The sequence below is a fragment of the Trifolium pratense genome, linkage group LG6 (genome assembly GCF_020283565.1).
Source record: "Trifolium pratense cultivar HEN17-A07 linkage group LG6, ARS_RC_1.1, whole genome shotgun sequence".
NCBI lineage: Eukaryota > Viridiplantae > Streptophyta > Magnoliopsida > Fabales > Fabaceae > Trifolium > Trifolium pratense.
Genome location: NC_060064.1, coordinates 11183801 through 11327979, shown reverse-complemented (window position 1 = coordinate 11327979; position 144179 = coordinate 11183801). Strand labels below are relative to the sequence as shown.

At 32.0% G+C, this 144179-nt stretch overlaps 10 protein-coding genes, 1 long non-coding RNA gene and 1 pseudogene across 14 annotated transcripts; 3 read left to right on the top strand and 9 right to left on the bottom strand.

The window, feature by feature from the left end:
- Window positions 1–22905: 22905 nt before the first annotated feature.
- LOC123890055 (nucleoside-triphosphatase-like) lies at window positions 22906–30025 on the bottom strand. Its single transcript, XM_045939591.1, has 9 exons — window positions 29508–30025; window positions 29293–29421; window positions 26678–26734; window positions 26481–26573; window positions 25962–26167; window positions 25775–25866; window positions 24755–24972; window positions 24145–24334; window positions 22906–23172 (listed from the first exon to the last, which is right to left on the bottom strand). Exons 1-9 carry the CDS (start codon window positions 29784–29786, stop codon window positions 23030–23032), a joined length of 1407 nt encoding a protein of 468 aa, XP_045795547.1. The 5' UTR covers window positions 29787–30025; the 3' UTR covers window positions 22906–23029.
- A 25438-nt stretch (window positions 30026–55463) lies between these two features.
- Window positions 55464–55947, bottom strand: LOC123890053. Its single transcript, XR_006802692.1, has 2 exons — window positions 55903–55947; window positions 55464–55816 (listed from the first exon to the last, which is right to left on the bottom strand). It is a non-coding gene; the product is annotated as an uncharacterized LOC123890053 (long non-coding RNA).
- Window positions 55948–59427: 3480 nt separating this feature from the next.
- On the top strand, window positions 59428–66186 carry LOC123890052 (ribosome biogenesis protein NSA2 homolog). The gene is made up of 10 exons (XM_045939590.1): window positions 59428–59557; window positions 63514–63600; window positions 63789–63908; window positions 64044–64111; window positions 64402–64510; window positions 64597–64665; window positions 64806–64863; window positions 65095–65330; window positions 65729–65780; window positions 65876–66186. Exons 2-10 carry the CDS (start codon window positions 63598–63600, stop codon window positions 65941–65943), a joined length of 783 nt encoding a protein of 260 aa, XP_045795546.1. The 5' UTR covers window positions 59428–59557; window positions 63514–63597; the 3' UTR covers window positions 65944–66186.
- A 3025-nt stretch (window positions 66187–69211) lies between these two features.
- Window positions 69212–79043, bottom strand: LOC123890051 (nucleoside-triphosphatase). 3 transcript variants are annotated; one of them, XM_045939588.1, is made up of 10 exons: window positions 78635–79022; window positions 78288–78416; window positions 77943–77999; window positions 77597–77689; window positions 70868–71073; window positions 70665–70756; window positions 70200–70414; window positions 69893–70085; window positions 69552–69739; window positions 69212–69340 (listed from the first exon to the last, which is right to left on the bottom strand). In XM_045939588.1, the coding sequence occupies exons 1-9, from the start codon at window positions 78872–78874 to the stop codon at window positions 69597–69599; spliced, it is 1368 nt and encodes a 455-aa protein (XP_045795544.1). In that variant the 5' UTR covers window positions 78875–79022; the 3' UTR covers window positions 69212–69340; window positions 69552–69596. The 3 variants fall into 3 exon arrangements, with proteins under 3 accessions (XP_045795544.1, XP_045795543.1, XP_045795545.1); XM_045939587.1 differs by having other exon boundaries at window positions 69212–69739; window positions 78635–79043; XM_045939589.1 differs by lacking the exon at window positions 77597–77689 and having other exon boundaries at window positions 69212–69739.
- A 4888-nt stretch (window positions 79044–83931) lies between these two features.
- Window positions 83932–86810, bottom strand: LOC123890050 (pentatricopeptide repeat-containing protein At5g15010, mitochondrial-like). Its single transcript, XM_045939586.1, has one exon. It carries the CDS (start codon window positions 86410–86412, stop codon window positions 84592–84594), a length of 1821 nt encoding a protein of 606 aa, XP_045795542.1. The 5' UTR covers window positions 86413–86810; the 3' UTR covers window positions 83932–84591.
- A 2749-nt stretch (window positions 86811–89559) lies between these two features.
- LOC123890048 (apyrase 2-like) lies at window positions 89560–95137 on the bottom strand. The gene is made up of 9 exons (XM_045939584.1): window positions 94234–95137; window positions 93947–94075; window positions 93785–93841; window positions 93596–93688; window positions 91098–91303; window positions 90818–90909; window positions 90404–90615; window positions 90117–90306; window positions 89560–90018 (listed from the first exon to the last, which is right to left on the bottom strand). The coding sequence occupies exons 1-9, from the start codon at window positions 94543–94545 to the stop codon at window positions 89906–89908; spliced, it is 1404 nt and encodes a 467-aa protein (XP_045795540.1). The 5' UTR covers window positions 94546–95137; the 3' UTR covers window positions 89560–89905.
- Window positions 95138–98062: 2925 nt separating this feature from the next.
- On the bottom strand, window positions 98063–102927 carry LOC123890049 (aquaporin SIP1-2-like). The gene is made up of 3 exons (XM_045939585.1): window positions 102373–102927; window positions 101277–101549; window positions 98063–98514 (listed from the first exon to the last, which is right to left on the bottom strand). The coding sequence occupies exons 1-3, from the start codon at window positions 102685–102687 to the stop codon at window positions 98350–98352; spliced, it is 753 nt and encodes a 250-aa protein (XP_045795541.1). The 5' UTR covers window positions 102688–102927; the 3' UTR covers window positions 98063–98349.
- Window positions 102928–106396: 3469 nt separating this feature from the next.
- On the bottom strand, window positions 106397–107976 carry LOC123891724 (annotated as a pseudogene).
- Window positions 107977–109421: 1445 nt separating this feature from the next.
- Window positions 109422–112939, top strand: LOC123890047 (calcium load-activated calcium channel-like). Of its 2 annotated transcripts, XM_045939581.1 has the most exons (3): window positions 109422–109602; window positions 109703–109758; window positions 112079–112939. In XM_045939581.1, exon 3 carries the CDS (start codon window positions 112156–112158, stop codon window positions 112723–112725), a length of 570 nt encoding a protein of 189 aa, XP_045795537.1. In that variant the 5' UTR covers window positions 109422–109602; window positions 109703–109758; window positions 112079–112155; the 3' UTR covers window positions 112726–112939. The 2 variants fall into 2 exon arrangements, with proteins under 2 accessions (XP_045795537.1, XP_045795538.1); XM_045939582.1 differs by lacking the exon at window positions 109703–109758.
- Window positions 112940–113862: 923 nt separating this feature from the next.
- Window positions 113863–115987, bottom strand: LOC123890046 (protein FLOWERING LOCUS T-like). Its single transcript, XM_045939580.1, has 4 exons — window positions 115752–115987; window positions 115218–115279; window positions 115053–115093; window positions 113863–114316 (listed from the first exon to the last, which is right to left on the bottom strand). The coding sequence occupies exons 1-4, from the start codon at window positions 115950–115952 to the stop codon at window positions 114096–114098; spliced, it is 525 nt and encodes a 174-aa protein (XP_045795536.1). The 5' UTR covers window positions 115953–115987; the 3' UTR covers window positions 113863–114095.
- A 6567-nt stretch (window positions 115988–122554) lies between these two features.
- On the bottom strand, window positions 122555–127638 carry LOC123890044 (protein FLOWERING LOCUS T-like). The gene is made up of 7 exons (XM_045939579.1): window positions 127318–127638; window positions 127045–127225; window positions 126866–126905; window positions 126239–126458; window positions 125706–125767; window positions 125566–125606; window positions 122555–122907 (listed from the first exon to the last, which is right to left on the bottom strand). The coding sequence occupies exons 4-7, from the start codon at window positions 126437–126439 to the stop codon at window positions 122678–122680; spliced, it is 534 nt and encodes a 177-aa protein (XP_045795535.1). The 5' UTR covers window positions 126440–126458; window positions 126866–126905; window positions 127045–127225; window positions 127318–127638; the 3' UTR covers window positions 122555–122677.
- An 829-nt stretch (window positions 127639–128467) lies between these two features.
- On the top strand, window positions 128468–129278 carry LOC123890043. The gene has a single exon (XM_045939578.1). The coding sequence runs from the start codon at window positions 128483–128485 to the stop codon at window positions 129158–129160; it is 678 nt and encodes a 225-aa protein (XP_045795534.1). The 5' UTR covers window positions 128468–128482; the 3' UTR covers window positions 129161–129278.
- The last annotated feature ends 14901 nt before the right edge of the window (window positions 129279–144179 follow it).

Below are 144179 nucleotides of genomic sequence, written 5' to 3'. Positions count from 1 at the left end.
CTATTCCTAAATATGTTCTGCTGCACGCGTGAAAAAAAGGAATACGCTTTTTATTTTCTGCCGGCCGCGTGAATCGTTTCTTCTTCCCACAATAACTCCACCAACGTCTCTTGCATCAATTTCTCACAAAATTCCTCCTATCATTTAATTCTCCCTTCAAACTTTCTACTTTAAAAGAATGATTCCAAGTTTCAACTTTCACCATACTTCTTCAATCCTCAAAAGCAAAAAACTTTCCAATTTCCACTGCGATTTGCCGATTTTGTGTAGCAATTTTAGTAACTGTGAATTTGTGATATTGTGAAACCATCTATCACACTACTGCTGCAGCAACTCTTGTTGGAGGCCTTTTCAATTTCTATTGCAGCAATTCTAGCAAGTGGCTTTGAGGCTTTTTGGGTTCTTTATTATTATTATCTATCTCCAATAAGTGATTGCAGCAATTCTTGCCGACTCAGATTTTGTATTGCAGCAAGCCAGCAATTCTAGCAAGTGACTTTCTGGGTTCTTTATTATTATCCATCTCCAATAAGTGATTTGTTGTTTCTGTCGGCAAACAGGTTCATTCTTTCTTTTTATTCTCTTTTATTTTATTTAATCTATTAGTTTAGTGATTGTAGGCAAACAGACAAAAAAATTGGATTGGCTCAACAAAGATTAAATGGATTGGCTTTATTAGCGATAGAAAAAGAAATGTTAACTGAAATTGATTATAATAGTTTAATAAATGATTTTGCATCTCAAAAAGCTCGAAAAGTAAATTTTTAAAAAATATTATAATTATTTTTTTTTTAGAGTATAAAAGGCCCCAATTCAAAGTTTGCTTTAAGCCTCATATAGTGTTGGGCCGGCCCTGACTTGAACTAATATGTGTACCGTATTACTTAAAATCATTAATAATACATTTAAATTAATACCCTACATATAAAAAAAATTATTTTTTGCGGGTGGGGTGGGCCGCGGCCCACCTGAGCCCACCCCTAGATCCGGTGCTGCTGGCAAGTCCACTCTTCGAGTACGTCCACATCTCTACCAAATCCAACAGATCACATAGCAATAATCTTCGTCAGTAATATCCTTTTGATCAATCAAAACCTTAATGAGATTGATTCTCTTGTACCATCGATGAAAATCACTTAATCGTCTCCTTCTCATCAATAACTCAAGCTCCTCATCGAACCTATATATATCCTCCTTCTTTTTGAGGAGTACACACAATTATTATACATAAGCCTCTCACTTACATTATTCATACTTTAAATAAAAACTATTGCTTACTTAAATTTTTTTCCTCAAATAATTTGATTATATATATAATTATACGCATGAATAAAAAGTAGTTGTACAACAAATTGTACCACTAAACATCAAAATATTTGCAAAAATCCTTGACCACTAACTTGAATCTTATAAGTTGACGTTATTCGAAACGAGAAATTCTTAGGTAAGTTATCACCTAAGTATTAATGATTAGACACAACTAATTAAATAATTATAACTCATTAATGTATTAAATAATTACAAATAATTAATAGAGTAGTAATTAAATTCAAATCTCAATAAATAAGGAAATGAAAAAGAAAAAAAAATTGTCAAGAAACATGTGTTGTGCACTTTATTTAAAAAAAATCTTCTAATTGCTCAGATATATTTTTGTTCCAACTAAGCTCTAATTTTTTTTTTTTTTTAATTTCTTTGTTTCAATTATTTTTATGTGAACATTTTAATATTTAACAATATTGTTGAATACCTGTTAAGTTAAGTATAATATCATATCATATTTTGATATTAACTTATATTTACATAATTCATATTTCAAAGAATTTTACGTATGAAATAGCGATAAACTAATTGATAAACAAACTTATATTGTATAAATTGATAAATAAATTTCATATTTCAAATAATTTTACGTATGAAATAGCCGATAAGTTAGATAATTCAATTTGTATTATTTAGTAAAATTAACGGCTGAATTATCTTATTAATATAAAGTGCCATAAAAAATATTTAATTAATATTTAATTATTTTAAAGTAAGATAGTAGGAATAAAATAAGAGAAAAAAAATAAAATATAAACTTAGGTGAAATATAAAATATAAACTATAAATTAATTAAATTAGCTTATTAATATAAATACAACTATACAAGGTTTCAATTAGTAAAAAATAAAATAAAAAAATAAAAAGAAAGCTATGAAATAAAAAAACAATATGATGAGCGTATTATAAATAAATCTCTATATAAATATAAAGTGCACATGTATTTTTTGTTCCTTTCCTTATTTGTAAAGATTTGATTTTATTAATTACTCGTAATTTTTTAATAAATTAATAATTTATAATTATATAATTAGTTGTGCTTAATCATTAATACTTAGGTGAGAATTCACTTAAGAATTTAGCGTTCGAAACGGGCCACAGTTTCTAATCACTTCACCTAATATATATATTATTTTTTGACGCACTAATATATATATATATATATATTATATACACAACAAAATAATAATTTAAAATAGTATATTGTTGAGAAAAAGAGGATAGAATAGCATCTAATTTCTTAACAGGAAATGTGTACTATATTTTAATGTTTTTTGCCGTTGTCATCGTCGTGGATTAAGGTGTGACTTAGGATAATCGAGCGTGTGGCTTTTACACTTTGACTGGAACCCATGTCTTATTATACTAGGTGGACTATGATTGGGACTGATCGATATCACTTTATTTTAAGAAAAAGTTTAATGATTTTTACAGATAATGGACTTTCTAAGAAAGATTAAAGTCATAGAGCCAATAATATTAAAATTTATAAAATAAAAAATATGTTATTTGTCCGCATGAGCATAGCTCAATTGGTAAAGGACATCATATATTATATGCAGGGGACGAAGTTCAAACCCCAGACACTCCGTTTATCCACCTTAAGGATATAATTTATAGCCATTAGATTACCTGATAAAAAAAAAGTTATTTATCCCTTACTTTTCAACTTTTTTTAAGGTATATTTTAAGATAAACTACATTTTTTTTTCCAAATTAAACAACTTAATGACTAAAATTTCACATTTTAAGATGAATAAATGAAGAGTACTAGAATTCAAATCTCAATCTCTAACATGCATTGCCCCCGCAGGTATCATTAACATTTGTTGATATAATTTAGTTATACATTTTAGTTTTATAATTTATTTTAAAGTTATTTATTATTTTTTTTACACATTATTTAATATTCTTTTATCAGTTTATGTATATAGTTTAAGAAGAATTAATATTAATGATTTGTTAAAAGTTTTTTTACTTGGTCAAATACACATTACTTTTTTGTTGGCAATGACATCATACTAAATCATTTCTAATTAATAGCATTTCTGGTTAATTAAAAGAGAGGCAGCTTCATTTTTAAGAGGGGGCATACATGGTTTGGAGGTAGTAGGAAAAACCATATTCTCTAGGTAACATCTTCCTGTGATCTTAGAAATAATTTCTTGTTATTTTGTCGCCTCCGATATATATAATTCATATAAGAAGAATCTATTGAATCATGTACGATTTGTGCTTATGAGCAGATAAATCTTTAACGACTGTGACAATGTCACGTCTTATGTTATTCCATCATTTACTAATTTGAAGGTCAATCATTGTTCGTAATTATGGAGTTTTGTTGTTTGTAACGGAGTTTTGTTGTTTTTTACGACATCTAATTATCACAATCTTAAAATAATTTCACTATCTCTATTGAATTTTATTGTCATTTTAGATCCAATTTTACAGCATATTGGTTTTTTCACAAGCTCGTTTTCATGATGATAAAAAGATTAATTTGTAAATTGCTGTTAATCGTATTTGTGCTAGCTAGTGTTTTTATCGTCGATAAATTTACTAAAGCTACAACTTCGGCTTCTATTCAAGAATTTCAAATTCTTAAAGCTTTTTAGGTAAAAGTTCATCTACCTAAAGCTCCTATTATCAAAGAAGTAGTACGTACCCTCCTAAAACATATATATTGGATTAAACGCACAATGTTGGAGCTGCTCTAGGGTGTCCAAGCCTGGCTATTTGTGGAGGTATTTTTAGAGATAGTTCGGCTGATACATTTAGTTGTTTTGCTAAAATCTTGGTATATGCTTTCCATGCTGAGATTGTTGGTGTGATAGTGGCGATTGAAATTGCTCATTTGAAGAGTTCAAATTTTCTTTGAATTGAGACCGATTCCTTAATTGTTACTCATGCTTTCAAAAATTCATTTATGGTTTCTTGGCAACTAAGAAATTGTTGGCTAAATTGTGTTGAGCTCACTAAGAAGATAGTTTTCATTATTTCTCACATTTTTTGTCATATTTTTGCTAGAAATAGGTTTGGTTTTCATTATTTCATAATTTTTATTAATCTTTCTGTCGAGCACTGCACTCTTTTTTCTCTAGCGTTTTACAACTATTTTTTTTTATGAAGCAATTTTTTTTTATTACCATGATTTTGGTATGAAGTTTGCACTATCGTTAACGATTATTAATCTCCATCGGAGAACTTATGAAACAAACAAAATAAAATAGATTCTCCATGGGTTTTGGTAATGTAAATCTAATAACTACAGTTAAAGTTTCCTATTTTATCACCTTGTTCTTAATTGGCATATGGGCTCTCCCTACAATATTACTTGAATTTTATCACGAGTTCTTTTATTTAATTAATTAATGATTAACTATGTAAATCTAATAGCTACAGTCAATTGTAATGTTAAACAAAACAAAAACTCACGAGTTGTTTTATTTAATTAATTAATGATAAATTATGTATCCAAAATACATAACTATATGCAGGAATTAAAATAACTAGATAAATGTACCACTTAAATTACGAACATTGAATATAATAAAAGAATAAAAGTATAATACATTGAATAATTGTCATATAAAAGATTTATGTCATTCATGATGAAATATATTTTCCTTGACTACGCATGCATAAATTGGCTTATTATTCGAAAACTACGTACAAATAACTCAAATGATGGACCCAACTGAGTGGTCCAGATGGCAATAACGAATGTAAAGAAAGTATAATGTATAATAATCCAAACCTTTTTTTAGTACAATATTATTGTCCTCATTTTTCATTGTAAAATAAAATAATTGTAGCCAATATCCTAAAAAAGTATGGCATATATGCATGGGTGGTGGTGGCCTACGAAGGTTCCTTCATTGACCAGTCGAGGGCATCTTTTTTTTTTTTTTTTTTTTTTTTGGATACAGTCGAGGGCATCCTTTTATTGGAAATATTTTTTGTGGAAATTCAAGAGTAGTCTTAATTACAAAGCAAACCTTTTTTTTTTCAAAAATATTGTGGGACTGCTTCCCCCAATAAGTAATCCCTAGAGGATACTCGTCAATAGTGTGTTGATGGTGAAAGAGGTTGTAGATTTGTTGAAAAAATATAGTAAGGATTAATGACAATTTTCTAAGGCAGAACTCAAAGCAATTTCAAGCAATATGTAACCAAATATGAGAAAATATATTTTGACAATCTACATGTTTTTATACTATTTCTATTTGACGTTTTTTATTTTCTTATATCAGGGGTCAATGGTCATGTGCCTTCTGTAAAGAGTTCAAAATGTTATGAAATAAATAGCAACGTTGTATCTCTCTTAGATCTATGAATATTATTTTTAAGAAGATTATCTATTTAACTTTCATTTATACGTAATTATCCTATGTTTATTAAGGAATTAGTTCATTATGACTCTGAAAAACCATGTAACTCATATTAATTGGAAATTTTGATTATGTGATAATCAAGATCGGAATAAGTCTTTGTTAACAAACTCTTTAATCTTATTAGTTATCTTGCCATTTTAGATAATTTAAAGTTAGTAAAATGACGCGGCACTTAACAAATATCCTTTTTATTTTTAACCATGTTGCAAGTTTTATATCCTTCATTGTAATTTCACTAAGAAAAAAAATATAGAAATAATATAAGATAAATACAAAAAAAAGAAGATGATAGGTTTAAAATAGAAACAAAATAAATTATAGATTGAAACAAAACAAAATAATCTATACTCATAAAAATAGCAAGAAAAAATGTTAATACGATCAATTCAATAATCTATTTAAGCAACCTATACAAAAAGATTATATGCTTAAAAATAAGAATAAAATAGATCATAGGAATATAAAAATAAGAATAAAATAGTCAATTCTATAAAAAAAGAGAATACAATAGTCAATCAAAAAAATTATAGAAAAATAAGATGAATATGCATAAAAATAGGAATATACAAATAGAAACATCAACAATATTTTTCATTAAAAAAAACATAAACAATATACTATTAACTATGAGTCAAAAAAATATACTATTAATTATTAATAATAATAATATAATAATCATACAATAAAGTTAATTCTTATCAAATTTACTACATTATCCAAAATATTCCTAATCAAATTTTTTAATTTTTATTAAAAAATATACGCGGGACCATTATTTGTGACGGATACATAAAAAATTGAATAATTTATCATTGATAATTATAATCAGGTTTATTTATTTAATAATTTTTATAAAAAATAGAACAATAGTTTCACATATATTTTAAAAATATTATATAAATAATTCTTAAATATTTTATTCTAAATAAATTTTCTACAATAATATAATGACAAACTTAAATATCAAATAAAAGTCAGTGACCCGTGCGAATGCATGGTCTTTAAACTAGTTTTCTTAAATATTGATGACAATGCTTATATAATGATCTTAGTTAGAAATGATCAAGAATATGTTATATTATTCATTCACATAATGTGTTTAAATATACATAGAGGTGGATCAATTTGATCCTACAATTATGCTGTCAATGATTACATGAATACAAATAAGGAAATAAGTTAATTCTATAAAGACAAACAAAGCTGTAGTATCAGAGATGATCATAGGAGTAATGGACACGCATGATACAAGGGATTGTGATGACTTTCTTTAACTCTCCCCCTCAAACTAATGGTGCATGAGTCACCCCAAGTTTGCCTCTTAACATGTTGAACCTTGTGTGAGTGAGTGGCTTAGTTAGACAGTCTGCAATCTGATCTGCAGTTGGTACATAAGCCACTGTAATTTGACCTTTCAGTACTTGATCTCTTATGAAGTGGACATCTATTTCAATGTGTTTGGTCCTGGCATGCATAACAGGATTTGATGCAAGTGCCTTAGCACTCAAGTTGTCACACCACAATATTGGCTTCCTTGGTAGTGGCAGTTTTAGTTCATTTAGGAGAGTTCTAATCCAAGTTACTTCAGTTGCCAAATCAGCTAGAGCTCTATATTCGGATTCAGTGCTTGATCTTGACACAACTTTTTGTTTCCTTGAGGACCAAGAGATTAATGTTTCACCCAGAAAAACACACTGTCCACCCATGGATTTTCTGTCATCTACACTTGTAGCCCAGTCAGCATCAGAAAATCCATTTATGTCTAAGTCAGTGGAAGGCTTGATATGTAGACAATAGTTTGCAGTCCCTTGTAGATATCTCAGAATTCTCTTTATTCCTTGCCAATGTTCAGTAGTAGGTGCACTCCTTAGTTTGTTCACAGAGAATGCAATATCCGGTCGAGTGTTGGTTAGATATTGCAAGGCACCTATGGCTTGTCTATACATAGTTGGTTCTGCCATTGGTTCTCCCTCAGTAGTGAATTGTCTCCCAGTAACCATAGGTGTTGGACAAGGTGATGATTTCTCCATGTTAAACTTCTTGAGCAAATTACTTATGTATCTTGATTGTTTCAAGTATAATCCTCCTGCATCTCTTTGGACCTCAATGCCTAGGAAATAATGTAATTGTCCTAGATCTTTAAGAGAGAATACTACATTGAGTTGCTTAATGAAAGCCTCTAAAAACTTAGTGTTGCTACCGGTTACAATTATATCATCGACATAAATGAGTAGAAAAGTGGTATGGTCACCACCTTTGAGAATGAAGAGGGAGGAATCACTTTTGGTATTCTGAAAACCCCAGTTTAGAAGAGCATCTTTCAAGCTATCAAACCAAGCCCTCGGGGCCTGTTTCAGACCATAAATTGCCTTAGATAATTTGCATATGTGATTTGGTTTTGCTGGATCTACATACCCTTCTGGTTGAAACATGAATACAGTCTCTTTGAGGTGTCCATTAAGAAAGGCATTATTTATGTCCAATTGTCTAATGTCCCAATTGAGATGAACTGCAATTGACAATATGATTCTCACTGTGCTTGTCTTAATAACTGGACTGAATGTTTCTTCAAAATCTAAGCCAGCTGTTTGTTGAAAACCTCTTGCCACTAACCTTGCTTTTCTTCTTTCAATTGTTCCATCTGCCTTGTACTTAGTTTTAAACACCCATTTTGAGTCAATTATGTTGTCTTGACCTTGGTTTGGTACTAGAATCCATGTTTGATTTGAAATCAATGCTTTGAATTCTGAATCCATGGCCTTCTTCCACTCAGATCTAGCAAGAGCTTCCCTCACATTGAGTGGTTCCTTTTCATCGGAGTTTCCTTGTATCAGCCCAATATATGGTTGCTTTGGCTTGTAAATTCCATTTTTGCTTCTGGTACATATTCGTGTGCTATTCTCTTGGCCTGCCTCTCTAATTTCTGGTTCTGTTTGTATTTCTGTTTCTACTGAGCCTTCCTCATACTCATTTGTGTTTGATTCCTCAACTGAGTCATCTACTTCTTTTGTAGAGTCTTCATTGACATCAATGAGTCTTTCACTCGTTGTTATCTGATCATTGTTGGAATTTTCTTGTGCATTTGAATTGTCTTCATCTGAACTTGGTTCTTCCACTCCATTTGTATTGTTATCTGTGTTTCCTGCGGGACAAAGAGGAAAAGAGGTAACAATATTTTCAGTTAAAGACATTGTTTTCAAGGGATTTCTTGTGTCAAGGAACCCATGATGAAAAGGAAAGTGATTCTCATTGAACACTATGTGTCTTGAGATGAAAATTCTGCCATGTGAATTGACACATTTGTACCCTTTATGTGCATTGCTGTATCCTAGAAAAACACATCTGGTTGTGTGGAATTGGAGCTTGTGTTGGTTGTAAGGTTTGAGACAAGGGTAGCAGGCACATCCAAATGGTTTTAAGATACTATAGTCTGGTTCTTTCTTATGGACCAATGAGAAGGGACTCACATTGTTAATGACCGGTGACGGTATCCTGTTTATCAAATATACTGCAGTGGAGAATGCCTCCCACCAATAGATCAATGGCATTTTTGCTTGGGCTAATAAGGTTAGGCCAAGTTCAGCAATATGCCTATGTTTTCTTTCTGCTGTACCATTTTGTTGTGAAGTGTAAGGACATGACATCCTAAATTGAATCCCTGTGTCTAACGCAACCTTTTGGACAGGTTTGAATTCACCTCCACCATCACACTGTATAATTTTTATTCTTTTGTTAAATTGATTCTCAACTAGATTTTTGAATTGCATAAAGGCCTGAATGGTTTCGGATTTTTGTTTGAGAGGATAAATCCAAGTAAACCTACTGAGATCATCAACAAAGTGCACATAATATTTAAAACCAGAAATTGAATTTATTGGTGCAGGACCCCATACATCAGTGTGAACTAATTCTAGGAATTCCTGAGCATGAGAGGAAGACGATTTAAAAGGCAACAAATGAGACTTTCCTAACTGACAAGCTTCACAAAACTCAAGTTGATCACTTGGTGAAGTCTTTACATTACAAATCTTTAACACTCTATCTAAAGCTTTATTATTGGGGTGGCCAAGCTTCCCGTGCCAACTTTCTTTTACTGACAAGTACACACACGATTTATTGGTTTGAGTAGCATCAGAAAGTTGATATAATCCATCTTTAAGTCTGCCTTTTAGAAGAACCTTCCCTGTCACCTTGTCCTTCACATAGCAATAATCATGATCAAATTCAACAATAGCATTATTATCAGATGTTAGCTTTGACACACTAAGCAAGTTTTTGGTAATTTGTGGTACATATAAAACATTGTGTAGGTTGACAGTGTTAATTTTGGAGGAACCTGAGGCAACTATTTTGAGTTTTTCCCCATTTCCAACCATCAATGAATTCTTACCAGTGTGTTCAGTGAGATCTTCAAATCTATCAGCCTGGTGTGTAACATGATTGCTAGCTCCACTGTCAAAATACCACTCATAATCTTGACCATTGTAGGGTGATGCTACAAATGCATTGTGTGTACCTTGCTTCTCATTTTCTGAATTTGAGTAATTTGGGCCTGTGTAGGATTTATCAAAGTGATAAAAGCAATTTATAGCTGTGTGACTACCGGTGCATACCTGACAAACTGGCTTTGAATTATGGAATCTACCTTTGCCTCTGCCACCTCTCATACCTCTGAAATTTGATCCTCTCCAATTTCCTCGAGAGTTGAACCTGTTGCCACTAAATTTGGTCTTGTTAGCAACATTTGCAGTGGCATTCAAGTTGAGATTATTGATATTGTTGAGTTGTTCTAGTCTACTTTCAAAAGCCAGTAATTGAGCCTGCAATTCGACCCAACTTAGATCAATTTGATCTGATAACTTTACCACAACAGGATTGTAATCCATGTCTAACCCATTCAGAGTTTGGATTACAAGATCAGAATTTGAAATTGCAGATCCTGCTAGCTTGAGCTTATCAGCAAGCCCTTTCATCTTAATCAAGTATTCCTCCATCTTCATCTCTCCTTTTCTGGAACTGTGAAATTCTGACTTGAGATAAATAACTCGAGATCTTGTATGTGCCCCAGCAAGACCTTGGGCCTCATCCCAAAGTTCCTTGGATGTCTCACAGTGCAAGAGTTGTGTTGCAATTCCTTCTGTCATCGAGTTACGCAACCAACCTAGGATTTGTTGGTCATGAGCAAGCCAATCCTCAAATTCTGGATTGCTCTTCTTGCTACTTGTATCGTTTGATGTAATATACTGTTCAGGACATTTTTTTGTCCCCAGCAAATACCCATCAAGCTTGCTTCCTTTTATCAAAGGTAAGACCAGCGATTTCCACAAGGGGAAATTTTCTCTGTCCAGCTTAACAGAGATGGTTGAGGGCAGATCATTCTTTTGGTTTGTTTGTGCAGCGGATGACATGGCTAAGGGGATCGAGAGCTTTCAAGCTTAAAGCTCTGATGCCAAGTTAGAAATGATCAAGAATATGTTATATTATTCATTCACATAATGTGTTTAAATATACATAGAGGTGGATCAATTTGATCCTACAATTATGCTGTCAATGATTACATGAATACAAATAAGGAAATAAGTTAATTCTATAAAGACAAACAAAGCTGTAGTATCAGAGATGATCATAGGAGTAATGGACACGCATGATACAAGGGATTGTGATGACTTTCTTTAACTATCTTGAAATCTACGGTTAATCCAAATGATTTTAATTCTCTGGTTAATTCAAAATATAATGCACATATATACTTAATAAATAAATAAAAAAGCCTAGCAAGGATTTTATTTGTCCTAGATTAATTTAAAAAAAAAATTCATTTGCCAAAATTTGCAAACAAACGTGTCAATATCTCCTAATTTGAGCTGTCTTGGAAATTTTACTTAGTTTTCTTCCCAACAATTTGGAAGTGAATAACGAAAAGTAATGGACAATTAATGGTGAAGATGTTTGCAAACATTAGTAAAATTGTTCCAAAAATAACATCTTATGTGTAATAACATTGTTGAACTAGAAGTTAATTACATCATTATCAAATAATCATACAATGTCTTATAGGTCGGTTTTCCAAATCAACTTAATTAAGATAATTTACACACAAAACCAACCCAAACAAGCAAAACCAAACAACTTCAAAAATGTAATAATCATGCAAGAATGGAGTCACGACACTTCAACTAATCTCTTCCATGTATCATTAACCAAAAATCAACAACGTTATATATGCATTTAATCCTTAACCACAATTTAGGAGATTAATTATATCAATCCATATTCCAACTATGTGTCACTCCCATAATATTCCAAATGGCAAAACTTTGTTCCTATTGTCATGTGGTCCTAGTCTTGAGGAGTTAGAGTGATAATGCTCCTAATTGGAAAAGTCAAACTTTTATCTCTTTTTTCTGAAATTGGCATGTACCTAATGCACCTGGCTTTTTCTTTTGTGATAGAAAGCTAAGCTAAAAGAAGTAATATGAAGGTTGGAGCCATCTGGATATAATGTATCTATCCATATGGTTAATTGAGTTACTTATTGGGTTTTCTAATTTAGAGAATTGGATCTATTGCATGCATTGTATCACACATTTACAACTTTGTGAAGTTTGCTTAAAAAAAAAAGTTTGATTTAAATTGACGACTAAGATTGTTTCATGCGTGAAATTTAATGTATGATTTAAATTATTTTTTTTTTTGTCAAGTAAATTATCTTTTTCTAATCAACAACTGTATGAACTCGAACGCAGACGCTCACAACTGTAATGTCTATTTTATTTAATCAAAATAAATTTAATCAAAATAAAATGAAGAGAAATTACAGATATTTAGGGACTAGTTAGGCCAACAACCAAAATAAACAGCAAATGATATAAACAACATTTGTCTCGTCAGATACCTTACTAATAATAAGATAAAACTTTGATGAAGCTAAAAAAGTACAGAGCAAATAAATTCTAAAATTAAACCGTTGGAAAAACTCATGAGCAAGAACGATAATTTGAAAACTCTTAATTAACGTATTATGGTAAGCATATTTTTACCTTGATTATTTAAGACACAATTATAATTATACATGACATTTCTTTTTTCTTTGTGTTAATCCTATGATTTCCAGATAAAGGGGACTCTGATAATCTAGAGTTCGACCATGAGATAAGTAAAAAGAATTATATATTTCCACCAGGAATCGAACTCGCATTCTCTCGATCGATTCGTCTAGAGGGAGCTTATTAACTATATACTTGAGCTCATTATCTTAGTTAGTTATACATGACTCTTAATTTCAATTGGTCATACATACTATTGCACTGAAGAGGAGTGCTAGCAACACACTCTTTAACAAACACACTCTAACACACTCTTTTCTATTAGTCAAAATTTATATGGGTCCCATAAAAGTTATATGGGTCCACATTTTTTTATGGGACCCATGTGAATTTTAACCAATAAAAGAGAGTGTGTTGGAGTGTGTTTGTTAAGAGAGTGTGTTGCTAACATTATTCTTGCACTGAAATTAAGTGCAACAATTAATATTTTTCTTCAACAATAAGATTAATCAATAATAATTGAAAAAAGAGAGTTCCGTGTGAAAAAGAGAAATGTTTAATTGATCAAAGGTATATATATGGTTGGTTTGATTGTGTTTGTGTACTTGCTATGCATAAGTATGTCGGTACGTACTTATGGTCCTTTTTGCCATTAAGGAGAGAAGAAAGAACAAGAGTTTGGTGGATAGAGAATGGACCGAGAGAGAAAGGTTGTCTTGAAACATTGAATTTTATTTAATTTTCATAATAACTTGCAAACATTGAATTAAAAGATCATCATGTTATATCTGCACATTCTGTTTCTGGCTACTTAAATCCTCATATCATTTAATCGATCTCCATTTAGGTCGAGGTTGAAAGGGTAAAAAGAGACTTATAGGACAGTAGATAAGGATGAGAAGATTTTTGCACGCATAAACGAAGATATTATGCGCGCTTAAAACATTCATCCCGAGTCTTATGAGATCAAATAGATGATAAACTCTTTCGATATCATAAGCGAATGTCTATTGTCGAAAAAATGTAATTATTTTTTTTCTAAGACACAGTTCGTGAAATTTTCAAATGAGATTTCGTGATGTATATAGCATCACTATTTTAATAATAACATGTGGATGTTAAAAAAAAAAAAGATATTATTTAGTTTGTAGTAATTATTTATTATATAAGGTTTAATTCTATATTTGGTTTCTTATATTTATTTAGGTTTCAATTTGGTCCCTTATATTTAAAAAGTTTTAAGTTTTCTTTAAATTGTTTACTGACTAATAAATTTGCGTATGCGGAATACTTAGGAGGATGTATACTATGTGAAGGTTTTAGAGGAAATTAACTCAAAATTTAACAAAAAGTTAGAAGAAATTAACTCAAAATTTAACGAAAATGACAAATTTAATTAATTATGTTCAAATCAATAACATAAGAACCAACTTAAAATCTTTTAAATTAAATATAATGGAATAAATTGAAACCTAAAAAGGGACTAAAAATATGCAATTAAACCAATATATAAATATAAATATGTAATTATATATATGTGAAAAATCGTGTGATCAAGTATCCAATAAATTAGATCAGATTTTCTTAAGGAGACACTTCAAGCCTCATGTTATTAACTTTAAAGTTCAAAATGGTTGAAAACCGAATTACAAACACCATGATGAAGACCTAAAACATGTGAATAATTACGTTATGAAGCCTTCATGAGAAGTTACTATGTCGCGTACGCCAATAACTAAGTTGATGATTACTCGTATCTATCTTACTATGACTCTTTGACTTCAATAATTATGCTTCAAAGATGCTTTTATTCGATCAAGACACCCGCCAAATTAAATAAAGTTCTCTCCATACGATTGCACTAATACCGTTTGGTTCGTTATTGCTATGATGTCACCTGTGATGTGATTAAATTATTTTTTTTACTAAAGAAAAATTTAGATGAAACTATTGTATTAAATTGGTCCTTATCTAAAATTTGCTCTTGAGTATGTCTTTCATTCTTTTAATATCATAATTTACTTAGACAAATATTTCTCAATTTAATCTCTCTATTAACATATGATTTCTAACATTATTAATAGTGTTGTTGTGAAGTGATAACTAATAAGTGTCACGTGAATAATGACTTCACATAATTTCAGTGACACATATCAATGGTCAAGTTGAAAATGTCTTAAGAGTGAAAATTTTAGTGACAGTAAGTGAAATATATGTTCACAGACTAAATTGAGGAACGTTTGATAGAGATAGACTAATTTGAGATATTGCAAGAGTCGATAACCTATTTGAGAGCGAACTATAGATACATGGATCAATTTAGTGGTTTGCTTAAAAAATTATTTTATTCGAAGATTATTAACGACTAACTATTATTGTCAGTACATTATTTAAGGAATTCCTAATAAATTTTGTATTTTATTCAAAATTTTGGCTTATGCACGAGTATATCATTGTAATAAAAAGAGTATCGAATTCACAGAGACTTGTGAAATTAGAGGTATATATATATTATAATTATACGAACAATGAGAAAATGAGGTTCGATGTGAATGATAATGAAGATGGTTTGAATAGATTTTGTAAAGACAATTTATATCAAGAAATTAACAATATGTGTAAGATAGTTTTAGGCTTGTTGCCTTTCATTGATCTCATTTTCACCTATATAATACAAGACAATATCTCTTAGTCATAATTTATAATTACTACTAATTATTTACAATCAATACTAATAATAACAATAATAACTATGAATATTCCTTTACCAAAAAAAAAAAAAAACTATGAATATTCTAATACACCCTCGTAATCGAAACTGGAGGTGAGCCAATGTTGAGACTATCTCGAAAATCATCAAAGAGTTGCAACGGAAGACCCTTTGTGAATATATCAGCAATCTGAAACCGGGAGGGAATATGAAGAACACGTACTTGGCCGCAAGCAACCTTCTCACACACAAAATGTATATCCATTTCAATATGCTTTGTGCGCTGATGTTGAACTGGATTATCTGAGAGATAAACTAGGGATGGCAATGGGTAGGGTATGGGTAGGGTACTATAGCACCCATCCCCATACCCGCAGATTGAAAAAATACCCGTACCCATCCCCATACCCGCGTGGGTAACAACTTTTGCCCCCGTCCCCATACCCTATGGGTACCTAGGTACCCATACCCGTACCCGTTACCCGCATTTTTACTAAAAATAAATTGATCAATTATAAAATATCATATAATTTTAATAGAATTAAAAAAATTTCAAATATTTTAATATTGACTGATAAAAATTATAAACAAAATTAATACTAACCTTATGTTAAAGTTCATATTTATGTTAAATATTCACATTATTTTTATATTATGTTATAAATAAACATTTTTATTAAAAATATGTAATAGTTTAGTAGAGTTGTATTGTTTTAAATTGATTTATATATATTATAATATAATAATATAAATAAAATAAATAAATATATATTATGCGGGTATGAGGCGGGGTGGGTACTAAGGTACCCGTACCCGCACCCATACCCGTTCATTTTTGCGGGTAATTACCCATACCCGTGCCCGTACCCAAAATGCGGGTTTTTACCCTACCCGTTGTGAGTAATTTTTGCGGGTACCCTCTGGGTATGGGTCAAATTGCCATCCCTAAGATAAACAGCACTGATGTTGTCACAGTAAACCAAAGTAGCTTTTGTGATAGGACAACACAATTCCAAGAGTAAGTTTCGAAGCCAACATGATTCTGACACTACATTAGCTACACTCTGTATTCGGCCTCAGCACTTGAACGAGATAAAGTAGGTTGACGCTTGACCGACCATGAAATCAAATTGTCACCCAGATATACACAATAACCAGAAGTGGATCTTCTTGTGTCTGGACAACCAGCCCAATCTGCGTCTGTGTAAGAGATTAACTTGTCGATGGATGAAGGATATAGGTGCAGTCCGAAGTCAATGGTACCATGAACATATCGAATAATTCGTTTCAAAGCAGACATGTGATGTGTTTTAGGGTCATGCATGGCATACTTGTTGGACAACATATGATATGTCTGGTCTGGTAAATGTCAAGTATTGCAGTGCTCCAGCCAGGCTACGGTATTCACTTGGGTCATGGTAGGGGTTCCCCGAAGTACTACTAAGTTTTGCCTTTGTGTCTACCGGTGTAGGGGATGGCTTGCAAGAGGACATGCCGGCACGCTCTATAATTTCTTCCGCATATTTCTTTTGGGAAAGAAATAGACCTTTGGAATGTCGATTGACAGAAATGCCCAAAAAATAGCTAAGAGGACCTAAATCCTTCATGGCAAATTCAGAACTGAGTTGTGCCATAATAGATTTACGGAGTGTGTTGGACGATGCAGCAAGAATAATGTCATCCACATACAACAAAATATATGCAATGTCATTGTCACGATGATATATAAAGAGAGAATGATCAGACATACTGTGAGAAAAACCCATTGTAGCTACATAATCTGTAAAGCGCTGGTACCAGGCGCGAGATGCTTGTTTGAGACCATATAGAGATTTCTTTAATACGCAAACATGATCAGGAAACTGGGATGACGAAATCCAAGAGGTTGATGCATGTACACAGTTTCATCAAGATTTCCGTGTAAGAATGCATTTTTAACATCTAGTTGATGGAGGCACCATGATTTAGATATAGCAACACTGAGAACGGTGCGAATAGTAGCTGGCTTGACTACAGGGCTGAAAGTTTCACCACAATCAATACCTGTTTGTTGATTTGCACCATTTCCTACCAGACGAGCTTTGTACCGTTCAAATGACCCATCCAAATTCTTTTTATGCCTGAAAATCCACATGCTTCGAATAATATTAACATTAGACGGACGAGGAACTAATTCCCACGTCTTATTTTCAATAAGAGCATTATATTCGTCTTGCATGGCCAATTTCCAGTTATGATCATTTAATGCACCGATGGGGTTGGTGGGTAAGGGAGATATTGAGGTTTTGTTGGATGTATGAAGATTGAAAAGTTTTCGAAGCTTAACAATGCCGTGTTGGGAACGTGTGGTCATTTGGGGGGAGTGAGGTGGGATTGTAGGAGGATTATGGTGTTGGGATTGGTTGGTAGGAGGTGAAGTAGTAGATGAAGTTGATGTTGTGTTAGGTGAGATGTGATTGTGTAAGGGTGCGGGAGGGGAATTTGAGGAGGATGGTGTGTTTGAAGAGGATGGTGAATTTGAGGGCGGAAATGTTGGATTTGGAGGTGATGTAGTAGTCGAATTATTTTGGGTGGGAGTGGTATATGTATGGGATGGAAGGAAGGGTGTGTCATTATCCAAAAAATTATAACCAACCGTGTTAGGAATATTAGAATTAGCTAAAGGAAATGTATTTTCTTCAAAGAAAACGTGCCGGGAAATAAATATTTTGCGGCTAGATAACTCGTAACACTTGTATCCTCTATGATTTGATGTATAGCCCAAGAATATACAAGGTGTTGACCGAGGTTGTAACTTATGTCTAGAGGTTGAAGGAATGAGAGGATAGCAAAGACATCCGAAGACTCGAAGATGGGAGTATGATGGGTCTTTTTGATAGAGTATTTTAGTGGGAGATTGTAGGGAAAACTTTTTATTTGGAAGGATATTGTGGAGGTAGGTGGCCATTTGTAGTGCATGATGCCACATGGATGGAGGTAAGGAGGCATGTGCAAGAAGGATACGAATGATGTTATTGATGGTACGAACTTTTCTTTCGGCTTTTCCATTTTGAGGGGATGTGTGAGGACAAGAAAAACGAAAAGACATTCCATTTTGTTCACAAATATTTTTAAATGAAGTGTTATCATATTCTTTTCCGTTGTCACATTGAAAACATTCGATTTCTCTTTCAAATTGTGTTGTAATGTGAGCTCTAAATTGAAGAAAAATGGAATAAACTTGTGATTTTGTGTGAAGTGGAAAAGTCCATAAGAAATTGGTATATATAATCATCAAGAAACAACACATAGTAACGATGACCTGCTGAACTAAGAATTGGTGAAGTCCAAAGATCACTGTGCACAATATCAAAAGGCATAATAGTATGAGACAAAGAGTTATAAAAAGGTAGTTTTATTTGTTTCCCAAGAGGGCATGAATTACAAAAGAAATTATTGCGAGACTTATTACATATAAGAAAATTGTCTCAGTGTAGTGAGCTCAAGATAGGATCTCCTGGATGTCCTAAACGGTTGTGCCATAATTCAGTGGATAATATGCAGCATAGGTGGATGGTGACTGGGTTGTAGATGGTGGTCTTGTGGAAACGGGATAAAGGTCACCAGAACTATTACATCTCATTAAAAGTTGTCCTATCTGAAAATCCTTCACAGAAAAACCAAAGGGATCAAATTCAACAGATACATCATTATCGATGGTAAATTTACGAACAGATATAAGGTTTTTAATGAGTTGTGGTGCATGTAATACATTAGGTAATTTTAAAGTGTGAGAGGAGTTAGGTAATGATGCATGCCCACAACTAATAACAGGAATATTTTGACCACTACCGACAGTAATATTATTGCTCGTATTAAAATAAGATGTGAGATTACCTTCATTTGCTGTCATATGAGAAGTAGCACCGGTGTCCATATACCACTGATCATCTGGAGGAGAAAGAGAAAGAGTATGCATAGCAGTCTGAATATCCGTAGGAGAATAGGAGGGTAGAGTACTTGCGACATGAGCTTGGTGTGATGGCTTCGGACCAAGAATACCAGGTTGTTTGTTGGAATTGTCCGTGGTCGGATATGGACAAGGTGGCGTAGCCCATGGCTACCACGGTGGTGAGCTCCACTGTGGGTACTGATTCGGGTAAGACGGAAATGCCCATTGCTGATATGGGTAGTGAGGCGAAGGCCACTACTGTTATGGGAAACGACCTCCACCTCTTCCATGATTTTGGCCCCTGCCTCGGCCACGATGTCCTCGTCCATTGCTTCGGCCTCCGTGATTGTTGTTGCTGCCACCACGATTTGGACGGGACGAAGTGTGGTCAGTCGATGTTTCATTATTGGACGCCATGAGGGCAGTGTTATCGACCGAGTTTGACACCTTTTTCTGCAGTCCTGTTTCTTCCTGAATTATCATGGAACGAGTTTTGTAAAAATCAAGAAGTATAGCCGCATGACGAATTTCGGATCCCACAACAGCATATGCATCTGTTAGTCCTGAAATGAGTTGAAGGACTAAACGTTCTTTTGATATAGAAGTACCAACATTAGCCATTTGGTCAAAAAGAGACTTGAGATGTTGACAGTAAGAAGATGCATCAGAAAATTGCTCCATACGAGTTCGGGAGAATTCTTGTTCTAGGTAGAGAGCCCTAGAGTTCTTGTTGTCATAGAAGATTTCGAACAAGCGATTCCATGCGGTTTCAGCGGTGGAATCTTGTTCGATGATTATGTTGAGAAGATCCTCACTTATTGTTCCATAAATCCACTGCAAAACTACAGCATCAAGACGACGCCATAGCGAAGGATCGATGGTTTTGAGAGACGGAATCGCTGATGGCTCAGTGGATGGAATGATGTGATCAATCACTTGAAACACCCGTGCATGAATTTTAAATAATTCGGACCACGTGTTATACGTTCCCTTTTCCATGCTCAATGTGATCTTAATGAAATTAGTGATATTTGGTACAGTGAGGGCAGGATGAGTCTATGTAGAAGTGGGTGTTGGAGGAGGACGGGTGGTTTCAATGATGGAGGAGGAATTGTTTGGATCGGTGGCCATAATAAGAATTGAAAGATGATCACAGATATGAGGTATGGTAGAAAACAACAACTTTGGGAAAGATCAGGTTTGTGAGAAGGTTGCGGCTCTGTTTTAGATATTTTAGGGTTTGGATCAGACCAAGGTTTGTGATACCATGTAAGATAGTTTTAGGCTTGTTGTTGTTGCCTTTCATTGATCTCATGTTCATCTATATAATACAAGGCAATATCTCTCAGTCATAATTTACAATTACTACTAATTATTTACAATCAATACTAATAATAACAATAATAACTATGAATATTCTAATAATATGATCTAAGCACCTTAGAATTACAATTTGTCGCAATGATTTTGGTTATACTTTCTCTCCCTTACTCTATTCTAAAGACACCAAGTATATTTAAGAATGGGGTACTGATTTGTAACTACGTTTCCTTTCGAGTCAATTAACGGAACACTCAATGTAGCGTGTTCATATGTTACCCCAATCCTTCAGTTAGAGGGATAATAAAACTTATTAAGCACAATTTATAAATAATCTTTTCGTCCAATGCCCCAAAATTACCTAGACTATTCTCATGCAGACATGTTCTTGCTACTTCTATTGGGCCTGTCCTTTCCTAGCCCATATGGTCCACAACATTATTTTATAAGAAATTGCTTTTTAGGCCCCCCTATAACACTTTCGGGCCCCCCATCTTGACCAGTTTACCTTTGAACCATTTCGGTAACTGCAATACGAAACAACATTATCTTCTAAACACACAAACTTCGATAACTGCAATACGAAACCATTTCGGTAACTGCAATACGAACACACAATAGAGTAATGATTTCAAAACACACAAGAACAAGGCCAAACTAACTTCGATTATTTTGAAATCCTTCGATTTAATGTTATGTGGCATGCATCACGTTCTATCAATAATAGAAGGAGAGGAATAGGCCTACATAGTAGGATTAACACGACATCATTATTTTTTTTAATCACCGAAACAAGTCGCGCGCATTGGTGATTCAATATGCACAGCAGAAGCCGCATTGCAGAGAAAGAATTGGCACACACAGAAACAGGTATTGCACAGAAGTGATAGAACCGAATCGAAGCGTTTTCGGTAGACCGAAACCGAATCAAAGCATTTTCGGTAGATAGAAACCGATTCGAAATGTTTTCGGTAGACCCAAACCGAATCAAAGCGTTTTCGGATATAGAAACCGAATCTAAGCCTTTTCGATAGATAAAAACCAGATCTAAGGAAGATGAACAACAACGACGACAACTGCAGCAGGGTGATGAACAACAACCAATAGAGGATGAAAGGAATTGATTTTGTTTGCAAGGTTTCAGAGAGATTCGTAGCTTCAGGAAGACAAATGCGTGCAACTCTATTTTGTTTCAGGAAGCAAAAATGAAAGGGATCTGTTTCAGGAAGCAAAATGAAAATGAAAGGGAAAAGGTGGAGAAAATGGAAATGGAAGCAACAAGCTATTTCTTGAAAGTGAATGAAAAGGAAAAGCGTGATAGGAAGATGAAAGCCATTAACTAGTTAGCAGGAAGATGCTATTTCGGTTCCTACAATACGAAGCAAAATTGAATCCGGGTTGTAAAATCCGAACTGAACTGAGACATCAATTTAAGGGCATTTTGGGATTTTTGGGGGGTTTCAAGCAAATAGGGGGGCCTAAAAAGCAATTTTCAGAAAGCTTTATATTAAGCAAACAAGCCAACTGAGAAAACAGACCAGACCACTAAGGATTGGTCATTTGCCAACCAAGTACAAGAACCCATAGTCTTAGCTGCTTGAGCAAGCTCATGCGCAGCAACGTTACAAACACGGCTAACATACTTAATAGAACAGTTATCTAACTTAGACAATAAATCATTACAATCAACAATAAAAGGAGCTATGCTAGCAATATTTTTTTATCCCTTTGTAGCAATCCACAACATTCACAGCATCTATTTCAAAAATAACATTGTTAAGCCGCAAATCAGTCACCACATTAATTCCCCAACGCAAGGTCAACACTTCAGCAAGCACTGGATCAGTAATCATGTCAGTCCTCTTAGCAGCAGCGAAAATCACTTCAGCATTCTCATTCCTAATACCATGCTGTCGCGGTGATTTTCGGAGATCAAGCTATTGATTAACTTTGACTCGCAAAAATAAGAATTCACCACCGAACTTTAATTTTTCCAAGGGAAGGAGAAATAAAGCAACAAGCAATGCAATAAGAGATCATGGTACGGGGGTTGATTAAGCAAAGAGAAAATATTAGCACCCTAAGCATCTATAGTACTCTATAGGAAACCTTTTGTAATGTCTAAAATTCGAAACTGTGTAAAAAACTACTGCAGTAAATCTGCACATCCCAAAAGCAACATTAAACAGAAAGAATGCAAAGGCAACACACACGCGCCCAGTCGCATTTTATTTAATTTTTTATAAGGTTGGTTTTCACCATTGAAATACTTGAAATTAAATAGCTAGCATGTCTAGCCAGAAGCCTAAATAAAATACATTAATCGCTCAAATTTAGGCAAGGCTGATATGGCTTCCACAGCAGTACCTAGAGGCCATGCAGCTTCCACAACAGAATTTTGATATTGAATTCCTCCTCCCACTGTAATCTCTTGTTTTTGTTTTAAACCTGCCAACAAATACAAGACAATCATTAATTATACTTGACACTTGAAAATTTATTTAAGAGAGTTAATTAGCGACAAAATTTATACACACCTAGTGCTACGAAGAAGAACCCTATTAGGCTGTTTAGTGGGCCGAATTAGGGCTGAAAAAGAATCGGGCTGAGTCGAACTCGTCTGAGCTTGACTCGACTCGATAGAAATTTTTTTCCTTTTTTTTTTATTTACAAGTAAAAAAGTAATTTTTTTTCAAACAAGCACTTAATTAAATGGATAGTAAAACTATTAATTATTAGCTTTGTTAATTGGATTCCAAGAATACATGAAATAATGATTCACACTGCTCATTTTATAGATAAATTGTTCCCTATCTTTCACAAAAGTTTCGATGTGGGTCTCTTGAAATTGGCATAGAAACTTATTATTATACTACTTGCTACTTACTATTATACTTTCTGTCATATGAACGTGCTAATTACTATTCTATATATATATATATATATATATATATATATATATATATATATATATATATATATATATATATATATATATATATCGAGCCGCTAATGAACCAAACGAGTCGAACTATATATAGTTCAAGTTCAACTCATTTATTTAACGAACTAAATTTTTAACTCAAGTTTGACTCATTTGGTTCACGAACCAAGTTCACGAATCAATTATCGAATCGAGCTTCGAACTATTGGCTCGGGTCAGCGCTAGCCGGATAGTGATGGTGAAAATAAAAAAAAAATTATATACACTAAGGTGCTGGAAAGATGGATAGTGCAAGCTTAAATTCATGTCCCAACATATTAAATATCTTATCGTCTTTTTATCATCTAAAGTATACTTACTTATATTAGACACTCGTTGTTGTTTGTTTAGGAATTCAATCTTTTTCATAGTTTTATTTCATATATTTCATAGTGCATAAAACATACCAAATCCATAAAAAAAAAAAAAAAACTTACCAAATCCACGAACAAGCAATAGATGCTGGTATAAGAGATCCAAGCACACATATGGACGTTTATCCTCCGTAAGAAGTGGATAAGTGGATTTAACATCCTCAAAGTTTAATGCACAGGCTCTCTTAGCTTCATTTCTTATATCTACCGGATGAATTTTGGAATTAGCTACATTTTGATCAACCAAACCAACCTAAAAAAACAAAACAATGTCATTAATTAGAAATAAATAATAAGAGTCCACGTGAGTTTAAATCAGTTGGTAGGAACATCACATATATTATGGAGAGTCAGAGTGTCCAAGGACACAATTCCAACTCTGCATACTCCCTCCGGCCTTAATTATAAGCAAATTTACATTTTTTAGATTCATCGGAGAACTAATGTATCTAGTCTATAAGCCAAATACATTAGTTATCCAATAAATTTAAAAAGTGAAAAGTTACTTATAATTAAGGCTAGAGTATATAATACGAAGTCCGTAACAATTATGCTAATATCACATGATTTTATTCATGAAATCTAGCTACTAAACGACTTATTGAAAAAATATAAAAAATAACAAGATAATAATCATTGCAAATGTAAAATAAATAAGAGAGTAATATTTTACATCTTCAGTCAAGTAATGGAAAGCTGAAGCAGCAAAAAGATTTTTCTGTCCACTTCCTCCTCCACCACTCCATATTCCACCAAAAGTGCAATTAGAATAGGGACATGGAGCATTCACTTTAAGAACTTTATTAAGAATTATATTTTTGCATTTATCAAAATTGGCGCCAGAAGGAGAGGCAAAAGCTGTATACTTCTCTCCTGTATATGTAAAGGTCCCTTTGAGGAAGAAAAATAAATCTTGTTATTGTATGCTCATCAAAATAAAAAAGAAATATATATATATATATATATATATATATATATTATATGTACTTGAAATATATATACAAAAGTACTATTCATGTAGTGTATTTTGTTAACAAAAAGAGAAATACAAATAGAGAAAATATAATAAAAGCATAAAAAACTAATGAGTACAAGAGTAACTCTTAGAGTGCGTTTGATTCGTAAAACAGCAAGGACTGGACAAATAGTACAGGACAAAACTGTACCGTAGAGATATAGGACGATAATATTCTTATATTCGAAACCTATTTGTGTTGATTTTAGTATACACAAACTTAAAAATAGTAATAAATTGATATATAGTTGGATTATAGTTTCCTTTTTTTTAATAGAAAGATTACCTCGAACAAGACCAAAAAAAAAAATTAGGGAACTCTAAAAAGGGTGACAAAGTTTTTATCAGTTAAAATAGTACAAAAGACATGTACAAAGTCAGAAACTATGAAGAAAATCTTAAAACCATAAGACCTAGTCAACTATATTGTCCTTGACTGCAGTACAAATGTCCAATTTTTTTATTTGTTTTGTCAAAAAATGTCTAAATTCTTTCTCAACTAGTTGGAAAAAAAATAATGAATATCTAAATTCTTAAATGTCAATAGTTAATTTTGAACAAAAATTAAAATTAAAATATATGAAACTAGGGGAATAATTTTTTATTTTTTTTGGTGAATTAGGGTTATAAATATTTAGTATGTAGAAAAATGAAAAAGCTTTGAACATGTTTAATTACCATTAAATCCAGCTAAAAGGCAAGGGTTAGCAGATCCATTAGTGGACTTCAAAACCTGTGCTCGAGTTGCTTCTTTACCAAAGCTCAAGTAACTATTAGAAAAAGTTTAATTAGACAATCATATATAATATGAAAAATTAGAAGAAAACCTCCTTAAAAAAATTAAATACATAGAAAGAAAAAAAACCTATGAACATAGAGGTCATATTGTTTTCCCTTGAGTACAAGCTTCTTTATATATGGATCCTCTCCATCAGCAACTTTTGGAGCATTTTGTGCTGTTTTCTTTGAGACAGCATATGTCATTTGAACTGATCCACCTCCAAGGTCAATTACTCCCACTGTATTTTTGTAATTTTTTCCTAAATTCCCATATGCATAGTTAACTGTCACCTATAAAAATCACAAAGTTTCAATTTAATGCATAGTTTAATTTCATCAATAAAAAAATAATTGTTTAGTAGACCGGTCCGCCAACTCGTTAAGAAACGAGACAGATTTAGATTTTGAACTCGGACACTTAGGTAGGCCTGCCCCGCACCGCTTTTAGACGGGATTAAGCAGAACGAGCCTAAACAAGGAGAGAGATAGTTGCACTTGCACAATCAAATGAATAATAAAATTTGATAAAATATAAATTAATATTATGTATTATAAAAAAAACCAATATCATTGAGGAAACTTTAATTTAAAAAGTCATACGTACCCACATATAAGAACCTTCTTGTGTTCCATCTATAATAGAAACAGCATCAGATTGAACTTTAAAGGTACTTCTGTTGTTGAATAAATCCCTTACCTTAGTTAACAAAACAAAAGCTTTAGGCATTTAAAACTAATTAAGGTAATATATAGCTGCTAAATCATGGAACAATTAGATAAGAATGATGCTTATCTAATTACCCCTTGCAATATCTTATCAGCTGAATCCCCGTCCAAAAGCCTTAAACCCGCTGTTGCCTGCAATCATACAAAATTCGTAGATATTATATATATACGAATTTGGATTAAGTTCACTGCGATGATGATGACGAATTATGGATTCAAATTTCTTACAGTAAAAAACAACATAATTTTTACGCTGTTTAAAATTTCAACCGTCAATTACAGATTGAATGGTTCATATTAATACATCTTTAAAATTATTGTGAATGATCTCAACCACACGATTTACATCAAATGGTCCTGATCTATTACAACATCCTGATATAACAACAGACAATCCGGATGTCATTCACATGTCTTAATTTCTTTCCAAACAAATTTGTATTTCTTGATGCTGTCACTTTCATGGCCCTTTCATTCCTAGTTTTGAATAATATGCATTTATTTGTACTTTCTTCATTCCTTGTTTTCAATATCCATTTTTATAAGAGAAATCTTACATAGACATATTTTTTGAACAAAAATCGGACAAATATACTGATTTGTATTTTTTAATAATATATTATGCTTATCGATTCACGTGCACAGTCTTTTCCTTTTATATTTTAATAAGATGTCGTATTTTAGTCGGTCAAAATGTGTGTAGATAACTTGCCTCTTTTTATAATGGTCATTTTCCAAACTCCGACAATAAAACGTGTTTCTTGTCCAACTCTCATTGTAAATTTCAGAAAATAAAACACACTCAAATGGTGTGAGGTTGTGGAGAAAAAGTGAAAAGAGATAAATATGTGAGAGAGTATGAGAAGAGAGAAAGATGTGAGAAATATAGTAGATTTAAGATATTGTTTGGAATGAAAGAAATAGAAGAGAGAGAAGTATGTTTAATTTTTTAAAAGACAAAAATATCCTTAAGTTAAAAATTAATATACCAAAAAACACGTCAATTTCATGCATTTCTTCGCATGTCCAAGGAGAAAAGAAAAAGGTAAGTCACTAGGTTTGGTCTAGTGGTGAGGGGTTTGGGTAGTATGTTATAGGTCTGGGTTCGATTCACAGCTCATTGTAAACAAAAAAAAAAGGAGAAAAGAAAAAGGTGCATGTCCCCACATTTATTAATCTCTGTCGTCTCTAAATCATTGCCGTCCCAAACGGAAAAATTGCTTGTATACCTCTCAGCATTTTCTCTCTTGCCATACTCTCCTAAAACCTATGAAGCACGGACTCCGACACGGACATCACGACACAGACACGGATATCGTGACACCGCTAATGTAAAAAATATATGACACCAACATCGCTACATATTTATAAAACATATAAATTGAGAATCAAAATATATACATGTAAATCTAATTTCAGCAAGTTATTTCTTAACAAAAATTTTAAAACAGGATATTATAGTATTTTACCTTTATTTATTCATCTACTATAGAAAAAACTAAAAATATTGTAATCAAAATATAATCTCTTTAATGTCTCGTTGATCAATATTGTTGTTTCGACACATATTTAACTGTTGTATATATGTCTGATATGTGCCTTAGGAGAGCATAAGCAAAAAAAAAATAAATAAATTGGGACACTTGTCCGACACGGGTCGTACGAGTGTCTTACAGGTGTCGGACACCGATCAAAGAAGTGTCAAAGTAAAGAAAAAATTGAGTTTTTTTCGACACCGCTCTAAGTTATCCGACACGTGTCGTACAAGTGTCATATGAGTGTCGGAAATCGACACGTGTCGAATACCGCGACACGTCTAATGATAGAGGTGTCGGTGCTTCATTGCCTAAAACAAACACACTCTAAACAACATTTTTTTAAAAAAAAATTGTAAATGTTCCAATTCTAATAACTATTTTCAAAATTGTTATATCTTACAACTTGTACATGGTGATGAAAATGAAAAATTGATGGATTCAGATTGTCTTTAGTATGATTGCACGCAGTTAAAAAAACACAACCAGACTTCACAAATCAAATTAAATTGATTTCTAAATTAGATTAGGCAGTCTAATATACCATATACTAATGGTGTGGAAATAAAAGAAACACATTCAAACCTTTCAATGAACATCATACTTCATATAATATCGAGTTTAATTTGTTTTCTAAATTTTAAAATACCAAACTCTATAGACTATCAAATCATGGCTGATGTCACACAACAACCCAAGATCCGTGATTGATGGGTGTCAACGAGAAGAGAGATATGTTACACTCATAATTAAGAATTTTTTATAAGCAAACAGGTTGTTATGAAGTTAAGTATAAGGAAAGAGTTTTCTCCAAAAAAAAAAAGAATATATAAGGAAAGAGTCTATTGAAAAGCCCATGATGTAATAAAAAAAAATTACTTCTTTTTCGTGTATATATTCTATAATTCATCAGATAAATTCGATTATTATGAGTGGTATTCAAAAACTCAAAATTAAAACACATATATTAAACTAATTTTCACTCCGGCCATTGTTATAAACAAAAAATATTTTTTAAAGTTCACTAAAAAACTATTAAATCTGATCTATAATATAGTATATTAATTTTTCATCAATAAACTTAAATAATATATTTTTTTATTTATAATAATGACCAGTGAAAAATAGTGGAATACAGAAACTAGAAAAACTCACTCCAAGCTTAAGAAGTGTTTTGGAGTGCAGATTCTCAGGGACCACACTCTCTGCTTCTTCTAGAAGTGGAATGAGAGATTTTGCTCCTTTTTCGGGATTTTCAGCATAAGCACTCAAACCTGGTTTGATCTATACATCACACAACATTAATGAAAAATTTATCAACGAATAATTAATGTAACAATTTCAACTTAATAAAGAATGTTACTAATTACCTTGTCAGTAAACTCAATATTGTTACCAATATGAAGAAGATTTAAGTTCTGATCAAAATTGTAAACATGAACACGGCTTCCAGTGCTACCAGCATCAAAGATGACAGCGTACGAGGTTAGATTTTCTTGTTTAAGGAACATCATCTTTCGATTAGTGAGTACTATGTTGTTTTTGTTTCCAAGATTTTGGGAGGAAGAGGGTGCAGGGGTTAAGAACAGTAGAAATGTGATGAGTGTTATGAAATCCATGATTTTAGTGTTTTTCCAAAGTAAACTCATTTTGAAACTAGTCACAATAAATTAGCTACCGGTGGAGGACAATCTGAACTAGCACTTTCATGATATATATAGCATGAGCAAGTGACTATACTCTCTCGGCCCCAAAATATAAGCAAATATTGGTCAACAAAAGTGAATGTATTTAGTCTAAATCTTTAACAAAATACATCAAGTTTCTTTGACTCACTTTTACTTATATTTTGGGACCAATTAATTGTTTTGGTGGTGTGCTCTTGCTTAGACCTTTATTAAAGTTAAAATTAGATATAATGGCGGGCAATAACGTGGTTCACGTGGATGCTACCAAATAAAATTATTCTTATTACAATTAATTTATTGATTTATTACTACTAATTTATTTATTCTTTTGAGAAAAACAAAATGATATTCATTCATTCAAATTGATATAATACATTAAATACAATCACATAATCAACATCGCTAAAAACGTAAAGGATGAATCCGCGAACAAAACTCACAACATCCAAGTTAATAACATACAACGGCAAAATGCATACAACAAATAATATGATAAAGTTAAAGTTACCGGAGTATCCATGCCTTTGGATATGCAGTGTTGATGCTCAAATAATTGGTCCATGCCTTCAAAAACACGTTTTCCCATTCTTGTAATAATAACTCTTGTTCCATTGCAAAATCCTAATTTTTTATTCAAATTTCTTAATTTCTTAATAGCACAACTGAAACTCCAACTTTAAGTTTCAAACTTGTGATTTGGAAGTCCCGATGTAGAAATCGTGTTAAAAAATTTGAGAGTGTGAACATCATCCACTAACTGTACATTGTGTGAGAGTGGATTATCATAACTAAAATATTTTTTTCTTCACCAGTAATTAAATCCAACATATAATAATTTATTGTATCGACTATGAAATTTTCCTGAGCTAGTATAACTCTATTTTGGAAATATGTTAAATTTTTCATGTTTTGTAAAATATGTGGATGACCTGAATTTGGAATCAGTAAATCTGATGAAATGTTAAATTCTAAATAATTTTCGTTGCTATCTCCAATTTCTCCATCACCAACATCCAAAACTCATTCAGAAAACAATCTCTTTTGTTCAACGTCTGTACTCGAAGCACCACTGAGAAGCCTCATGTTTTTACTCAATGTTAAAACTTCACAAAAATTCAAAAGAACCGAAGAATTGATAGTAGCATGAACAACTTATGGTCTTGTACCTTTGGATATTACTGGTATAATTTGTCTGAAATCTACGTCAAAAAAACAAGAATTTTTCCACCGAAGGGAATGTGTTTATTTTTCATACCAGGAGACTTGAGAATTTCTTTTAAAATTCGATCAACAACTTCGAAACAGTGTTTGTGTATCATTGGTGCTTCATGACAAATAATGAGATTATCAAGATATTAACAAACTATATATTCACTTTATTAATATATATAAAAAAGACAAATTTACTTATACAATAAGTAACCGATTATAAAATATCAAAGTACAACTCATTTAAAAGATCAAATAGATATGACAGATGTGAGTGCTCTTACAACGTTCACCAACATTATTTCAGTTTCCAACCCCTTCGGCATGTCCAATCAATCACCAATCAGTCTATCACCACGCTAAACTCGTGGGTGTACTTCAACATTCTTTTGGTTACCACTAGTAGTACCGTCATATATGAAGCACGAACTCCGACACATATTTCGACATGATACGGATACGGGCACTTTAACATAATTAATGTTAAATTTATAGAACACTGATACCTCTATGTATTTATAAAAGATTTAAATTAAGAATCAAAATATATATATATATATATATATATATATATATATATGTGGATCTAAGTTGAGCAAATTTTTCATTAATTTTTTTTAAGACAATATATATGATAATACATTTGGCCTTAGATGTCGAAAAGCTAAAAATAATTAATGTAATCTCTTTAATCCCTTTTTTATCAACATTATTGTTTCGAAACATCTTTAATCCTTGTAAATATGTTTAAGGAGAGTAGAAACAAAGAAAAAAAAATGTTTTTGGGGCACTTATCCGACACGTGTTGTATGTGTATCTTATAAGTGTCGGACACCGATCTAAGGAGTTTCGGGGTAAAGGAAAAATGGTTTTTTTTTTGCACACCTATCTGAACTATCCGACACGTATCATACAAGTGTCATACGAGTGTCGAACACCGATACATGTCGAACACCGCCACACGTCTAATCATTGAGGTGTTCGTGCTTCATAGCTATCATCTTACAAGTACTAGTAGTATTTTATCATATGAGAAGTGCTAGCAACACACTCTTTAACAAACACACTCTAACACACTCTTTTCTATTGGTTAAAATTTATATGGGTCTCATAAAAGTTATATGGGTCCACATTTTATTATTGGGCCCATGTAAATTTCAACCAATAAAAGAGAGTGTGTTGGAGTGTGTTTGTTAAAGAGTGTGTTGCTAGCATTATTCTTTATCATATTATTAATTTTTAAATTTATTATTAAATTTATTAAAAGAAGATTCCTATGATTTTACCTATCTATTCTTTTTTGTTTTTTTTTCATTTTTTGACACTTCAATAAATTAAGGTGCATATTGTCAAAAAAAATTAATTAAGGTGCATAATTGTCAATTTACAACAATTTAAGTCAATAAAATATTAAAATAATCAATTACACTCGTAAGAAGAAATTGCGAAAAGAGAAATAGGTGAGAAATAGAGTAGAATTGATGTATTGTTTGATATAATAGAAAGAAAAGAGAAATAAAGAAGAGAGAAATTAAATAATTTTATAAATTGACAAAAATGACCTTGTCAATTATCTAGTAAAATTACTCCATTCATCTCAAATCTTTGGTTCATTTATCTTTTTAGTTTTTTTTTTCCAAAACTTTAATTCTTTTAAGAAATCAATGTACAATTAATGATGTTTTACCATTTGTACCCTTACAAAAGTTAAAACATTAATTCATTAAAGGGTTAATAGCTCTTTACCCCCTGCAATGTTGGTGATTTTTGTTTTACCCCCTGTAAAATTATTTTTTTTCTTTTTCCCACTCACACAATTATTATTTTTCTTTTACCCCTGCAATTCAAAGATTTTTTGTTTTTAGGCCCCCCTGCAATGAGGTTTCTATGGAACAAGGAGAAAGATGAATGTTTTAATTTTATTTTGTATATTTCAATATGTTTTTGATTTGTTAAAAAAGGAAATTTATTTTTTTTTTTGGGTTGATGAAAGAGGGAATATTCAGCTAGCATTAAAAAAATATTAAAAATAAAATAATTTGACATGTAAGCAAGCCATGTCATCTAAATATCCAGTCAGATGCTTACATGTGCAATGAGGGTCTAAAAGCAATTTTTTTTTACAGGAGTGTAAAACAAAAATCACCAACATTACAGGGGTAAAGAGCTATTAACCCTTCATTAAATAAATTTTCTCTTTCTTAATAAAGTAAGGGTAAAAATGACTTCACCTATCAATCTTTATGATTTTTTAATCAAGGAAAATGTTAACATGTGCACCAAGGGCACATGTTAAGAAAGCAAAAGTAAAAATAATATATTGAAATTTGTGCATTTAGCTTCTTAAACATTAATTTTTTTCGAACATTAAATGTTATTTTCTATATTTAGAAGCTTAACATGTGCCCTTTGTGCACATGTTAACATGACCCTTTAATCAATGTGCATAACTCTAAAAAGGCCAAAGTCTTGGGAAAAGAAGATACCTATGATTTTACCTATCTATCCTTTTTTGTTTTTTTTCCATTTTTTGACACTTCAATAAATTAAGGTGCATAATTGTCAATTTACAACAATTTAAGTCAATAAAATATTTTGTCAAAAAAAAAATCAATATAATATTAAAATAATCAATTACGTACACTCATATATATTTATGCTTTGATTCTATGCTTCATTGATCGGTATCCTTTCATATTCTGCATCTGTTTCATAGACTTTATTGTATTTTGTGAGTTGCTACTAGAATGGATAATTTCATGGTCATCAATATTGTGAATATTATATCTGATTTTGTTAGAAATAATATAAAATCATTGATGTGGTTATCCTAATAGCTTAAACTTTTGTGGTTGAGTATAAACCTCTCAAATTCTAATATAGTATCAGAGCCTCGTGGACTATTGTGTAAGGAGGCGTGTTAGAAATAATATAAAACCATTAAGATAATCGGTCATTTGACGAATTTATTTACTTTTGTATTGTCGATTCAAGTAATTTACTTGTTATTATCATGTTCTCTTGGCTAGTTTAATGTGGATTTTGATTTCACCAACAAACTCAACAATTCTTCACCCGAGTCTAAATCATATTGTAGATTGTGTTAGATAATAGTATTATTAGGGATTTAAGTATTGAGCTTTAAGAGTCTGTAGTCTAGTAGTCCATTAAGAATTATTATAAATTGTCTAGTAATCCTTATTTTGTTAAGCAATGCAATTCTGATATTATTAAAATCCTAGTTGTCACTTTGTGTTTCTCTCTAAACGTTAACATGTTATCGAGAGCTTGTTTCGATCCTCCTTAGATTGTGTATTGTTATTCCGTTGCCGAGTTCCCAAAAATTTGGGAACATGTTTGATTTTTTCGATCACTATTATGCTGTCTTTTCGCTGCTACAAAAGGAGTTGTCGGTTTTGAAAATAAGTTGAATTTGGTAGGATATAAAGAGATTGCCGTTTTGTGATGTTTGCCACTTAAAAGTTCATTTTTGTCTTATACCAAGTTGGTTTACGGATTTTTTAATTGGATTTGGGATTGTGAAGGGAATTAAAGTGTCTATGTTGGTGTGTATTTTAGGGATGGATATATATCCCTTGGAGTTTTGTGTTCCAGTGTTGTGACCGTAAGTTCTTTGCCTCGGTCTGTATTGATTTAGTTGGATTGTTAGTTTGTTTTGTTTGACACGATTTTGTTCGGTTGGTTTTTGTTTGGTTTGATCGGTTCAGTTTGTTGAGACAAAATCTTATTTTGATGTTTTAAAGATAACAACTCTTAATTAAATTTTAATTTGATTCTGATCATTTTGTGATTTAACACGTGCTCTTGAGTGGTTTAATTTAAGAACAGATGCAAATGATTAAATTAACCTTGTTTCACTCATAAGAAAAGAATCAAACACGTTTTAGACAAATCTGCCTCAGAGAATGATCTCAGATTGGTCTCCAGATTCACGTGTTCAAAAGCATAAGCACTTATTTAAGTCAACTTGATACAAGACAAGAATGAACTTTTAAGTTGGACTTATTAAAGGATCATAACAGTACAAATAAGTCATTTAAGGCAAGGAATCAATTTTGGTTTATGGACTTACTCATATAAGCTTCTTTAAGGAATAATAACTTCACATCTTGCAACAAGACTTTATGTTCTCCAATAACATTATTAAAGAAGATAATCTAGACCAATGAGAACTCAACAAGTGGCGACAGCTTGCAAGGAAGCTTCACATCTGATCCAAGTACAAGAGTATGACAAGGGTGACTACATTCTTCCATAAAAGAGTACTCATTTCACTATTCATGTGTCCTTTGAAGGACAAGTGAACAATTGTTACTCTATGCCTTTGGTGAGTGTTTACAGCTGTATTACAACTTGCAACAACTCTAAATCACGTTGGACCTTATCCACACCATCTCAGAGAATGGTCTCCAACATCCTGGAGAATGATCTCCCAAGTTTTTGCACTTATGTGACAATCTTATCCAAAGGCATCTCAATCTGATTTCCACACATGGGAAATACATTTGCAACGGATATACACTCAGAAACAACTCATTGACAGTTGGCTAAAGAATATTTCTGCCATCAAGTACAATGTGACAGTCAGAGACCATTGAAAGAATGATCTCCTGAAGCATCTAAAGAACAGATTCACATGGAATGTTTTGTTTCTCTCACAATGGCTATTTCTACACTCACAACGTATTTGTTTGATGTCCAAGCAACAAGGGAACATCTCCATCTATAAATAACACGTTGATTTGGTTTGAAGAGCAAGAACTTGAAGCACACAAAGTCTACTTACTTACTTACTTTCAAGCAATCAAGCTCTTCCTTTGTCACTATACTCTAAAACTCTCTAGAAATCTAGGATCATAATCAGTAGAATACTTTGAATGTAATATATTTGTAAGAAAACTTTGAATATCAAATGAAAGATTTGTATTTTTAATTAGTCAATTGTATTTTTAAGAGTCAATTGTATTAATAAAGCTTGCTCCTTCTTTTTTAGCAAAATAAAGCTTGCTTATTTGCCTGGAACTATTTTACTTCATTTCCTTTGTTTTGCATTTTCCAGGCCAATTTTGATGACTTATTGGCTAAGACATTATTTTATGACAAAATGAGAGGCTTCCTTAATGAAGGATAAGTGGAAATTTAAGGCCAAGGACTTAAAATCATGCATTATGGCCTTTTTGGCCGTTAACTTTTGCTTTAAGGATGACAAAATCAAAGATCAAAGGTCACAAATGTATTGTCACGGCCGTGACAGAGCTCCACACAATTGTGATAGACTCAGAAAAAGCCAAGAAGCACCTCTGGAAGCAATGTCATGGTCGTGCTAGACTGCCATTGCTTATCACGGCCATGACAGACCCTGCTCTAAGAATTTGGCAAATTTGGCTATTTATATTATGACACTAATGTGCAATTATCTTGGCCTTATCACTTCTTGTACGTTTTTTGCTCATATATATATATATATATATAGCACTCTTCCCTTTTTAAAACTAATGAAACAAGCCTTGTAACACTTAGCATGAATCAATAAAACTTTCTTGTTCATATGAAAGTTGAGGATTTCAATTTTGTATTTTAGAACAAGATTGAACAGAATGATTTATGCAATTTTGAGGTGTATTATGTATAGTGTAATGAAAAAGATAATTTGTTGGCGCGGATGGCTGGAAACTATTTAACCGGAGGCGTGTAATCACTGAACTAAGAAATTATCCGCAAATATTGCGCAACTCCCCCAGAATACAACCGGTTCTTCTCGACGATAAACATGCCGAGGCTATCAAGATTCAAGACACGAGAATATCAACAAGGTTGGCAACTCAGACACTTATTAGAAAATACTTTGTTTAAGATGAACATGAAATGAGTTTTGTGCATTTCACCTCTTGATCCTTTCTCATCATAGGTATATCTTATGGGAGATTCTATGGTGCATTCTTTGTTTGGACTGTTTTGGTACATTCCTTACAATTGACCAATAGAATATCAATTAATTCCATATCAGCGCAAGTCCATGGTAAACCCTATGAAACTTTTATTTATTGCACATCAGACCCTCATTAAGTTAATATTAAGTTCTCTTACTTGAAAAACAACCATTAAACATAATCAAAAATTAATCATCCTGAATTAAATCTCATCAAACTGGTAGATACAAAGACCAACATAACACCAGAGTTAACTTATGAACACGAAGAGTCAACATAAACAAAAAAATTGCATTATTCAGAATCAATTCGTTTCAATTAAATCAAAGAATTCCAGATCTAAAATTTCACTTCTTCAATTCGTTTCAATTAAATCAAAGAATTCCAGAATCAATTCCAGATCTAAAATCTCGTTTTCAAGTTCTTAAAAATTTTAAGTTTAGCTATTTTGTTTTAGACCATTTGAATCAAAATTAAAATCATAAATGTATTGAAAATCGTTTTTGTGATGTTTATGGATAACTAATTGTTATTTTCGACGTTTAAATGAGCTGAAAATGTCGGGTTTTACGCTAGAAATCGCGGGTATGGAACCGGGTCGATGTGACCCGGTTGAAGGTTGAAGATGAAGGTTGATTTAATATATTTTTATCAACACGTCTCTTATAAATAACATAAAACGCAAAATTAGTCACTAGTTAATAATGCGTTGTAGTGGTTGAAGACTTCATCTGTCATTGACATGTCTTGGGTTCAAATCCCTTTGATGCATATTTTTGAATTATACTATTTTTTTTAAAACCCATCAAAATACATAAAGAAAAATAAGACATAGTGGGAGAAGTTATTATACATAAGTGTAATCCTTATGCATGGTACATAAGTCAATAACATCCATTAGATTGAGCATCCACATGTAATAATCCTAGCCAATCTCAACTCACACACTCACACCTAATCTCACACCCCCCAAATTTCTCACGTACCCCCCAAATTACTCGCGCACCCCCAAATTTCTCATGCACCCCCCCAAATTTCTCATGCACCCCCCAATTTCTCGCGCACCCCCCAAATTTCTAGCGCACCCCCCAAAATTTTTCACGCTCCCCCAGATGACTTGTGCGCCCAATTTTTTTTTAACCCCCCATATTTCAAGCCTAAACCATTTTGCTGTGTGAATGGTTTCAAAAATATACACTCCAAAACCATTAAGTGCATAAGATGGTTTTGAAGTACAACCTATAATTAGAATCATAATTGTTTTTTTTGGTACAATTATAATCATTATTTAAAACCAGTTAAATGGTTTCAGATAGTTATACACTAAAACCATTTGTATTGTAAAATGGTTTTATGTGTGTTTTTATGGTTTCAAAAATTCTGGAAACCATTATGCTGGTTAAATGGTTTCAGATAGTTATACACTGAAACCATTTGTATTGTAAAATGGTTTTATGTGTGTTTTTATGGTTTTAAAAATTCTGGAAACCATTATGTTGGTTAAATGGTTTCAGATAGTTATACACTGAAACCATTTGTATTGTAAAATGGTTTTATGTGTGTTTATATGGTTTTAAAAATTCTGGAAACCATTATGTTGGTTAAATGGTTTCAAATCACAATTATTGTTTGTATTCTAATTATAGGGTTGTACTCTAAAACCATCTTATACACTTAATGGTTTTGGAGTGCATATCTCTGAAACCATTCCCACAACAAAATGGTTTAGGCTAGAAATGTGGAGGGGACCAAAAACATAAAATTGGGGGGCAAAAGTCATATTGGGGGTGTGCGAGAAATTTTGGGGGTGCATGAGAAATTTGGGGGTGCATGAGAAATTTGGGGGTGCACAAGTAATTTGGGGGGTGCATGAGAAATTTGGGGGTGTGCTAGTAATTTGGGGGGTGCACAAGTAATTTGGGGGGTGCACTAAGTAACTTATGCATGGTGCATAAGAATAGCTTATGTATAATAACCAATCCCGAATTAACGGGCTTCGAATGCAGGACCGGTAGGTGTTACAAATTCAAAAAACACTGGGCTATACATTGTTTTCGTGTTAATAGTTGACTCCCTAAATATATCGTTTTATTGCCTGTAATAATTTTTATTATATGGATTCGAATTAATTGCTTACCAGTATGCAATTTGATTATTCCGAATTAAATGTCATGCTTAAGAATATAGTCCAGATTATATTTTGATTCAACTAAAGCACAATTAACCATATTTTTTTTTATTTAAGATTATACTTCACTTGAACTAAGTACTATTAATCATAGTCTTTGACTTATGATTATTCTCCGGTTGAATTTAATGACCTAAAAATTCTATAAATAAAGTAAAAAATTAAATTTAATTAATTAAAATGTAATAGTCTTAGGTAAAACTAAACTTAATTTTCGATATTTTAAAAAAATTAAAAGTTAAAAGGCTAGGGTTAATAATGTTTCAGTTCAACGCGAGTATAATCTTAGGTAAAACTATACTTAATTTTTAAGACTTATAAGTTTTACTTAATTTTTAAGTCATTAACATCAACTGGAGTATAACTCACAAAGGTTAATAGTACTTCAGTTGAACCTGAGTATAATCTTCACACAAATACTAGGGTAAATAGTACTTCAGTTGAACTAGAGTATAATCTTAAGTACCTAGTAGCGAACAACTCAAAAATTAATTTGAATAGTTTAAATTATTTAAAATACAATATTCATTCTATATTATACCTTAACGTATTCGTTTCATAATGTTCATTCTAAATTTTTTGCTAATATTTTGAACAATTCTAAATTATTTTGAATTATGTGAGCATTGTATCTTCATCTTGTTGTTCTCGTTCTCCAATGATGCGACAATAACGTGAACATTGTAAATTATTTTATTATATTTTTTACTAATGTTACAATAATGTTCATTCTAGATTTTTATTATATATTTTTTAATAATGATGTGTTGTAAAAATCAAATAATGGTGGAGGTAATAAATTAAAAATATATGGACAAGATTTATTTCGTTAAACGGTTATAAAATAAAAATTAAATTAGTAAAAAAAAGATAATAAAAGATTTTTATTATATTTTTTTTTCATAATGATGTGTTTCGTTAAACAGTTGAGATTAGAAGAAGATTAAGGGGATCACATAAAAAAGAAATTAAATTAAACGGTTGAGATTAGAAGAAGAGTAAGGGGACCACATAGAAAAAAGAGAGGGAAAATGAAATTAAGGTAAAGATAGCTTTTTGGAACAAACTTAGAATATAAGAGATTTTAAGTCAAATAATAATTTATTTTTAAATTTTACTTTATTTGTATTATTTTAAAGTCATTAACTTCGATAAGGTTGAACCGAAGTACAATCTTCGGTCAAATAATAAGGTTAATAGTGTTTCAGTTGAACCAGAGTATAATCTTAAGTCAAATTATGCTTATTTTTAAATTTTAATTTATTTTTATATTTTTTAAGTTATTAGCTTCAACCGGAGTAAAACATTTAATCAAAGACTAGGGTTAATAGTACTTCAGTTGAACCAAAGTATAATCTTCAATCAAACATTAGGATTAATAGTGCTCCAATTGTACTGACGTATTACCTTCAACCACAGAACCTTTATACAAAAACTAGGGTTAATAGTGCTTCAGTTGAACAGGAGTACAATCTTCAGTCAAATACTAAGGTTAATCGTGTCTCACATGAACTGAAGTAAAATCTCAAGTCTCGTTATACTTTATTTTAAAAAATTTAATTTATTTTATAATTTTTAAGTTATTAACTTCAACCGGAGTAAAACACTCAATAAAAAACTAGGGTCTAGGGTTAATAGTGCTTTAGTTTAACCGAAGTATAATTTTAAGTTAAATTATATTTTATTATACCCTCATCATGTATATTCCAAATATTTAGGAGTAGTTGTTGAAACCATAAAAGATTTAATATATATTTGAAAAAAGTTTTTTTTTTTTGGTACATAACATATATATATTGTATTAAAATTATTGGAAATAAAAAGTGTGTGCCAAAAAAAAAATATTGGTGAATCAAAATAAGGATATAATAGGAAGATATGATGCAAAAATACATTTTCTTAATTTCTTGCTTTTTTTTCCTAAAATGACAAGTAATTTGAAACAGATGGAGTTAGTAGTAAATTTGGTAATAATATTGTTTATGTTTTTTTTTTTGCAATTTTTTTTTTATGTTTCTATTTCTATATTCATATTTTTATGCATATTGATCTTATATTTTATATATTCCTTATTTAATTTTTTTATTGATTAAACTTTTTATTGTTTTGTTGCTATTTTTATGGATAGATTCATATATACTATTTTTTATACTAAATATATACTTTTTTTTTTTAAATTTTAACTTATATACTATTTTTGTTGTATTCATTAATTATTGTTTTGCTGCTACTCTTTAATTAATTAAAATTATATAAATTATATTGACATTTAACTCAGAATAATTAAATGCATAAATAACAAACAATTAATTTTAATCCATATATTAATATAATTAAAATTACAAATATTACAGATAAACAAAAATATATAATTACAGAGTGAGTGTGGAACTTGGTCAAAAATAAGCATAGCCAAGTGGTTACGTTATGTTCGAATATACCTTCAGGTCTTTGCCTCAAATCCTGATTTATGCCAATGCTGGATTTTTTTTTTTTTTTTATCTGTATTTTCAAGGCTGTTTTTTTAAAAAAAAACAAATTCACAAAACGTCACTTGGTGGAATCGAACCCATATCCTGGTTGTAAGTGCAAAACTTAGCAGCCATAAAATTTGAAACAAATTGAATAATAAAATCAGGCTGATTTTAGATCTGTTCTATGGTGACGGTGGCGTGAAGTTGATGGAGGTTGAAGATGACTTCTCTTTTTTTTTTTGACACAGAGTAGATATATAAATTAAATAACCAAATTAAACAGCAACTCGTAGCTTGGCTCAGTAGTTACTAGTTTGATCTTAGATTGCGAGGTTGTGTGTTCAAACCTTTGCTGTTGCATTTTTTTGTTTAAATTCTTTTTTTTTTTTTTGTTGAAAATATCGTTTGTTATAGATTAAAAAAATAGTAATTTTAATGTAAAATGATTTATAGATTAGTTTTTAGAGATTTTTAGAAAAGTTGAATTTACTTTGTATTTGTTTATTATAATAAAAATCATTTTTTTTTAAATAAAATAATTCTTAGTTTGTTTGGATACAACTTATAAAGTGATTTTTTTAATTACAAATAAATTTCTTCTTTTAACATTTCTTTTGTCTCTCCTATAAAAAAATAAATCTTTTATGGTTTCAACAACTACTCCTAAATATTGGAATTTACATGAGGGTATATTAGACAAAATTTAACCTTAAATTATCAAAACGACAAGTAATTTTAAACGGAGGGAGTAATAAACTTGATAGTATTATTGTTTATGTTTCTTTTCTTCTTTTTTATGAAAAATATTGTTTTTTTATAGAGTGTTGTCCTTTTTTTTTAATTAGTATTTTTATGCGGTTTCTTCTTATTTTTTCAATATTCTTTCTACAATTTTTTTATTGACTACTCTTTTATTGTTTTTTTTCTTCATATTCTTTCTATATATATATATATATATATATATATATATATATATATTGTAGTAAAATTACAATGAAAGATACACGACGTGGTTAAAACTAATTAGCATAAATTAATAAATTTGGTGGTAATCGATTTTAATATATTCGGTCACTTGACTGCCTAATATGGTTCGGGGGTACGTTATGACATCAAGTGATTTACGCCCCTCCCAATCGCAGTTGCAGGGGATCAAATTATGATCATCTCTACTAATTTCAACGTCAATCACCACTAGACCAATTAACGATTGATGTCCTCGTCAATTTTAATAATATTTTAAATCTCCTATACCCTTAATCAAACTTAAATATTAAAATAAAATCAATGGGAACAATTATACTTTGCATTTATAATTATAATTGAAATTTATTCTTCTAATAAATTTTACATGAAACTGCACAATATACATAAATCGGAGCATTATTAATATCAGTCTTTGACTAAGGATTATACTTTGGTTAAATTGAAGTACTATTAATACTAGTCTTTGACTAAGGATTATACTTCGGTTTAACAGAACCACTATTAATCTTAGTATTTGATTAAGGAATATACTCCGGTTCAACTGAAGCACTATTAACTAACAATAGTCTTTGACTAAGGGTTCGATTTCTATATTCCTTTATATATAATCTATATTCCTATTTTTATGCATATTCATCTTATTTTTCCTATATTATTATTTTTTTTAATTGACTAAACCTCTTATAATCTTTTTATGTTTTGTTCCGATTTTTATGCATTGTTTATCTATTTATTTATTTTTAGTTTTGTTTTTAAGCAAACTAAAAGCAGAATGACATTTTTTACTAATTTATGCATAGTTTCAGAGTATATAATATTTTTGTATTAATATTTTTCTTTTTATTTTTTCTATAATTTTTTTATTGACTAAACTTTCTATAAAACTTTTTATTATTATTTTTGATTTATTTTTATTTTAATGCATAGATTCATATATAATATTTATAGGGTCTTGCTAACGTATGCCCTAAGCACACATGTTAAATTTAATAGTAGAATTATTCGCTGTCAAAGACCATAATTAATTGTGATTCAAAATAATTTTTACTTAATTACCGATGTTGCGGCTATTCTGTATTCAGTAAAAATTATATATCTCACATTGAAGTTTAATTCAAAATAATTAAATTGCATAAACATTAAACAATTAACTTTAATTCATATTCCTTCAAAGAAAAAAAAACTTTAATTGAGATAATTATATTATTAAAATGATAAATACTATAATGTATTAACTCTAACAGAACTATATATTATACATATAGAGTGCTACACCTGTTGATTAATGATCATGGCCAAGTGATTAATTGAAGTATCCAGGACTTAAAGGTTCTGTGCTCGAAACCGTGGTTACATACAAGTTTTTTTTTTTTTTTTTCTGTAGAAGGCTTTTCTATATACAATTAATTCAAAAAATGTTGCAAAAGGGGATTGAACCCCTGACGTGGTAGCAACGGACAAAGACTTGAACCACTCAGCCGCAAGAATACATGTTATTAATGTATGCAGCATGTCGTATATATAAACCGATCGTCAATAGAAATAACATCATCTTCAACCTCCAGCCGGGTCATTCCGACCCGGTTTCAGACTCGCGATCCAGGCTTTAAATCCGACGATTTCAGATCTATTTAAACGTCGAGAATAGCAATTAATTACCCAGAAAGATAACAAAAACCAATTTTAATTTTAATTCAAATGGTTCAAAACAAAAAACCTAAAATCATATTTTTCAAAAGCTTGAAAACAGTTCAACAATTACCCAAACATCAACAAAGCTGTTGCATTTGATTCGTTGATGAAGTGATATGTTCGTTCTTATTTTGCAACATTTAAATCCATATATATTAACTCAGATCTATTATTTTTGTAATTTTTTCTGTATTATTGTAATTGAAGATAACTCATTAAGATTCATACATCTATACCATGAACTTCCTTTAATAAATCAGATCTAATAATTCAGGAGAAGGATAAAGCAATATTTTTTTGATTTATTTTGTGAACCCAGATCGACGATTATGATAGAAGAACAAGAGTTTTTTTTTAATATGAATGGAAGAAGCTATTGTTTGAACTGAACAATGATGATGTTATGTTGTTTTAATTGATTTTCACAATAACAATTAAAATTAATAAATCAATATAAAGATTGAGGTGATATTGTCAATTTTAATATGATAAGGACTTGATTGCAATATTAATACATATTAGGATACATGGTAAGTCGTTTGTACCATATAATTATATTTGATAATAACTAAGTCAACACTGCATCCTTATTGGTCAGATTAGGAATGTACCAAAACAGCCCAAATAAGGAATGCACTATAGAATTTTCCATATCTTATATTGACAAAGTAATAAGCCTCCTTATCAAGTAAAACAATCCATCCTCTTAATTAGTATTTTTCAACCGTTATAAAAAATAAATGGCATGTTTAATTCTATTAAGTCCCTAAATTAAAGCAAAACATGTAACCATTTGATATTAGTGCTACTATAAAATAGGCAATAGTTAATATGCATAAGCCTTTTCTTATGTATGGTGCATAAGTCATTCACAGCCATCAGATGATTTTACACATGTAATAATCATAACTAAAGAACTTTATATTTTTGCTTACTCAATTTCGGCCACATTTTACATGCGATTCGATCACCGATTTGGAAAATTAATACCGGAAACATTCATAAAATCGAACGACGATCAAAACGGTATAAAGAACGTCGAGTTTCGTTGATTATTGAGGGAGAACGAATCGGGTCGACGAACCGGGTCGTCGTGACCCGTTTCTGCAGAAATTGGGTGAGGAAGATGATGAACAGTGACGCGCGTCCACGCCCACTCTCACTAGCGGCGCGTGGGGGCGCGTGCGGTGCCAAGGAGACTCCAATTTTTTTTATTATTTTTACATAAAAATAGTAAATAATTTTCTGAGAATTTTGGGACCAGTTTGGTATTTTTCTGAGACCTGGAACTATTTTTAGTTAATTAAATGAGGTAAATATGCTTTTATAAATATAAGATATTAATAAAATTTTCCCATAATTTTATTTAGGGTATTTTGAATTATTTGGAACGGTTGGGGATACCTCACTCTCTTCGGTTTTATATCGTCTTAAAAATTTAAATTTATTTCACAATTTTTATTAAGGGTTAAATATGTTTTTGGAGAACAACTCTTTGAAACCATTCCACAGCAAAAATGGTTTCATACCGTTATACACTGAAACCATTTGTCTAGTTAAATGGTTTGATACTGTTATACACTGAAACCATTATTATAGTTAAATGGTTTTATATGAGCATTAGTGCCAAGATGTTATACATTGAAACCATTAGTCCTTTTAATTGGTTTCAAGATGTTATACACTGAAACCATTTGTCTAGTTAAATGGTTTGATACTGTTATACACTGAAACCATTATTATAGTTAAATGGTTTTATATGAGCATTAGTGCCAAAATGTTATACATTGAAACCATTAGTCCTTTTAATTGGTTTCAAGATGTTATACACTGAAACCATTAGTTAAATGGTTTCATACTGTTATACACTGAAACCATTATTCTAGTTAAATGGTTTCATAGCGTTATACACTGAAACCATTAGTCTTGTTATTTGGTTTCAAGATGTTATACACTGAAACCATTAGTCTAGTTAAATGGTTTCATAGCGTTATACACTGAAACCATTATTTTAGTTAAATGGTTTCATATGGGCATTAGTGTCAAGATGTTATACATTGAAACCATTGTTATTAAGTAAAACATCACATAACCATTTTACAAAACCATGCTACATAAAGCAAAAAATCATATAAAGCAATTAGGGTTAGTTTAGTTGAAATTTTTTTGGATAGTATGCATGAGATATTGGATTCGATCATTTCTTTATTGTAAAGAAAAATCGATATATATATATATATATGTAATTAATGTATGAAATTTTATTTATATTGTGATTATGATTGATAAAACTTAAAATTAAATTGTATGTTTGACAAGTATGCTTTATATATACATGAACCATTCGTTATTATGTTGGGCTTCGAGGGGGTGTATGATGAAAATTAATTAAAAATGGATTTTTATAATATATACTTCAAAGGAACAAAAGTTATTATTTAATTGGAAACGGGGGGCGCGCTAGAAATTTGGGGGGGGGGGTGCGCTAGAAGTTTGGAGGAGGGAAAAAAATTGGGGGCGCGCTAGAAATCTAGGGGAGGAAAAAAAATTGAGGGGTGCGCTAAGCAAAAGGGGGGCGCAAGTAATGGGGTAGTATATGGGGGGCGCGCGAGTAATGGATTGCCTAATTTTGGGCTTGGGCTGACCTTTGGTTGACTTTTGGTGTAGGAAACAAATATAGTGAGTGTAGGAAGCAAATTTATGCATGGTGCATAAGTTTGGGCTTATGCACCATAACCACACCCTATAAAATAGGGAATCCCATGTGAAAAAAACCCAGTCAACTTAGATCAAAATATTAAATAAATATAATAGAAAATAAATTATATTTCATTAAAATTATAGTTTTATATTTGTCACTTAAAATTATAATACATGTTTCATTAAAACTTTTGAAATAGCCAAAATATCCAACATAATTATCATATGAATTTTGGATTTCTAAAATTTTCAATATAAAAATTATTAGAAAAAATAGAATTTTCTTATGTGGCTTGTCAACTCATCATTTTATAAATAAAAATTTAACTTTTGCAAATTTATAAAGATGAAGGACTTGCTTGAAATAAAATAAAAAATAAAGAATTAATCTGTTACAAATAAATAAGAGAAATGATCTAGTGTGTAGTTTTGCCTTTTTTTTTCTTTCCATCTATGCCAAAACGCTTCTAAAATTCATTTGAATTCATCAAAAACTTGCGTTTTGCACAAAAGGAAAACAATTAACTCGTGGATTCCGCATCACTTCTCAATTCTTCCGATTCAACTCACCTAGGTAATATAAATATACCCTTTTCTAGGTTTTTTTTCATCATTTGCTTTTTATTGTTGTTGCGGCAAAATATTGTGCATTATTTTTCTTCATCAGGTATATTAAACTTGTTTAGTTCAAGTGGGTGGTAAATTTGTTTTCTCATTTAATTTTTTTTCATTGTGTGGTTTATGATATTTGATAATGTTTTGAATATTTATTGTTGATTTTGTGCTTTTTTTTTTAATTTGTTGATACCCTTTTATGATTTTGAAGGATTTTTGTGTTAGAGATTTGATATTTGGGATTGACGTGATTTTTGCTTATTGTTTCGATCTAAGTCGGAAGCCCTGCTTTTCTAAGGTATTGTCCGATTTGGATCTTATTTAAACATTCATGATGTTGTCCTTTGTTTAATGATTCCTCAGTGAGTTTAGGAGATTGAATTTGCCACTGGATCCCTCAAGAAGGTAATGTATTCTTGGCGATGTTTTTGTAACTCAAACATTCTTTCTAATCCTCAAAAGAATCTACAAAAGCATTTGCATTTAAGGATATAAATATACACTTTTCTCAATTTTTCCGATTCATCTCACCCTCTTAATACAAATACACCCTTTTTTTTCTAGGTTTTTGTTTTTCATCATTTTCTTTTTATTGTTCTTGCATCAAAATATTGTGTTTTGTTTTTCTTCATCAAGTATAATAAACGCTTTTAGTTCATGTGGGTGGTGATTTTGTTTTCTCATTTAATGTTATTTATTTCGTTGTGTGGTTTGATATTTGATAACGTTTTGAATATTTATTGTTGATTTTATGTTTTTTTTCTTTCTAATCTGTTGATACCCTTTTATGGTTTTTGAAGGATTTTTGTCTTAAAGATTTGATCTTTTAGATTGACGTGGTTTTAGCTTAGTTTTTTCAATCTAAGTCGAAAGCACTGCTTTTCTAAGGTATTGTCCGATTTGAATCTTATGTAAACCCTCATGATGTTGTCTTTTGTTTAAAGATGCCCCAGTGAGTTGAGGAGACTGAATTTGCCACTAGATCCCTCAAGAAGGTAGTGTATTCTTGGACTTGTTCCCTCAAGAAGGTAGTGTATTCTTGGATCTGTTTTTGTAACTCTAACGTGCTTTCTAATCTTCGGAAGAATCTGCAAAAGCATTTGCATATAAGGGTAAATTATTTTTTCAATTGAACTTCAATCAGTTATTTTAGTATAGTTTAAAGTTGATTATCTTTTAGGGTATTATTCTTGTTGGAATTAGGGATGGCAATGGGTAGGGTATGGGTATGGTACTATAGTACCTATCCCCATACCCGCAGTTTGAAAAAATACCCGTACCCATCCTCATACTCGCGTGGGTAACAACTTTTGTACCCATACCCATACCCTATAGGTACCTAGGTACCCATACCCGTACCCGTTACCCACAATTTTACTAAAAATAAAGCGATCAATTATAAAATATCATATCGTTTTAATATAATTATTTTTATTTTTTAAGATTTTAATGCTGACTCATGAAATTATAACAAAAATTTTACTAACATCATGTTAAAGTTCATTTCTTTGTTGATATATTCACATTGTGTTTGTATTATGTTATAAATAAATTTTTTTATTAAAAATGTCTAATAGTTTAATAGTGTTGTATTTTTTAAAATTGATATACATATGTAATTATATAATAATATATATAAAATAAATATATATTACGTGGGTATGGGGCGGGGTGGGTACTAAGGTACCCGTACCCGCACTCATACTCGTTCATTTTTGCGGGTAATTACCCATACTCGTGCCCGTATCCAAAATGCGGGTTTTTACCCTATCCGTTATGGGTATTTTTTGTGGGTCCTCACTAGGTATGGGTCAAATTGCCATCCCTAGTTGGAATTATGTGCTTCCTGAGTGGCAGAACCAATGCCTTTATTTTTTACACCCGAGTTGAAAATAACATTGTCAGAAAATGTCCAGTATGTTGCCGTCCGCAGTACTACAATTGGTGAACTTACAGTTGTAGGCAATGGAGCCTCTATTACAAAAATGGAGGTATGTCAAATAGGAAAGATACATTTTTCTATGTTTACACCCTCAAAATAATTTGAGTTACATCTACATTCTACTCAATTTTTTTTATAAAACAGTTGAAGAATGGAGAAATTATTATTAATAGAAAATTTGAATTTCTTCTCTGAGGTACAAGGTCAAATTTATACTCACTTGTCTTTATATGCTTGCAATATGAAATCGACCCCATTTCGTAGTTTCAAAAGAAGATCTGAGGTAATATGGCTGTGTTGACTGACCATATATCAAAGGAGATGAATGACTTGAATTTGATTCGATTTCACAAAATTCCCAAGTGACCTGGTTTTGATTAGCGTGATATTCCAGATGAAAAGATCTTGAACTTAAATGGTTTAAATTTACCTTTTCATCTAGATGATCACGTCAATCACAACTAGGCCTCTTTCGAATTTTTTGACATTGAATCAAATTCAATTCATTCATCTCCTTTGATATATGGCTAGTCAACACAACCATATCACCTTGGATCTTCTTTTTAAACGAAATGGGGCCGCTTTGGTACTTCTAGAATATAAAGCCAAGTGAGTATAAGTTTGATCTTGTACCTCACAGGAAGGAATTCAAATTTTCTCTTTATAATAATTTCTCCATACTTCCAAGTTTTTAATAAATTTTTTGAGTATAATGTAGATGTAACTCAAATTATTTCAAGGTTGTAAACATAGAAAAATGTATCTTTCCTATTTGACATACCTCCATGTTTGTAATAGAGGCTCTGTTGCCTACAACTATGAGTTCGACAATTGCAGTATTGCAGACGGCAACATACCAGACATTTTTTGACAATTTTATTTTCAACTCGAGGGTAGAAAATATAGGCATTGGTTCTGGCCACTCAAAGGAAAGAATTCAAATTTTCTCTTAATAATAATTTATCCATTCTTCAACTTTTTTTATAAAAAAATTGAGTCGAATGTAGATGTAACTCAAATTATTTTGAGGGTTGAAATATAGAAACATGTATCTTTACGAGGATTTATTGTAATAAGAGTGATAGAAGCATCAACGAACCTATATATGAGCTATCGCAGAATGGTTTTGGAAAAGGTGTGAGAGCTATTTGAGATATCACATTAAAAACACAACAAATCTGACATTTTAAACATTGTAGCTTAGCATTGACGATGGGAAAGTCTTATTGGGGTATGCTGATTCGAGACCATAGAGGGCAACCTCTGTTTGCGACAACTAAGTCAGAGGAAATCCACATTTCTCCAACTCTTGCTGAGATTGATAATGTTATCATAGCTAGATTGTAGTAACTTCGATTGAGATGGTACCTTGATCTATCCAAGGAGCACGAATATGAGAATTTGATAATTGAATTTGACGCTGATGTTGTTGTCAAATGCCACTCTGGTAGACTGAAACTGGCTGAGATTGATAATGTTATCATAGCTAGATTGTAGTAACTTACTTTCATATTTATGTAACACTAGGTTGTCTTATATAGGTAGATCTAAGAACATGGCAGCTCATAGTTTGGTAGGAGTAGCTTGAATTATAGGTTCCAAAAGTTGGTTGTAAAATGTCCCAAATCTGACTGCATCTATTGTATGGTCTGAAGCTATTTTCAATTAATGCAATGTTTAAGTTTAACATGCACAAAACATTAAGTTCAATGATATAAAAGCAAACCTTTAATTGAATTGTAACTAATTCAATCATAATCAATGAATTCACGTTTCAGATAGCTAAAATATCACTATAGGTTCTAATCCGGTATCAGTTAACAGTTATCTAGGCAGGCTAGATCCGCAGAAAATTCACCACCACCATCATCTACTCCTATGCCCTTATCCAATGGCTTCGGTGTTATTGGTAGTTTGGTTGGTCCTCCACCTCTTCAAACAAGTTCTTCTTCTGACTCCAAATCTAACAGAGTTTTGGGATTGCCTTCACGCAAATTCACTGACTAGTCTGTCAAAGATTACCTAATTCGAATTCGCAAGACTGTAGAAAAAGAATGAAATTAAAACAAGCAACAAAATTGGCATGATATATAAACTTCGTCGTATCATGATATATGCAATGAACGTAGAGATGTGATTTTTGCTTATATATTGTCACGGAGGGAGTATCTTATTATTGAGATATCACCAAGACTTTCCCTTGACAATGCAGCAAAACATATATAGTTGTTAGAGTCTCTTTGTGATAGAGACTTAAATCATGGATTAGGCCTTGACTTTGGCCCAAGCCTAAAATGTGGAAAGGAATGAAAGAATGATGAGGTGGCAAAGAATGCATGAGGAGTGCATGTGCTGCATCAGGAATTGGTTATATATATAGTGCTTAATAGAAAGAGAAGATTCATTCACGTATTTGGTTAGTTTTTTGTGGATCACTTTCAGAGTGATTTGGGGAGCACTATGTGCTTTTGGGATTGGTAGTTCCTCTACCAATTTGTTACATGTTTTCATTACTCATTCTACTGTAATTTGAACCCTTTGTAATACAATTGCAAGTTTGCTTTATAATCCTGTTATCATTATCACTGTTTCATTCTTAAATTCATACACATATCTATCAATTGGTCCGACCTACCGGATCCGACGAGGAGACAGTAATGGAGGACGTTTGGACTATGAAGAAGCAATTACCAGATTTCATGGGGATTGATCCTGTTGGCTGGATCAATGCGGCTGAAAGGTTCTTTGAGAAGAATGAAGTTCCTTCTCGTGATAAGCTTCAGTGGGCTTTCATGAGCATGGAAGACAAATAAGCAATGTTGTGGTTTATTTCATGGAATGAAGAGCATGTGGATGCAGATTGGAAATCATTTTCCAGAGCTATGATTGGAAGGTTTGGTACACAGATGAAGCAACCATTGGAGGGATTGATCTTGGAAAATCCAAAAGCAAAAAAAGATTTGTCGAAAACCATGGGAATGAGGGAAGAACAATCTGTGAAGATGACAGCGGCGACCGCCGACGATGGAGAAGCAACCGTAAGGACAAAGATGGTGAGAGAAGAGAAGGAAGCAAATCGAGAGAACAAGATGAAGTCAGAAACGGGTTTGATTTTTGAGTCATCGCCGCCACAAAAGTTGTTGGATGTGTCGTCACCGGTCGGATATTGTTGGGAGAGGATCCCTCCACAGCCCAAGCCACCAGATCCACCAAACCTGTTGAAACCACCGGACACTGATTCAGATCTTACATTGCAACCGGCCGACACCAGTTTGCCGCCGTCGACGGTGCTTTCACGGCGAGGACCGCCGCCTGAACCGCCAGATATAAGCCCTCCACAGTCTCCGGTGACCAACATTTTTATGATTGGGGAGGATTCAATTTCTGATGAGTCACGAGATGTGCACGTTGCTGAAGGTAGGAAAGAGAAGTTAAGGGTAAATTGGGTAATGTGTGAATCGGGTCACATTTTAACCCTACTGGATCAAAACCATAATAATTCTAGTAAGTGGGGAAAAGGGAATAGAAAGTGGGTTGGAGCACAACTACTGAAGCAGGCCCAAAATAAAGTCTGTTTTCTTAATAATCCATGTGTTCAGAAAATACATGTTACACACAGGTTTTTCTCATTCAACCGGACCCGAGTCATAACCCGATGGAAACCCAACGGGAAACAGCAAATCGAATGCCCTGTCTTGCCGTCGTTTCTAGTGCGCGCTTCTCCACTGTTACAACAGTTCCCGAATATGTATTTCTCTCTGCGAGGCATTTCGGTGAGTGCGGCGTACCTAATGCAAACTCCTACTTTGATTAGGTCGTCGCCGTTACAATTTTCTCAAGTCCATCCACGGTCCTCGCGTCAAGCCCTTGTGGTGTGCGTTCTAATTTGGGTTGCAAAGGAGAAGGAAGAGAGTTGTAGCTATTCTTCATTTGGTATTGAAATTCTGACTAAAGGCTTAGTGGTGGGTGAAGGATGGTTACCAAAGTCAACCTTTATCAATGGGTATGCACAACAAGAGAGGTACGTGGAAGTTTTTAAGTACTTCAAAAAGATACAATGTGCTGATTCACATATGTTGTTTGGTGAAAATGTGACACATGGATATGTTAGGTGGATTTGTGTTATTAGAGATGGAACTACCATCATCACAGTTGGTGGTGATCTCATGAGTTTGAAGCTGAGAGAAGCATTTTTTGGGCATGTTTTTTGGTTTATGATGCTTCCTTGGTGCCTGATCGGTATGTACTGCAATTGTGATTCTCTAATTGGTGTGAGAAAATTGTTTGAAGGGTTAAATGTGATAGGAACTATATCATGGAAATCTTTGATCTCCAACTATGTGGGATGTGAGAATATTTTTATAGTTCTGAAACAAATCTCAGCTCATAAGTTTTTTGCGTTAAGTTCACATATTGATCAAGAGAATGCAACATTAATCATATGGGATGCTACAAATGAGGTTGATTGTCTCTTAGCTAAAGATGTGACCGATAACATATTTTTCCCTCTGCTTATAGTAGAAAGTAACTGCAGCATGGTTCCTAATGATGCTTATTGGTGGAGTAAAAAGGAAGAGAGAAATCACGGTGTACTTTGTACTTCATATGTATGGGGTCTTTGGCATGTTTGTTGGCCTTCAAGGCACACTGTGGAAGGATTGAATGAGGAATAGGGTGTTAATGCTTGTTTTGAGGAGTTGTTGGATTTAACCATTGTGAAAAAGATGTCATTGTATTCATCACTTGGGATCATACAATGGGATCCAAGTAAGCCCAATATTCCTATGCTAGTAGTAGTCTGTACTCATGAATGTGGCTGGAAAGGTTTTCCATCATTATATAGTTTCCTGAATTTTGTGCTGAATTTTGTTTATGATAGAGGGAAGCTTTGTGAAATCCTATTTGATAGAAACCACAAAATAGATGTTATTACATTGTCATTGAAAATCTGTACGCAGTGGTTACTTTTTGGATTAATGGGTCAAGTTCAAATCTATCATCAACATCAGGATTACGATGGAAAAGTCAAGAATGTTATGAGGCACTGGTTCCCCAATATATTAGTGCAATTAGTGTCCAACTTCAAGCTCATTCCAGTTTGTTCCTTCAACAAATTAGTGACCCTACCAAATGCTATGAGAGCTATTATTGAAGTCTGTTGGAGAATAATCTTCATCTGTCATGGGTTGTTCAACTTTGTTTTTGATAGAGGCAAGTTTGATGGATGTAAAATAAGTTCAACCTTGAGGACAAGGTTGTTTGAAGGGGTGAGTATTGATAGAGACTTAAATCATGGATTGGGCCTTGACTTTGGCCCAAGCCTAAAATGTGGAAAGGAATGAAAGAATGATGAGGTGGCAAAGAATGCATGAGGAGTGCATGTGTTGCATCAGGAATTGGTTATATATATAGTGCTTAATAGAAAGAGAAGATTCATTCACGTATTTGGTTAGTTTTTTGTGGATCACTTTCAGAGTGATTTGGGGAGCACTATGTGCTTTTGGGATTGGTAGTTCCTCTACCAATTTGTTACATGTTTTCATTACTCATTCTACTGTAATTTGAACCCTTTGTAATACAATTGCAAGTTTGCTTTATAATCCTGTTATCATTATCACTGTTTCATTCTTAAATTCATACACATATCTATCACTTTGCCTCTTGCAATAGAGCTATAACAATCTTTACTGAATCAAGTGAAATAAATAAACAAATGTTGCTTCAAAATTCTTTTTGAAGGATAACAAAGGATCATGTTTACAAAAAGCAGGCGGTAAACGGCAAGGCAAGCATTGTTTTTGGTTCACTACCAGATCCCTTGACATGCAAGGCAAAAGAGTGGAGAGACTGGGAAAAAGCTCAATGACGGCATACCAGAAATTTGTTTCAACTAAATTTATTTACTGGAAACTAATCCAAACTTGATAGTCATGCAGCAATCTTTGGTTTGATAGCAAACCGAATTACACTTTTTGTAGATAATTTCTTCCAGAAGTTAATTCAAGGTTACCAAATATTTGTTTTTAAAACATCATTAGGTCATGAAGACCTGCATTAGTATTTCAAACGGTAAACAATGTCATACATCGATGTTCGAAACAAGCTTTCTTCACCCTGGTCTTCAGACTTTCCTCATCAGAAGATACAACCTCTGATCAAGCTCAAACTTGTTAAAATGAGAGTGATCACCCTTCAGCAGCATCAGAAGCCCACCAAATGAAATTTGTAACTCCCTGCCAAAATGAATATGAATATGAGTGACATGAGTTTTAATTTTTAAAAGTATTGGCGACAGTTAAATTTCTGATCATTTTCTTACACTGATCCATCATCAAGCAGTCTATGCTAGCACTTGCCTAAAATTATATAGTTATTATAAATATTTTGAGATAATTTCCAAGATCTTAGACACACGCTATATATAAAAGATGTAAATAATATTATTTTTTGTTATGAGCCGCATTTTCTAATTTACACAAACAAATGTTACTAAAGGTCCAAGGAGATTTTGTGTCAAATATAAAAAAAAAAGTCCAAGGAGATTTAGAAATATCAGCTACCAGGCCACTTTTGGTACAGGAAATTATTTAGAACTAATCTTTGACAAATATTGGTTTATTATTTACACGAGCCTGAGTAAATCCTTAAAAAATGATGTTAGAAATAATTCTTCTTATGTAGTTTAAATTATAAATAAAAATGACATTCATTTACAAAACTATAATTATATATGAATCATGAGGGAAATGTGTGCGGATGTCTTAGTGAAAATGAAGGCTATCTCCAATTTAGATTTGGTGAAGGTGCTTACTCCTCCTAGGGACCTAATCAGACCTCTTCTCGAAGACGTTTGAGGCGTAGAGTTTATTAGGGAGTGATCCCTTGTTTTGTTTTTTTTTTTCTTTTTTTTTTCTCATTTGTAACCAAAAAAGTTTATATTATAAATAAAAATGGCATTCATTTTAAAAACTATAATTATATACAAATCGGATGATATTTAAATATTTATTAATAGTTTACAAAATTTACAATATACAAATGGGAGATTATTAACATAAATATTCAATGCGAGTGTGCAAAGTTTGGAATTTGACATGTTTGATGATGTTATGCTATTATTGTAGGTTGAACTGCTATTGATCACTAAAAAAAAGAAAGAAACTTTGTTAGAGTATTTTGAAGTTTATCCTATAATTAGAGTCAAAGTGGTGCTCTTTTCTTTGTTGCTTTTGGAAGCTAAATAAAGAGGTATCATGAAAAATCATTAGATGCTCAATCAATTCACACCAATAATTGCTTATTCCATGAGGATCAACCAAATCAATCTTATCAGCAACTATCTAATTGTTCTGCTCTGTGTCTCTTTAATTAGTAGAAATGTTTAATATGTTTATATTTACTTTAGAAGTGAAATTGAAAGATGGAAAATGCTAACATGATCTTTGAAAGAAAAGACAGAAAAAAAAAATTAAAAGTAAAAAAAATAATGTAATGTGACATGCTTTTTAATTTTTAAAATTATTTCATTAGTTAGTTAGAATTGTTAGAAATAATATAAAACCATTGATGTGGCTCTATCCTATCAGCTTAAACTTTTGGGATAATCAGTTATTTGACATGGTATCAGAGCTTCTGTGCTAAGTGGTCTAGAGTTCGATCCCGCTCCCCTCACTTTCTAATTAAAAAGTGAAATTTAAGCATATGGTAGGTGAAAGATTGCTTTTTTGGCCCCTATAGTTTCCTCTAAGGCCCCCCAATGTGACCATTTTGGCCCTTTAAATGCGTTTGGATTCTAGAATCCGAAACTTGTTTGTTATGGACCATACAATCCGAAACTAGTTTAAACAAGAAATTGACTGGCTATAGCTGGCTTGTACGTGATGTTTTGCCCAGGAAAACATGGGTTTGGACTGTACAATCCGAAATTCCTTATTTTTAATGTGTTTGGATTCTAGAATCCGAAACCAGTTTAAACAAGAAATTGGCTGGCTATGGCTGGCTTGTACGTGATGTTTTGCCCAGGAAAACATGGATTTGGATTGTACAATCCGAAATGCCTTGCTTTTTTAATTTTTGCATTGTTTCGGATTGTACCAACCGGAAATGCTGACATTCGGTTTGTAGGATCCGAATACAGCCTATATAGCCTATGTGACAGAAGTTGTACTTTCATAACCACTTGGACACTAGGGCGATTTTTTGGCGTATCAGAGGCTTGAAAACAACGTTTATTCACTCAAAGAGGGTCGCAATGCTCAATCGGAGTCATACAAGAGGTAATATGCGCTTTAAACCGTTAATTTTTTCAATTTTCATGGTTTTATGATCACAGTCGCCTTTGGATCACACAACCTGAAACCATTTCGGATCCTACATGCCAAACCGTGCAGTTTTTTAAAATTTTGTAATTTGTTGTTATAGGTAGGGTTTGGGATGGCCGAACCTCTGTTTGAAATGAAACCGAACATCGATGAACCCGACATTGCACAACCTAATGTAGTTGAACCCGTCTTAAGTTGTAATTTTCTTATAGGTTCGCTTGTATTGTTTTTAAGTTTGAAGTTGTAATTTACGTTTTAGAGTTTGAAGTTGTAATTTATTTGATTATGTTTGAAGTTATCGTATGTAAGGACAATAGATATTTTTAACTTTTAATTTAGTGCAAAAGAGCAAATTCTGAACCTGCATAATGTTGACTTTAACTTGTAAATATTTCCTGCAGAAAACATGATTTTGGACTCTACAATCCAAACTTGTAATTTGCTTGTCCATTTCGGTTCGCAGGATCCAAACCTGTAATTTTCGTAACTATTTCGGTTCGCAGGATCCAAACCTAATTTGTTTCGGATGGTAGGATCCAAACCAACATCCACACACAATTTTTCCTTGCAAAAACCATGTTCCCATCTATATTTGGCTTGTTTCGGATCCCACGATCCACATCTAATGTATTTCGGACTCTAGAATCCACATCATCCTGAACCCCCCAAATTCAAGGTTATTTTGGGATTTTTGGGGGGTTTAAGAGGAACACGGGGGGCGAAAAAAGCTATCTTCTGGTAGGTGGACCTGCATTATCCACGCTTCAAGCCCAAATGAGCTCTTGTGTGAGTGGGCGTACGTGTTAGAAATAATATAAAATCATTGATGTGGCTCTATCCTAACAAATTTAGCTTTTGGGATAATCGGTTATTTAATAAGAATCTCTATTAGTTTGTTAGAGTTGGTTATTATTAGTTGGTTGATTCCCAAATTGCTCTATATATAAAAGTCACTATTGTATTATTTTCACCATCTTTTATCAATATTATTTTTACTATCTTTCCCGCTTTTTAAGCTCTAACCCTTCATTTCCTCTAAACCATGAAAATCGTAACATGATATCATCACCTCGATTGCGATTTCTGGAAACACATTCCGCTTTCGTATGGACCTAATTTACGATGTCTCTTACCAATTGAGTTAAGCTCGTATGGACCTAATTTACTTAGTTTTAGGTATCGTTTGACCTAACTTTTTTTTTTCTCATTTTTTTTAGAAGTAAGAAGTTAGGCCAAATAATAATTGTTAAAAGCTTTAGCAAGAAAAAAGCGGCTGAAAAATTATAGTAATATATATTATCAAACATATATTTTAACCTTATTATAATAAAATAAAATAATAAAAAAATAATGTTTAACTTTTTTTTTTAAAGTAAGATTTACCTTTATAGTATAAATAATTTCTATACATAAAAGAAAACAGACCAAACAGTACCTTAATATTTTCTCATAAGAAATAATAGTACAAGTGAATTATAAATTTGAAAATTTTAGTTTAAAATTAATAAAAAAATTGTGAAAAAAAAACTGAGTCAAAAAGGGGTTTAGGTAGAGTGAGTATTTTGAAACGCCGAGACTTCCATCCTTCACTCGTTTCCGTAGCTGCCTGCCTACCCACTTCCGTTGGCCACTGTTCCTTTCATCTTCTCTCCGGTGAGTCACTCTAACTTTCCATCAACATTTACACCATTTCTCCTCTGTTTCTCTTAACTACCGCACTTAATTTCTCTCAGTTATATAGATTCGCTTCACCTAGGGTTCCATCGATGCTTATTTTCTTTTTTTTTTTACTTTGATTATCTTTGTTTCTTACTTCTTCTAATCATTTTGTTTTCCTTCAATTGAGCTTCGTCTTCTCTTGGTACAAATGGTGGTAGTTTTGTACTGATATTATTCCAGGGTTTTGTTAGTTTCTTGTCAAATATGTGCCTTAATTTGATTGAAGCTCACCGATTTTTGTGTTTTGTAACTGTTAATCTGTTATGAGTAACTTTTTTAATTTCTGATCAGTGTTGTGATAGTGAATTAGTGATATCATTGTTGATTTAAACATTGGTACTTTCTCCACAAATCGTAGCTCAACTCGCAGAAATGCCGAAATTGCTAGGTCAGATGCCATGACTGGGGTTTGAACCCCGGTCCATCCACTTTGGGTGCGTGGGTTTTCAGTGGCTTGCCATTTCGTCTGTCTACCCAAAAAAATAAATAAACATTGATACTTTTTGTGATTAGTGTGATAGTGAATTAGTGATACCATTGTTGATTGAAATTTTGGTGCTTATGCTATTGGTCAATATTGTGTGTTTGTTTAAGGTTGCTCATTTAAGGATGGTAGTGCAATTGTAATGTTAAGAATCGAAGATTGTTTCTTGGTTTTGGTTTTCTTTGTTCTATGGCTTATGTTTGGTTTGGTATTCTTTGTTCTATGGCTTATGTTTGGTTTGGTAAAGCTTAACACCTCATGCTTATGTTGGATCATAGAGAAGATTATAAGGTTATGTGTTTAGAAGATGGGTTTTGGAGGAAAAGGGTGTTGAAGACTTATTTTTCATTTTCCAAATTAAAGAAATCATATAATATTTCTCACAAACATACCCTAAAGTTTTTTGGCCGTGTGCTATCTGGTTGAGGGTTACTGTGCTCAGTTTATTCAATTTATAAGTGCTGAAATTTTATGTTTCTTCTTATTGTTCAAGTACCACAAGTGTGTTTATTCAATTACACTTTTTCATAGAATTAAAAACTTTTTTTCATGACTAGGGTTGTTGGCTGGTTTTACTAATAAAAGTATGTGTTAGGCGCTCAACCCGAAACCAAAGAAAATTGATTAGTTTGGGTATTCGTTTTGGTCATATTCGACCCAACCTGTAAACACCCCCACCTCTGTGCTTCCTACGATCAAATTCCCAAATCCCTACTTTATTTCATTCTCCACTCTTTCCCCACTTAGAGAAGGGAAGGAACTAGTGGAACCCAACCTCCACATACTGGTCACAAGCATGCTCGGGTCATATGCGCTATTTTATACTATAACGTCAAAAAATTATTTGTATAAATAATAAATTTAAAATTGAAACAGTAGGTATTATCAAAATAATAGTAACAATAGAATTTATATAAATTTGATATAGATGTTAAATATGTGTTTATACATTTAAAAAACTTAGGGTGTGTTTGATTTGTTAAAGGGTAAGTACTGGACAGAACAGTACAAGACAGAACAGCATAACACATGACAGAACAGCACAGAACAAACTTTTGGGATATTGAACATTTTTTTGTCTTATACGATATTTTGTTAATAAAATGGTATTTTGGCATTTTAGACAACTTGTACTGCGGACAAAAAGTTGTGCTGTGGTTTAGTGAGGGACAAAAAATTCAGTTTTTGTCCTGTCCATTGCCTCCCAGTTTGTCCAGTTCCTGAAACAGTTTTACAATCAAACACAGTACAACTACAGTTGTCCTGTCCAGTCCCTTATTTTTTAGCAGGTCAAACGGACCCTTAGGGTGTGTTTGATATGTTAAAGGATAAGTACTGGACAGAACAGTAGGGTGTGTTTGATATGTTAAAGGATAAGTACTGGACAGAACAGTACAAGACAGAACAACACAACACATGACAAACTTTTGTGATATTGAACAATTTTTTGTCTTATACGATATTTGGTTAACAAAATGGTATTTTGGTATTTTAGACAACTTGTACTGCGGACAAAAAGTTGTGCTGTGGTTTAGTGAGGGACAGAAATTTCTGTTTTTGTCCTGTCCATTGCCTCCCAGTTTGTCCAGTTCTTGAAACAGTTTTACAATCAAACACAGTACAACTAGAGTTGTCCTGTCCCGTCCCTTATTTTTTATACATCACATTTGTAGTTACTTTGGGATCTTCTTCGTTAACATTGATTAGCAATATCTTTAACACATTCTTTAAAGTAACTCTGGAAATGACAACATATAATTGACAATAGAAAACAATTGATGTAAACATAAGTTTTTTTTTTTTTTTTTTTTATATTATAAATCTCATTGGAGGATTCTGAGTTGATAAACTACTTCATTATCGAATTTGTCATTTATATTAATTTGAAACTTATTGGAGCAAAGATAAACCAACTTTTTTTTTTTTGGTTACAAAGATAAACCAACTTAACCCATACTCAAGATCGAATATGATAAAAATCATGCAGGGCATACGAACCATTAGTAAACAAAAATTTATCTAATTTTTTTTTTTTACTAACATTAGGAAGTAGTCCTAACAATCGACCAACTCATTATATCCACAAAGATTGGACAAAAGATTATTAGCAAAAACATTAACTATTTTGAAAAAAAAACAATAAAATACACAAAATAATTAAAATGAACAAAAACCCAAAATAATAATAATAATAATAATAATAATAATAATAATAATTTTTATTATTATTATTATTATTATTATTATTACAATTAGTACCACACATTAAATGGATGTAAGTGGATGATGTGGCTAAATGAAATGTTTTTATTGGTTTGTGGATTAGGGTTTAGATAGGCAATTGGACAACTATCTAGGAATTATATATATAGAAATAAAACAAAAATACAGTAAAACAAAAAGAAAGAAACGAACGTGAGTGAGTAAGAAACAAACGTAAAGTGGAAATCGGAACTTTGAGAGAAACAAACCCTAGATTTTTCTCCGACACGGTGAGTCTTTCTCCTTGGTTCTCCGTTTTCCAATTACAGATTGTTCGTTCTAGCTGATTTGTGTTGTTTCATGAACGAATTGCGATCCTTCTGTTTCGATTTTGTATATTTTTTGAGTTCCGATCCCTCTAACATTGTGTATTTTTTATGTGTTGATTTTGATTTTGTGCTGTCTCGATTCTATGTTCAGTGGTGAATTGATGAATTTGGGGGTTTTAATGGGGATGAACAGTAGGACTGGTTTTTGGGGAAGGAGCTAGGTTTTCTTAGGCGAGTGAGTGACTATGGAGGCCACGGATTGTGAATTGGAGTGAGTGACCATGGAGGTCACGGCTTGGGTGTTAGAGATGATTGCAGTTTTTGTGTAGTTCTCCTTGGATACTAGTCTTTTCTTATTGTTGATTGATTTGGCTGGTTTGATTTTATTGTTTGGTTTAGTTGGTTGGTTAGTTAGTTAGTTAGTTTATTTGGCCTGAGTTGCTAAGTTCTTGCTAAGTTTATTTGGGGGGAAGTCTAAGTTAATTCGTATTGCTAAGTTTGTATTATTTTTTTCAATTATATTATGGTTTGTGATATATGCAACAGAGATATAGTTCTGGGTTTTTTTTTTTTTGTTGTTGTTGCAATTTGTCCACATTTTCTAAGGTGAACCGGTCACCCAAACCAACCAGTATTTCATGGGGTTAGTTTGGTACAGGTCCATTTACAAAATTTGCTTAAAACCAGACCTGAATGAGCCCGTAGATATTTGATTGGTTTGGATTTTTTTTCCCATTAAATACATCCCGTTACACCCCTATGTACCCTCTTCATGACACTCTTTTTTATGAAGAAATTGTTATTGTTGTACATTTTTGTTCATTTGTTTTTCTTGTATTATGCTGTTATTGATGGTTAAAGTTACGTTCTTCCAGAGGTATTGAGGCGAAAGAGTCCGGTTATAAATCAAACCAGTTTTGTGATTCTAGTGGTTGCTTGGAGTTGATTTTCAAGAGACAATGGTGGGTTTGCTTTCCCTTTAACTGTGGCTACTTTGATTGCTCTATTTTTCCTACCCCTTCATTTGAAGCCAAACATGTTTTTTGAATTTCACAAGCATCTTCTGATTCTATTTGTTCCCTTTCTTGTATATTCCTTTTTTTGTTATTTATATTTTTGGTTTCATATTCTTGTGTTTGTGTCATTATAGCCTCAAGGAGATTATATAGAGCGTTCAATAAAAGAAAATGGCCGCCGTTTGGATTACGAAGAGCGCAAACGCAAGAAGGCAGCCCGTGAAGTTCACAAGCACTCTCAAAAGGCCCAGAAGGTTTCACTTACTCCCAACTTCCCTTTTTTTACCCCCCCTCTTTTAGTCTTTAATTCATATTACTTTTATTTGAAAAGTTATGTATTTGTATATTGTTATAATCTAACTGGGTTTTCGTTTAATTTGAGTGGACAGACACTGGGTATTAAGGGTAAGATGATTGCCAAGAAAAATTATGCTGAAAAGGCACAGATGAAGAGAACGTGAGTTTTTTTGCCATTTCTTTCTTTTTATTTTTATCTTCTTTCTTCATAATCATATAGCAGGCTGACCATTATCCATATTTATGTCATTGTTTAGCCTGTGATGGTTGTGATATTGCATGTGTTTATGGCGATAATATTTGTGCTTTATTTCTTAAGTCTAGATTATTTATGCTTATTCGAGAGTTGTTGGTTGTTGTTAGATGATAATTAGCAACATTAGATTTTCATCGATGTGGATTTGTTGGTAAAATGTAATAGAGAATGATTTCACTCTTGTCTGTCAACAGTTTGGCCATGCATGAAGAGTCAACATCTAGGCGCAAGGCTGATGATAATGTTCAAGAAGGAGCTGTTCCTGCATATCTTCTGGATCGTGAAAACACTGCCAGAGCAAAGGTATGTCACTCATGCAGTATTGACAGACAATTTTGACTCTTGATTCTCTTGCACACTGAAGTAATGTTGCTATTTTCTATTTTTAGATTCTCAGTAACACCATCAAGCAAAAGAGGAAGGAGAAAGCTGGGAAATGGGATGTTCCACTACCTAAGGTGAGGTTCCATTCAATACTGTAATTTTCTTCCAATTCCCGAACTATGTCCTTCCCCATTAGGAAGGAAAGTAGCCGTGAGGAGTGGTGTTCCTTTTTTTTTGAGTTATAACGTATATGTGTGGCTTTTCATTTCCTCAGGTACGTCCTGTAGCTGAAGATGAAATGTTCAAAGTTGTCCGCACCGGTAAAAGAAAAAGTAAGTATTACATTTATTGCTTTTGGTATTATGATCTTCATGCGACGTGATCAAAGGTTACTTTTAATAATTAGCACAGTAGGGTTATTGTTAGTTTGACGTACGTGATTGCCATTTGATTCTATTGTCTTGTAGTTCCTTTTAAACACATAACGTGGTTTTATATTAGACAGAATGCATATTGATCATTTTTAAAAGCAGTATGTTAATATATGGCTCACCATTTTGCAGCCAAGCAATGGAAGAGGATGGTTACAAAAGCTACATTTGTTGGGCCTGGTTTTACCAGAAAACCCCCAAAGTATGAGCGGTTCATTCGTCCTACTGGATTGCGGTTCACTAAAGCTCATGTCACTCATCCAGAACTTAAATGCACATTCAATCTAGAAATTATTGGAGTGAAGAAAAACCCCAATGGCCCTATGTACACCTCTCTTGGTGTCATCACCAAGGGATCTATAATTGAGGTATTTATATTTCCTGCTCTTCTTATTATTGAGGGTATATTGTCGTAGTCACAATTTAAGGCACATCTAAGTTGATCCCACTTGACCTTTTCCAATTACACTGATGTGTACTTTGTTAAGGACCCGTTTGGATTGGCTTATTTTTGTCCTTATGTGAAATAGCTTATGCAAATAAATAAGCTATTATGTATTATTATAAGCTTTTCAAGGTAGTTTATGAGAAAACAGCTTATAAAGGTACAATATTTTTTAGTGGAAACTTATGAATTAACATATAACTTTATTTATTTGCATAAACTATTTTCATAAGCTAAAAAATAAGTTAAATTCAACCAGGCCCTAAATATAAATCTAGTATGAACAAAATGTGCTCATATTTCTGCTTACTGTAATTTCAGGTGAATGTAAGCGAACTTGGTCTGGTTACACCTGCAGGAAAAGTTGTGTGGGGTAAGATTATTTCCTACTACTATTTTGGTTTTGTCATTGTGGTTGAAATTTTAACTGATATTGATGCATTGATTTTTTGTTTGTCATTAATTCAGGTAAATATGCCCAGGTTACCAACAACCCAGAAAATGATGGTTGCATAAATGCTGTTTTACTTGTTTAAGTTCAGATTAAGGATTAGAGGTCAAAACCAGCTCCCATTATTTTTGTAGTCTCGTAGGTACGACTGTATTTGTCCGGAAAAATGGCGAAGAATTTTTGTTTTGATTGGGATATTGACATGTTCTAGTATAATATTCTCCTTATTTGGTTAATCAATGCAATGGTAATCACTTCTAGCACTTTAAGGCAAACTCTACAGCTTTATAATGAAGTAATATTGTATGAGCAACATTTTAAGAGGCTACATTTTTGTTGTGCAAATAATGTTATCAATGTCATGTATTGCACAATTTTAATGATCAGTGATCATTGAGTAAAAAAACGAAAGCAATCTGGACATGAACGAACTTTATGGGCTCCTCCCAAAGAAATGAATGTTTTAAAATGTGGATTATCGTTCAAAAAAAAAAATCTTAGTAATTTTAGAATGCTCATTATAGAAGATGGACATGTAATTTTAGATGCATCATTGTTCACGGCACACCCTTAGAACGATGTTGTAAGGTAGTCCTACACTCCTTGTTAGATGTCATCTTCTTTTTTTGGTCGTTGGAAATATATTGTATGGTGTAAAAGGTTGCATTACCTCATCTAAATCAGCATCAACCTCAACGGATTCCAATGTGTTTCAGGTATAGCCTTGTCTCATCCTCAGCTTGAGTTGCAGCATTAGTATCACGTAACTTCGTTTTTCAGGCCGATGCTTGTTATGCTTATTCTTACAACCAGCCTCAACAATTGACTCAAGTATATATTAAGAAATATGAGCCTCTTCATAATATTAGCCATCATCAAAATGTTCAGTTGCATGATTGTCTTTCGGATGAACAAAGTCACCCTGCATAGGTCACTGTTTAATTAATACAGATTTGATTAAAATAATGAGAAACAAATATGTATCAAATATTGAACCGTCATCAACTAAGTCACTGTTTAAGCCGTAAAAATATGAGAGACATGAGTTTTAATTTTTAAAAGTATTGGCGACAGTTAAATTTCTGATCATTTTCTTACACTGATCCATCATCAAGTAGTCCATGCTAGCACTTGCCTAAAATTATATAGTTGTTATAAATATTTTGAGATAATTTCCAAGATCTTAGACACGTGCTATATATAAAAGAATTAAATAATATTTTTTGTTATGAGCCACATTTTCTAATTTACACAAAACACATGTTACTAAAGGTCCAAGGAGATTTTGTGTCAAATAAAAAAAAAAAGCTCCAAGGAGATTTAGAAATATCAGCTACCAGGCCACTTTTGGTAAAGGAAATTATTTAGAACTAATCTTTCAAATATTGGTTTATTATTTACACATACATTGTGCGCATGAGTAAATCCTTAAAAAATGATGTTAGAAATAATTCTTCTTATGTAGTTTAAATTATAAATAAAAATGGCATTCATTTAAAAAACTATAATTATATACGAATCGTGAGGGAAATGTGTGTGCGGATGTCTTAGCGAAAATGGATGTTATCTCCAATTTAGATTTGGTGAAGGTGCTTACTCCCCCAGGGACCTGATCAGACCTCTTCTCGAAGACGTTTGAGACGTAGAGTTTATTAGGGAGTAATCCCTTGTTTTGTTTTTGTTTTGTTTTTTTTTCTCATTTGTAACAAAAAAAAAAGGAAATTTATCCCTTATGGCTTATTGGCGGCTGCAGGCCGCCAGGAATTCGTCCTCGAATTCTGTTCTTGGAGGCTGCGGGCCGCCAGTAATGGTTGCAGGTCCTCATGTTTCTTGGTGGTTTCAGGCTGTCAGTAATGTTTATGAGGGTCTTGGGCCGCCAATAACGCTTACTGGCGAGCGTTTTTTTAAGTGTCTAGGGCCGCCAATAATGTTTGCATTTGTGACGAATTTTGGACATTCTTGGAGGCTTTTGGCCCTCAATAATCCTATGTTTTCTTTTAGTGAGTTAAGATATCAACTTTCATCGAAAAAAACTTACCAAATCCATCAACAAGCAACACATATTGATATATAAAATCCATGCATACATATGGAACTACATTTATCTTCTCAAAAAGTGGATAAGTTGATTTGGCATCCTCAACATTTAATGCACAAGCTTTCTTAGCTTCAATCTCAAGATCCACAGGACGAATTTGTAAATTATGGAACTACTTCAATTTATGAAATTTTAGTCCTAGTGTGCAGCTGCTATTTTTTTTTTTCCTTCTTAATTGTATTGTGTCTGTTTGTGCACAAGCTGCGGCAGTTGTTTGTATTGAGGTGAGTGACTTCCAGCTTTCTCTTCTTAGCTACAGTGTTTGGTTTAGTCACATGACCTTCAATTTTGCTCTTGATAGTTTTGAGTGGTTGCTCTTATGGTTGCTCTTATAGTTTTGAGTTTTGAGTGTGCTTTATTTGTGTTTTACTATGAGGCTTCTATTTGCTTGTGTCCTTGCATTATTGTAATGTGCTTTAGGTGTTTTGATTTTTAGTGTTTAGTTGGTGGTGCTTTAACTGTGAGTTAGGTGTCATGGCCTTGGTTAATTTTTTCTATACATGCACTTATTACTGGGTCTATTTGACAAAAAAAAAAATTGAGATGAAACTGACGACTACTCCGACTCTCCCTAATTATAACACTTTACAAAAATTATGTCCAGACAATCTTTAAATTTCTATACATGCACTTACTACTATATTTTTCAAATATATCATTTTTTTAATACCACGAATTTGTATTGGAATATGAAAATCACATTGAAGGCCCGTTTGATGGTCAGAATATGATAGAGACATGATAGGATATAAAGTTGGATAGAGATAGGATAAGATATAAATAGGATAGACAGATATCATATCATGTGTTTGATGCGCTCTCTAGTAATAACGTGATAAGATATATATTATGATTAAATGACAAAAGTGTCCGTGTCCATTTTTTTTTTCTTTCAAATTAACTTGTATTATTTCCAAAAAACCATTTTTTTTAGGCAATTATCAAAAAACACAAAACAATATCAACACAAGAATTTAGCATTAAAATAAGACGACAACAAACAACGCAGCCGCCTAGCCTTAAAACAAAAAATCAACACAGCTACTACATTAAAAAAAGAATTAGAACAAGAGGAAAACAAATGGATCAACATCACATCATATCGTAATGCTCATAAGAGGAATATGAACGAAATAAAAATTAGAGATTGATGGGAAACTAATAAGAAAACCATCAACACATTACTAGTGGTTAGTCAATTTAGATTTGGATTTAGGAAACAAATTCATTCTTTGAAATTTATTCATTTTGGGGCTTTGGAAAAAAAAAATGAAATGTGATGATTGATCCATGATTAAAGGTATATATAATATAATATGGCTTCTATTTCAAATAAACAAACTAAATAGAAATAGACAAGCTCAATAGAAAAAAGATGTCACACTTCGGAAAAAGATTCCCTGCTGTCAGATTATCACGCTGTTACACGCAGTAATTGATTTCTGCCGTTCGATCAAAAATCAACGGATATGATCAATATTACTGAAAAGACACAGTTTTAATATAAACCGTTCGATCTGACATTGACGGCTGAGATCAAACACAGTGTGAAACTGTGTGATTTTTCTACAGCAGCAAATCTTAATCCGTCACACTTCCACACCTGCATTTAGCAATATCTTATAGCTATATCTAAAAGCTTACACAAAATACATCATTCTTTCAAATTTAGGTAAAGATGATATGGCTTCTACAGCATTGCCTAGAGGCCATGCAGCTTCCACAACTGCATTTTCATATTCAATTTCCTTCCCTGATGTAATCTCTTGCAATGGATCTAGACCTGTCAATAAATGGAAGCAATTATTTTATAAAGACATTAATCACTTTAGTTTAGAACAATGTTTTCATTGAAATATTGTTGAGAATCGCGGTTAAATGCAGCTCATTGGCCGCCTTAGTTAAGATATCGACTTTCATGGAACAAAAAACTTACCAAATCCATCAACAAGCAGCACATATTGATATATAAAATCCATGCATACATATGAAACTATATTTCTCTTCTCAAGAAGTGGATAAGTTGATTTAGCATCTTCAAAATTTAATGCACAAGCTTTCTTAGCTTCAATCTCAAGATCCACAGGACGAATTTGGAAATTAGGTATATTTGCATCAATCAAACCAGCCTAAAATAATAAACATTGTAATAATTAGCAAAGCTTAATTAAAATAACATCAATTCAAAATAATTGAAAAATCAATCCATGATTTATATAAAATGAAAAATTAATAATACATACATCTTCTGGTAAGTAATAGAAAGATGAAGAAGCAAAGAGATGTTTCTGTCCACTTCCCCTTCCACCATTCCAAATTCCACCAAAAGTGCAATTTTGATAGGGACATGGATAATTCAATTTAAGAGCTTTACGAATTATCTTTTTGCATTCTTTAAAATTGGCCCCTGAAGCAGGGGCAGTGGCCTTAAACTCTTCTCCTGAATATGTGTAGGTCCCTTTGAAAAAAAAAATTATAGAATTTCCTCTGTTATTAATACATTATCTATGCTACTATAAAAATATAAGTAATTGTACTTGGTGGTTAATAGCTTCCCTTAGAAAAAATCATTCGGAAAAAAATCCAAGTTTGATTATTGGAACATTTTTTACCAGATTTTATCGGAACTCCTTTTCCAGAAACCCGAGTTAATACATACCAAAAAAAAAAGTAAACATAAAATTATACTGAAACTAATTTGTGTTTACCATCAAATCCAGCTAAAATGCAAGGGTTAGGAGAATTATGAGTGACTTTCAAAATCTCTGCTCGAGATGCTTCTCTACCAAAGTGTAAGTAACTGGGAAAAAGAAGTTAAGACCTCAATATATACTAATTATAGCCTGTGAATATATATATATATGCCATCACAAATTTAACATTTAAGAATTGAATTACTATGGCATTAAACCTGTGAACGTAGAGATCATATGGTTTTCCCTTGAGTACAATCTTCTTAATGTATGGATCATCTCCATCTGCAACTTTTGGAGCATTTTTTGCTGTTTTCTTTGAGACTGCATATGCCATTTGAACTGATCCACCTCCAAGATCCATTACTCCCACTGTTTTTGTGTACTTTTTTCCCAAATTCCCCAATAAATAGTTAACTGTCACCTATTAAGACAAGGTTACAAATTAATCTATATATATATATATATATATATATATATATATATATATATATATATATATATATATATATATATCCACATATCTTTTATTTTTTTATCCGTAGACGAAGTGATAAACACCAAGTGAAATTTGAGCTCAAACCCAGGTGAAGATGCACAATTTAACGGCACAAGTTAATATGCATAAGGTCAATCTTATGTACGGTGCATAAGTTAATCACAACCATTCGATCATAGACATTTTGATGACACATGTTATAATCTCAAAATCCCAAACTAAGTAACTAAGTTTCGAATTAAAAGTCAAACTAAGTAAGTTTCGAATTGATTGATGTTCCAAATCATGTCCTCAAGCTTTTCCAACCGTTTATTTTGCTTATTTCGCTCAAATAAGTGTTTTCAATTTTTTTAGGTTTTAAAGATTGAATTGTTTTTTAAAATCTATACCTCCACTGTGAAATCTAAGCATGGATTCATGATCAGCGTTAAATTTCGAGTAAAATGGTATACCCACCGTAATTTTCGGTTGAGATTTAGTGTTGTTGTTGTTGTGGTCGTGAAGGTTTTTTGAAGCTTTCATGACTTCCCTTCATGTTCTTCATGAGGAAGAAGAAGGTGGAGGTTGAAGACGATGACGTGGCGACGCGTCATTGGCTCCCTCCAATTTTAAGTCATGACCGTTAGATTATTATAAAACGATGACGAAAATTAATTAAAAATGGATTCTTATAATATATACTTTAAAGGAACAAAAGTTATTATTTAATTGGAAACGGGGGGCGCGCTAGAAATTTGGGGGGTGCGCTAGAAGTTTGGATGAGGGAAAAAAATTGGGGGCGCGCTAGAAATTTTGGGGAGGAAAAAATAATTGGGGGGCTCACAAGAAATCTAGAAGAAAAAGGAAAAAAAAACTGAGGGGTGCGCTAAGCAAATGGGGGGCGCGCAAGTAATGTGGTAGTATATGGGGGCGCGCGGTAATGAATTGCCTAATTTTGGGCTTGGGCTGGCTTTTGGTGTAGGAAGCAAATATGCTGGGTGTAGGAAGCAAGTTTATGCATGGTGCATAAGTTTTGGCTTATGCACCATAACCACACCCCAATTTAACAATATCGGCATTGTCAGTTGAGATAGGTCTTCCGGACAGCATATCAACTTAGGGGCGACCCTGTAGCATGTGCGACGACATTGAGCCTCCAAATTTTGGGAGAATTTTAAGGCCTCTAAATTTTGAGGTCCTCCTATATTAGTAGTTATATATTGTCAATCTTCATTAAATGTCATGTGCATCAATAAATTAGTGGTAGACTATTATGTTTGTGTGAGCAAGATCGTCTGTTCAAATCCCAAAATTGCAAAAAAAATTGCATAATTTTAGTTCTAATCATTTCAAATTAAATTAAACAGTTAAATTCAATTTTATAGCAAATTTAATCCTTGATTAATTTGTTTTTGTTTTTTATGTTTTATGCAAATTAATTTGTCTTACGGTGCGAATCCAATTTCCCATTGACACACTTGGGATTGTATCATCCAAATTAGATTTTCTTGGTGTTAGATAGTAGTTATTATATTATTATGTAAGGGTAGTTTAGTCTTTTCTAATCTCTAGTTTATATACTATATTGTAACTCTTGTTTCATCAGCTTTGCTTATTATCATATTGAAACCCTAAGAGAAAGGGTGTTCTCTACTTTAGTCTTCTCCATGGTCACATCTATTTTGCATATGTTCATCTATGTTAACATGGTATCAAAGAGCTTGGTTCATTCCGCCTATTGATTGAAAGAAACTAATTGAAGAACGGAAACAACAATTGGGTACTGTTTATTTTTTTTCTCTCGTTTCGTTGGATTAATTTGGTAATTTTGTTGATTGGATTATCTAGACAGGGGTTATCTAGTTATCTCATGTATCTTGTTGATTGGTTCCAATCTCATTTTGATTGTAATTGAATTTTTGAGGCAAAAACAGGGTAGGCCACCGTTTGTATCTTTCATTGAAAAATTGCTTGGAATTGCTTCTTTCTTTTTTCGTAACAAAAGGAGGGCCACTTTATTGCATTGTTTGGGATCACATTAATTTGGTTTTGGTTTTGGTTTGTTTTGTGTTTGGTGTTTGATATCCACTCTTTTAACATTTGCATTGGTTATAATTGAATGGACAACGAAACTTTCTTGAATCCTCCATATGAGATTGTTATTCCTTCTCAGAAAGGTAAACATCAAAGGAGAATTGGGGTTGATATTGATGAATGTGCATTTTGTAAGAAGAAAGGTCATTGGAAAGCACAATGCTCAAAATTGTTGAAAACAAGTAGAATGAATTGTATGACTTCAGCATCCAATTTTGATGCTGCTCCTTCTACAGTTGGTTTTGGTATTGGTCAGGTATACCCACACGAGACTACTTCACGAGTGTTTGACCTTGCTGAGCAGTTCCAAAAGTTTCTTGCCACTCAGCCTCATGCTACGTCTGTCTCCTCTATTGAAGGTTTGACCCCCTCTAACTTGTCTTCTTCCGTATGGATCCTTGATTCTGGAGCATCGCATCACATGTCATATGATCGCAAATCTTTTTTGTCTTTAAATTCTTCATCATCCATGTCAGTAATGACTGCTGATGGCTCTCCTATGCCAGTAGCAGGAATTGGGTCAGTGTCCACGCCTAATTTATTTCTCTCAAATGTTTATTATATTCCTAATCTCACTTTGAGTCTTGCTTCTGTTAGTCAATTATGTGATTCTGGTTATTCGGTTATGTTTTCTTCCACTCATTGTCATGTGCAGGATCCACAATCTGGGAGGTTGATTGGGACAGGCCGTAGACAGGGGGGACTTTATGTTCTGGACGAGCTGAAAGTACCAGACACAGCAGCCTCAACTTCTACATCAACTATTGATTTATCATCTTTTCGTTTGAATTTATCATCTTCTAACTTTTATTTGTGGCATTCTCGTCTTGGTCATGTTTCAGCATCTAGATTAAAATATTTGGTATCTACTGGAGCCTTAGGTAAATTGCAAGTTAATGATATTTCAGATTGTTGTGGCTGTAAACTTGCTAAATTTTCTGCCTTGCCTTTTAACAAAAGTGTTTCTGTGTCTAAAGCACCTTTTGACTTAGTTCATTCTGATGTGTGGGGTCCATCACCGATTCTTACCAAAGGCGGGTCAAAATATTATGTTTCTTTTATTGATGATTATACTCGCTATTGTTGGGTTTATCTTATGAAAAATCGTTCCGAGTTTTTTGAAATTTATCATATGTTTCGTGCTATGGTTAAAACCCAACATAATGCTATTATAAAGTGTTTCCGTTGTGATTTAGGTGGTGAATATACTTCTAATAAATTCTCTGAGTTACTTGCTTATGACGGTACTATTCACCAGACTTCTTGTACCGATACTCCTCAACAAAATGGCGTTGCTGAAAGAAAACATCGTCATATTGTTGAAACTGCCCGTTCCCTTTTGTTGTCTGCTTCAGTTCCAAGTGAGTTTTGGGGGGAAGCAATTCGTACTGCTGTTCATGTTATTAATAGAATTCCATCATCAGTTACCTCAGGTTTGTCTCCCTTTGAAAAATTGTATGGTTCTACTCCTGATTATGTTTCTTTGAAAGTCTTTGGTTCTACTTGTTTTGTTCTTCGTCCACAAATAGAGCGTAATAAATTGTCTCCTCGATCTACAATATGTGTTTTCCTTGGTTATGGGGATGGTCAAAAGGGTTATCGTTGTTATGATCCTTCGAGTAAAAAATTGTATGTTTCTCGTCATGTTGTGTTTCTTGAGCACATACCATTTTTCTCTCTTTCGTCTGATTCACATACTCCTAGCAGGTCTGACCTAATTAATATTGATCCTTTTGGCATTGATAATGATATATCCAGTGATTGTAATTTTGAGAACTGCAGGGATGATACTAGTGCTACTCCAGATACATATGTCCCTCCTGTCCCAATAACTACTCAACAACCTCCTGTGACTGTGGTTCCTACTGCACCTCCTCCTCCTCGTTATCCTTCCCGTGACCGTAAGTCTACTCAATTGCCTGATTTTGTTTATTCAACTTATTCTACTTCTTTTGCTTCTTTCCTAACCTCTATTCACAGTTTGTCTGAGCCATCTTCCTATAAAGAAGCTGTTCTTGATCCTCTTTGGCAGAAGGCTATGGAAGAGGAACTTGCTGCTTTGCACAAGACAAATACTTGGGACATAGTACCTCTTCCACCAGGAAAACGTGCTATTGGGGCTCGTTGGGTATACAAGATTAAAACCAAGTCTGATGGGTCAGTTGAGCGCTACAAAGCTCGTCTTGTGGCTAAGGGATTCTCTCAACAATATGGTATGGATTATGAAGAAACATTTGCTCCTGTGGCCAAGATGACTACAATTCGTACTCTTATTGCTGTTGCATCTGTTCGTCAGTGGCCTATTTCTCAGATGGATGTTAAAAATGCTTTTTTAAATGGTGATCTTCTGGAGGAAGTCTATATGGTACCTCCATCGGGTGTTTCTCATAATCCAGGGGAAGTGTGTAAGTTGAAGAAAGCGTTATATGGTCTGAAACAAGCTCCACGAGCTTGGTTCGAGAAATTCTCTGCGGTGATTATATCTCTTGGATTCTGCTCTAGTGATCATGACTCTGCTTTATTTGTTAAGACAACTTCTCATGGTCGTATTATACTCTCTTTGATGAGTTGAAATTACAGTTAGCAAAAAGATTTGAGATGAAGGATTTGGGCCCTCTTCGCTACTTCTTGGGAATTGAAGTTGCCTACTCTCCTAGGGGTTATCTTTTATCCCAATCCAAATACATTGCCAACATTCTTGAGCAGGCTCGTCTCTCTGATACTCGAGTAGTAGATAGTCCTCTAGAGCTGAATGTCAAATATGTTTCATCTGATGGTGTTCCTTTACCAGATCCCACTTTGTATCGTACTTTGGTTGGAAGCTTGGTGTACCTCACTATTACTAGACCTGATATTGCTTATGCAGTGCATGTTGTTAGTCAGTTTGTTGTTTCTCCCACTACTGTACATTGGGCAGCTGTGCTTCGTATTCTTCGTTATCTTCGGGAAACTCAGTTTCAAAGTCTTTTGTTTCCATCATCTTCTTCTTTAGAGTTACGTGCTTACTCTGATGCTGATTGGGCTGGTGACCCTACTGATCGTAAGTCTACCACAGGGTTTTGTATCTTTCTTGGAGATTCTCTCATCTCTTGGAAGAGTAAAAAACAAGACATTGTTTCTCGCTCTTCTACTGAAGCTGAATATCGTGTTATGGCATCGACAACTACTGAAATAGTTTGGTTGCGTTGGTTACTTTCTGATATGGGTGTTCCTCTTTCTGAACCAACTCCTATGTATTGTGATAACAAGAGTGTCATTCAAATTGCTCACAACACGGTATTTCATGAACGTACCAAGCACATTGAAATTGATTGTCATTTCACACGTCATCATCTTCAGCATGGCACCATTACTTTGCCGTTTATTTCATCCTCCTTGCAGATTGCTGATTTGTTCACAAAGACACATTCTATTAAACGTTTTCGTTTCTTGATTGACAAACTCTCGATGCTCTCTGCTAATGCATCGTGAGTTTGAGGGGAGATGTTAGATAGTAGTTATTATATTATTATGTAAGGGTAGTTTAGTCTTTTCTAATCTCTAGTTTATATACTATATTGTAACTCTTGTTTCATCAGCTTTGCTTATTATCATATTGAAACCCTAAGAGAAAGGGTGTTCTCTACTTTAGTCTTCTCCATGGTCACATCTATTTTGCATATGTTCATCTATGTTAACACTTGGAACTCTAATTTCGATCTCAATGCTTATTCTCAATCTCAAATGTCTCATATTTGTTACATATAAAAATTTCTATTCTCCACCATATTGGCAAAACACAGATGTATTTTCTTGGATGAAAAATTGTGTGATGAATTTGGGAACGAATTGAAGGGATGCTAGAGATTTAGCTCCTTCTCCTCCTCTTGTTGATTTTCAATTTGGGAACTATTCATCTTTCATTTCCTCTTAAGTTAAATCTCGGGTGGTGAAACATAGAGATAAAGTAATCAAAACTGCAAAATTGCATATAAAGTGACCATTTCGGACAGCAAATTCCGAATTGGGATAAAAAATGTGCTTTTCGGAAATTAGGATCTCTCATACCCTATATTCGGATTGTATCTTCCGAAAGGTGTTCATGTTTACTTTCAAAAAATTGTGTGCATTTCAAATTGCTAACAAAAAGATGAATGACTTATGTAGTGAACATTTTTTATATAGTGAGAATATGAGATACAAGTTAGGAATTAGGATGAATACATTCTCAGAATAATGAAAATAGTGTTTTAATCATTTTCAAAATTTTTGAAAGCTAGATTTGTTTTCAAAAAATTTAAATAAACTTATAATCGCTTATTTATTAGTTGAAATAAAAACTAAATTAGGAAACATCGAAAGAAATAAAGGCCCCTTAGTTTTTTAATAGTCATACCCATAAATAAGAACCTTCTTGGGTTCCATCAATAATAGAAACTGCATCAGGTTGGACATTGAAGGTACTTCTGTTGCTCAGCATATTCCTTACCTAAGATAATTAAATAAGTTATAAATTTTAAAAGAAATGACTATTACTAAACATATATTTTTAGTCATATGAATTTATAGGTTATAAATTTATTTATTTATTGATCTTTCTAAATAGATCCTAAGAATATTATCAAAAAATAAATAAATCCTAAGAAAGTCTAATTAGTGGTGGCTGTTCTTTTGAAATTAAAAAATAAAAGATTCCAATTATAACATTAAAAAATGAAATAACAAAATTATTAAACGGTTACCGCTTGCAGTATCTTTTCGGAAGCATCCCCATTCAGAAGCCTTAAACCTGCTGTTGCCTGCATTATTATCATATAAATTTGATTACAAATTATTTACTAAAGCTCTTTTGGATTTGACTTATTTTTTAGCTTTTAAAAATAGCTTATGCAAATGAATAGAATTTTATGTTAATTCATAAATTTTCACCGAAAAAAATTATATTTTTATAAGTCGTTTTCTCACAAATACCTTAAAAAACATATAATAATACATAAACACTTAAAGCTCAAAATAAGTCAATTCAAACGAGTCACAACTTCTATTATTATTCTTTTTTCTGAACCAGTTCAATAAAACCAACGTACCCCAAGTCTAACTGGTGTCTTGCGATGAAGGTCCTTAGGAACCACTCTTTCTGCTTGCTCCAAAAGTGGAATCAATGATTTTGCAGCTTGTTCTGGATTATTTTCGTATGCACTCAAACCAGGTGTTGTCTACAAAAGACACACGATTGATTCACATGAATATGAATACATATATACATAGGATAAGTTCTGGACTCAAGAGGTTTCAGTCCCTCCCGATCACAGTTGTGGGGATCGAATTGTGATTCTTCCTACTAAGTTCAGTGTCAATCATCACTGGACCAACTAACAATTGGTTATATAAATATAACTTTATTATAATGAAAAAACATGTTATTGCAACCAACCTTATTAAAAAACTCAACAGCTTTGCCAATGTGAAGAAGATCTAAGTTCTGATCAAAAAGGTAGACATGGATACGGCTACCAGTGCTACCGGCGTCAAAAACGACAGCGTAAGAGGAAATTGTTTCTTGTTTGGCGAATATTTTTCGATTGTTGAATATGTTGTTTCTTATATATTGTGAGGAAGTGATTGAAGGCATTAAGAAGAGTAGAAAAGTGATGAGTTTAATTAGGAACTCCATGTTGTTATTTCTTTTGTGTGTAAATCGATCAAAACAATTTTGAGGCTAGTACTTCCACTATGTGTTTCTCATGATTCACACACCACTATGTATAACAACAAAAAGTGAAGATCAAACAATTAATTAAGAGTCAGGTTTAACTCGTGTTTTCTTGCTTAAATTATGTTATATATATATATATATATATATATATATATATATATGGGGAATAGGGGAGGGATCAAATTACACCGGTGTAACATTTAAGTAATGTTACACCGCTCAATAACGCTTTAACGAATACAAATTTTACAAAATTCACCGTTGGATTGAAAGTTTATATCATATAGATCATCTATGTTAGAATTTATAAAAATCTAAAATCGTTTGATATGTTATTAAGATCGATCAAGATGAACGGCATTCAATAAAAACGCATAAACCATTAATCTTGATTGGTCTCAATAACATACCAAACGAATTTAGATTTTTGTAAAAATTAATATGGATGATCTATACGATATAAGCTTTCAATCCAACGGTGGATTTTGTAAAATTTGTATTCGTTAAAGCGTTATTGAGCGATGTAACATTACTCAAATGTTACACCTGTGTAATTTGATCCCTCCCCTATATATATATATATTACATCGCTGTGTAATGTGTATAGTAGACTAATCAAATAAAACTCTGGTATAGGTGCCGTATATAATTATATTATTGTTTAAGTATGCTTCATTTACACTAATCTCATTGATTATAAAAATAAAAAAATAAAAAAAAAACACTAATCTCATTAAATAACTAGCCGGCCCTAGCTTTCTTTTTAGAGTGAGAAGCTCCACCTTCTCTTGATGTTCTTTGTCTTCATTCATCGGTAAGGGAGTGATTTTAGGTAATTATTGCCTAAAATTATTCATGTGCATTTTTTTTTTTCTTATTTTTTAATTTAAATAATTGATTTTCACATAATTCAAGTTTTTTAGCTGATTTTTTGTGTGTTATCCTCGTCTGATTTTTCACATAATTCAAGTTTTTTAGCTGATTTTTTGTGGTGTTGTGTCGTCGTCTTGGTGCGGCGTCATTTGGTTTGCCCTCTTGTTGCGGTGTTCATTTAGTTCATATTGAAATATCAACTTCAATAAATTGCAAATTCAATCAATGATTTGAGCATCAACATTGCAGATCCAGAAGCATAGACATTCCGGTCACTATGATTTTATCACATTATTTGTATGCATTTTGTCGGTATGCTATTAACTTGGATGCTATAAATTTGTTCGCAGATTCATGCTTTTCATTTTTAGCAATGTTGAATTTATAGTTCCATCTGATGTACCTATCAATTATTGGAATGAATAAATAAAAAGTTTTCTTTATCATATTTATAATTTTTTTTTTTTTGCATATCTTAAAAATAAAAGAGTCATAACTTTAATATTAATATGAATATAAATTGATCATTAAGAATAAAAAGCAAAACGACAAATTTTAGAAGGACAAGCATATTCAATTTTTAATTTTTTACGAACTAAAATAAAAATTTAATATATTTTTAAAGACAAAAAAACTTATTTAATCTATTTTTTATTTAATCTATTAAAAAATGTGAAAACCTGTCACTGGACCAGCCACTAGTATAAGTTTTATTTTATTTTCATTTTTTATAAAACCAACTATATTTTTTTAATAATAGCTACTAGTACTGTGTCAAAAAAAAAACAATAGCTACTAGTAGTATTTAGGGCTCGTTTGGATATGACTTATTTTTTATCTTATAAAAATAGTTTATACAAATAAATAAATTTTTATGTTAATTTATAAGTTTTCACTAACAAAAATTGTATCTTTATAAGCAATTTTTTCGTAAATTACCTTGAAAAACATATAATAATACATAAAAGTTTATTTATTTGCATAAGTTGTTTCACATAAGCTAAAAAATAAGCCAAAATAAACGGACCCTAATATTTCGAAAGCTACTAGTATTAATTTTTTTTATAAAGCGAAAGCTACTAGTAGTAATTATTCCTACTTAAACTACTTCAAAATAAAATACTCTTACTTGAAGTTAAATGTCAAAGTTTAAACTACGATCATGATATCTGACCTAAACAATTTCAGCATTTCTACTTGTTAATATAAGATTTGTGGACAAAATTAAAATACTTTAACTTTAATCATGAGAAATATATACTCCTACTTTCATAGCAGATCGTTGGCATTGGATCCCTGAAAACTCAGGTTTGTTCACTGTAAAATTTGTGTATCTTTTTTTTGCAATCACGTCTTGCGCCTCACATTATAGAACCAGACTTATTGGATGCTTTACACAAATTATGGAAGAATGATATCCCATCTAAGGTGGGTGTATTTGGTTGGTGTTTGCTGCTTGACAAACTACTTACTCGAGTGGCGTTAGCCTTGAAAGATATTTTATCTAATCCACACGATTCATCATGTATTTTCTGTTTTCAAGAAGTAGAGGACTGCAATCATCTTTTCTTTCGCTGCGTTAAAGTCCAAGAATTATGGAGGCAAATTTTTTTGTGGATGGGCGTTTCTAACTTGCAGGAAGATGGTTGGAAACACTTTTTATCATTTGACTCTCTTGTTACATCAAGGAAGGGAGTGAAGGTTAGACATGTAATTTGGTTAGCAACAACTTGGTGTTTAAGACGGATGAGAAATGATACTTTGTTTCAAGGGGTGACTGCTGATTTTTCTGCAGTAATAGATCAAATTAAATTCATATCTTGGTTTTGGTTTAGTGGTAGAGCGGGGTGCAAAACTGGTTATCTATACTTTAATTGGTATAATGAGCATTTGTATTATTTACAAAGTATTTGAGATATTTTGTCCTATTATATTGTAAGAATTGAGTACTCATTGTACTCTTTATTAATACAATATTTTGCTTATAAAAAAAAATACGGACATTTCAATATTTAATTTCCTCGTGTTCCTCTCTCCTTCGCATAAAATAAGCAATACGAATATTCTTGTAATAGTATTAATTAATTAATTAATATAGTTCCTCGTGTTGAACGGGCGTGTATTTAACAATTGTCAAGTGGATTAGAGATCTTGGTCTACTAAATGCAACTTTAATTAACAATTGTCAAGTGGATAACTTGAGTGTGTGCTATTATTTTGTTGCATCTTTCCAACTCTTCCATAGAGTTCACTAAGAGAGATGCTAATGTCAATTGCTTAGAGGCTTAGCAAGCCCTCATGATTTTGATGACATATTAGTGATATCACCTTGTATGGTTGATTTATTTTATTAGTACCGGTTGACGAGGAGTGCTAGCAACACACTCTTTAACAAACACACTCTAACACACTCTTTTCTATTGGTTAAAATTTATATGGGTCCCATAAAAGTAATATGGGTCCACATTTTTTATGGGACCCATGTGAATTTCAACCAATAAAAGAGAGTGTGTTGGAGTGTGTTTGTTAAAGAGTGTGTTGCTAGCATTATTCCTAGTTGACATAACATTTCTTTCTTTTTTTTCAATGGGTACTACTCCTACAAGTTGGTGGGATTGGTGTCCTCGAATTAGTCGGTCCTTGGCTGGATACTGAATCTTAAAAAAAAAACATTTCTATTTTTTGAAAGTAATCATAAATTTCAGATGGTGCACAAGATTAAAAGCCAAATAAAGGCTCTGTTTGGATTGATGGAGAAGAACGGAACAGAGCGGAATGAAATAAGACGGAATGGTATGAAACGGAGCGGAATCGAATAGATATTTCATTCCATTGTTTGGATATTCTTAATATGACGGAACAAATGAAAAAAAAAAAAATTTATTCCATTTATATCCTTGTTTAAAAATATCATTATCTGTTGTGAATTCATCTATAAAATCACACCAATAAAAGAACTTGATGTGTAGAGCAATAGAACAGCAACCAATGATTAAGCGGAATAAGCAATAATAATAATAACCGATAAAAAAGATAAAGGAGAAGAAATGACACGATAATTTGTTTACCCAGTTCAGTCCAATAATGACCTAGTCTGGGGGAGAGAGCAACCCCTCCGTTCCACTGTATCAAAGAGTAACTTTACAAAGAAATTCCCAAATGGGTTGCAAGGATTAATCCTAATTCTACCCAAATCTCGAATCGCTTCCCGTGAACAAGAGACTCAATTTGATAAGTGTTTCCCTAGGTGTACCACAAAGATGGTTCGCCCACCCTAGAGTTGTACCGAGAGAAAAACCTTTTTTCCTCTCTAAGACCCTAGCCCTTGTGTGGTGGCAAGCCCTAATCCTTGTCTCTACATCTCTACTCTCTTTCTCAATTTTTCTATGAATAAAGCACTCCCTATTTATAGAAAAATATATGCCAAAAAATTAGTAACAAATCTGTTTTAAAATAAAACAAATCCAAGTCAGAATGTCCTCAAAGAAAAGATATTTCCAAAACAGCAAAGATGCAAAAGAGATTCAACAAAGATTTTTTTTACTTCTTGTAACTGAGATTTCAAGACATATCCAACATTATCATGTAAAATACATTACTACTAAAATCTTATCCCCTTCGACGATTCAACCACCGAAACAAAAATTCATTTTAATACTAAAAAAAACACATCACAACATAGAAGGAAGAATGGGAAACTGAAAAATAACATAGATAAAAATAAATATCAAGTCTTAAACAACTACCAGGCATGTTTTCGTTCAAGTCCATAAACATTTCCATACCAAAATCAAGTCTTAAAAAAAATCAAATATAGATCCATATATTGTAGATAAAAGTACTCGATGTACATTCATATCCCATCTAACATATGATATGGGATCTATGATATGCAACACAACACGATGAAGAAAACGTGGAAAACAAAAAGAAATATTTTTACATAATATAATACCAATTATGCAAACAAAAAGAAATTAATTAAACTAAGTTTAATTGTATTTTTTGTTATTTATATTAGTTGATTTTACTTCATATCTGTTCTAAATTTACTTCTAGCCTAGATTCTAATAGCCTGTAATAATAGGTCCCTGCAAGAAACTATCAACTCATATTTTTAATCTGCAATTGAAGATATCAGGACAGAAGACAGTGATTTAAGTTTCAAGCTCCACTGGATTGGAAATTATCTCCATTGGCAGTTCTTAATTAGTAAGGTTCATAGAGATAAACCAGTTCTTACAAGTTCTACTATTGGAGGTGGATGACACAGATGCCATCATGCCACATATAAGAACTGGTTCGTAACCATTAAAAAATTGTGAGGTCAATTGTGTAACTCATTATAAAACATATAAATATTTGAAATAACATGCAAAATACATTTTAACCTCTTTACAGAGTTGCATCGGTAGAGTGAAATGATGTTGATGTTCATCAAATTAATGTAAAACTGTAGGGCCGGCTAAAAATAAATTAAGAACTTTAAATTGATTCTACCATTGGCGAGGCGCTTAAAGATACATATAAGCAACAAAATTCAGCTCCCATGTGACAACAATCCCCCAAGGCTAGCAGTACAATGACATTTATATAACTACAAATTAAGCCAAAGTTTCCGATTTTGTAACAATTAACAAACCTGGGTTGTTAAAAGTTGCATAAATCTTGCAGCTCTTAAGAAAAATGCATTCCAAGCACCTGGTTGGAGCATGCGATCAAATTTGAAAAGTAGAGATCAATGAGTGTCACCTTCATCATAGATAAAGGAAATGCAATTGAACCTCTTGAATGATAAGGATTTACTTCTCCCAGAAAGAAAAGCCCCCTTCTCTTGTTACGCTTCTCGTCTCGGGTTCGCGAAGAAAATCTTTTTCCTTATCAAATTTACTAGGTATAGGTTTGACATTCTTTCTAGGACTACCATGTTCCAATTGATTGTGTTCTAAATCTGTTACCTGGCCCTCTGTTACTTGTCTTCCAGAAAGCCATGCCTGAAGCATATTTTCGGTCTTTGGTTCCGGTAGGAAACCTTTCTCTTGCATCTCTATATAATATTTGTACGCTTCCTCCACCTTATAATTCAGAAACAGGCCATGAATCAGTACAATATACGAACTACGATCATGGCCGATTCCATCTTCCACCATTGCATTCCATATCTTATTGACTTCATCAAGCTGGCGCCAGCGGCAAAACTTTCTTATCAACATTATATAAGTCTCAATAGTTGGGTTGCACCCTTGCTCTTTCATTTTGTCCAAAAGCTCAAATACTTCTTCCTTGACTCTTAATATTCGGAAGAAAGCATGAAAAGTCCGAATAGACGGGGATATTCGTCGCTTCAACATTTCATCAAAAATTTCTTTAGCTTCATCAATTTTGCGGTTTTTGCAAAGCGGCTTGATCAGGGAGTTGTAAGTAATGGCATCTGGAGTAACATTGTTGTCTTCCATTGTTCTAATAAGATTTACAGCTTCTTTCACAAGCCTATTCTTCGCAAGCGAAAAAATGACCGCATTATAAACCTTCCGATCAGGAGTGATATTCCTTTTCTTCATTTGTTCAAACAGCTGGAGAACCCTATAAAGTTTAGAAGACTTTGAATAGCAAGATATGATACTTGCGTATGAGACAACATCATGTCGGATTCCTCTCTTACTCATCTCCTCCCAAACCCTTTCTGCATTGCGCGTACTAACGATCAAATTGCACCATCCATTAAGAATGATATTAAAGCTTTTGATATCAAGTGGGAAAACATTTTTGTTGCAGAACAGTAAGTGCTCAGCATCCTGCACATTCTTATACCGGCAAAGCGCAGAAAGAAGCCCTTGAAATTCATACAATCCAACTTGAAAGTTAAACCGTTTAAAAGCGTAGAAAGTGTTTATAGCCCTTCCAACATCATGAACAGCACAGTATTTCCTTATCATAATCAAGAGAGTTTGTGGGGTGACAATAGATTCACCATTTCTCCCCCTCCTCATTTCTTCAATTAAAGTCCAAGCAGTATCAAACCTCCTCATTTTACCAAGGACGGATATCATTGAATGATATTCACGAACCGAATGAGCATACCCAGGTTGCTTCCCTGCCCACAAGAAAAAAGTGAAAGCTGCTTCCCAATCATTGCGAATTCTCGAAAGAACATCCACAACCAACTCTGATGATACCTTAACACAGCAACCCTCAAGCTTGTGCTTAATTTCATAAGGTCCAGAACCCGGTTTGTGAATTATATCCAAAATGGTCTTAACATCTTGGACAAAACCTTCATCCCTTAAATGTAACTGAGTACTATTCTTATCATCGTCGTTGTCGTCATTGTCATTCTCATTATCGTCATCATCACTCAATGCCTCATCCAATCCTACTAATACCGGGGCATTCGGGGAGACTTGAAGGCTTTTGGTTGAGGATTCAGTAGAAAAGGGACTAACTGAGAAACCAAATTTTGGCGGTGCTAAAAAAGTGTCATAATTTGAAGAGTTAAAAACATTGAAAGAAACACTCATAAGAGGATTCTGAACTATATCACAGTGATTAACAGTGAATGGGTTTTTCCTTATGTGTGATAACACAACAGTGAATACCGATAGTTTAGATCTGATTCTTATCATTATTGGAAAATAAGGAAATCAATGTATTGAAATTTGATAGAGCGCATAAATATAATTTAAACCTTGAGCGAAAGGTGTTTGTGAAAATGACTCAGAGAGAAGCAAAGCGAATTCAATTACTGACTGACGCAATTACACACAAAAGATAGTGTAGCTGATAAACACAGGTTTTATAATGAATGGAATGATTTTGGGAAGCAAAGTTATATTTCGCGGGAACATGAGACAAAGATTGACATACCGAATCTATGTCGACGTGAATGAAGGACAGCAAAACCAACTCACACAACGCTGCTGATCAAAGTTGGGCCATAGTCAGTCCACACCTTACGGGTTATAATTCCTGTTCACTTTAACCGTTAACAAAGGGTCTAAAGATTTTAACCGTTAGTTTACCTGTTCACTTTGAAATTTATGAGCCTTCACAAATATACATAGGGTCTGTTTGGTAAAAATAAGCTATAAGCTAGCTGATAGCTGATAAGCTAGCTGATAGCTGAAAAGCTAGCTTATAGCTGATAGCTGAAAAGCTAGCTTATTGAAATTAAAGTGTTTGGTAAAATTAGCTTTTAAAGTGGTTATTAAATATAAAATTACATAATTGATAGTGGGTAGTTTATTTTTTAGAGTGGGTAGTTATTAAATTAAAGGGTAAAAATGGAATAAAGTGTAAAAAGCTATAAGCTATAAGCTCAAATGCTACTTGAAATAGCATCTGAAAAAAAGCTATAAGCTAGTACAAAAAGCTTGTTACCAAACACCTTTAATTTTTTGAAACAAGCTTATAAGCTCATATAATAAGCTATAAGCTAGCTTATTTGTGTTACCAAACAGAGCCATAGTATGTACACGGTGAGAAATTCTTAGGTGAGTCTTCATCTAAACATTAATAATTAGGTACAACCAATTAAACAATTACAACTCATTAATATATTAAATAATTACAAATAATTAATAGAGTATTAATTAAAACAAAATCTCAATAAATAAGGAAATGAAAAAGAAAAAAAATTTATCAAGAAACATGTGTTGTGCACTTTATTAAAAAAAAATCTTCTAATTGCTCACATATATTTTTGTTCCAACTAAGCTTTGTCTTTTTGTTTTTTATTTTTAATTTCTTTGTTTCAATTATTTTTATGTGAACACTTTGATATTTAATAATATTCTTGAATACTTGTTAAGTTAAGTATAATATCATATCATATTTTGATATTAACTTATATTTACACAATTCATATTTCAAATAATTTTACGTATGAAATAGTGATAAGCTAATTGATAAACAAACTTATATCGTATAAATTATAACGTAGCTTATAACCGATAAGCTAGATAATTCAATTTGTATTATTTAGTAAAATTAACGGCTGAATTATATTATTAATATAAAGTACCATACAAAATATTTAATTAATATTTAATTATTTTAAAGTAAGATAATAGGAATAAAATAAGAGAAAAAAATAAAATATAAACTTAGGTGAAATATAAAATGTAAACTATAAACTAATTAAATTAGCTTATTAATATAAATACAAGGTTTCAATTAGTAAAAAATAAAATAAAAAAATAAAAAAAAAAGCTTAGTATGAAAAAAAAAAACAATATCATGAGCGTATTATAAATAAATCTCTATATAAATATAAAGTGCACATGTAATTTTTTTTTCCTTTCCTTATTTATAAAGATTTGGTTTTATTAATTACTTGTAATTTTTTAATAAATTAATGATTTGTAATTATATAATTGGTTGTGACTAATCATTAATGCTTAGGTGTGGACTCACCTAAGAATTTCTCCACGCACATAATTTTATTAAAATACTGGGGGTATTTCAGTAATTTCCTATTTTTGTGGGGTGGGCCATAGCAAAATATGTGTTGAAGGGACTAAAATTGCCAAATTTTAAAATAGGAGAACTAATTCTGCAAAATGTTAAAAATAGAAGGACTAAAATTACATTAAAACCTAAGTTTTATTATTTGATCAATAGGATTTTACTCTTTGTGCCGCTCATATGGTTCATAGAATTCTCAAATTTTCATTTTTGCCCCTTTACACAGTTCAGGTTCTAGAATCTTTTCGTTAGGTTTCAGATTCCACATTCTGAATCAAATTAGTTCGTAGTTTTGAATTTTGTACTATATATTGGTACAGTTCAGAAACTAGATTCCAAACAAGTTTGGATTCTGCAATTTAAACTAATTTGAATTCTACTATCCGAACTTTGTTCAAAACTTGCATTTTTTACAGGTTTTGATTTTTACCAAGATTTTGCTAATATGTTTGTTTATTTCAGACACACATATATTAGAGAAAATAATTAAATTGTGGGGTTCAAGACTTGGTCTAAATATTTGTGTGATGAAAGAGTCATGTGCTCGAGATTTTGTTCAGGTTTAATTTGAAAACTACTCTTGATTATTGGTCGATGCAATCCGATTGAAGCACAGAGGCAACTTTGAGTTTAGTTCAATTATTGCTAATATTATTTATATTATGTCGTCATTTGTAAACTTTGAGGTAAAGTTCGTTAGGAGACAAGCAAATTCGAGTTTATTCCTTTTTGTATTAAAGGTTTATTGATTAATGAAATGAATTAAATTTGTTTCGATAAATAATTTAAAAATTATAAAAAAAAAAAAAAAAAAAAAAAGACTTTTCATCTAAAGATCAAAATATGATGGTCCGATTTACACTTCTATTTTAAAATATCATAGTTTTAGTCCTCTATTAAATATTTATTTAATCTAAAATATATAGTAATATGACATATTCTTACATCATTAGGCCATATATGAGGTCATTTAGGTGTGGATCTCTCACTTTAAAAATAATTGAAATAGGTCCCACATAAAGTGAGAGCTACACGAGTACTCCGTATTACCCAACTTGAGAGTGAGTACTAGAGACGTTTAAAAAGAGTCTCGTTGTTAGGACTCCTCTTGTGCAGATTGACATCCCCACGCTTAATCAACATGACCTCGTGTACAATTTTAATATGCATGACAGCATTCTGTACATTGTCCAAGTATGTCAGCGAAATAATAAACCAAAAACAAAAAACGAGAATTATAAAATCACAAGGAAGAGTTACTAAAATCATTAGTCCCACACTAAAGCAGGTGTTGGCCAATAACAAGATGAGAAGAAATAAAGGATTTACTATAATCACCAACGAAACCGTTTAAACAAAAATGAAATGGTGTAAGCATCACCATTTTGTTCATCTCTCAAGACAAGATATATAGATGGACTTAATGAATCGAATGAATCTGCCAGAGCTGTAAATCAGATATATTTGTTAATTAATTACATATGAAAAATAATGAAGCTATAATCTCCCATTATTCCTGAAAAATAGACCCATATCCAATTCCAATTTTGCCTGAAGTAATTTCTGATCATCATGAATGACAGGCAGTGTTTCACCACAAAATCCATGCTCCAAGATTTCGGATGAGTAATCTAATTCATAAAATTGGTGCTGTTACGTAGATGATACAGCTTCAATGGCACTTCCCAGCGGCCAAGCTGCCTCAACAAGGGCATCTTCGTATTTAACTTTTTTTACCAATGTAATCTCTTGCCATGGATATATGCCTGCAAACAAGTAAAAACAGTAAGCGCAAGATAGTTACGCAGTTCATAGAAAGTGTCATGTATAAGTATAACTATCCAAATTTTGGAATTAAACATACCAAACCCATCAACAAGCAATGTATACTGGTATACAAGATCCATGCAAAGATATGGAAGGTTCCCCTCTTCAACTCGTGGATACGTGGATTTGCCATTCTCGAGTTTTGTTTGACAAGCCTGCTTGGCAGCATCCTCAAAATCCGCAGGACGGACTATTGCAACTGGTGAGTTTGGATTAGCAAAACCAGCCTATGAATAAGTAAATGTGATTAGATTTGGCAGTGCAGTAGAATTAGAAGCAATTCTGGCAATTGTTCCAAGAAGCATTGAATGAAAAAATTAATACCTCAGCAGCCCGGTCAAAGAAAAATGAGGCAACAAATAGGTTTTTCTGTCCATCCCCACCTCCACCATTCCATATCCCACCAAAAGTGCACTTCATATGTGTACATGTTGACTCATTGACTTTGAGAGCCTTTAGAGCTATGCTTTTGCATTCATTTAAGCTTGCTCCAGACGATGAAGCCTTAAATGACTTTCCTCCATAGTTGTAAGATCCTAAGAAGAATTTTAATTTTTAAAAAATTCGCTTGTCATCAGAACTTTAAGACCGGAAGAAAAAGCATATAAAAAATATAACTATTTGTATTCGGTACTCTTTTTCTATCAACTAATGAAAGGATAATCAAAAGAGATGAAATGCAACTCAATCAAAATAGTGTGGGGCGGCAGGCATACAAAAAGGAGAAGTTGTAATTACCATCGTAACCGGATAAGATACACGGGTTTTCAGCATCGCCAGAAGCCTTTAAAATTTCTGCACGAGCTGCTAGTAAACCATAGCGCAAGTAACTGAGACCAAAAAGTAAAAAATCCATTAGTCTATTAAAAGATATCCATAGATGGGAACACAGAATACTATCGTGAAAAATACTGCAAATTTGAAGTACCCAGGTCCATTTGTTAATGCTATTAAAGGCTCAAGACTGTAAACAAAGAAAAGAAATGACATTATAGACTAGCATATCAAGTAGAAAAACCTGTGAACATAGAGGTAATATTTTTTTCCCCTCAAGAACATCTCCTTGACATATGGATCCTCTCCATCCGTTACTTGTGGAGCCATGGCAGCATCAGACTCAGAAATGGCATATGCCATTTGAACAGATCCACCTCCAAGATCAACTACCCCGACAGTCTTTGAATAATCTTTTCCCAAGTTTCCCAATAGATAGTTAATAGTAACCTAAAATAAAAGAAGAGATAAGGGTAACACAAACAAATTACTACATCAGCTCTTGACTCTTGGAAGAGAAAAAACACATTCTTTTAATTCTATTATTATTATTATAATAATAATAATAATAATAATAATAATAATAATAATAATAATAATAATAATAATAATAATAACTAGCGGTTTATATTGGAGCTTTTAACTATTAAACTACTGATCAGAAATCAGAACAAATTTTTCTATCAGTGAGTTAGTGGCTAGCTACCTGAGAATATATTCGGTATAACTTTAGAGAGAATATAGGATTTCTAACTTTCTAATGTTCTGAAGACCGTTCTTGAGATTTTTGAGTTCTAATAAATTGTATTTCTCAGATATATCTAAGCAGTCCTCCTACCAAGTTACTCTTTAAATAGAAAAAACAAAAGTCAATTATGTTAAAGAAAACTGTAGATGAAAGAATTTTATGTATGCAAGAGAACCTCGAGTTTTTCATTGTTGAACTGATTCTGATTAAAACTGATTAAACCCAGTAAAGCAATTCATCTTGTATAATGGTAAAATTATAATCAAATCTTCGGAATCTAACAATCAGGAACAAGAAACAATCTAACGTCTTTCATGTCCATCTTCCGAGTTCAGATCATCCATATTTTAGAACACTGAGAGTGATGCCCATCCATAAATTTCATAATGTCATTCTTCAGAGGAATCCACACTTCATTGTTAAGTTAACGCCCAAATTCATCCAATGTGACAATTACGTGAATGTTTTACATTTTTCAGAATGAACCATTTTTTTTTTTTTGAAAACTCGGTCTCCAGCCCAAGAACCGTATTTTTAAACATCTTGTTTTTGCATTATTATTTAAGGATAAGCAAATTTTTGGAATCTAACAATCAGGAACAAGAATCAAGCCAAACATGTCTGATGCCGTTCTTCAGACTTCAAATCATCAATATTACAAAACTGTTAATGATGCCCACCCTGATTTCAAAATTTTATGAATCTTTTAATGCTGTCGATATACATCCTTATTTTCTTTTTTTGATCAAATATACATCCCTATTTTCAAACTCTTAAAGTACTGCCAATCACTATTTTCAAACTATTATGAGAGAGAATCAAAGAAGTTATCAATGTGATACAACATACCTATTTTGAAAATATTATGGTACTGCCAAACCTTATCAAATTGAACCATATTTTTAAATATCTGGCTTTTCACAAGATGGTTGGCCTGTCTGTTCTACTTCTACCAAATACAGTTTCAGAAATACAGCATATCTTAATGTTTCAGTGCGGTCTCCAATAGTTGTCACTTGACACCAATATGAAATGAGCTTATATAACATGTTTACTAACTGCTTTCTTCAAACTAAAACAGAACCATTCAGCTGGCCAGAGCCCTGAAGATGTTTTTATAGTACAGCCCCGAAAAATAGTATCTAAAATAGTATCCTTAATATCTACCTGCAACGTGACTACATGAAGTATCAACAAATAAATCCCATTGCCTATCAAGTAATAAAAATGATTTAAAAATTTGGTGTGATTTGTTCCTTATGGAAGGACCTAATTTGAGGGTTAGTTAAGTATGTATCTAGAATTTCATCCTTCTTATTTTTTGTGGTAGAGTTCTCTTTCAAGAGATTGGATCTACCAAAAGAGCAAATGTAATTTTTACAAAGGTATGAAAACACACAATATGAAAGCATGGAAGGTTCAAGGTATGAATAAGGAAGTATACTACTTAGTATGGGTTTTTAGTAGTCATTAAACAGCAGGAATATTGTGATTGAGTTGAGTGTTGCTATAGGACTCAACATCGACCTTAGTATACAAGTAACCAAATCAAAGAATAGACAGTAAGAGGGAAAACGTAAGACGGCAAGAACAATTATGTCTCAAACTTACTCTCATCAACATGAAAACATTAATAGCAGAGAGTTTGTTCGGCCCTAATGCTCTATTCCTTCAAATACCACTATGCCCAATTTTAAAAAAGATAAAAGCATAGCACATTCAAAACCCACAATCCCCATATCAAGCAATATAATCACAGACACTGACAGTTTCAAACATTTAATTTAATCGATGTTAGAAAAAGGTAGTCAATTCTCCGTAAGTACCTATGCATCCTAGTCTACAAAGTTAACGATACAAATCTATGTTAAAAAAAACTTATCAATTCTCCTCTAGTCTCGGGATGCATTCATAATAAATGCAGCTTCAAGCCATAATCACACCATAAGAAAACTTCAACAAATCACAGATAATATTATGTTCATAAATCATACCCATTGATAAGCCCCTTCTTGTGTTCCATCCAGCACTGTAACCGCATCAGCATCAGATTTCAATGGACTTCTATTCTTAAGCAAATCCCTTACCTTAAATTAACCAAATTCAAAGCAACAAAAAGTTAAGCAAAATGCATGCAGAGCTTCTAAAACCACTGAAATTGAGAAAAACAAAGAAAAAGTTACCGCTTGCAATATCTTATCAGATGCATCCCCTTCCAAAGCCCTCAAACCTGCAGTTGCCTACATCATCACATAAATTCAATTCAATTTTCCTTCATAGAAACTCAACTAAGAACAATACACATACAAATCACAAATGCAATGCCAAAAATAAAAACTACACACCCCAACTCGAACCGGTGTCTTTGATCGCAATTCACGAGGAACAACACTCTCCGCTTTTTCTAAAAGTGAAACCAAAGATTCTGCAGCTTTCTGTGGATTCTGAGCATAAGCACTCAAACCTGGTTTAATCTGCAAAACACAAAACCAACATTATATAAGATGTATTTAATTTAATTTAATTTAAACATAATAGATATGATTTATTTATTATTATATTAATATACATTAATTTATCATTATCATTATCTATGTACTATATAATAAAGAAAAAAATTGTGTTGACCTACCTGCTCAAAAAGTTCGAGATCTTTGCCAATGTGAACAAGATCTAGATTATGATCGAAATGAAAAACGTGAACGCGGCTGCCGGAGCTACCAGCATCGAAAATAACGGCATAAGAGCTACCAGATTTTTTATCCGGCGCAATTTTGCGACTAATGACGGCATAATCTCCGACAGATTCATAATTCGCACTCGAAGGCATCATATAGAGAACGAATGTGATGAGAAGGATAGGGATCGAAACAACGAGAAGAGTTCCTCGAAATCTATAGATCTTATCGGAGATTGACTCCTGACGGTTAGGACGTTTGAGCATTTTGGCAGATTCAAATTCAGAGGGATGGTGATCGGTAGGATGTGATGGTGGAGAGGTGGATTGACCGTCGTAAAGCTCGGTGGAAGATGGAGATCGATAACGGATCTGACCGTTGGATGTGGTGGCGGCAGATTGAGCCTTCAATTGCTTGGGATCTTGTAATGGCTCCAGCTCTGTGTCTTGGGGATTTTCTCAACTAACTTGTTGTTGAAGACGTTGATGATGATGATGATGGTGGATCTGTAAAACGACGTCGTATAATGAGGATTATTGTGATAGTGTGATTTGGTTTTGTTTTGTTTTATTTTGTTTCTCCCTCTCTATCTCAATGTTAGTGATAGAAGAGAGAAGTGTTTGTGTGCGGGAAAAAAAAATGGTGTAACTGTAATGTGAAATTGTGAAGGAAAGGAAATTAAATGGTTAGAAACTGAGTTGGCCTTTCGAGTTAGACTGACTCACCGAGTTGGTCTTGTTTGTTTCTGAATTTTTCCACGTCGTGGATGGGTGGGTAGTAGGGGAGTGTTAAATTACGTATTTGTATATTGCATTTGCAGGAGGAATAATTATACGTTACGTATTATATACGGTCTTGCGTACAAAGAATCAACTTTTCACTTTATGTATTTTAGAATCAGTGACGGAGCCAGAAATTTTGAATAGAGGGGGCACTATATATACTATATTTCATTTTTATAGTATAAATATACAACACAAATGTTCTCTACCGCCATATTTTAAAAATAATTCATGACTTTCTCATTTTCAATCTCAATAAAAAACATCTGTGTTCCCTTGAACATAGTTCATTTGGTAGGAATATTGTAATATGCAAGGGTCAGAGTTCGAACCATGAACGCCCCAATTATTCACCTTAATAGGCGAAATTTTAGTCATTAGACTGCTTGACAAAAAAACATCTCTCTCAAATGATCCCTTATGCAATTTCACAACTCATTCTTGATAATCTTCGTAGCAGAGAAAACTCTTTCAACTATTATAGTTGCCACAATATGTTTTTTTGTCTCAACTAATTTTATACAAAGATCACTAATCTCCTATAATTCTGAAAATACATCTTGAGAGCATACACCCCTCCCCTTTAATTTTCAAGGGGGTGTTTGTATCATTCTAGAGTGAATTTGTTAAAGGTTCATGCTAATAAGTGTTACTGAAATTCTAAACAGAATAAAAAAGTTGATTTTTTTATTAGAAATTACATTTTTTTATTTTGAAAAAACTAACTACATATATTCTAAAATAAATTTATCATATATTGTTCCTTATTAGTGTCACATAGAGACTATTTAACATTTTCCTTTGATTAAATTGTTGTTTGTTTTAATAAAAGATTCTTTTAATTGTATTTTAAAGAGGTACTACTATCACGTGTGTGTTTGTGTAGTTGATACTTGCTGGAGTGGATTGTAACTTTAGACTCACATAGCAACTTTTTATTAGATGATAAATGGATCATATGGATGTGAGTAACTGGTAAAAGTGGCAACACACACACACATATATATATATATATATATATATATATATATATATATATATATATATATATATATACACTATAAAAAAAATCCTCAAAACTTTGTGTAGGCTAGTGCCCCCATAGTGCTTAAGGTGCCTCCGTCCCTGTTTAGAATGAACTATTTTTTTGTGTGTATATTTTTTTGGGACATAATTCCTGGATACATCATCTAACTTGTTTTGTAAAAGAAAAAGGTAGAGTAATATAACTACTTGTCATTTTTTGAAGGAATATTTATATAACTACTTGTCATGGTTGTACCAAATTATGTATATATATATATATATATATATATATATATATATATATATATATATATATATATATATATATATATATATTGAATTTCTAAAATAGTAAAGCGTAAAGCAAGAAGATTAAAAATTTATGTACCAAGAAAAACAATTAAAAACTTTAAGTTATCAATTATTTTTATGATGTATCTGTTATATCTAGCTTTAATTTAATTTATTAATGGTGGATATTATTGATTTTACACATTTAAAATAAAGGATTTAATTGATATGCACCGACGGTGTAAAATAATTTTACACTGTCAATCAATACCAACCATGTTTTTCGCCACATCACCCCACTTTCTTGATATGACATGGCTAAATAATGATTGTTTATTAGACGATTGTATAAAACTATTTTACACTGTCAGTACATATCAATTAAACTCTAAAATAAATCACTTACTTTAAATAAATCAGATTTATAGATACATGTAACTTAATATAACTTGAACCAAGAATATATGTTCAAATATCTATATAAAATATAGAATATAGAATATTTTTAGGCTTAATTAGTAAAATGGTCCCTTAAAGATATTTTTGGTTTCAGATTGGTCCCTTAAAGAAAAAAATGTCTGAATAGGTCCCTTAAAGAAAAAAAAAGGTCCGAATAGGTCCCTTAAAGACATCTCCGTTAATCAGTTTGGCCCCTAAAAAAAGTCTGAATAGGACCAAACTGATTAACGGATATGTCTTTAAGGAACCTATTCGGACATTTTTTTCTTTAAGGACCTATTCAGACATTTTTTTCTTTAAGGGACCAATGTGAAACCAAAAATGTCTTTAAGGAACCATTTTACTAATTAAGCCATATTTTTATAAAACTGAACTAAATGCTCATATGAGAATGTTCTGATGGTGAAGGTGAATTTGTCAGGTCTATATTGGGTGGTGAATGATATATCTTCAAGTATTAAAGAGGAAAAGGTATCTGCAACAATGTTAACACTTCAACGCTCATATCAGTATATGAATGAGGTGAAGAAAGTGTTAAATTGGGGAAGAATGTGTGTACTTTGAGAGTAAATACATGCATATATAGTGAAATTGGAGGAATAACTGTATAATGGGATCCTCCACATACAGAGAATCAGTCACAAATATCTCTTGGAGTGTCTTAATATGAATAATTTTTTATTGGACTTTATTTATCTCCGAAAAAATGCATATAAAGAAACACAATTTGTGCCGACAGTCAATGCAATAGATAGCTAAAAGTGAAACCACAAATACTAGACACCATATCAATACAGTATCAAATTTTATTCCATTTCATTTCACTCGGCAGCAGCTCAATTGTTTGTTGCTTATGAGTCTGACACATGTCTTGTATAAGCAAGCATCAAACAAAAGGGAAATGGATTCCCTGCCAAACAAAAGAGCATAAATCAGGTGGAGACTCTCAGTTATGATGGTGACAGTGATTTTGTTCATCCTTGTTGAACAAACCAAGTATAATTATTTGCAAACAGTACCACGTGTATGAAATCAGAGTACTAACTACAATGAGTTGCAGGGCTTGAACATATTTCTAGATAACTAATCACAATACATGTTGCGCGTTAGTGGTTTCGTGTTGTGAAACCATGTAAATTTTAACCAATAAAAGAGTGTGTTGTTAATGTTAATATTATTCTGATTTTAACTAGGAACGTCAAAGGGCCAAAAACAAACATCGAAATAATCCCTAAATTCAGTTTTTATTGCATTTATCATTCAAACAGAATTGGTGTTTTGCCGAAAAGGAACCAACAATGTGAATCGAATCAATATTCAGCCTAGATAATACTGAAATCTTTATTGAATTTTTCGAACTAGAAACTGAATATGAGTTATGCACTGTGCATAATCCAATAATTTAGTACTAACAATTTTAAATTTGATGTTGTACTTAATGAAACATGCTCCATTATGAGCTGAAACATGATGCTTGATTTTTGACAACTTGTGACACAAGAAACAAAGCTATCATTCTTGCTTCTTCGTGCTCTTTTTCTGTTTAACTTCCGGTGGGGGGAAGATAGCACGAAATATCCAAGCAGCCAATATTGCTCCAGCGAAAGGACAAATCCAGTATACGTAGAATTGGTCCCATGTGTTGTGCAGGTTGTTTACGTATGCCCAACCAAAGGCCTGCACCAAAGTCAACAACCATAATGTTATTCATTAGCAAAAAATTATGCATAAGAAAGATAGTTACTCAGTCGCAAAATGACTGACAATTTTGCAAGAAGAATTTGTCCCAAAATCACTAATTTAGTTTCTGATATTCACAAAATTTCGATGATTTCTTAAATTGAAAATTCTCAATTACATTAGTCCATTTAGATCAATTTCGAGGACTAAATTGACCGATTCAAAAATATTAATGTGGTCGAAAATTTTCAATTTCAAGAATCATTTAGAGTTTCACTAATTTAAAGAATCATTTTGTCCTGGCCTCAATAAAAATCAAGGACTAAAATGGTAATTCAATCTAAAAATATAAATTATTGGAACTACAAAGAAATACACCATATGAACATCAAAGGACTTGGAATATAATGAGGAACAACATATTGTTGATGGATGCAGGATATCAAGAAAATCGATTTGCTTCTCAATTATTTCTATACCCTACCGGAAACAATATGGATGCAGGCTGATGGCAAGATAAATTTTTCTGTCATGTTAGGAAATTCTTATGGACCACCATAGTATTCCAAGTGAAATACACTCTTTGAAACTTTTATCAACATTCTATTAATGGGGGAAAATCTCTCGTTGGCGCCACTAATATAGAGAGAATAAAGGTTATTTAGTAGGGAAGTGAGTACAAAACCAAGTGTCAAAGAGTGTGTTACTAGCATTTTTATATATTCCAAATAAGACTGGATAAAATCTGGCAAGTTTAGGTACTAATCAAGATTGTAGTTTACGTGTTAGGAGTCTTTCCATTATGTTACGGGAAGAGTGCACAAAACCAAGTGTCAAACACTTAACTGATTAAGAACGTCAAAAAAAAAAAAAAAAACTTAACTGATTACTGTTCTCAACCAATATAATATAACACAGATGATATTCAGAAAACTGGGATGAAGGAACAAATTGTGCTACCAAAAATATTAAGGGCATAAAACCCAATCAGAGTACATGAATCTGACACTTAATCATGTTCTATCACAAAATTGAGAGCAATAAAAATAAATAAACTACTTTCATTAAATATATAGTATAAACAATACCATATAATCTAGAAAAAGAAAAGTTGGTAATGCTTTTATCAGAATTGTGACCAAAAAGTAACATACTATAATGTCTATGCTGAGCAACCATTATAACCAAGTCACAGATGGAATGGAGTAAGCCAGTATGGAGCATATATTCAAGATAGTCATAATGAAGATAACGACAATTATTGATACCTCAATCCATCCAGTCATCCAGACAAGGAAAAGGAAGAAGATTAATACTTGATATGATAGTGTTATCAACAACAGCAAATGCAATTAGAACATTCTGTGTCAAACAGCAGGAGGATTCCAAACCTATGGTGTCAACCTCCCTCTTTGTAAAGGGATAAAGCTCTCTGCTCCAATTTTTCATTCACTAGACTCGAACTGGAGACCTTTGATTAAAGAGAACCGAGCCCTGTCTACTTATGTAACATTTTTCTTTATAATATAATAGTATTTTAACAGTATTTATATCCTTTTATTAGCAATTAAACATCCAAAATTACTTTTTAGTAATATATCAAACAAGAACAATGCTACGGTCACTCGTGCTAATACTATCCCACATCACTCTTTTCATTCAACACTCTAACAGGCAACCAAAACAGATGGTTCAAAAATTGAAATGCCAATATCTCTCAAATGATTGTCCACCATCATTCAACCTCACCCACCAAGCATCCCAGGCACCGTGCTGGTTGTCCCGCCACATCAGTAAATCACCACCTCCCCTAACCATCACTGATAACCCTTGCTCTCACTGGATGACTTACTTTTGAAATCTGGTTTTTATGAGTGGTAAATAAATTGTGGTTTTGGATAGAGTCAGAACGGTGGTCAGAAAAAAGCTTGCAAAAGATGGCGATGAAGGTGATGGGGTCCGTCATCGGACCAAATGTAACACAATAAAACCATCAAAATTGTAACGCTCAAAGATGAGTACTCAGATCTTGTCTCCGATCGTTAAAAACTTGTGCTTGTTGGGGCAACCAGGTTAGAGAGAAGCGGCCATTTTTAGAGAGACAAATGAGATTCTCACAAACTATGGTGTAGTTGCAGAATAAAAATGTCAAATTGAGAGGGAAAATAGTAGCCGTTGGAAGAAGGATGATGTTCGAGTGTGGTGTTGAAAAAATGAAAGATGATGAAGATTGATGGAGAAGGGTTTGCGTTATGGAGGTAGCTTAAGTGAATTGCACAGAACTGAATAATCAGGAAAGAAAACAAAAAGGGTTAACACGTTGAACTGGTTAACAGGTAGGTAATTAGAAAAAATGGGTAACGTGGCATCATATTTGAGCGCGTGGTTGAAACTTGAAAGCGGGTGTTTAAACGAGTGACCCTGGCATTACTCTATCAAACAATGTTACTCACTTACTCCTATCATACTCACTTCCTTTCAACCACATTTATTACCGAAATAATATTTACAAAAACTAACCGTATTTGAAATCAAATTCGCATAACATCAACCAAACACTGATTCATGTAACACATGCATGAAAAAAAAATGATTTTTACAAAATCAATTCCCTTGTAAAAGATTTTCATATCGAAATCGAATTTACAAATTAAAAATCATTTGAAAAATCAAGTTCACAGATACGTAGCCAAACAATCATTTCAGTCGTACACATGAAAACAATGATATAAATAAATGCAAAAAAACTATGAACTCACATTGGCTGGGTTCATGGATGGACCAGTGTAAGCAGAGCCAAGCACTACCAAAGTGACAGTTGACATGGCGAGCAACCAAAGCTTCAATAAATCATTACGAGGGCCCTTGAGGAATATGCAGAGAACAGCAAAAGTAATCACAAATGTCAAAACCAATTCAGCAGCAGCCCCGGTATGCAAGTCCACCTTCAAAGAAGGACCCTTGATCATGTGCCTATATTTCGGATTGATCAACTCGGCAATTGCCATTGCACCACCCGCAGCACCAAACGCCTACACAACAATCATATATGGTGTCGGGTAAGTATTTCACAAACATTATTATTTTGAATGAAGTTGATTTTGAAAAAATTATTTGAAAACCAATTGAGTTCAAACCAAATGACTTCAAATTCAAGTTAAATTTAGCTTAAATTTTGAAATTAGCTAATTAGCTAAAGAGTATATAATCAATTTAGTTTCCACAATTTAAAATTCTAAAATGATCCAACATTGAAAATTCTCCATGACATCATTGTCACTGCAACAAATATCAGAAATAAATTTACTTATTCAAATGATGTGTAAAACAGAATTTTCAATTTTGCATCAAATTCATTAAGTTCAGTTAACTAATGCCTTTCAACACCTTAAAAACACAATTTTGTATCACTTCAACCTAGGGTTTCATAGCTAAAAACTATTTTCACTAAAACCACATTGCAATGATATTGGTACAAAGTTTCCACCGCCGTTAGCGATGACTAATATCCGTCGGAGAACCAGTTGGGCACAGAAGGTGGGTTCTCCCCTCCTAACCAAATTTTCTCCATACACATCAGCCAGAAATCGAACCCTGGCCATATGCTTAAGGAAACCAAGACCCTTACCACTTGTACAATTCATTGTTGGTACATTGCAAAATTAATTCTAATAATATATAATTAAGCCAAACACACTATGTGTCTATCAAACACCCCCTTAAAAATTTCTTCAAAAAGAAAACAAAAATTAAAACATGGATCAAACATTAAAATCAAAAAACCCTAAAAATTGTTGATTTTTGAACATGAAGAAAAAAATGAAAAGAAGAGTATGAATTTATTTAGTTTAGAACCTGAGCAGGGAAACGGAGAGCCATTGAGAAGAGTGTATGAGAACCATGACCAAGGAAGTAAAAGGCAACAGTACCAGTAGGATTAAAACTAGCACCACCCATTGCACTACCAATTATGGTAAACAAAAGAACAAGGAGAAAGACAAGAGTAGTGGTAATTATTAAAGAAGGGTAAGGGAAACCATTATATGAAACATTTTGAAGATCAAGTGATTTTGTTATAGCACTAGAAACTAAACCCAACAAGGATGAACAAAAGACCCACATGAAAGTTAATACTCCATCTCCAATTGCTGCTTTTATTGCACTGATCATGTTGAAAAAGGTTGTTGTTTTGTTTTTGTTTTTCTAATTGGGTGTGTCTTTGTTGGGTCTTTATTATGTGAATATATGAATGAATGAGATGAGAATTGAGGAATTTGTGTTGAATGTTGTTGACGAGGAAGAAGAGGATGGATTGGAATGATTCACCTAATCGTTAGATCGATGCGTGGAAATCTGGCGTGGATCGTATCGCTTAGGAGTCAACAAAAACCCTCCTACTCCTACTTAAGTCAACTACTTTCAAATTATTTAGTGTTCTGCTTTTTTTTTTTTTTTACGGTAAAAGTAAGGAAAAAGTTAACATGCGTACGAAATTAATACGTTAAGAATACAAATGTAGTAATATTCTCTTGTAACTTGTGAATTATATCTTTAAACATTAAATTTTTTTATTTTATTAAATGTAAATTTATATTTTTAGATATCTTAACATCTGTGATTGTTGCACATGTTAACATGACCATAAAAGTAATTAGTTTTTTTTTTTTTATTAAAGTAATTAGTATTCTTAAATTCTTTGATTTTTGTAAAAAAAAAAAAAAAATCTTGAATTCTTTGATACACATCTCATCATCTTGTGTATACTCTATTATGCAAACTTGCGTAAAAAAAACATGTCTTATATTATGGTGAGTTTGTTAATAAAAGATTTTGCTGCTCAAAAAAAAAGTTAAGAATATTGTTAGTATTATGAAAAGTTCACACTAAAAGTTTTTGTATCTTCTTTATATATAGTTATAGAGTAGCGGACCAGGCAGGCGTATCTAATTTATGTTCAAAAAAAGAATATGACTTATGTTACGGTGAATTTGTTAATAAAATATTTTTGTTACTAAAAAAAATGTGTCTTATATTATAGTGGGTTTGTTAATAAAAGTTTTTTGTTGCTATTAAAAAAAATCAAAGGTATTATTGGTATTATGAAAAGTCCACACCAAAACTCATGTATCCTCTTTATACAGGGACGGATCCAGAAACTTACTATACGAGGGGCCGAAAACAAGAACAATTATTTTGACTCTTAAACATATATTTTTTTTTTAGTTATTTTGATTCTCAAACCCTCAAATTTATCTTTTGTTTGTTAGTTTGGTCCTCAAATATGTTTTGTATTAGTCGGTTTGTCCAAAACATTACTAATAATAGACAAATTTGAAAATATTTTTATTATTTCAATACACTGTATTGACAACATCTCATATATTTAAAGAAGAAATCATTGTTTGCTCTCCCCATATATATACTATTTTTTATGCGTGTATTTTTATCATATTATAATATTATTTTATGTATGTATAATACTAAACTAAAGTGTTGTAAATAGATAGTTGAGTTGAGACTTAATAATATATATTATTATATACATATATGAGGGGGAGGGGGGGCCTTGGCCACTACATGCCCCCCTTTGAATTCGTCACTGTCTTTATATATAATATAATATAATATAATATAATATAATATAGGACAAAACTTACATGCATTTTCATACATGCATTTTTTACTTTTCCTCTCACAAAGAGGTAGTTTTTTTTTTATTAAAAAGTAATTTTCTTTTATTTTTTCAAAATGAAAAAACACAAATAACCACCTCTTTGTAAGTGGAAAAGTAAGAAATGCATGTAAGTTTTGTCCTATAATATAATATAGATATAGAATAGATATGCAAACGGGAACAGATTGTCTCCCGTGGAGACAAAACTGTAGAAAATAATGTGGGATAATCTCAACCCTTCATTTCTTTTAGTGGCAGATCAATGGATAGGAATCAAAACACTTAAAAAAATGTCGTTTTGACTCTCTTCTTCATTTCTTCCTAAAACCCATCTCAACCCAGAAAAAACCCATCTCTTCTTCATTCACTCTCTGCCTCTCTGCAACAACAAAACTCAAATTCCTTCATCTCCATTGTTATGAAATGGCGGCAGTAGCAACCTTTGCTAGGATAACTTGACTCACGGCGCTCGGTGGGAGAACGCGATTCGCGACTGTGTGTTTAGTTTCTGGGTCAATTTTCCCTCTTTTTTGGAAACAGTGACAATTGCTTGGAATTAGATCAATTAGTTGCCCGAAAACAATAACATTTGCGTACATTCTACCAATTAATAGTTTGTTTGGAAACAACGACAGTTGAATTATACCAAATTCTGTCATGATAATTGCTTGTATTTGGTTAAATTCTTATAGTCTGACAAAAGAGAGAAGCTAAAGTGTGCTATTCAATTGATTGTGTTTGGGTTATTTGGTTTTAAATTTGATGTGGTCAATTTCTAAAAGAGGAAGAGTTATTAAATCGTATTAGACTATTTGTATATGTAAAAATAGTATAGGAGACGACGATGGTGGCGGTGAAGGCAACATGAAGCAACGATGTCAACTAGCAGCACACGAGCAAGATGGTGTTCACTGGGTTGGTTGTTGACTTGTTACCGAAGAAGAAGATGAAATAGATAGAAGATGTGAGAAGGAGAGAATAGAAGTAGCAAAGTTACATTTATTCTTATTCATTGATTTGTCACTAAAAGGAATGAAGGGTTGAGATTATCCCACATTATTTCCTACAGTTTCGTCTCCACGGGAGATAATCCATTCCCTATGCAAACTTATGTGTAAAAAAAAAAGACATCTCTTATGTTATGGTGAGTTTGTTAACAAAAAAATTTAAACATAAATGTAGTTTTATAAAATATTTAATACTACTTGTTGCAAAATTTGGTGAGTTGTAGAAGTATACACAGTAAATTGCAGTAAGTAATAAGAAAGAATATCATACCCATAGGAATTGTCTAAGGGAACTTAATTTCATTCATTCTACAAATAGATCTTAGCTTATGAGCAAAAACGTAACCAAACATAATTTTGAGTAACAACAATTTAATTAAAGAAATTGATTAAAAGAGTTTTGAAATCAAGTGTAAAGAGTAAGTTGGAATAATGACTCATTTAACTTCATTTGATGCTATGTGAGTGATAAATGTTGTCATGACTACATTGAGCAAGCTTACCTAGGGGTTTATGTATACAACGTTGAGTGTAAAACGACAGATAAGGTTGTTCATATGTTAGGTCACACTTAATTTGTTTTAGTTCAGATTAGCTAGCTTGTGATTCCCACTATGACTTTAAGGCTTATGTCTAAGTCTTGTAAGAAAGAATTATGTGTTCATATTCTACCTTATTAATCTTCTAGATTCATTCATCATTGGATGTCTCATTTATTAAACTTCACATATTCCAACTATTAAGAAGTTAGCTCATATTGAGCTTAGTAACCATTACAACCATAATCATAGATTCATACATCATAATGAAATGAAATATACACCTACAGAAGACGATGATGTGTCACTGGTTATCAGATCTCACAAAGGTGATTCTTCTCTCCATTTCTAGGGTGACGGCTGCACACAATTCATGAATGGTACTAACGGACGATACCATTCAACCATGGACCTTGTCCTTGAGTGGGTAAAGTACAACCCAATTACCAAAGAGCGAGCATATTCCCCTAAGTAGCCAATACAATGATAGTATCGTACTACACTAGAAAATAGTCAGTTGTCTTTCCTCCACTAAGCAGCGTGTACTTCCTTTCATCACCTATGTGGCCACTTTGACCAAGCGTCTAACTCCAGTCATCAGGTTGTAAGGACAAAGGATGTCTTCACAACAACTTTGTAACCGGTCATTTATTCCAAGACTATGCTCTCTTCTTGAAAAACTTAGGAGCTGATTTTTTTCGAAATACCTGTGGGGTTCGTTTGCTTGGTTTTTCATCCGGTTTATCTTTTGTTGACTCAAGATCACTATCTTGAACATGTTCTTTCTTCTTACTTATGTTAGCATCGACAGTTTCAACAACATTATCTTTAGGAAGTAGCTGCTCGGTATTGATTGACCGATCAATTTCACATTCATTATCTTCTTTCGACTTTTGTGTCTTGTTTGACAACTTTGCAATTGCCTTCGGTTTCAGAGTTTCAACTTGTGTTTCTTCTTTTGATTCAAGAACAGTAGACACTTCAGATATCTTTTGCATTTGTTTCTGAGAAGACCTAGTCCTTGGTTTCACAATTTCAATCTTAGTATGTACTTCAAATGTTTTTTGCATTTTCTTCTAAGAATAATTAGTTTTATTTGGTGTTTGCATTTTTACTTCCTCATTTGACTCAGAGGTAGGAGTTGTTAGCGATTTAGTCTTCTTTTGCACTTTTTTATGAGAAGATCTAGTTTTCCTACTCGGATTTACCCTTTGTGGTTTGAATTATATACGGTGTGCTTTCTTCATAACTCTATGATTCTGTTTCAATGACATGTTTTTGCATTTTATTCTTCTTTGATTTTGATCCACCATTAAAGGAAGTCTTGGATACTTTTGTTGCTTTGGATGTGTGCATATTTCCTTGCACCAGAGTAGCGTTTTCTTCTTCTTTTTCCTCTTCATCTATATTTAGAAATGCTCTAACAATATAAATCTTAAATTTTGCTGGTTTAATCAATTCAAAAACAAATGCATCACCATCATCCAATTAATGTTTCAATGCAAATGCTCTCCAATCACCACTTAGTCCACTTCTGCCAATGTAAACAGTGTCATACTCTAAGCCATCTTAATCCTCTAAAGTCATGTTAAACCCCGTTTTTGGAAGGTGTTCCACACAAAATCTACTAGGAAGACCCAACCAAAAACAAATATAAACATGAGATCGGACCATTGACTTGATAAATGATGGCTTCGAAGATTGCAAATTGATTTGGAGTGCCTCTGCAAGCACTCTCGATTTGACTTAGAGTTTTGATGCAGGAATACCCAAGATAATTCATCCCCCTTCTAATTGCAGCTGCGGGGGATCGAACCATAGTCCTCCCTACTAAGTTCAGCGCCAATCACCATTGAACTAACTAATGATTGAAGTTTACATTGTTTTTTAAACCAAACAATTTTTAACTTAAAAAGTGATAATTAAGTTGAAAAAATAATAAATACCAAACAACATTAACATCAACTTAATTTTTTTTTTTTTTAGCTTTATTCTTAAAGTAGCTTTTAAGTCTTAGTGTGTGTTTGGTTTGGTTTATGAGAAGCTCAAACACGAGTCTACAACTTCCAAACGTGGTTCTAGCAATTTCTGGCTTGTTTGGCTCAAAGGAAACATGATTCCCTTCCACGCGATTTAGCAACCAGACATGAGTAACCTTGAAGCCAGGATTCAAAGCTTTTGCGTTTGGAAAACGCGATTCTGGTTTTTTGGTGGTAGGTATCTTTTCATTACTACCCATAAATTCTTCTCAATTTTCCAATACAAACAATTACTACTGCAAAGATTATACGCTTCTTCTTCCTTCTTCATTATTGCACATCAACTCAACTTCAATTTTTTTTCTTCTGAGAAATGATTTCTTTGCATCTGTGTTTTCATATTTGGTGAATTTGCATATCTCCTTTTATTTATTTTTGCATTACTCATGTTAGATTGGTGTTTGTTGGATGAATTTATTGCATATTGTTTCTTCTCTCTCTCTCTCTCTCTCTCTCTCTCTATATACATATATATATATATATATATATATATATATATATATATATATATATATATATATATATATGTGATGTGTATGAATTATTTGTGACATATTTTCTTTCATTGTTCATCCAAGTCTGAAGGTGAGTAGAAGTTTTATTGATTTTTTTGTTATTGTGATTACTAATAATGCATATTATGTGTTTGATAAAAAATATCTACGAAGAAAACAATTTGTTGGTCTTACTTTGTTTTATGTTTCTAAGTTCTATTATTATTAGACTCTAAAGTTGATGCATTTATGTGTTTAAAGTCTCTATAAGATGTTGATATTTTGTCTTGGAGCTTGGTAAGTTTATGCCGAATTTGTTCTCCGATTATGCATTTTTTGGCAGCTTAGTGGCTTCAACAAAGATCCCTTATTACTTGTCATGGTATACTTATCTCAGTCACGAGTTTTAGGCTTATGAAGTGATGGTGTATTTATTAAGTATAGGTTTTTTCATTTTAGATGCTACTTGTGTACATATACTATGGATACACATAAGAAGAAAGTTTTGGCAGTTTCAATGTAGCTTCTTCGTCAGATATAGATCATGCTTGAGACTTAATTCGTAATCAAATTATACAGTCTAAGTTAAATAATTAGTTTGTTATATGTTGAACTTTATATTTATCTATTTGTAATTTTTATTTAGATTCTTTTTATTTAATTATTATGCTAATTTAACATTTTTAAGTGTATGCCTTTATTTAAATATCATATTTCACTAATTAACGTTTAGTAATTTTGGTTTTATGTTTTATGAAAAAACACACTAAAATTCAATTTGGTACAAAAACAAATTTGTTTCAAATTATCCAAACAACATCGAATTTTGAGAATCACTTTTACATTAATATATCTAAACATAAATCAATTTTGTTCAACTCAATTTTATCAAAATTAATTCTATCAAACTCAATTCTGTCAAAATTAAACTCACTCTAACATAAGACATGTATTTTTCTTTTTACATAAACTAGACACAGGCAGACGCGAAATGCTCTTGTTTAGCCGCTAGTTTATATATATATATATATAAGTAATTCAAATTTAATTGAACTTCACTTGTGACATCTTATTTTTATCTTTTTTTACTAGTCACTTTTATCTTTATCTTTTTAAAATAAAATGAAGTTCAGTATATTTTAAATTATTTATTAAGGATATAGTAGATCCTCTTTCACTCTGGTTAGTGCAATCAAATCGGAACACTTCACAAACCCTAATCAGAGATTACGTGTACTCTTCAAGTCTCAATTTCAATTTCAATTTCGCAGTGCTGTGAACGTGTTCATTCCCGATTCTCCCTCCATTCGCGTCACTTCTCTCTGCGATTCTGTAAGGATTTCACTCTTCTCAGATCTATGCTTCAATAAGTTGCTTTAATTCCTTAATCACTTCTCAGATTTATTGCTTTTATTTATTATATATATGGCAGAGAGTAAAGACTAGTTGATTGGTTTAATTGCTGTTGCTGTTGATCTGAATTTGAAGGTTTGAAACTTTGAATTGTTTGTATTAATTTAGGATCTGTTACTGTTACTGCTGAATTTTTATGCTGTCATCTTTTGGTTATGAACCAAACTAGTGTATGTAAAGGTGGATGAATTTGGTATTTATATGATTATTTTTCAGTAGTTTAGTCTCTATAAGATTGTGTGTGCGCGTCCGCGGTGTGTTTGAAGTTAGCTTATTTTAATGTATTTATTTATGCCAATATGTGTTTATATGTTGGGTAAAGCTTATGAAATCGGTGATTCTGTTTCACTTTCAACTTGGGGAAGTGTCACGGATGAAGTATAGAGGTGAGATGTGAAAAGCTGAGTGACACTGAGTGGGGTTTAAAATGAGGGAACGATGCCGCTGTTCCTTACTATGATGGAGATATCCCAACAATTAGGCCACTTCCTGTGGATGATCAATTTTTGAATATAGAATTTTTTTTCTACTAAAAACCCACCCAAACATTGAGTCTTCATTGCTTTCTCCATCACCTATTTCCCTTTGGTGAAATCAGTCTACTGCAATCTGGATCTCTTGGCCATCACAAAAATTATTGGATTATTGCACAGTAGAGTGAGACAGAGTTTAATGCCTAAGTAACTACTAACTAGTCAGTAGATAATCTTTGATATACTGACAGTGGGGCACAATTAAAAAAAATTACATGTGTTCATTTAACAGCAAAGTTTTAATTAAATGTCATGAAGATGTTCGGACAACAATCGGTTTCTTGATATATATATATATATATATATATATATATATATATATATATATATATATATATATATATATATATATATATATATGTACCCACTTGGGTTGGTGCATTGGTATTGGCTTGGGACCTGAGAGTGTGCTCCTCTTGAGGTCTGAGGTTCGATTCTCTCTGGCGCCAATTTGGGTGGGCTAATTTAGCTTCTTCAAAATATATATATATATATATATATAGTCAGGATCCGTTGACACCAACTAGTTTGACACCAAATGTTACACCTCTCAATAACGTTTTAACCGATATAAATTTAATAAAATCCACCGTTGGATTGAAAGTTTACATCATATAGATCATTTGTGTAAAATTTCAGACAAATCCAAAATCATTTGATATGTTATTGAGACACATAAAGATTAACGGCATTTAAAAAAATACAAAAACCGTTAATTTTGATGTATCTCAATAACATATCAAATGATTTTGGATTTATTTGAAATTTTACACAAATGATCTATATGATGTAAACTTTCAATCCAACGGTGGATTTTATAAAATTTATATCGGTTAAAACGTTATTGAGAGGTGTAACAGTTGGTGTCAAACTAGTTGGTGTCAACGGATCCTGACTCTATATATATATATATATATATATATATATAAACCCAAAAAATTATTTGACTAACGAAGAAGAGAGCCTTAACACATATTGTTTGAGTAACCCAAACAGAGGCTTTTGCAGTGCTGTGCACAGACATTTATTTTGAATAACCTTGTGAAATCTTTAATGTAAGGTTTAATAAAATTTGTTGTGATTTTATAGTTAATTTTTCCATTCTATGTAATTGTATGTTTAAATTTAATTTCCTGCTTTAGTATATACTATAATCTTTCTACTTGTGCTAGTATTATTTACTGCATTTCCTCTTACTTCTAATCCTAGTTTGGACTTTGACTTTGTCAACCATGGAAGAACATTGCAAAGTGGGGAAACAGAGGGTAGTTAGGGTCAAAATGGTTCTTAGCATTCCTTTAGCAGCACTTTCCCATTTTTGATACCATTCAGTAGCTTTACCAGTTTACCAACAAATTATATAACGTTGGTTGCTTTTCTGTTTTCGCAATTCACACTATGTTCTATTTTCTTACTAGAAAGGAAACTTCCTTTCAGGGTAAAGTAACCCTATTATTTTGCACTAGAATTAAAAGCACTGAACCTTTTGCTTGAATAGGATATTTAATGAATTTGTTCAATATGTATTTTAGACAATCAATAGGGAAACAAAGTTACCTTGGGTTTCTGTCTTTTAGCCACTGTTCTCACAACAAAACAGTAAGTACAAACAAGTCCCAGTTTGCCGGTTTGTTCTTTTCGCACATTATTACAAATTCTTCAGCTGTTTGTTATGTGTATGCATTTTGTCTAACATAACATAGAGGAAGTAGAATATAAATAGCAAAATATGATTATGGATTAATTCTTTCTGATTCTAAATTGTTGCCTATTTTTAATTCTGTATACAAAGCCTACATTCATTTTTAATGTTCTATAAACAATTGTATAATAAATGATTTGACGTTTGTGTATTTATACAGGCTTTTGAAGTTCAAACTATTTTGATCAAGATCCAAGTTTGCTTTCTCTGTTTCTCGTAGAATTTTCATTACCATCCATGGCATATCCTTTCTCAGATTTTAAATACTCCGATGGCCTCACTGTAGTGGGTATCTCCTTCTGTACAGCTATTGTCTGTGAGGCCATCTCATGGGTTCTTATTTACCGCACCAATTCTTACAAGAACCTTCGGTCCTCCATTGACAAAGCCTCGAAGAAACTCGAGACTATGAAGACAGACAGCAACAAAATCAACATTAAGAAGTCCAAGACCAAAAAAATTGACCGTGTTGAGACAAGCCTTAAAGAGTCTAGTCGTGACTTGTCTCTCTTCAAGTTCAAATCTGGTGGTGTCGTTGCTCTGGTTCTCTTTGTGGTTTTTGGATTGCTAAATTCGCTCTTCGAAGGCAAGGTAGTTGCCAAATTGCCGTTCAAGCCTTTTGGGCTTGTTATGAAGATGAGCCATCGAGGGTTGCAAGGTACTGATCCCACAGATTGTTCCATGGCATTTCTATACTTCTTGTGTTCCATTAGTATCAGAACAAATCTGCAGAAGTTCTTGGGTTTTGCACCTCCAAGGGGTGCAGGTGCTGGTCTCTTTCCAATGCCAGACCCGAAGACCAGTTGATCTAGTTCTGTTATATTAAACATTTTATCTGTTATTTCTAGGTTGATGTTAATCTGGAACTGCATAACTCTAGTCGTTTATATTTTATCCGGTTCTCTTAGGGAGACCAACATGATTTTAATTGTTATCACTGATACTGAAGAATTCAAGTTCGGTTTTATGATGGTTATTTGGGTATTTTGTAAGTGCAATAAAGAGTTTCTTTTCTTGTCTACGGTACCATAGAAGTAGAGTTCCTTCGCTTAGTTTACCTTCCCCTGAAGTTCTGTATTATTTCTTGTTTTAACTGACAGTAACTTACAAGATGAATAAAATTGTTCTTATGAATTAATCATAAATGGCATGTGTTATTTAGCAGTTTGATTGGAAGTTAGCCTTCTCTTTTATCAATGAAGTTTTCAATTGCTTACGGAGTTCTATGTTTTTGAAAGATTCCTGATCTGATCCATTGATTTCCTTGGCTGTAGTTTGTTGTGGATGGACATTTTCGGCTTTTTATAGTAGTTAGTGATTACTGATTAGTGATGGTAATTGTCAGGGGATTAAGTTAAGAGAAGAGACCTTGGGCAAAAGGAAGATGAGTTGAAGAGGGACCCTGCCAGAGTCTCCTGAAGTTGAAAACTCATGTTGAATGCTTGTAAAAGTATAGTAATTCAAAGATTGAGTCATCGAACTTCGAGTGAATAAACCACCTGTCAATGCGAAAGAAGCGCGAGGTGGTGAATATGAGGAAGAGGACATAGGTGAGAGGTAATGCATATGTTTTGGCTCTTGTGTGCATTTCCAAGTATCATCTAGTCATCACCTAATTCAGTGGCAACTTTTGTAGCATAATGTGATAGCCCAAATTATGCCAAGCTAATGAAGGAGTGGCTGCACTTAAACCTTTATGGTGTGCCTCTTGCACAATCCATATGAACCTTACTAAAAGAAGTCTCTTTCAATATGTCCTAGGTAGAAATTGAGAAGGGCAAACCACAAAGCAGAGACATGCTCATTAGCAACTAATAGGGGGGAGTGTTGTCCCCAAATCCAATGCGCAGTCAAGTGGTTGCTCCGAAAAACTTGAATGGGTTGGAGAAGAAGGTTTGAAGTTCAAATTCTGACAACTAACATATAACATACGGACAACTTATATTTGTCTATTAAAAACTCTGTCACATTACTTCAACTAATGTTATAACATTAAAACAGTGACAACAGTTAATTCAATATCAAAAACTTTGACAAGATGAATATAACAATGCGGAAATGTAATTAATCCTAGAAAAACAAATTGAGAGATTTCTTCTTTCTTCTAATTTTCGATTCTGCAAAATGTGAACACCTCTCTCATGTAGAATTTAACTTAAATTTGATTTCTTCTTCTTCTAACATCTCCTTCCACCGCAACCACGCTCCCTATGGCAGTGGAAATAAAGTGATGAAACAATTACAAGATTGTTAATTTCAGCAAAGTTTCTAGTGTTGAAATTATGACGCCAATCTGGGGCGAAAACAGTGTCTCTGCCCAATTGCTTTAATAATACAATCACAAGTCGATGAATCCCTGCAGAAGGTTTTGGGCTCTCATAAAATACCATCTCTTTCCCTGCATGAATTTGATGTCATCATATAGAAACATGTAAAATAATGCAATGCTTATAAAAAATATGTAAAATAATGCAACCTTTTCTACAAATTAAATACACATTATGGAACGAAAAATATGAGATATATTAATACTTTTATTTTTCTTTGAGAATGAGATATAATGGACTTATATATACTTTTTTTTTCACTCAATATATATATATATATTTTTTTTTAAAACTTGGTATCCGGCCTTAGGACCGACTAATCCAAAGAGACTAATCTCACCGCCCACTTGCGGGGGCCCCATTTAAAGCCAGAGTTTTTTGCTCTGTATGGACTTAGCCCACCGAAATTAGCACTAGTGAGAATCGAACCTGAGACCTTGAGAAGAGCATACTTCAAGGGCCCAAGCCGACACCACTCGACCAACCCCAAGTGGATTCAGGAACTTATATATTAATGCTTATTCCATGAAAATTTGTTCACTTTGTTTCATCTTTTTGCTTCATTTACGCCAAAGGGGCATGCATGGCATGGGGGGAAGGAACTTATACTTATTTGGCATTCTGTAGTTTCAACTATGCGAGAGATTTAAAATGAGTGTATATTTTAGTCAAAAAAAAAAAAGAGTGTATATTTTCAAATGTAAATTTTGATTAGGACAACGTGATTCTTCTTTTTGCTGTTAAAAAATAAGATATTAAATTTAAACATGTTGAACAACTTATACAAGCAAATATATTTGTACATACCAAAGCTTGCATTTGTTGTTGCTGGAATATCCGTCACCATCCTACAATACCATTTAAGAGGGAATGAATAATAATAACAAAAGTATATAAGTCTAAAAAAATTGTTCTTCCATTTACTTCTAATACTAAACTGCTTTTACGAAAGAAAGAGGCAATAGAACTCACCAATGCAAGTATTCCTTCAAAGAAGGGTTACTAGGGCTAGGTGCATCTGCGTCCACCATAACCTAATGAGATTCAACCAAACAAAAATTAATGCACATAACATGAAAATGTTATATGTTGAATTTTTCATTTCATACTAACAAAAGTACAACTAAAATTTGCTATTGAAAGTCACACTATTTGTAGGATAAAAAATTTGGGAATTGGGACCGAAATAGCAACAATGTGTAAAATTTGAATCTAAAATATTCGGATTTTAAAATAGGAGACTAAAATCATCTTTCAAGTAAAATAGGACAAAAAATACATTTTAACCTAATTTTTTTATGGTTGATGCAATTGTGCCGCTGACAATAAAAAAAAAATGATTTTAAGGCATTAACAATGTTAACTACATGCGGTCACATCACATTTTTTTATTTTAGATATTTTTACAAAATTAAAGATGAATGACTGTGATTGCGGCCGCAAACCTTGATACTAACTTATTATCTTAGATTTTGTACTAAAAAAAAAAAAGTGACAACTACTTACCAATGTGTAGAAAGTCCTGAGATCATCACCACCAACATTAATCCTTGGAGGGTTTACCAATTGAGAGGGCCTCAATTGACAACCATTGCTAATCTCTTTGTTATTGATGATAGCACTCAAAGAAACAGTGTTTGTAAAAGGGTCCAAAACATCTCCTATGACACCCCCTACAACAAGAGGATTGACCACATTCCTTGGCATGATATCTTTTGATAGATATTTCAACTGTACCTCGTTTGGTGTTGGCACACTTTGCTTAATGCTTATGCTTATAATCCCTACAACAACTCCTATACTTATAGTATGTATTTTGCTCCTTTTGCATTTGCTTTTGCTTTTGTCTTTGTCCAATCAAACAATCTATAGATTCTTAAGTTTGCTTTTTTTATGCGTTGTCTTGTGTTGATTGCTTGTTTTTTAGTACGATGTTTGTGTTTTCTAGGATGAATTCAATGACTAGTTGACTATCACTTTCTTTACTTCCTTTTGTACGAGAATCTTGCTTGATTTTTGCTACGTGGGCCAGTAAAGAAGAGATGTGTAAATTTTTTAAGTTCAATCTAAACAAAAACTACACCACTTTTAAAGCAAGTCAAATCCATTGCTAGGTCCTTTTTTGATGGTACAATTCTAGGTCCTTAAGTTTACATTTTATAACAAATAAATTCTTAAAGTTTTTTAAATAATAAATAAATCATTTAAATTTTTAATTTATTGCAATGTTGTCATTTTAGTTATGCTTTGTTATCCTTCTAATTATCACCCGTTACAAAAATTTGTTATATTGTTATTCTTCTAATTAATCTCGTTAAACATATGTGTATTTTTCATTAAAATATCAATCATTGTGGAAGTAAACGTTAACCATCACGGTACAACAAGGTAGCAGAAATTAACTGAAAGAGTAATTGTGCAACAAATTAGAAATGTGAAAGACATATTTGTGACCTAAAAAAATTACCTATTATAAACACAAAATGGAAAAAACCCTTAATTGTATTTGGTCTTTAAATTAATTTAAAGTTTTGCATACCTAAATTATTTTCCTTTTAGTTAAATAAATAGGCCCTTTTATGTTTAAAAAAGTTAATAATGTTGGACCAAACTATAGTTATCATATATTTTTTACTCAAAAACAACAATATTCGTTAATTCAAATTCATAGAAATTACATCAATTGAAATAATTACATATTCAATTTCGTTAAAAACTAATAAGGATGAATCTGCAAACAGGCTCACAACATCCGAGTTAATAGCATAAAACGGTCTAATGTCTATGACAAAGCCTACAATTGATATGATAATATTCAAATGTCCGAAATAATCATGTATCCGAATCTGCAGCGTTGATGATGCTAAAATCATTTAATCTGCACTAAAATTAGATCGAAACAAACCTGCAAATCTGAACAAACAAACTATAGTTTTCATATGTTACAAAAGCTTTTAATTAGTTGATTTAAAGACCAAAGACAATATCTTAAGTTAAAGAGAATATTTCACTAGATAGACTATATTTTCAATTCGTCAATATAATATCCAAATTACATTGTATTTTGTTTTACATAGATGAAATGACAAAATCATCTAAATTATATTGCATTTACCGTAACAAAATAAAATTCATCAAACTTAAGTAAAGATTGTTTATAGGATATAATTAGACTTTTGTTGACAATTATATCCTGAGTGGTAAAATATTGTTTATAGGATATCATTCAGTAATATCCTTTATACAAATTAATAATACAAGTGGATTTTATGAATAAAATTTGAATCAACAATGTATACCGTTTTAAAGATAAATGACTATTTTATTTGACACAAAAAAGAAGATAAAATATACAGAGTGCCTGCACAACCATTTTGACGAGAGGATTCTTACTAGTGAATATTCTCTCAAGTGGCCTCAAATGAAAATTGAGCCTTATGATAACAAAAGTGTAAAATTTAAAAATATATAAGAAAAAAAAACAACGAAGAAGAGAGAGTTAGCTTCTTTCAGTGGTTAGATTGAAACCGAAGCAAATTCAGTGAAATTTACAATTGAAAATGGAAGGAAATCCCTTTAACGGATTTGAATCCTATCTAGCACTCTCGGATTTGAATCCTATCTAGAGGAAATAGCATCAACTACCACTTCAGAATCACTCTCAAATATGACATGAGAAAATCCTCTATTGATTCCTTCCTAAATTGCCTTGACTTTTCATGTACATGCCTCCGCACCCAGTTAAATGATCGGTGTTTTCCTGCTAAATCCGGGCAGGTGCGGGTTGGTCTGTGTCTAGCAAGCGATGAATTTTTTTTGGTCAAGACAATTGATGAAACTTTTAAGTACATACATATAAACTATTAGTAAAAATGTAGCTCAAATAAAAAAAAACTCCATCTTAATTAAAAATAAAAATAGGCCCGAATATTAAAATACGCATGAGTTTATAAATAGATAGGTCACCTATAAATTAAAAAAAAAGTCCCATATAAGGGCTAAAAGGTAAAGTCATATCGATAATAAATGAATAAGATTAAAATATAATCTCCCATCATCAAACAAAATAAAAATCTAAATTAATCACATAATATAATATTTATAGGAAAATAAATATGAAACAAAAATAACCTAAAGAAATAATTACATGAATTAAGTTATATTATTTAATAGTACACATTAATATCCTTCAAATGAAATAAATATAACTCTCGTATAAATCACAAAAAAAAACGAAAAATAGTGTCTTGTATTACTACCTGAGTAAAAATATAATTCCATGTTAATATTTGAGTAAAATTATAACTCCCATATATATAATATAAAAATAAAGTAATCCTCATATAATTTACAAAATGAAAATAGACACCATGCATTGAATTGGTGTAGCCACCAATTTAAGGTTCAAAGGTCCAATCAAGGGACTTGTAGTTATTAAATATAAGTTTATATTTTATAAATAGTTTAAAACATTTCCAGCGGTTTATGTCAAATTAGCGACTATTTAAATCCGCCGGAAATAAAAAGCGGGAAAAAAAAAATAAAAATAAATCTACAAACTTTGTGGTAGTTTTGAAATCGCCGGACAAAAATAATCAATATAAGGTTTTTAAACCACTGAAAACTTTGGCAGGAGATTTGTATTTGTTTGCCCGAAAAAAATTGGCAACAAAATTATATGGAAAATGCTAACTAATGCCCCCGGGCACTAGTTAAGGATATTAATTATAGTAAAATTACATTGAAACTTGTGTAGTTAATGTTTGTAAAGTATAAAAAGCGTCATTCCCAATGCAAAAATTGCTTTTTGTGTATCCTTAACTAGTGCCCCGGGGGCACTAGTTAGCATGACCCAAATTATATATATAACCCCTTCATTTCTCCGGAACATTTTTACTCATTTCTTCAATTTTCTTCTCTCTATACTCATTCTCTACAATTTCTTATTTGCTAATATTTAAACTTATTAAAATTGATTTGCTAATTTGGTTAAAAAAAAACACTTATTTGCAAATATTTGTATTATTTAAACTTATTTGAATTATTGCTTATTTTAATATTAAAGTGTTTTGAAAAGATATTATTTTTAATATTGGACTATAAAATTATTTGTGGAAATAAAACATTTTAAATAGACATTTAAAAAGGATTTTTGTTTTAAAAAAACCTGAAAAATAATCAACATTAAAATAAAAATTATAATTGATTTTTTCGGCGGTTTCAAATGGCCGAAATTGATTTTTATTGAATTTTTAAAACGGTCATGTTTCGGGTTTAGATAAAAAAAAAAGTTTTGGGTGGTTTTGAACGCTACTAATGACAAATAGAGCAGCAGAAAAAAAAAATGCACTTTTTCAACGGTTTTAAATCACTGCTAAAATCCAGCGTATATTTATGGCATTTTTCAACCGCCACTAATGCCAAACAAAGTAAAAAAAAATCTTTTCCACATTTTTAAACTGCCGCTAAAATTTGATGTGCATTTACGACCATTTTATCCCAAAAAAACCCACCTATATAGTTTCTAATCATGAATTATCAGGCTTGCACTTTTTCGTTGGCTTTTGGTCGTCGGTAATACTTGAAATTATTATAGTGTAACCATTGCTAATAAAATGGAAACTCAGTTGAAATTATGAGTCAAACAATCAGTACTGAGAAGCTATTGGGTTTAATGGTCTCAAAATTTGATTATGTGGTATGCTCAATTGAAGATTCCAAACAACTTGGACATGATGATAAAATTGTAAGAGAAAGAGGTAGAGGCATGTTTAGAGGAGGCCAATGAAGAGGAAGGGGGTGACAACCCTACAACAAATATGTTATAGCATACTGATTAGGACACTATCAACATGAGTGTCCTCATTGGGAGTAAAATACCAACTATGCTGAAGAAGAAGATATTATTGATATCTTATGTTGAAATCAAACATGATGAGAAGAAGTGTGGATTCTTGATATGAGTGGAAACAAGGAGTGGTTCTCAAATCTTTGGCATTGTTGGTTTGGTCACTTAAGCTATAAAGGATTGAGGACACATTTAGAAAATGGTAAATGGCCCGGCTTCAATCAAAATTTCAAAGAAGCATTGTACAGAGTGTTTCATCGACAAACAACATATAGCGTTTATGCCTAAAAAGAGCTTATGGAGAGCATCAAATACACGCACGATAGAAGATTAAAATATATGATTTATATTCTCGTGCGCATAACTCAGTTGATAAGAATATCGCATTTTATATGTAGGAGCGGGAGTTTGAGCCTGTGATCTTCCACTTATTTACCTCAAGATGTGAATTTCTAGCAATTAGATTAATTGACAAAAAAAATTTATAATTTATTTCTTTAAATATATATAAAAAACAATTGCGAATTTATATACTAGACTAAGAGCACCAATATCGGTGCTTTTTGCCGTTCCTACACTGAAACATTCTGTAAATTGTCAAAAAGCAACGTCCATAAACTCAAGCAAGGTTTCTCTGCACAAGGACGCTCCTTATATGCCACATAGATATATCATAGCTATTGTTATTTATTTATTTTTCTTTCAAATCATCCTGCACACCATCACATATATAATTGGAATATTGTGGGGGTTATGTGGAGTCCATTTTAGAGTTTTTGATGAGTTGTATGAATATTTAAAAAACGTAGTTAAGTTGTTTAAATAATTATGAAGTGTAAAATAATATTAAAAATTAAGTGGGGTTCATTTAAAGAACCCAAGTGATTATTATGGATTTGTATGCTGTAATCTCTTTGGATTGATTTATATTTAACATTATGCCATATAACTTATGCAAATAAATAAATTTTTATGCTAATTCATAAGTTTTGACTAACAAAAATTATATTTTTATAAGTTATAATTTAGTAAACTATTTTATAAAGCTCATAATAATAGATAAAAATTTATTCATTTATCTAAATTTCTTCTTATAAACTCAAAAATAAATCAATATAAACGGACCACAGATTATATCTCCTTCCATGCATTCTCTGAAACATCAACATCTTGTACTTCTCCGCAGTTTAATTGGGGAGAGAGTCAAATCATTTCCAAGCAAGCAAAGCCAACAAAAACAAAAGCTATTTTGGAATATATCCTGACCGAATATTTCTAATCAAAGTGACCGAATCTCATGCGTTTTGTTTTCTAATCAAAGTCCAAATAAATTGGCCTTCTAATTATTATTATTATTATTATTATTATTATTATTATTATTATTTTACTAAAAGACCTTTTAATCTACTATAACCAAGAGTTCTTGCATGAGACCGCACAAGACTGTTATAATTACGAGAAATGCTAAATAATGTCCAAGAAGTATATTAATAAAAAAATTGTCTTTTTTTTTTTTTGATAAGCATAAAAAAAACAAAAATAATACTGTAACTGTTTTAAAAAAATTGTATTTAAATTTATGCATAAATCTTAAAAGTTTTAAAAATTTATCTTTTTAATATTAATTTTATTTCCTTTTTTTTATTATGTAAGTGAGTTTAATAAAATACTGTAACTGTTAAAGATTATTTCTAGAAAAGTGACCGTAGTGTACACCATTTTCTTTTTTCTATGCAATACCACAAATCTAAATTATGGGGTCAAGTCTGACATGAACAAGTAGTTCATGTGGTGCACCATGTACAAGTCTCAGATAACATTATAACGAATACGAATTTTACAAAGCCAACCGTTTGATTGAAAGATTATCTCATATAGATCATCCGTAGAAAATTTTTGAAAAATTGAAAATTATTTGATATGTTATTGAGACATATCAAAGTTAACGGTATTTAATGAAACTCATAAACCGTTAATTTTGATGGATCTCAATAACATATAAAATGATTTTCAATTTTTCTAAAAATTTCTATAGATGATCTATATCATATAATCTTTCAATCCAACAGTCGATTTTGTAAAATTCGTATTCGTTATAATGTTATTCGAGACTTGTGCATCATGCACCTCAGGAACCACTTGTTCATGTTAGAAAAAGTCAAATTATGGACATGTTGCAAAATGTAAATATTGAACAGAATAATACATTACAAAATAACACAAGATAAATATTTAAGATATTAACAAATTTTGTCTTGTATGATATTTGGTTGACAAAAACCTATTTTGTTAGAGGACAAAAAGTTGTCTTTTAGTTTAGTGGGAGACAAGAATATCTCTGTTTTTGTCAATTCCTTGACCTCCAGTTTATCCAATCTCAGAAACAGTTTTCAAATCAAACACAGTACAACTGAAGTTATGTCATGTAATCCCTTATTTTTTAACAGATTAAACACTTCCTTACGAGTCATACTAAATAAAGGGCCATTAATCCATCCAAAGTAAACTCGAATAACCCTATTACTCGTGCATGTATATGCCTTAAACATTTATTTATTTTTCTCTATACTATTCACTAACTAAGTTATCTAAAGGTTCTTCCTCCGGAGCCAGTCTCCCTTTGACAATTGAAGAACACAGCAGCAACTGGCAATTGTTCAAGATTGTAAATTTCAATAAACTCTCTTGTATTGAAATTTTGCCTCCAACCTGGAGCAGATACTCTTTGTCTACATTGTTGACGAAATAATATAAACACAAAACGATGAATCCCTAAGGTGGGTCGTGGCTTTTCATAACCTACAATCTCATTACCTATACATGCAAATCAATCAAAATCACAATTAGCTTAGATATATTCACTAAGTAAGCATAAAATAAAGTAAAATGTGTGTATATACACACATTAAAAAATAAACGTAATATTTTAAAATTAAAAGCCTAATGGTTAATAAAAAAAATTAAAAAACTTGCTTCAAAAAAATAAAAAACTTAGTAAATGTAAAATAAATAATAAAATTATTAATAAATAAAATAAATAAATACTTCCTCCGGTCACTATTATAGGCCAAAACCACTTTTTAGGTTTATTATAAAAAAATTGATTTATCTAATGTATAATAATAGTAATTAGATACATCAGTTTTTTTTTTTTTTATCAAGTAACTTAGTGGCTAGAAAATCTACCTTAAAGATACATCAGTTTTCTAATGAATTTAAGAAGTGTTTTTTTCTTTCTTTCTTTCTTATAATAATGACCGAAAGGGGTATAAGATATAAATTTTGAAGCAAGTCTAATGCTAATTTAAGTTTCTTTCTTATAATAGTGACCGGAGGGAGTATAAGACATAAATTTTGAAGCAAGTCTAATGCTAATTTAAGTCTTAAATGAATCTACATAAATTAAAATTTATTAAAAAAATATTAGAAAGAAATTTGAAAAAAGCATATAGTTCTGTTTTTTTTTTTGACAAAAGCATATAGTTCTGTTGAAAAGTTAATTATATTACGTTTTTGGTGAAAGAAATTTGAAAGAAATTTGATGCATCTTTTTTGAACAAGAAAAAATAAGATATATTAATCAAAACCAATAGTCCCCTCAGGTGTACCAATATTTAATGCATCTTAAAGACAATAACAAATAATATATACTAACTTGTCACAAAAAACAACAAATAATATATACTATTTTGTTTTTTGAGCGTACCTCAAACATAATATAAGAATAAAAACTTATCCGGTGTGGACGTTCTCTTCTATATCATTGGCTTGGCTCCTGAGATAGGAAAATAATCTTAATTACACCATTAACTTGGATCATAATATTTGATTATATAACATTCAAGGTTCAACCTCGGTGAAAACATGGAAAAATAGTAGGATTTAAAATTTGTAAGGATTGACAACACATTATACTACACTCTCCCGTTCTATATATAAAGAACATTTTGAAATTTTTTTTTGTTCTTTTTATAAGAAACACTCTTTAAATTTATTCTTTATTAAATAGATAATTCCTTGCATACCCATATTAAATTATATAAAATGCAACATATTCCGATGTTATGCATTAATTACACAGACACATTTCGAAGGTTGGTTTTGGAATAACACGTAATATTTTAGAATTTTTAATAAAAAAAATAAATCTTCTTGATATGTGTTTTTCTCCATGTATTCTTTATATATAGGACCAGATAGTACAAAACTTGAGAAAGCGGACCTTTTTACAACTTAATTACAAAAGTGGTTGACAATGCAAAAATACAAAATTAGTAAAGAGTATTATTTTAACACAAATTTTAAACAATTTTAATTGTTGCAACTCATTAAATTCCCACTGAATGTAATGAACCATGATTTTAAACATAAATAGCCACAACTTATTAAATTTATTGTTAAGACTCGGTCAAAATATCATTTCTCAATATTATTTTTTCTAATCATTTCTCAATATTATCAATATATAACACTATTTTTTTATGGGACATTCTCTGATGCAGTTGTTGTTGTTAATTAATTAATTAATGTGGAAAAAATTATTATCAATATATGAGATTTACACAAGTCCTTCACACACATATATGGGTCGCATAACCCACTTGAGTTGGTGCATTGATATTGGACTCAGACTTGAGAGTGTGTTCTTTTTGAGGTATGAGGTTCGATTCTCTCTCGTGTTAATTTGGGTGGACTAATTTAGTTTCTTCAAAAAAAAAAAACATATATGGGTCACATTTTTTATTTGGTGGGACTATTTTTTAAATTGTGTGGCTGAAAAATAGAGTGCTAAAAATTGCTTATATAGGGGGCGGGGTTCGAACCCCGGTCATTCTACTTATCCATCTTAAGAGTTAAATTTCTAACTATAGACTACTTAAAAAAAAATCGCAATACAATTCTAATGTTTCCAACATTCACTTCATTTGTTTTAAAAATAAAAAAATAAAATTTAAGTATCATATAGTTTGCACTTTGTTTAATGATTGTTGTGTTTCACCTCAAAATGCAAGGTAAATATAACATGGTAAGTTAGAAATTAGTTTAAAAGTGGACAGTAATCATTTTTAGTAAAAAATAAATTTTTATAATGATAAAATAGAGATTTCTTTATGGCGAAAAATAAAATAGAGATTAAATATAATATTTTAATAAAATTTACTAAAAATAATAAGATTCATTTTTAGACCAAGTCCACATTAGACGTTCCTAAAATGTAAATGCTAATTTTTAAAATTAAAAGAAAGTTATAAGTGGTTTCTTTTTTACTCAATGTGGCTTTTTTAATAAAAGAAAGTTTGAACTTAAAAAAAAGTTTGAAAGAATAATTATGCTTGAATCTTTTTTGTTGACCATATATCTATCAAGAAAGTTATCCATTTTAATTTTTAACTCATATATAGCTTTTTATATTAAACTACTCATTCATGTATACTTTTTGGCTTATGAAATGGATGGAATCAATATACATACCAAAACTAGCCTCTGTAGTTGCTGGAATATCAGTCACCAACCTAAAATCCATGAGAGAAAAGTGTTAAAGTATTATTTAGATCAAATACAGTATCTCGTATATTAGTATGTGCAATTGTAAACAAAGGTGATTTACTCACCAATGTAGATACTCTCTAAACCTGGGGTGACTTGGGCTAGGTGCATCTGGATCTACGAAGATCTGCAATTGAAGTAACAACATCAACTAATTATAACTTATTTGAGTTTATCAACCGGTATAAATTTTACAAGATTGTTTGGCACAATTTATAAAAAAACATTTAATGATGTTTTTAACTTATTTTCACAAGTTCTTCAAGATAGTTTATAGTTTATACAAAAAGATTTCATCATTTAGTTGGTCTAGTGGTGATCAGCGTGGGGACTTAAAAGGGTGGACCACGGTTCGATCCCCCACAACTGCCATCAGGAGGGGGCTGAAACCACTTGGTGCCAGAATTTACCTTCGAACCAGATTTGGTGGTGCAGTGAGCCGGATATACTGATGGTGAAAAGAAAATAAATCATCTTTTGTTATAAAAATAGCTTATACATAAGTGTTTATAATCATAAATTCTTGTACCATAAGCAACAAATAAGTAGTTTATCTAAAAGACTCTAAATATATAGCCATATGTATTAATGTAATTACCAGGGTGTAGAAGGTACTCGGATCATTCCCACCAATACTCACTTGGGGTTGATTGGCAACTTGGGAAGGTTTAAGCTCACGACCATTAGTAACAGTTCTATTACCATAGGTGACTACGAGAGGAACAGAACTTTCAAAGGGGTCTAATATATCCCCTATTACACGCCCAACAACAAGAGGATTCCTGCTAGTACTGGCCATCTTGCAGGTTCTCACAATCCTACACACAACTTTACATTAGGGTTTTGAATACAACATGTGGAATATTCAAATCAAGCAATATAACCAACCCAACAATAGCATCACAAGTCAAAGCAATTTTACAAGTGTCTATATGCATAAAATGTCGACCAAGTCCACCGTGAACCGATGGTTAAAATTATCACAAATTCTAACGACTATCGATAATATCCTCGTCTTTAGGGCTAAAACAGTTACATGATTGATGTGAGTTTAATACAAATTATTACATCTTAATTTTTCATTGCATTAATCAAACCAGTATCAAATAAGTCATTATCTTAATCGGAAAAGTGAGAATGTATACAACGCCGTATGTGGACGTTGAAATTGTAAAAAGCTAGTTGTAAATAAAAGATAGGTCTGGATAAAATGGCATGAACTTACCAATACTAGAATGATGATAGTATAACTCATGATATAATCCCTGCACTTCAATTCAAGAATAACTTTAAAACTAATTTGGAGAAAGGTCACCGATTATTTATTGTAATTTTAAAAGAACACAACTTACAGCTATATTATTGTCACACACACACAAAAAAAGAAAAACAAAAAAAACTTACAGATATACTACTAGATATGTGATTTCCTTGAAGCTTCAGCAAAGAAGGTTCGTTTTCTTCTGCGATTTCACACACACACAAAAAAAGAAAAACAAAAAAAACTTACAGATATACTACTAGATATGTGATTTCCTTGAAGCTTCAGCAAAGAAGGTTCGTTTTCTTCTGCGATTTCAAATCACTTCAAAGAAGAAAAATTAAAACAGTATTAATATCATAATCAGGAACAGGAACAATGAAATGGATCTGAATCTACAAATCAAACATACTAACCGTAAAGATCATTATTGTACAGTGGAGATCGTTCCAATTCTGTAGAGAGTAAAGATCACTACTGTCAAAATTGATTTACACTGCAACCGCCATCTCAATGATTTTCAGTGAAGCGCTGTTGGTTAGTTAGGGTTTTTGATTTGAGTGTGAACTATTTTGAATTTTGATCGTGTGATTTGGTGGTTTATGAATTAGGGTAATATTGTTAAGATTTTAATTGTTAGTTTCTTTAATAAAATCCTATTTGTTAGGAAGGTCTGTTGCTTTTGTTATTTTTCTTAGGAGTATTCTTAGGAGTATCCCATGTTATTAGAAGTTGTAAACGTGGGATTAGTGGTTTCCTATTTTCTAGTATTCTAGTTGGTTGCTTTTGTATTTAATCAGTTTCAAGTCAATACATCAGTTTCAATTTTGCAGCAAATATTTTCTTATACATCTGCAACATTTGGTAACAGAGCTCCCTACTGGGGCCTGATTTGATTTTGAAAAAGCCGTAGCTTTCATTCTTGCCGTTAGAGGTGGGAATAGGCTAGGCCGAGCTAGGCTTTGCCAAGCCTGAGCCTGGCCTATCAAAAAATCGAAGGTCTGAGCCTGGCATGTGGCCTATCATAGGCTTAAATTCTAGGCCTGAGCCTGGCCTTTTGAAAGTCTGATGTGGCCTGTTAGCCTGTTTAAAAGCCTATTTCATATGAACATATTTAAATAAATAATTATATTTATTTTGAAATATACTTATGAACTAATAAAATAATGTTCCATTTGATATTTTAGAGAATTTGACTATATATGTCATCATATTTCAATTCTAGTTTATAATAATACATTTATATATGTTAAAAACTAATGTAGATTAATAAACTTAAATTACTTAAAAAGTTAATAGATTTATAATTTAATCAAAGTATAAATTTTAATATATAAATAATAATCGTAATAAAAATATTATTCATGTTAACTTAAATAGGCCGGCATAGTAGGCCTCAAAGGCTTTTTTAATGGCCTGCGGCCTGACCTTTTTAGCTAAATAGGCTTATAAAAAAACATTGGCCTGCTCTATTTAAAGAAATAGGCTGGCCTGGCCTGAACCTATGTAGGCTAGGCCTTAAGGCCATGTAGGCCGGCCTGGCCTGTTCCCACCTCTACTTGCCGTAGCAAGATTGTTATAATGACTTCTGAAAATAGTAGCTTTGTTCAACCTGCTATTCCATGCTTCGATGGTCACTATGATCATTGGAGTATGTTGATGGAAAATTTCTTGAAATCTAAGGAGTATTGGACTCTTGTGGAAACTGGCATCACTGAACATGCTAGTGAAACTGCTCTGACAGAAGCACAAAAAAAGACGTTGGATGATCAGAGATTGAAGGATCTAAAGGCAAAGAATTATTTGTTTCAAGCAATCGATCGTGCTGTATTGGAGACCATCCTAAAGAAGGACACCGCTAAGGATATTTGGGATTCAATGAAGAAGAAGTACCAAGGCACTGCACGGGTAAAACGTGCACAACTCCAAGCTCTTCGCAAAGAGTTCGAAATTCTTCACATGAAGGAAGGAGAGTCGGTCAATGATTATTTTTCAAGAACACTGTCAATTGCAAACAAGATGCGTATTAATGGAGACAAACTGGAAGATGTTGCAGTCATTGAAAAAATCCTTCGCTCCATGACACACAAATTTGACTATGTGGTGTGTTCCATTAAAGAATCGAATGGCATTGATAGTCTTTCGATTGATGAGTTGCAAAGCTCGCTGTTAGTTCATGAACAAAGGATGGGCAGCTATGTCGTGGAGGAGCAAGCCTTGAAAGTCACTGCTCATGAAGGAACCATTTCTCGAGGATGAGGACGTGGGGGATTTCGAGGAAGAGGCAGAGGACGTTACAATCAATTTGACATGTCAAGGGTGGAATGTTATTACTGTCACAAGCATGGCCACTATCAGTATGAATGCCCTGACAAAGGAAAAGAAACTAAGGTAAACTTTTGTGAAACTGAAGAAGAATTGCTCTTGATGGCTTACATAGACAAGAATAATTCATCATGTAATACTTGGTATTTAGATTCTGGTTGTAGCAATCACATGTGTGGAAACAAATCTTTGTTTTATGAGTTTGATGAAACATTTAGAGAAACCGTGAAGCTTGGTAACAATTCTTGTATGTCTGTCATGGGAAAAGGGGATATTAAATTTCACATAAAAAACAACATTGTGCATACAATTTCTAGTGTGTTTTATATCCCAGATTTGAAAAGCAATCTCATTAGTATGGGCCAACTTCAAGAGAAGGGTTACACCATCATCATCCAACAAAGTAGGTGTCAAATTCATCATCCTAAGAAGGGCTTAATAGCTGAAGCTGAAATGACAACCAATCGTATGTTCCCTCTGCACATTAAGCATGATGTCCATAATTGTTTATCGACAAGAATACAAGATCCAGCATGGTTATGGCATCTGCGTTATGGTCATTTAAGTTTTAATGGCTTGAAAATCTTATGTGAGAAGAACATGGTGGAAGGACTGCCCAATATCAATAATCCTATGGAAATGTGTGAAGATTGTATTGTTGGTAAACAACATCGTGACTCTTTCCCGCAAGGAAAAGCATGGAGAGCTAAGAAAATTCTACAGTTGGTGCATTCAGACATTTGTGGACCGATCAATCCGACATCTAACGGAAACAAAAGGTACTTTATCACCTTCATAGATGATTATAGTCGAAAAACATGGGTTTATTTCTTGCAAGAGAAATCTGAAGCTTTTATTGTTTTTAAAAGCTTTAAGGCTCGAGTTGAAAGACAATCTGGCGAGCACATTCAGACCCTTCGGACAGATCGTGGTGGTGAGTTTAACTCGCATGACTTTGCAATTTTTTGTGAAACACATGGAATAAGGAGGAAGCTTACTACAGCATACACACCACAACAAAATGGTGTAGCCGAAAGAAAGAATCAGACAATAATGAACATGGTGCGAAGCATGCTAGTGAAAAGGGGTATTCCGAAGACATTCTGGGCAGAAGCAGTCAATTGGAATATTCATGTACTCAATCGAAGTCCCACCCTTGCTGTGAAAAACATAACACCACAGGAAGCTTGGAGCAAAGTAAGACCATCGGTTGATCACTTTAGAGTCTTTGGGTGTATATCGTATGCACAAGTTGCAAATGAAAAGAGAACAAAGCTTGACGATAAGAGTGTGAAGTGTATCTTTATTGGTGTTAGTGAGGAGTCAAAGGCGTACAAGTTATATAATCCTGTTACCAAGAAAATAATCATTAGTCGAGATGTTCTCTTTGATGAAGAAAATACATGGGATTGGAGCAGCAACGAGCAACAACAAACTGTAAAAGATGTTGAGGAAATTGTCGAGAAAAATCAAGAGTCTGAATCACAATTGCAGCTCCCTACTCAATCCCTTGGAGAAGTTTCACCAAATCCGTCAACAGCTGTGTCAACTCCACATGAAGATGAATCATCAATTTCAGAAGCACCGCGACAAAGGAGAAGACCACCTTGGATGAATGATTATGAGAGTGGAGGTGAATTATCTGATGAAGATACAACGGCACATTTTGCTTTATTTACAGGCTCGGATCCTATAATGTTCACAGAAGCAGTGAAAGAAGAAAAATGGAAAAAAGCTATGGATGCTGAAATTGAAGCCATAGAGAAGAATAAGACTTGGGAGTTAACTGATCTTCCTAAAGGGCAAAAAACTATTGGTGTGAAGTGGGTTTATAAGACAAAATTGAATGAAAAGGGAGAGATTGACAAGTTCAAAGCAAAGCTTGTTGTGAAAGGCTACAAGCAAGAACATGGAGTTGATTATGAAGAAGTTTTTGCTCCTGTAGCAAGACAAGATACTATTCGGTTGGTGGTTTCATTAGCAGCACAAAATTCATGGCCCGTTTTCCAACTTGATGTAAAATCAGCTTTCCTTAATGGTGAACTAGTTGAGCAAGTCTACATTGAACAACCTCCTGGTTATGTGGTAAAAGGTAGTGAACATAAGGTTTACAAACTTAAAAAGGCCTTATATGGTTTGAAGCAGGCACCACGAGCTTGGTATAGTTGTATAGAAGATCACTTTGAGAAGGCAGGTTTCATTAAATGTCCATATGAGCACACTTTATTTATCAAATCTGGAGAAGGAGGTAAAATATTGATAGTTTGCTTATATGTTGATGATCTGATTTTCACCGGCACTGATGAAGCTATGTTTTCTGATTTTAAAAATGTCATGATGGCTGATTTTGACATGACTGATTTAGGAAAGATGAAATATTTTCTTGGTATAGAAGTAGTGCAAACAACTTCTGGTTTGTTCATTGGCCAAAAGAAATATGCTAAGGAAGTTTTGAAGAGGTTTCACATGGAGAATTGTAATCCAGTTGGAACTCCAACAGAACCAGGATTAAAGCTCTCAAGTGATCTTGATGGAGAGAGGATTGATAGTACTTACTTCAAACAAATTGTTGGAAGTTTAATGTATTTGACAACCACTAGGCCCGATATTATGTATGCTGTGTGTTTGATTAGTAGGTACATGGAAAGTCCAACAGAGCTGCATCTCAAAGTCGCAAAAAGGGTGTTTCGTTACTTGAAAGGAACAACAGATTTTGGTATTTTCTATATGAAAAATGGAGGATCTGTTTTGACTGGTTTCACCGACAATGATTATGCGGGTGATTTAGACGATAGGCGAAGTACATCTGGCCACGTGTTTATGATGGGATCAGCTGCTGTATCATGGGCATCAAAGAAGCAAAAAATTGTTACTTTGTCCACAACCGAAGCAGAGTTCATAGCTGCGGCAACTTCTGCATGTCAAGCAATTTGGTTAAGAAGACTTCTTGAAGAGCTGCATTTTTATCAGGATGGGCCAACTGTGATTCATTGTGATAATAGTTCAACTATCAAACTGTCAAAAAATCCAGTTTTACACGGGCGAAGTAAACATATAGATGTCAGGTATCATTTTCTTCGTGATCTTGTGACTGATAGAACCATAGATTTGGTTTATTGTCGAAGTGAAGACCAAGTGGCAGATATCATGACAAAGTCTCTAAAACGAGAAGCATTTGCAAAGCTACGTGGGTTGCTTGGAGTTTGTTCAAGATCAGTGTTAAACTGAATGATAGATAGCATTCAGTTTAAGGGAGGGTGTTAAGATTTTAATTGTTAGTTTCTTTAATAAAATCCTATTTGTTAGGAAGGTCTGTTGCTTTTGTTATTTTTCTTAGGAGTATTCTTAGGAGTATCCCATGTTATTAGAAGTTGTAAACGTGGGATTAGTGGTTTCCTATTTTCTAGTATTCTAGTTGGTTGCTTTTGTATTTAATCAGTTTCAAGTCAATACATCAGTTTCAATTTTGCAGCAAATATTTTCTTATACATCTGCAACAAATATAATTAGGATTTTATAGAAAGAGGTGAAAAATTAGAAGCGGTTTATGATTTGAGGCGAAAAGAAGAAGTGCATGTGGCCATGTGAGATGATGAGTTCGCAAGTGTGACGGCTGCTGCGTTCCAGATATTATTTTCTAGTCCAGACCACAGACTGATATTTTGCTATGTTTGGCAAATTTTAATTTTATCATTAAATTAAGATTTATGCTTTTTTGGGAATAATATAAAGTCCTGTAATAAACTAAAGTCAGACATTTATTGGATGGAATTTAAAGCTCAAAAGTGAAAAAAGAATAGTATAATTATCACGATTTATTTTTTATCTTATACCAAAATAGTTTATAATATTATCGATTATTAGTTGGTTAAATGGTGATTGACGCTGAATTTAATAAGTAGGATCACGTTTCGATCCCCGCAATTGCGATCGAGAGGGGGATGAAACCACTTAAAACCAGAACTGACCCCCAAACCAGATTATGTGATCTAGTAGTCGGATACTTTGTGAAACCCAAAAAAATTAAAAATACTAGTTTATACTATTTTATGAAAAAACAACTTGAAGATATAATTTTTGTTAGTAAAAACTTGTGAATTAACATATTGTAAAAAAAAACTTATGAATTAACATAAAAAATTTATTTATTTACATAAATTATTTCATAAGCTAAAAAATAAACTATTTTTGACCCATTTGGATTGACTTATTTTTTATCTTATACAAAATAGCTTATGCAAATAAATAAGCTTTTATTTATTATTATAAGTTTTTCAAGGTAGTTAATGATAAAATAACTTACAAAGATAACCTTTTTGTTGGTGAAAACTTATGAATTATCATAAAAGTTTATTTATTTGCATAATCTATTTGCATAAATTCAAAAATAAGACGAATCCAAACAAGATCTACTTATTTGAGCTTATCAGCCGACATAAATTTTGTGAGACGGTTTAAAAAAATAGTTTATTACCATTTTATATTTTTTCTAACTTATTTTTATTAGTTCTCTAATATAACTTATTTAAATAAAAAAAAATATAACTTCTTTTGTTTTTTTAACAGATGATTCACCTTAAAAGATAAACTTTTAGTCAATAGACTATTTGACAAAAAAAATTCAATTCTTGCACGCACCTAAAATTTATAAAAATAATTTAGGTAAATTTATGCATAAACGCTTATCATGATTAACTTTTATTACAATAAATATGTGGATTATAAAGTGTAAATAAGTTGTTTATCTTAGCACGCACTTTAAGAGTTTGTTGACAAATCTTAAGAGTTGTTATACACTCCAAAGTAAAAGTTAATACTACTCATGAAAAAAAAATTGTTTATTACTAGTCATATTATAGAAAAGTCCACGACCCACTTAAAAATTCACCGTTTTGTGTGTAATTATTTTATCATCACAATATAGAAAGAGCATGTCTTGTCTAATGAGAGGAGATTGTCTTTCGTGAATATTGAAAATCTTGTCTTCATTTTTTTGGGTTATGATTCTGTCCAATGAAATGTTCACGAAAAACAATCCCCTTCAATTGGACAATACACACTCTATCTACATTGTGATTATAAAATAATATACATGCAAAACGATGAATTTTCAAGCGGGTGGTGGACTTTTCCATAATATTATAGTGATAAACAACTTTTTTATCCATGGTAATAAACAATTACAAATTTTACATATATAGAAGTAAACATTGCCTATGGCGCACAAAGGTACCATATCGTGCAACATGCGCAACCACAATCGACCAACTATAGTAAGCTTTTTGAGCTTACCCAATGGTGTTTTAGGCTCAAGTGCTAATATATCGGTTTTAAACGAGCCTTGGCTCTTAGATGGATGTTGCATATCAGTCCTTACATTAGGCTCAACAAACAACAAACACTATTGAAAGGGTGACCAACTTATTGATCACGTTACCAAGCGGTGGAATTGTGCATGGTACTACAAAGACAATCATGAGAACACATTTGTTGCAACAAGCTCATTTGAAAAGCAGAGAAAAGTGGGCACTACTCCGTTAAAAGTGCGTACCGATTATGTGTAAACTAGCTTGTTGATAATTCTTATCTTCGACGATCTGAGTTTTGGTTTGGTAGATGGTTTTTTATAGTTAAATGCTTTGTTTTTCCGTAAAGAAAACAAAACTAATAAAATATGGGTCATGTTAACTTGTGCCCTAAGGGCACATGTTAAGCTACCTAAAAATAGAAATATAGCATTTAATGATACAAAACATTTAATGTTTAGATAATTGAATACACCACAAGTTTAATAAATTTTTTCCACATTTATCTTCTTAACATGTGCCCTTAAGGGCACAAGTTAACATTCTCCATAAAATATATCCATAATAATCTTAACATGTTTCAAAAAGTCAATAACCACAACAGTTAAAAATGGAGAAGTATGATATGGATTAAGATTTGTTACAATTGATTTTTATATAGTTTTTATACTATTTTTAAATTTGGACCATTAAATTGTTAATCAGACGGTGTAGATTAATTTTGTTATAATAACAGTTATAACAAACTTGATCATATATTTTAAATCAGACAATTTTAATATAAAACTGTGTGAAATTACACACAGTAAAATTTGTTTCGGTATGTTATAGTCTCAAGGCTTTTTTTATTCTATCGATTACTGAAAATTCACAAATTTAAGTGAATTTCGTAAATTTATGTGAATTTCCCATGACCTTTGCTTTTCGTAAGAGACAAGCTTGTGCAAAGGAGTTTGTCTGACTGTATGGGAACCAACAACAAGATAGCATGTGGTTGCAGAAATCGTCTAGTTGTTAAGTGTCTTAAGGCGGATTCTAGGGTGGGAGACCATGATAGGTCTCTCACCGATGAGTCATGTGTTATGTGGTCTGGATTGAATGTGTATATGATATTATGATGTACTGTCAGTATGAAATTTTTTTTTTTGAAAAAAAAGTTTTTGATATTTTTTCGGGAAAAAATTATCAATTGTTTTTCCCGAAAAAAGTTCCCGATTTTTTAGGGGAAAAGTTTCGATTTCAAATAAAAACAATTCCGGAGTTTTTCTGGAAAAAAAAGTTTCCGTTACTTTTTCGGGAAAAAAGTTTCGGATTTTTTCCGAAAAAAAGATTTCGATTTTTTCTGGAAAAAGTTACGATGTTTTCCGGAAAAAAGTTCCCGATTTTTTGGGGAAAATAGTTTTGAAATGTTCACTTGAAAAAGTATTGCTGATACAAAAAAGAGTGAAAAAACATAAAATATTTAAAACTTTTTTTTTCGAATAAAATATTAGAAATTTTCCAGAAAAATATCGGAAACTTTTTTTCCGAAAAATATCCGAAACTTTTTTCCGAATAAAATATCGGAACATTTTTCCCGAAAAAAAAACGGAATCTTTTTTGTTCAGACAAAACCTCCGAAATTGTTTTTATCTAAATATTGTCATATTGTCATATTTTGAATATCGAGACACTCTTCATATTTTATACTAAATCCATAAATAACCAATTTTGAATTATCCCTATATAAAATGTTGCAAAATTTTGTTATCCTTTTGTGTACATCTTCTCAAAAGTTTAAGTTGCATTAATTAACTTTTCAAAATTATTTCTCAATCTTAATTAATACAATTTTTTTTTTACAATTGAGCTGAAAAATCAAACCCAGAGGCCAGAACCTCTAGTATACTACCTATTACCTAAGTCCCTCACTACTAAACTAAATTTACTGGCTTTAATGCAACTTAATTGAAGACTATAAAATACTAATTTGTCTTTCAAAATTAATTGAAGAGAATTAAGAGATAAATTATATCTCGATCTTAATAATTGAAAGATGATTTTATACTTGAGGTTCTATCACAGTGCTAAGGAATTAGTCTTGTAATCTCAAAGTGAAGAGTTTAAATATCGTCAAGAATAGTCGTAAAATGACCATCAATATCATTTGAATTAAAAATTGAAGAATAATTTTGGAAAGAAAAAAAAAACTGTATTATTGAATTGTCCGCTATAAAAACAACACACAATTTCACACAATTTTTTTTTTGTACAAATTTCACACAATTTTATTTTTATATTAACTATCTAATTGGCAGAAGAATAGATCCCCGGTAATAAAGAGTTCGATCACGTAAAATTTCACACAATTTTGTTTTCCACCACCAATTTAATCTGATTCAAGGGTCAGTTCTAACATCAAGTGGTTCTAGCCTCCTCCCGATCGCAGTTCCAGAATTTCACACAATTTTAAAGCATAGTAGTTGATTCAAAAACATTCATATTACGTATTATTATCATTAACATAAACAATTCTAAATAGTCTTAATTATCAGTTTTAGATTAGATAGCTGCGATTGCGTCTAATCCAATTATATTTTATGGACAACAATATGACAAAATATCTTCGGCCGACATGACGAGTGTAAACTTAACTATCAATATTTAAGCCAATAAAATACCTGTTAGTGGATGTACCAAAAAAAAAAAAAAAATACCTGTTAGTGGATTGATCTGCACAATCACAATTCAATGCCATATTTGACCCTATAAGGCAAAACACCTATAGATAAGTCCTACTACAAAATGCAAGCATAAACAAAAATGAATAAAATTGACTTTATTTAATATAAAGTTCATTCAACAACAAAAAAAATCCAAAAATACATCTATAGTTTGATTGAACACACTGAAACTGTAATGAAGGTAGTATGACTCATGATTTAAATATGAATCAACTCTTCAAGTATTTCGTAATTTCAAAAGCACAACTTTTACAACAATATTAGATTGGATCTCAGATTTGATATATATTTGAAATAGAAACCAGAAATCAGTCATACTGATCTGTCAATGACACAGCCACCTTCATAAGTTTCACAGTCACATAACAGAGTCCACCACCACCACTGCCACGGCCTCAGGTATATCCGCCATCCACCATATCTTTCTTTAAGTAAACTGTTGATTAGTTAGGGTTTTTGATTTAAGTATGAACTCTTACAACATCTGCATTCTTCACCTTGCTTTTCTGGTTCCTTATATGGGGGAAATAATAAGATTTTATAAAGAAAGAAAATTTGTGATTTCATTGTTTGTAGTAGGAGAGATGATATATATTGACTAGGTGAGGCTGCTGTTCATCACTGAGTGCCCAACAGTGCGCTGAAGATATTTTATTTTTCTAACCTTTCCAGGTGGAGGTATTATCTAGTTAAAAAGGGTTTTGTTTTGGAATATTTTTAATGTTTACTGATTTACTCCAAGCGTGGGAGATATATATGTTCATGTTTGCACTTGATAGCAACATATAGCAAACACTTGTTTCTTTAATATATATATATATACACATATATCTCTGGGAAAGGACCTGAATATCCCTATAACTTTTTGTATCAGAATGACTAATGATTATATTTATTTAAGCATGTAGAGCAGGGTAACTCTTCTCTCAATTGATGTGAATGTGAGCTTTAACTTTATAATACAATCAGAAACTACAATTCAACACCAGATGCACTTGTTAATCAAGATCAATTTTATTTCCAACGACTTAATTGCGGATTCCACTTGGTTTTAAATTAATTCTTGGGTTAAATATGCAAAAGGTCCATGCACTTACGAGTCATTTGAGTTTTAGTTCTTGCGTTTTAAAAACATTTCATTTTGCCACTGCATTTTCATTTTACTTTAAAAATGGTCCCCAGATATTTTTTTGTTGAAATGACACATTTTTGCTGATCTGTCACTGTTGATTGGACTTTAGAGTTGATGACTCATTTAATTTTGCAGTGAATCGATCAAAATATCCTTAAATAAGTAATTTTTTAAAAGTAAAATAAAATTGACACATCATGAAAAAATGTGTCACTTCAACAAAAAAATGGGTTCAAGGACCATTTTTAAAGTAAAATGAAAGTGCAGTGGCAAAATAAAAGGATTTTAAAATGCAGGGACTAAAACTCAAATGACCTGTAAGTGCAGGGACCTTTTGCATATTTAAGCCTTAATTCTTTGAAGCATTAGTTGCTTTAGGGTGTGTTTAGTTAGAGCGGAATCGAGGGGAGGGATTATTTAAAGTTTCGACGGTTTGGTATACATTTTTAGTTTTAGTGAAGGAAGGGGAGTCATATCTCTTCCGGACCCAAATTCCATACGGCGCTGACTATATGCAGTCATCGAACGGTTCAAAATTTAAAGACTACAACTTTATTTTTTATTGTGTGTTGTCTGATCAAGATGTCGGATGGAGATCAAACGGTAATAGACATGACAATACGGCAGGACGGGTACTTACAGATGAGTTATATTGCCATGACTAGTCAGAAATGCAGGACCGTACAGTATCCGAAGTCCGGTCTCTCCCCACAAATGGGTGGGGTGGTGGGGGATTTGGAGGACTTGATGTGCTTTTGGTCCTTCTATTTAAAATTAAATTAATTTCCCATTATAAAAATTGTTTTTTAGCTTCCAATTTGACTTTTTTTTTTCTTCTAAATTTTAGTCCCAAATCTATTTTTTTTAATGACGTCATCTGTTCATTTATGATGTGTTGGTGTTTGTTAGACATTTTTTGGTGACTCGAATATTTAGCATGATCTAATAATCGTCCCAACAAATTATATATGAATTAGAGATAAAAAATGACCCAAAAATGAGATAAGAGACCAAAGTTCAAAGAAAAGTTATTTTAGGGGACAAATCTTTATTAGTTTTACAATATGAGAACCAAAATTCCAATTAAATTTTATTTTAATTATAAAAGTGGTTCAACGACAATTTATGAAGATATTGTGAATGCGCTGAATCATCTTTGGATGAATTATGTACCGTCCAAAGTGATTATCTTTGGGTGGGGGTTATTATTAGAAAGGTTACCAACTTGTATGACTTTGTCTAGGAAAGAGATTATTGTTAATCAATGTGAATGGTGTTGCGCTTTCTGTTTTCGTGAAGATGAGAAGATTCATCACTTATTTTTTAATTGTTTTTTCTCATTTCAAGTGTAGAATAAAATTTATATGTGGTGGAATGTTGATTTGATACATTCAGGTGAGGTTTGGAGATACTTCAAAGAGTTTGGTGATTTGGTTAAATATAAGAAAGATACTAAAGGTCGTCACCTTATTGGGCTAGCTACCACATGGAGCTTATGAAATGCTCGAAATAATATCATGTTTAGAGGGGAAGCAACTAATGTATCTTCATTTGTAGATCAAATTATTTTTATTTCCTGATTTTGGTTCATAGGTAGATTAGCAAATAATACTTCTTTTGTCTTTTTTAATTGGTGTATTGATCCATTAGTTTGTCTTCATAGCATCTAATGGAGTCTTATTGAATTGTAAGGGTTGAATACCCCTACTACTCCTTATAATTCAATTTTTACTAATAAAAAAAACGTACAATAAAAATTAACAACTAACATACCAATGACATTTCAAGAAGAAAAAAACTTTATATTAAAAGTGATATTGAATATTATAGGGTAAAAAAAATCGTAATCTTAATTGATAGTAATATTTATATTTTATATACAGGATTGGAGTTCAAAACAGGATCTCCCACTTATTCACCTTAAAAGGTGACTTGACAAAGAAAACAATTGTAATTTAACATTTTCCTTATTAAAATATCTCTCTGCCCTCTATTGAACTAAACACAGCATTTGAAAATATCTTTCCTACTTTTTCCATGGTTGAATGAGAATGAACCCTTGATTCACAACTAGTTCTAATCTATACATATCACAACTGTTTTATGATTATTATATTTTATAAATGCTTTATGATAACTTTTTTTTGTTATACTATGATATAGGTATAAAGTTTTCACTTCTCATTGATTTTTTTTCATATGTAAATGTCAAAAATCAAATCCCTGATCACCTACCTTAAAGATTCAATCTCTTATCACTTAGACAGATTTATTGTTGATATTTTCGATTAAATTATATTACACCAAAACTTAATAAGGATACTTTGCTATTATATTACTACTATCCTTCTTTGGTGATGATAAGAATTTAGAGACCGGTTTTTTTTGGTGAGTATTTTATTAAGAGTGCTTATATACTTTGCATTGATGAGATAGTAGCTACTTCTTCCCATCAAATTTTAGGACATTAGCATCTTATTTGGCGTGTTCGCGCAACTCCTAAAATAACCTTTGGCGCATTTGTAGGCGGTGCTTTACTACTCCAATATACTTTTTTTTAGTTACCCAACAAAATACCAAGAATTCAATTATACTCTCCAATTTTAAATTCTAATCCACCAAAAATTCTACTCCAATTCTCATTTTTAATCCAATTTAAGATATTGACTAAAAAATATTTATCTGGTAGTGAAAAAATATTGACTAAGATATATTTATCTGGTAATAATTTTTTTTTCTCTCATGTTTAGCCTAAAGTCTAAAATATGTCAAGAATGAGATTGAATATTGATGCCACATTTTCACCTAATAACAATTTTGTACGAATTGACACATGTCTTTGAGATGAGAATGATGATTTCATCTTCCTAAGTGTGAGGTATTGACATTTTTCTTCTTTCAGGATTCAATTGGGTTTATAAACTTAATTTAGGTCATATAGACATTGAGCTAGACAGACTAACAGGTGGTGGTGGATACTTCATCTCTAATAAAAAAGATTTGACTGAGTATGTTGATATTATTTCTAATTTTAAACTGACGTTTCATTTTTTATGTTAATTATAAGGTAAAGTTTATTAGGAGAAAATTAAATGAGTCTGTTCATATTCTTATAAAGGACAAAATTACTCTTTGAACCTAGATCACCGTAAAGTTAACTATCAAAATTTTAGCCAGTAACAAACCTGCTGCTGCTAGCTAGTGGATCGACTTGTCCCAGATCATCATAATTCAATGCCATATTTGACCCTGTAAAGCAAAACACGTATAGATAGATAAGTACTAAATACAACACCAAAAATAAATAAATAAATAAATAATTAAATAATTGTCAAAAAAATAAATAATTAAATAAATCAAAGTAGATATTATTTAATCTAAAGTTCATTCAACAAAAAAAAATACATCTACGTTTTGATTAAACTCAACGAAACTGCAATGATAGTTATAACTCAGGATATTTCACCATCAGGATAAGTTTCGTAGAAAAATAAAAAATAAAAAAAAACAGAAATCACTCCTACTCATCATGAAAATCAGCGCGGTGTAGAATAGATCAAGAATAACGTACGGTGGAAATAGTTCCGGAACCGCAAATAATCAATTTGAGATCACAAAAGTCAAAACCATCGTCATAATCTGATTTTAACCGTCACAAGACCGAGTTCTCACTGTCGTTGCATCAGGTATATCCGCCACCACCATTAGTTAGGGTTTCTGATTTGTGCATCTTTCATTTTTCACCTTGCTTCTATGGTTTCTGACTTGGGGGAAATAAGATTTCAGAAAGAGATGAAAAATTTGTTTTGAAATTGTGATTTCCTTGCTGGGAGAGATGGATTCATAGGGTGATGGTAGAAACTGAGTGCAAAAGTGTTTTTAAGCACGTTGAGCTGAAGATATTTTGTTTTTTGAGAAAAAATAGAAGATATTTTCGTTTTTTCCTCCAGCTATATATATATATATATATATTATTTTTTTTGGTAAAAGCTGTATATAATTATTATAATATAAAGTATTTAGTTCAAAGGGGTTTTGGCATTCTTTTCAATATTTTTAGTGTTGTAGTTGTATGTATAATACACTAAATTTTATTTTAGTCCTCATTTTTTTTATTGCAAACTGGTCCTGATATATATTTTTTAATTTAATTTTTTAAAATACTTTATAGAGAGCACATCAAAATAACAACAAAAAGTCTTAGAGTGTGTTTGGATTGTGTTTGGATGAAGTAATTAAAAATTTTAGGGATTTGAAATGCCAAACAATTTTTATTTTTGTGTTTACAATGGAGTTGAAGATTGAATTCAGACCTCTAACATACTAATCCAATCCCTCACCAATAGATCAAATCTAGTGACTTAAATGTCAAGCAATTTAGATGATTGTATTTAAATTACATTCATTTTAAAATGTGTGTTTGGATAGAATAACAAAAAATTTCATTGTGAACATTTTGGGCCACTTTTATAAATTTGAAAAATAGGAACCAATTTGCAATTTTAAAAAATTTAAAGAACAAATGTGAAAATTTTTAGGGACCTATTTGCAATTTTTACAAAAAATTTAGGGCTCAATTTGAAAATTTTAAAACATATGGGAGGAAGGAATTTCAAATTCCTAACTTTTTGGTGTCATTTCAAATTCCTTAAATTTAATTTGAACAAAATACTTCATAAATTCTCATCATTTTAAAAAAAATTCAAATTAATCATCCAATCAAGGAAATTTTGAGGAAAGAATTTGAATTTCCAAAAAACATTATTTTACTTCAAAACATTTCCTCAAAATATTACTTTACCTCAAAAAGTCAATAATTCTATCAAATTTGACTCATTTTAATTCTTCTACGAATTAAGTAGAGACTAAATTGTTTAATACATGTTTTGAGAAATACATAATCCCTAAATCTATTTAAGAGTGTCATACAAAGTCAATGACTACTTTGTATACATATTTTTAAATATTTTATTATAAATAAATTATGCAACTTTCGTTAAATAAAATTTTTTCTAATACATACTACTTGCGTTAATTTCTCTCTAGTACTAGTTTAAAGACTTGTGCATTTTATTCGATATTTAAGTTTGTCATTATATTATAGTATATCATTTATTTAGATTAAAATATTTAAAAATTTGTTATATAATATTGTTAAAATAAAAGTGAAACTATTGTGCTATTTTTTTGTAAAACTTATTAAATGGATAAATTTGATTAAACGATAAATTATCCAATTTTTTATGTATCTGCCACAAACAATAGTCCCGTGTATATTTTTTAATAAAAAATTGGAAATTTGATTATTAATATTTAGGATAATTTAGTAAATTTGATAGTAATTAACTTTATTATATTATTATTAATACTCCATAGTTAATAGTATATTGTTTATTATTTTTTTATGAAAATTATTGTTTATGTTTCTATTTATATATTCCTAATTTTATGTATATTAATTTGCTATAATTTTTTTATTGACTACTATATATTTTTCTTTTTCTTTCAATAGATTATTGAGTTGATCCGACAAAAAAAACATTATTGAGTTGATGATATTAATATGTTTTGTTGCTATTTTTATGAGTATAGATTGTTCTGTTTTCTTCCAATCTATGAGTCCGTTTAGCCCAGTTTTTTTTAGAGTTTATGCAAACAGCTTATGCAATATAAATTAGGTTTTATGCAAATTTATAAGTTCACACTAGTGAAAATTGTAATTTTATAAGTTATTTTATCATAAACTACCTTGACAAACTTATAATAATATATAAAAATTGCATAACTTATTT

What these genes read in the sequence shown, in the direction of transcription:
- LOC123890055 (XM_045939591.1), bottom strand. Translation starts at nt 29,786, where the DNA reads ATGAGTTTACTTTGGAAAAACACTAAAATCATGGATTTCATAACACTC. An exon ending in AAGAAGGTTCTTATATGTGG is followed by an intron (nt 26,168 to 26,480) that starts GTACGTATGACT and finishes TGATTTTTATAG; the next exon opens with GTGACAGTTAACTATGCATA. An exon ending in CCTTTTAGCTGGATTTAATG is followed by an intron (nt 24,973 to 25,774) that starts GTAATTAAACAT and finishes TCTTCCTCAAAG; the next exon opens with GGACCTTTACATATACAGGA.
- LOC123890052 (XM_045939590.1), top strand. An exon ending in AAAACACTGCCAGAGCAAAG is followed by an intron (nt 64,511 to 64,596) that starts GTATGTCACTCA and finishes TTCTATTTTTAG; the next exon opens with ATTCTCAGTAACACCATCAA. An exon ending in GGGATGTTCCACTACCTAAG is followed by an intron (nt 64,666 to 64,805) that starts GTGAGGTTCCAT and finishes TCATTTCCTCAG; the next exon opens with GTACGTCCTGTAGCTGAAGA.
- LOC123890051 (XM_045939587.1), bottom strand. Translation starts at nt 78,874, where the DNA reads ATGGAGTTCCTAATTAAACTCATCACTTTTCTACTCTTCTTAATGCCT. An exon ending in CATTTTAGCTGGATTTGATG is followed by an intron (nt 70,415 to 70,664) that starts GTAAACACAAAT and finishes TTTTTTTCAAAG; the next exon opens with GGACCTACACATATTCAGGA. An exon ending in TCTATTACTTACCAGAAGAT is followed by an intron (nt 70,086 to 70,199) that starts GTATGTATTATT and finishes TTATTATTTTAG; the next exon opens with GCTGGTTTGATTGATGCAAA.
- LOC123890050 (XM_045939586.1), bottom strand. Translation starts at nt 86,412, where the DNA reads ATGATAAGAATCAGATCTAAACTATCGGTATTCACTGTTGTGTTATCA.
- LOC123890048 (XM_045939584.1), bottom strand. Translation starts at nt 94,545, where the DNA reads ATGCTCAAACGTCCTAACCGTCAGGAGTCAATCTCCGATAAGATCTAT. An exon ending in ATCTCGAACTTTTTGAGCAG is followed by an intron (nt 94,076 to 94,233) that starts GTAGGTCAACAC and finishes TGTGTTTTGCAG; the next exon opens with ATTAAACCAGGTTTGAGTGC. An exon ending in AAGAAGGGGCTTATCAATGG is followed by an intron (nt 91,304 to 93,595) that starts GTATGATTTATG and finishes CTTTTATTTTAG; the next exon opens with GTTACTATTAACTATCTATT.
- LOC123890049 (XM_045939585.1), bottom strand. Translation starts at nt 102,687, where the DNA reads ATGATCAGTGCAATAAAAGCAGCAATTGGAGATGGAGTATTAACTTTC. An exon ending in CTCTCCGTTTCCCTGCTCAG is followed by an intron (nt 101,550 to 102,372) that starts GTTCTAAACTAA and finishes ATTGTTGTGTAG; the next exon opens with GCGTTTGGTGCTGCGGGTGG. An exon ending in CATCCATGAACCCAGCCAAT is followed by an intron (nt 98,515 to 101,276) that starts GTGAGTTCATAG and finishes ACTTTGGTGCAG; the next exon opens with GCCTTTGGTTGGGCATACGT.
- LOC123890047 (XM_045939582.1), top strand. Translation starts at nt 112,156, where the DNA reads ATGGCATATCCTTTCTCAGATTTTAAATACTCCGATGGCCTCACTGTA.
- LOC123890046 (XM_045939580.1), bottom strand. Translation starts at nt 115,952, where the DNA reads ATGCCAAGGAATGTGGTCAATCCTCTTGTTGTAGGGGGTGTCATAGGA. An exon ending in TTGAAGGAATACTTGCATTG is followed by an intron (nt 115,094 to 115,217) that starts GTGAGTTCTATT and finishes ATGGTATTGTAG; the next exon opens with GATGGTGACGGATATTCCAG. An exon ending in AACAACAAATGCAAGCTTTG is followed by an intron (nt 114,317 to 115,052) that starts GTATGTACAAAT and finishes AAATTCATGCAG; the next exon opens with GGAAAGAGATGGTATTTTAT.
- LOC123890044 (XM_045939579.1), bottom strand. Translation starts at nt 126,439, where the DNA reads ATGGCCAGTACTAGCAGGAATCCTCTTGTTGTTGGGCGTGTAATAGGG. An exon ending in CGAGTACCTTCTACACCCTG is followed by an intron (nt 125,768 to 126,238) that starts GTAATTACATTA and finishes CTTCAATTGCAG; the next exon opens with ATCTTCGTAGATCCAGATGC. An exon ending in AACTACAGAGGCTAGTTTTG is followed by an intron (nt 122,908 to 125,565) that starts GTATGTATATTG and finishes TTGCATGTATAG; the next exon opens with GTAATGAGATTGTAGGTTAT.
- LOC123890043 (XM_045939578.1), top strand. Translation starts at nt 128,483, where the DNA reads ATGACTTCTGAAAATAGTAGCTTTGTTCAACCTGCTATTCCATGCTTC.